The sequence below is a fragment of the Numida meleagris genome, chromosome 4 (assembly GCF_002078875.1).
Source record: "Numida meleagris isolate 19003 breed g44 Domestic line chromosome 4, NumMel1.0, whole genome shotgun sequence".
NCBI lineage: Eukaryota > Metazoa > Chordata > Aves > Galliformes > Numididae > Numida > Numida meleagris.
The window spans coordinates 8,049,301-8,176,399 of record NC_034412.1 but is presented as its reverse complement, the minus strand read 5'-3'; the positions used below and the strand labels follow the sequence as shown (position 1 = coordinate 8,176,399).

The window sequence follows — 127,099 nt, the reverse complement described above, 5'->3', positions numbered from 1 at the left end:
ATCCCCATCCCCATCCCCATCCCCATCCCCATCCCCATCCCCTGCCCTGCCAGCTCTGTGGCGCTCAGCCAGGAGCCCTCTCCCCAGCCAGGAAAGGTGAAGCTCTCTCTATATTTAATGTGTAATGGGAAAAATCTGTGTTCGCTGTGTACTCACTGAAAAAAAAGAAAAAACATAGAAGAAAGAAAACGGACACAGCCAGACCATTTGGCTGAATGCTTTCATTTGGTTAAGAAAAAAAAGGAAAGAGTCACCTTTGCAGGGAGCTCACGTCTGGAAAATTCCAGCCCTAATGACATAAGTTATAAAGAATTGAAAATTGGGATCAGAGAGGAACCGAGCATGGAACCTCAGCGCCTTGCTCAGCACTTGGGTGGAGGTCACAGCAGGAGCTCCTACAGCTTTGGGGTTCTGAATAATGAGTGTGGGGGCAGGAGAGGGCCGGGGCTCCTCCAGGGCATCCCCATGCTTTGGGGGCAGTTGCTGGAAGGAGTCATGGATTGCATGGAGCACCCTTCATCCCAAGCACCTCCTTTTCTGCTGTCCTGGCTCATGCAGGGATGAAGGCATGGCTCAGCCCGGGGCTGCACGCAGAGCCGAGTGCGCGGAGCTCTTTTTGTTTCACTCTGGTTGTGCTCAGCTGGGGCAGCTCTGTGCCAGAAGCCTCCTAAGTGAGCTTACTCCTGGCTTGCAGCGGGCCGCCTGGTGCCAAGAAACGCACAGGTGCAAATTAAATCAATATACCTGGCTCTCGGCGGCGGGGAGGGTCTCGGTGGAAGGGCTTGCATGGCGCTCACTGGGTCAGCTTTCAACTGGTTGGGGCCAAACGGCTTCCGCTCCCCCACCAGCACAGCTGTGGCTGCCCCTAATTAGGGCTGGTGGGACTCAGGGCAGCATGGGGTGCCCAGCTCCTGGACAGGGTTTTGGGTTTGGGGTGCCCCAACCTGACTGAAGGAGATGCCAATTGGGAACCAGAGCACGGGCTGGAAGCAAGGAGCCCAGCCTCACCTCTCCCTGCTTTGTTTTGTCGCTCTTTGTGCTATTTACAGGCACCCAGGCATGGTCCTGTGGCATCAGGATGCCCCAAAAGCATCCCAGTGTCATCCGGGAGCAGACAGAGGAGGGGGCAGCACCAGAACCCCCTGCGAGGATGGAGAGCAGGGCGGGATCAGCGGTGTTATTTTACTTAATTTACGACTAAATGCCCCCAGAAGAGTTGAGCCCTTATTACGGAGCTATAATGGCCTATTAAGGGAGCAGCGCTCCCTGGAAAGCCGCCCGGTGTCAGTGACTCCTCACGGAGATAAGAGCCCAATAGTCACACGCGGAGCGGTCGGGGCGAGGACGCGGGGATGCTGCCCGCCCACCCTGGAGCGCTCCCAGCAATGGAAGCTCTGCGATGGAGGGATCCCCCATGCTCATAAATCCCTGGTTCCTCACTAAACGCTTCGTAACAGCAGCAAATGGGAAGTGCTGTCAGAAAATCCTCATTTTCTTTTGCGGTAAAATCACGCCCTGAATCTAAAGAAAGGAACGACAACAATAATATGGCTCAATCGCTGCTTAAAACTCCCATTTTGGGTACGGTTGCGGGCTCTTGCACTGTGCGGTCCTTGGGGCAGGGCAGCGCCCTCGAGCCCGGCTGCCTCCCACCGCTGCGATCAATTAATTAATTTCTTATGGTGCTTTCAGAAAAGGGATCCCCCTCCCACCCTCGGCGCATCATTCCTGAGAGCGATCGGCCCTTGGCTCCTGGGTTTGTTATTGAACAGGGAACATTTTCTCAGCAAAAAGTAAGGCTGAGCGATAAGGGCCGTGCAGGAACTGATAGAGACTTTGCAGATCGAATATGATGTTGTTTATTTGACTATGATGTATATTTAAAGGTCTCAGTTACAACTGGCCCCAGGCAATCTCTAATGAGCTGCAGCTGCCTGGACTCTCATTAGCTTTAATGACATCTTCTCAGTACATTTTTCTTGGGGTAAGACCTTGTCCTTTCTATGGTTGTGCACACACTAAAACCAAGAGACATCTCACCCTAAAAGGGCAGCCAACTCAAAACAGTGGAGCAATGATAAATGATGCAAGTGCCCAGAAGAGACAAACCTTTCCTGGAAGAGTCATTGTTTATTTAAGGCAAACTAAATGTAATTTACTTTGGCACGCCTTCGAATTAGTCTGGGAGGTATTTGCGTGGAGGCTCAAAAAAAATAGGTAACAAAGTCGCCGTGTGTGTTAGGCAAAGATCAATTTGCAATTTCCCTGATTTTTTGCCATTCGTCTCATTCAATGGGCAATCACCCGTGCCCCGCTGGCTGCCGGGCACAGAGGGCAGAGGGGGATTTCCGTGGGGAGGGCCGGGATCAGGATGGAGCCCGGAGGCAGGAGCGGCAGCGTGCCCTTGGGGCCGTGCCCCGCTGTGCCCAGCGCCTGCCGGGGCCGTGCAGGGCGGATGTCCTCCGGTGACGGCCCCTCCCGGAGCAGGGCCCTTATCCTGCCTCCATCTCTGCTTTGAGCATCGGGGGAGCAGTCATTAATCATCCACCCCGTCCCTCTGCGGGTGCACAATGGCCTTCTTTATCCCGCGCTTCAGCAGCGCTGACATGTACAATAACAATCAGCCTTGACGTATCTGTACTGCACCAAAGAGCCTCACTCAAAAGGTTCCTTTGCAACATCACGGGTCGGAGTTAAAATATATTGGTTGATTGTGAGGCAGAGTGGTGCAGATCATATCGGAGATGCGCGCTGGTTCCTAGGGAGCGGCGTGGCGTCGCGCAAGCATCTCTTGGGCTGCGGGGCAGGAAGGTGACGCTGGCCTTGAGGGGTGGGTTTCCATTGTGACCGCTTTCTCACAGACTCTTTCTAGTGGGGAACTTGGGCTCTTTCTCCCCTTCCAAAAGAAGAGCTGTTGGCAGCGCGCAATGGGTGCTGAGGCACCGTCCGAAGGGCATGATGGAAACTGGGCTGAGCTCTATGTCCCAGATGGTGGCTTCCCCCCCAGTCCCACAGCCACACGTAGCCATGGCTTCACCTCTCCCAGCTGCACACCCCTCCAGCACGAGGGGGGCTTTGTGCAGGAGCAGCCGCAGGTGTGCACCAAATGGGAGAGGGAGAGCCCGGGGCAGCATCCCCTGGTGGGAGCGGGGATGGGGGCACCGCGCAGCGCAAGGGTTTAAAGCTGGGTTAGGAATTTTTAGGCCCTCCTTAAATTCCTGGGCTCCCAAAGGCCGCTGAGCCAGCAGAGGTATTTCTGGACAAGTTGCAGGAGCTACCAAATAACTGGGGAATGCTAAAAAAATAAAGCAAGGCAGGGGGTGGGGGAAATAAAAACAGGAAACAGGTGGGCTTTGCTTTTCCCTTTTTTTTTTTCCCCTCGTTGTTTCGCTGCTTTTTGCAGGGAAAGCTGGCTCCCCAAAGCTCAGATTGAACATTTCGTGGGGAAATAAAACACAGCTCAATGACTGAGCGCTTTGCACCACGCTGCTGTGCCCCTGTGCACCCTCCTGGCACTCTGCAGGTTATGTGTCCCCTAGTGGAGGGAAGAAGGGGGCTGGGGCAGAGCCCACCCGCACCACCCTGGGGCTGCGGGCCCCTTCCCCTTGTCCTGTTCCCACTGGTGGGGCTGAGCGCGTCCACGTGCTCATTCTCCAGGTTGTGGGCCCCAGTCCCTTCCTTGGTTCCAAGGTCGTTCACTTTGCAGCAGGGCAGAAAGCAGAATTTCATTCCCTGGCTCTGTCTACCAGAGCCATGCCGCTTGCTTTTGCATTTGGATCTGTTTTCTGTGCTGTCCTGAGAGAAAGGAGCAAAGCAATTTTCTATTTACTCCAAAATTCCAAGCGAGCAATTTTGAGGATCTGGAGACTGTCAGGGAGAGGTTACTGCACTGTGTTTGCGGGGAGGAGGAGAGCAGAAGTGATGGGTGCAGCACACAGAGCGGGAGCGCCGACGGCTGAGCCGCGCGCTGCCTCCAGAAACCCTCCCCTAAGCACCCAGACTGGTAACTATTACGGGATGTGTGAGTAATTCCTAGATAATTTTTTAAGCATTTGGAAAAAAAACAATGCCTAATGAAAACATTACGCTATTGTCGTGATGCTGACACTGTTGGCCAGATCCTCAGCTGCTGTGAATCACGGTCTCTCCTTTGACTGGAGCAGAATTACGCCTCATTTATCCCAGCTGAGGATGAAACGCAGCGGCCCCGCTTGCACCGCTGTCGCCCTGCGGCTCGGAGCTCTGCTGGGGGATGGCTCCCGTGGGCATGGTGCTGGTGGGCCAAGGGTTGGACAAGATGACCATTGAGGTTGGCCTGTTCCAATCTCAATGATTCCACCATCCCACGACTGTCGGAGCCCGCGGTGCTAGGCAGCACCTGGTTGGTGCAGAGGGGTAAACAACAGCCAGGCGGTTCCTTGCGCCCATTGATGAATTCCTATACACGTGTCTTTAAGAACGTAGAATGATTCGTTGTAATTACTGTTGGTTGAGTCCTGTTTGAAGAAGGCAGTGCCGTTTAAAAGGATTTTTGAAAGGCATTGAAACAGGAGGCAATTATTATTTTTTTTTAAGTATGTTTAAGGATTATAAAAGTAATTACTGCCCTCGAGCCAGGATGTTTAATTATGTTAAACTGTGGCTTAAGACAGCGCAACTTCCAGCCTCGTCCTCGGGTGGTGCACACGTGGCAGGGAGGGGGCAGCCCCACATCCCTTCGATGGGGAAATGATGGGAAAAAGGGAGAGATGGGAAAACCAGGAGGGCAACGGACCCAAGGGACCACTGGGTGCCTACTGGGTGTCCCCATCCCCACAGCCTTGGGCATGAGCATGGCTGCAGGGAGCAGCTGGTTGGGGGAAAGGGCACGCCGACCCCTCGGGGGCCTCTTCCTGCCCCGGTTCACACTGTTTTCCTATGGGAGCCCTTCGCGAGCAGCAAGAGAGAAGTATGCGTTTATTTTTCGAGCTCGCCTTTTGACTCCGACTCCCCTCTGTTCTTCTGCCAACGTGCGAGAAACAAGTTCAGGTTTTAAAAGGCAACCTGAAATGTGCGTGCACGCACAGAGCTGTTTTATTTTTACAGTGCTGTGATTTATGGGCCAGCTCGGGGCGGGGAGGGGGGGGGATTGCTTGTGAGTTGGGATCCTTTGAAGGCTGTCCATCGCGGGACAGAGCCACGTCCTCTGTAACGGGGCGGGAGCTGTGGGTGTGCGGGAATGGGACGAGGAGGAGGAGAGGAGGAGCATCTCCCCGCGCCGCGGGGGTGAGAGGCAGAGCTGCACATTGGAGGTGTGCGAGGAGATGTTTAGACACAACGTGGGGCGGAGATGGATGGCAGCCAGGCAGCTGTGCCATGCTCCCATAAGAGATCAGACTCCATCCTCGGCCCCCTCCCAGCACCAGGGGCTGCAGTGCGGATGTTGGGCAGTGTCACAGGGCCGATGCCGCACCCCGCGTCCCCTTCTCCCCAAGGCAGGTGGGACTGCTCCTGCACATCTCCACCCAACCTCACCCCGATCAACCCAACCTTCCAATGTCAACACGACACTCATCCAAGTGGGAGAGGGCAGAGGCAAGTACAGCAGACTTTTTTTTTCAAGCATTTTCAAGCATTTCAAATTGTTTATCGTTATTATTGCTAGCACAACTCCCATCATTTCTCAGCCCAGCTCCCCGCTGTCTTTGGTTGATTCTCCCATCAGCAGGAGGCCTGGAGGGCTGCTTGGCTTTGTCCCCCAAGGCACACATGGAAACAGTTCTTGGTGGTTTGGGCCTTTTGTACACTGCGGATTACAACAGGTCTCTCCTGTAAGGAGTCTGAAAAAGGAAGAGCACTAATTGTTATTAACTCTGCCAAAGCCAATAATATCCTCGGGTAATTATCGGTTTACCCAATTTTCCTGTGAGCCTACTGTGTAAATACTCCATTGTGAAGAGGCCATTACTCACTCCCCGCTCCGCCTCGCCGTGGTGCTGGCGGTACGCTCCGGCTGCCCAGCACTCATTGCCATTGGGGCAGCTCACAGCCGGGGCAACCCCAGCCCTGCCCAAGCAAGAGCTGCCCCCAGCTCAGCCCTGCCCTGTGCCCCGTGCCCCGTGCCCCATGCCACACACATCGGTCCCATTGTCTCCAGGACCAACAATGAGTGCCGGCAGCGGGGCCGCGTGCCGCGCTGTCAGGGAGCCCGGCCGCGCTCCTTTCATCGCCGCTCGTTTGTTTGGATTAGAGTCGGCTCTCTCCTGGATCCTTTGTTCGCTGTTTGTTATTCCACATGCACCCAGTGCTGCGCGTTCATCTTTATTAGCTCTAATTGCTTCCCCGTTCTAATGGGATCTCGCAATTCGCGCACAATTGAAAGGAAATGTATTCATTAAAATAATTCTCTTCTAACTGTTGTTCAGCGTCGGTGCTGTTGGTGCGGCTGCTCTCAGCCCCCCCCTGCCCACCGCTAGGCCCTCATTAGGACGGGCGGGAGCAGTGCTTCGTTAAGGATTTGGGCTTAATATGAACACCAGGCTGCGGGCTGGGCTGGGTGTGGGTGAGGGCTGTGGCACAGGGGAACCCCTCACCACCATCACTTAGGGCAGGGATGGGAAGTGGGCAGGTTTAGGGCTCGCAGAGCACTTCTGCTGTTGATGGGTGGCACAGGAGCATGTTCTTCCTACGAGCAATGCCGACGTGCAGGAGCTGCCCCTGCAGCCGGGCCACCGCACAGTGCCAGCACCATGGGGTGGCTTCGTGGTGCAGCAGCCACAACCCCGGGCTCTCCCATGCACACCTCACGCATCGCCCAGAGCTGATTCAGGTATGGAAGCTTCGTTTAAAATGCAAATGACTCGGCGTTGCCTAACAGCGATGGCACTAATGGGATGTGAGTTTGTGCCCACTAATAGCATCCTGCCGTACTTCTGAAGAAAGTGTCTGCTTTGTCTCCGCATTTGTCTGTGACAGAAGAACATTACCCAGGCCCGGGCTCCCATTCTATTAATACATTTGCTTAATTACGCTGTACAGAGAGTGCCAGGCTGGCAGACAGACTGCAGAACCTCTGCTATCGCTGGAAGTGCTCCGGTGAAGAAGACAGCGGTGACATCACGGGCGGTGACATCACCCTGTGACACGCTCCCCATGCTCTGCAGCCCCTCTGACCCTGCCCAGCAAAGGGCAGGCGCTCAGTCAGTGTGTCCCTATGGCACGGCCCTGGCATCCCGCTGCCGAGCGCTCCTCCTGCCCCCACCACGGGCTCTCTGTCTATCTGCATTTCAGCAGCGCCTATCAGACTCCTCAGACAGCGCGCTGGATGGACACGAACCATCTGCCTCCAGGTCAAGTGGCCATGACAGCCGTCCGCTGGCCGCCAAGGCTTTGTGACCGTCTTCCCAGAGCCTCCGGCTGATTGCGGGTATCGCTCCCCACTCCGTCACTTTTTATTCATCCTTGGGATGTACTTGAGAGCTGTCAGCTCCCGGAGGCAGAGTGCCTGCATGAAACCTGTGCTCGGGATGGATGTGCAGTAGGGGCCCTGTGCCAGGCTGGGGTGTTTCTCCCCAGCGCGGGCTCCTTGCTCGCACACATGGGACTGGGGAGCCCATGGTACCCAGCAGCAGGGGATGGCTGCAGGCTCTGGGAATGCATTGCGGGACACCTCGTCCACTGCTCCAGTGAAAGGGGACAAGCAGGCAAGGCAAGAGGGGATCATTCCTGCTTTGAAGAGAGTGAAGTGAGATTACTCGTTTTCACCCCGTTCTGCACATAAAGCTAGCACTTCCTTTGAGGCAGCCCTCGAGGACTTCCAACACCCTGACTTCATCAAACTGGAAAACATTTGAAAACTGAAGCCGTTCTGCTAGGGCTGGGCTCCTGAAGCTTGTAATTGCTGGCGAGGTGGGAGCAGGGCAGGGGAGAGGGGGACCGGGCTGATCTGCACCCCACAGCCCCTCCCTGCTCCCGCTGCCCACGGAGCATCACCCTCGCCCCAAGCACACCCCAAATGTGGCAGGGCTGAGCCTCCTTCCTGCAGCACCTGTGGGAATGGTGCTGGATCACAGTCACGGCGTGCATTCTTTATTTTAGCTGCTAACACATCTCCCTTCTAAGCCTCACTCCTGCTGCAAAGCTGCGTAGGTTTCTGCCTGCCTTGCTTTACTACGCTTTACTATTTGCCTTTTCTCTTCCCTCCCTTGTCTAGCACCCCTGTCTGCTCCCAGGCTTCCCCCATTGCCTTGCCTTCATGGATCAACACCATCACCAGCGCTGCCATACCTGCACATGGGGCTGCAAACGGCTCCAGGGCTGTTGTACAGGCTCGACTTTGTGTTTGCTCTCTTGAAATCCATACAGTAACTGAGGGCTGAAGCAGGGAAAGCTTCCAACAGGCCCATTACCCAATTACTAATTCTGTTCTCTCCATTGAGCTTGACAATAACATTTGTGGGAAATTAAGAGAGGGCAATGCTCTTCCCTGCTCAGAGGAAGAATGAAAGCCCTGCTGCCATTGGCTTCCAGATGTCATTTTATATTTTCTATAAAAGTTTATAGAGACCCCGGCTGGCCCTGGAGACACTATCCGAGGAGCAAGCAGGGACTGCCACTTGCACTTGCACGGGCTGGTGTGGGGCCCTGGCCAAAGCGATGCCTCTGCTGTGCACTGGGCTGCATGGGGAGGGCACAGCTTTTTGGGAGCAGCTTTTTGGGGGCAGGTCAGGCTCTGGGGAGCAGCCTGAGGAGGAAGAACTCCCAGAGCCCCCAGTCTGCTCATGAGTTTTATGCCCTTCTCCCCTTGGATCCTGCACTCTCAGCTTGGCACACCGGGTAGGGGCAGAGCAGGGAGCAGGATGGGCCCTTCTCACCCTTTGTTTTGTATCTTCAGAAACACAAGTTGCCATAGGAACCACAGACCGGGCTCCTCATTAGCAGCCCTGGGTCTGGATGTCAGATGAAAGTTGCTGCTCCCTTTCCCACCCCAGTGCCCTGCTGCCCAGCTGGAGGCAGGGAGAGCCGTGCCCGGGGCGGCAGCGTATCCCTGGCTGCCCCAGGGACATGGATGGGTGCCACAGTGGGAACCGAGGTGTAGGAATGCACCCGCCTTCACGTTCCCTGCCTGCAGCAGCGCCTTTGAAAGCACAGAATGCATCTACTGTTGGCAGCACTGCGCAGCGCGGTGCCCGCCCGCCTTCTGACCCTCTCTCCAAGGAGGAGCTATTTAAAGCATTGCATCGAACCACTCTGTCTGCCCGGAGAGGGACTTTGAGCACTTCCATAGGTTCCAGGGCTTGCTGCAGGAAGGGAAGGGCTCCTTGTAGGGCATTGGCGAGGGGAGGACCCGCTCACAGCTGCACACCCAGAATGACATCAGCACATCCACCGCTACCCAGCGATGTAATGGCATCCGCTAATCTCCAGTGTCAAGTAATCTGCAGCCACTGGGACAACACGAAGGAAAGCAGAGCTGGACCGATCCCTGCTCATTTGCCCAGCCTTAATCCCAGAGAAGCAAGCTAATAATGCACAGAGCTCAGTACCTGCTCGCCTTTATTAAATTCCCCGCATCACTCCTACATTACATCCATTCTTGCCAACTAGATCTGCCCCGCTTCAGAGCCAGCAAGAAAGGACACATTTCCAACAAACCCCAGGCTACAACCTATTTGCTCGCACTATCTGATGAATTTTTATGAATCGTGAAAACATTTTGTTTAAAGCAAAAGGAGAACCCAGGGCTGATGCGGCACCACACGCACCGACCAGGCTGGGACCAGCTGGCCCCCAGCCCTGGCCCTGCCTGCACCATCCCGCTCCGTCCCCCAGACCCACGGCTCCTCCAGGAATGGGAGCCCTGTGGTGCAGAGCTCCTGTTCACAACAGAATTCCTCCTTGCTGAGCTGGGGATGCACCGACACAAGAGCACAGCCCCACGCAGACCATAAATAAACAGCGACAAGTGCACGGCGCTCCTTTCTTTTGCATGCCTGAAAGCTAGAAATAACGTCTGACGCTCAGAAGAAAGGAAATATTTAGTTAAGAGAAGGGGAGTGCTGTAAGAAGGCAAGGCAAACACTACATATTTATTTTTTATGGTGTAAATGGAAAGCCCAAGCGTTTGGCTCCGCTGCATTATTTCACAGTGTATCTCTGGCAGAACTCGAGAGCTCCGCTCGCATCCAGCCCCGCAATTACTGCGCCGTGCTGCCAAAATGACACGCTAAGAACAGGCAGAAAGCTTCGCCCCGCGCACGGGAAGGCCGCTCCGAGGGGTCGGCAGGGACTGCAGCTCGGGCCGTGGCACGCTAATAAAGCGGCTGAGTCTCCATATGGTATTTTGGCACCGAAATGTCAGCTGCTTTTCAGACACTGTACTTTAATCATTTCAGACAGACCCCTTTTAAATGGTTTGTTTAGTTTGCTTGGAGAATAATATTTGTTATTTGGTTTTCAGAATGACTAATAAATGAACTGTCTTTGCTCGGGGAGAATAATGCCACTTAAGCAAAACCTAGTGCCGCCGTTCAGAGCTATTTAATAAGAAATACCTGTCAGTGTCAGAATATATTTACCCTGCATTAGCTTTGAAGAATTGCAGAATTAGTTTTCCCCTTGCTAAGTTTACTTTATGTAAAATGTAACACATGAACTGTGAATATGTGGACAGCAAACAGACTGTATGGATGCATTCATCCTCCCCCGGAAAACGCTGACAGCAGCGAGAGGAACACCTCCGAACAGCAGCGCTGACACCATCAAACGCGGAACGTGACAGCTGCCAGGGATCCTCCGCCTGGCTCAGAGGCAAAATCAAGCCCAAGGAAACACGCTGTACTCTATTTATCCTCTTGTTTAATCCAGAGGGGAAAGCATCAGCATAATTAAACGCTTTTAACCTTTCGGTTTGAACTCACGGCGGAAGAGAGCGGCGCTGCGCGGGAGCTGAGCCTCACCCCGTGCCTCCATCGCTCGGCCCTGCTCTCTGCCCCCCTCACAGCCTCACCCCGTGCCTCCATCGCTCGGCCCTGCTCTCTGCCCCCCTCACAGCCTCACCCCGTGCCTCCATCGCTCGGCCCTGCTCTCTGCCCCCCTCACAGCCTCACCCCGTGCCTCCATCGCTCGCCGAGGGGCCGTCCCATTGCCATCATCCACACGGCTCCGTGTGCGTCCCCAGCTGGCGCGGGCTCCGCAGCCATTGGCGAGGCCAACGGTCGGCTGTGCAAAGAAGTTATTTACTTCCCAGCTGTCTCGGTGGCATCTTGACCATCTGGGAAGAATATGGAAATAAGATTTTTAGCGAGTTAAAGCCTCTCTGCTGATAAATTAACCAGGTGGCTCCAGAAGTAGGCGCAGCTGATAAAAGCTGGCATTTCTGAGCACGTAGCGGCGTGTATGCGCAGATGTAGGTGTGAGCGGATGCAGTTCCCCATCTCACCCACGTGTCTGGGTGCCCAGCTCACATTGCTGTGAAGCTGCCCGGGTTTCCAGGCAAACAGAGCCCAGTATCCAGCCACAAAATTGGTGTGCAACAAAACAAGGGCCACACGGGGCTGAGCTACGAAGGAGTGGGGCCAAATCCAGCCCCATGGGGAGAACAGGGCTGGGAGCAGCCCCCACCTCATCCCATCCCAGGCAGGGTGCAAGTGTGCCCCCAGCACGATGAGTTCACCCCAAGGTGATGGCAGCAAGCGGGAGCACGGTGCAGCAGGGAAACAGAGAGTGCAGCCTGGCACAGGCACAGGGACCTCTCAGCTCTCGTGCCAGCCTCTTACCAGTCCAAATATGCTGCTGGGCTGAAGTGGGGCTGGCTTCCTTCAGCATGACTCACTGAGATTGCTGCCTGCCTGCCAGGAGAGTTCCCAGGAACCGGGAGCAGCGGGACAGGAATTGCAGCTGTCTGCTGAGCACTGCAGTTTGAGCCAGGTCTCCCCAAAGCACCCCAAAGCACTTCAGGCCAGATGCAGGTTGCTGAGACCAGAGCATAGAGCCTCAAATTCAGGGTGGATGGGAGGGAGCCAGGAGGCCCTTCAAAAAGAGTACCCCAGGAGATCAATGTACAACGGTGCCAGCGCTCCACCGCTGCCTCCCTGTGACCCAATGGCTGGACTGACACCCAGCAATCCCATTGTAACCCGAACTTAAAGCACCAGCAAGGGATCCAGAAAAACCTACAGCCTACCTTGCCAGTTTTCATTCTGGGAGCAAAGGCACTGCTAAGTTCCAGAATGATTTGAGTCCCACGCAGTCCTGCTTCATCTGATGGGTTCAGTGCCGGCCAGCTCTCCTTCTCCCCAACACAATACAGCACGTTCTTGCCATCACCCACAGCCTTTTAACTGGGAATTACGAGCACTGTGGAGCTGGAGGTTGGATCTGGTGGAGCCGGTCAACGTGGGGCAGGGGGCTCTCATGGTACAGTCCTGCTGTGCCCCAGCAGACATGTGTGGTCATTTAGGGCTCAGCAGAGGTCGAGCATCTCCTTCACACTAATGTCAGTGATTTCTGGGTGCCGAGGGACAGCAGAAGAGCAGCAGCCAGGCACCCATCTCCTGAGACCGTGGTGCAGCTTGGTGAAATTTTAATGCTTTTCTTCCTTTTTTTTTTTTTTTTTTTTGCTCCTACCCATAGGAATGCTTCGAGCTCAGATGTGCCCAGATGGCTCAGGGAAACCCGTGGGACCACAGAGTGGGATTTACTGGCCACAATAGCATGTAAACATTTGTATAACTTCAAACCTGTCAGTGTTTTTTTCTTTTTCTTTTTTTTTAATTGACTGAGAAAAGCAAAGCGTTAAAGCATAAAACCTGGGAAATTGTCAGAGGGTCTCAAGTGCCCGTGGTGCCAGCGGCGCTCGATGCAGATGCAGGCAGGACCCAAAGCTCCCGGCTAGTGCTGATGCTAATGCACACAGCAGCCAAGCAAGACGTGGTGACCATACACACCCGCCACATGCTCAGCCTTGCAGCAGGAAGCCCTTCCATGCTCTGTGCTGTACCCCAGCGCCGACCCGGGGCGGGCTGCCTCTCTGCCCCCCAGCACCTGAGTGCTTCCAGCAGCAGGGAGGGCTGAGGTGAGACCATCTCCTTTCATCGCAGGATCACAGGCAGCAGCGCTCACTCGCTGAGGAACAAGGCCCTTTCTTTAGTTTTAACTCCCAAAGCATTTGGTGACTCTGTAAAGGAGGGAATTAACCTGGGTTTCTAGACAGAGAGTAAAGCAGCTGATGCTTTAAAGCAGCGTCTAGAGGCAGAGACGATCTTCAAAATGTTCTGACTTCCAGTTTTAAGAGAAACATTTCTCCTTTGAAATTAGCTTAATGAAAGGATCACAAAATTAATTAAAACTCAAAATGAAATGCAACGCTTCGCATCAGGTCGAATGAAACGTTTTAGCACGCTTTAAAAGGAAATCAGAGATGGTTTTCATTTCGATTAAAGAAACCCCACTCTCTTTCCCCCAGCTCTGGAAAGCATTTGGATTACACTGATCTGGGAAAAAAGAAACCCGGCCCTTCTCCTCCTCCTCCTCCTCCTCCTCCTCCATTTCTGCCCATCGCTGCTCGCAGAGGGGAACGGCTCTCTCTCCCAGCCCAAAATGTCTCCCTCTTCCACCAAAGAGTGATAAAGGCATTCTGGCAGCACGAGGCGGTGTTTGGTTTGGTTTGTGTTGTGTTGTCGTGCTGACCCTTCGGCTGCTGGGGCCGTCAGGGGCAGGCCTGACAGCAGCACTGTGTGTGCTGGACTGCACCTTTCCGTGGGTCTCAGAGGGTTCAGAGGGCCACGAGCAGGGCCCAGCACCCGGCCTATCCCATGCCCCACAGCCCGGCCTGCCCCGTGCCCCACGGCTCGGCCTGCAGCTGGTTTGCATCACTGTGCTCTTCCCATTGCACCGCACGAGGCAGCGCCTGAAGATCTGCCTTTCTCTTTGGCTGAAATGTGACTCTAATTAGATGATAACAAGGCTCTGACATTCCCTAATTGTAATCCAATCCGTGCAAGGGGACGTTATTAAAATGATTAAAATTATTGATAAAGCGGAGGAAGGACGTTGGGTCAGAAAATGCGGTATTTGGCCCACGGCGCAGAACGACGCGGGTCCAGATCTGTCCCTAAGGATGGGCCAACCCACGGCCAGCATTTCCCACAGCTTGTGGTGACTGCAGGCCATACACCTCACAGGGAGACGTCTGCCCCCCAGGAGGGGGCCACTTCAAAATGGGGGATGAGCTGAGGCAGCACAGGGAATTCACCCCGAGCTGGCGTGGCTGCAGGCTGTGGGCAGGCCCGTGGGGCACATGGGACACGATATCTCTGGAGCTGGAACCTTTATGGCAAAGACCTAAAGGAAAGGCAGTTTGGATGGCAAGAGGTGGATGCAGCCTTTGGGTAGAACAAGTAAAGCACAGCTTCATCAGACCTGAGGCTGCTAAGCTGGTAGATGGGCCAGCTTTTTCCACACCTGTATGTGCTGATGTATGAGTCCCAGTGCAAACATTACCGCTTCACATGATGTGTCTTTTAGACACTCTTTCCGGAAGGTTTTAGTTCCGTGAAAGATGGGAATCAGCACCTGGGGACGGGCAATCAGGCTCTCATCTGCTCAGGTGAAACCAAAGGGAACTCTGTCCCTGTCCGTGAGAGGAGAAGGTATTCTTTAAGCCAGGCACCTCTCTGCAGGCATGAGCCAGAAACAGATGGAGCAAGTCCTGAGGGCCTCAAGTCTCCACAAAGTAATGCTGAAGAGGGCAAGCTTTCATTTTAATGCCTCTAAAACCCCACGAGGCATTGCAGCAGCTATGCTGCATCTCTGGCACAGGAGCAGGCACACATGCCCCACAGCCCTGCCACCAAAGCGGCCATCAGGCAGTGACAAGCAAGGACCTACCTGGCAGCTCCTGAGCACTGAGCCCATCACTGCTCCCAGTATTGCCAATGGCATCGCTCCTGCTGGACCCCGTGGTTCTGTCCATGGGATGCTGCACTCCAGAAACCTCAAGGATCTCCCTTGGTGTTTCCCAGAACAGCCCCACGGCTCCTCTAGTTTCCTACAGCTGCTGCACACCAGCATGGCAGCACCCACAGCATCCCCGACCCACCCTCAGAGACAGCAGGGAAGTCCCTGGCACAGCCCCATGTCACAGCCCGGGGGCTGGGGAAACCCTTCCATCCACAGGGAAAAGGCTCGTGGTGTGATGCTGAAAGATGGCAATACCAATGGAAAGGGGACAGAGAGGCACAGACGGTGAAGCCCTCAGTTTGGTGGCCAGCAGTCAGCACGTGCTGGAAGAAAGGCATTTCGTGCAGCTCTCCCCAGCGCCCATCTGCACACAGGAGCTGAGCACCAGCACACAGAGGAGTGAATACAGCAGCGCTTCTCAAGAAATCCTCCCGAGCTCGCAAACCATTTGCAGAGAACAATTTATTCATCCCATTCACACCTTATTTCTGTTCACAAGCAGATCAGAGCCTCCATGAAATTTCTCCTTGCTAGAAATTATGCAGCAAATATTTCAGCAGACGTATCCCCAGCAAATCACCCGCTGCCAGCGCTGTTCCCCCTTCACAGTCAGAAATCGGAGCTGCTTCGCTAGGACACGCGGCTCCCATAGCACAGCTCACTCTCTGACACAGAGGCACCACCAGGCACTGCTTCTCAGCTTATAAATAAAAGCTCACAACAGAATCAGCCTTACCGTGCAAGTATTCATGATTATGAATTTGAAAGTCGCTTCCTATGAATAAGCCGGCACCGTTTGCATTAAAACATGCTGCTTCAGCATCGCTCCTGCCAGTGTACATGTTTGCTAGAGCAGCCACAGAGAGCAAACCCAAAAAGGTCACGGAGGGAAAGCGAACACGTTTATGGAGAAATTCAAACGCGGGTTTGGTGGTGGCTCGGGACAACGGTGCTGCAGAAACACGGGCAACGTCTCCATCACCCTCAGGGACTGCAGCGTGCAGGGCTCACCGCACAGGGACACAGCGCTCCGCTCACTGTGAAGCCAATTGTTTCCATACCCACCAACTCGCAGATTTTGAAGGTTTTCTCTTATTAAAAAAAAAAAAAGCCAAATATTTCTTTTTTATTTTTCTTTTTTTTTTTCCTCACAGAACTCACATTGGGAACCCATGGAGGAGTTTTTAAGCCTCTACCTTCGTATTTTAATAAAACATAGTTTAGAGAGGGTTTTTTTCTTTTTTTTTTTTTTTTTCTGCTGGAAATATCTTCATTAAATACAGGAGGAACTAAAGGGCACGTTAATATAATTCACAGACGATACTAAATTAGGATATATTGTACGCGGCAGTGCGGACTGCGAAATAATACAAAGGGCCCCAGAGAGATTGGAAACCTGGGTAGAAAATAAATGAGATTCAATTTGGAAAAATGCCGCCGATGCCTCTGGGGAAAATAATTTGAAACACACGGAAACCTGGGAAGCGGGAACAGCTAACAGGGAGTTTGAAACAATAACAGAGAGAAAATTGGTCTGCAAAGCATTACGGACCCCCTCGAACGCCCGCTGCAGCCCGCGGAGGTTCCTGCTGCGGCAGCCAGGCCCGGAGGTGCCTCCTGTCGCGCTGTGGCACAGGGACAGCCCCAGGACGGCTCCGTGACCCACACACCGCTGGGCCGCACCCGCACGGTGGGGCGGAAGGTCGGGGAAGGGCATCGCTCTGAGATCACCATCGGCACGGCTGCACGCAGCGCCGGCAGAAAGCTGCTCTGCAGGCGGGACTGCTGACCCAAGCAAGGAACAGGCAGAACCGAAGGCCAAAGGCAAACGCTCCGCGAGATGGACCCGCAGCGCTCAGGCACGCCGTGGGATGCACCGCGGCCGTGCTCAAGGCCCCTGGTCCCCCTCGCCGCACAAACACGTACCTCCCCCATCTCTCAGGATCACATTTTTGAGGAAACAGCGTGGGGAGGATGAAGCATTAGCTTTGGCAAGGGAACGGCTGCCCAGCCTTCAGTTTACAAAGCAGGAAGGCAAAACCACTGCTGTCAGGGGGACACAGCGCGCTAGGGGACAGAGGGCAGCCCAGGCAGCCCCCCAGCACCACGAGAGGCTGCGGGCAGGGACCCGGCCCCACACAGCCTCCCAGGGCCGCGGCGCACCTCGCGCTCCCCTATTACAAGAAGCCATCGAAGCTTGTAAACACCTCCGGTGATGAACTGTACCCAGCAATTTTCTCCTTTTCATTAGAATTATTTACACCACGAGATCTTAAAACAACAAAAATCAACTGCGGAAGAAGCAAGGAGGAGCGGACCAAGGACTCCTGCTTCCCATCGCTGCTTCCCCGCTTCCAAAATGCACGCTCTTTGTTCAGCAGCTCGAGCATTGCACACGTACTTTAAAAGGCAGCAGTGCAAACACTTGTTACAGTACCCGGCGTTTACTCGTGACCTCAGTTCATCAAGCAGCAGCGTTTCTGACATTTTGAAGTCGTTTTATTTCCACCTTTGGGACGCAAATAAAAATCTTTAAACATTTTGTTGAACGAGCTTTGAGAAGCGTGGCTTCGGAGACACCTAACCAAAGGCAATGTTTTTGTTTAGATAAGGTTGGAATTATATAAGGCTACCCAATGACCCAAAAAGCTCTAATGGAAGAGTTATCGCTTCCTCAAAGCGCTCCAAATTAAACGCGATTGTTCTCTTCCCCCAGACGAGAGCTCTGGCACTGGGGCAGCAGCAAGGGCGGTTGGATGGGGCTCCCCAGGGCCCCACAGGCTCCGGGAGACATTCATCTCAGATCAGAGGGAACTTGTTTACTCTTTTCCAGGACTATTGATTTTTAGACACGTCTCTCCAACAGCTTACATCTAGCTCTCACAAGAGGGGTCCTCAGGAATTAAAGATATGGACATGAGACTCGCTCTTGAAGCCCCTGGGAAACACCAGAGGTTTGAAAAGGCATTTTCCTGCACTCGAGGACTGCCACAACACGCTGACTCGCTAATCAGCATCGAGCTTCAGCCAGCAAGTATTTAAGGCAGAGAAGCAAGGAGACCTCGGGAACCGTGCCATGCACAGCACAACAGCAACCGGCTCGCAGCCTTCTCTCAGGTCATCACCAACTAGAGGGTTTTTTTTTAAAGAAACAGAGGCTAATGAGGTGACTGGAATCAAACATCTGCATGTCTTTTTTTTTTTTTTTAATAACTTGCCTCTAAATATGAATGCAGCAGAACGCACTGAAGCAAGAAGCTAGGTGTAATCTATTACCTACACAAACTGAGATTCGCTGCCTTCACTCAGCCTTCACGGTGTCAGGGATGTGGGATTTTTAATGGGCTGCATAATCAGAAAGCAAGCAAGCATCCTTAACTTTAACATACAGCTCGCAGTCAGTGTCAGCCTCTGGACTGGAACAAAGGATGAATTTATATACTTTAACGCAAGTACTTGCACACTTTGTCACAAAGAAAGCTCATCTCCTTATACCACCATTCTCCATGCACCAAACCAGTAGATGCAGACCCCTGGTCTCCCACGTGAGATTTTCTGGAAACCCTCTTCAGAGCTGCAGAGTCCCCGGACAGCCGATAAAACACGCCCTGTCCAGACCAGGACCTGTCACGTTTGTTACCTTCTCCTCAATCCCTTAGAAATGCAGAACACGCTTTGACAAGCTTCATTTCCGTATTTAGACAGTTTCAAAAGTATTCTCTATATTCTAATTGCATGCCAATCTTCATCCAACTGCCGATCAGCAAAATTCAGGTTAAAAAACATCTCAACGCTACGTTCACTTTTTTGAAAGTAAAAGAGCGGAGGTTTTGAATTCAAAAATGGAGCCATGTAATTGTTTAAATGAGCATTCCTTTACCGTATCATCCTCCCCAGTAAGAAGCAGTGCCATATTTAATGCGAGCAGCTATATTTGGTTACAAATCATATTTTAGCAATTATACTACACAGCAAGAATGAACAACTCTGTAGTTTTTAATAAAATACACATGAGAAACAGGATCTTCAATTTACATTTATTTTTATCTTGCTCATTCATGAGAAGTCATGTTCCAAACCTACTCTGTCTCATCTTTCCATCAGAGCAGAGCAGAGCAATGTCTGAGCATCAGGATCTCAGGCTGAGAAGCAGCCGGGAAAGCTGGGCTGGAAGGTATGGAGCTGGCACCTCCGCCCTGCAGAGCTGCACCCTGCAGAGGCCATGCTGACTTCCCTTGTGATGTGTTCTATGGGCAGACCAAGTATTCCTGGTACTAAAATGGGCCCCTGAAGCCAAAATTCCTCTCCTTGCTTTAAAGCCTACCAAAGGCTCCAATTAATTCCCGCTGGCAACAGATAGGCATCTTAAATCCACTGTGCTTCAGCCCTTAATTGACTGATGTATCATTAAGGCAAGGAGGAGGGAGAGAAAGGAGCAGGGAAGGGCTGAAGAATGCAGAACAACAGGGCTACCCGGGAAACACGCAAACACATGGCCAACCCAGCACCCCTGCGCTGGCCAAGTGTCGGGAAGGGTGCCCATGCCAACAGTGCCTGAGCAGAGCAGGGCTTCCCCTCTCTGCAGCCACCCCACAGCACATTCTTTTGCTTTGTAGTGAAGAATAACTTAGGAGGGCACTGACCTACGTGTTTGGGACCGCGGAGCAGAGCTGGCTATGGACAGCAAAGTCAGAGCATGCCGCATTGTCCCAACGTGCTCACTGAAATCTTCCAAGCCAAAGCCTTCCCCAGACCCAGAACTCCCACAGCTGGGGCAAGGATGCTGCAGACCTCTGTCAACCCGAGAAATCCCATCTGCGAAGGAGATGGGATAAAAAGGATCCAAGGGCAAAGCCGTCGCAGTGCAGTTCACTTTCTGTCCACTGCGTGGATTAGCATAATTAATGAAGTATTTGGAAACTTTTAGACTAGGAAGCAATGCCACCTAGTGAAGAGGAGCAGCACGGCATGTGCCAGGCAGGGGACATCCTGGAGGGTCACTGACAGTGGGGTGAGGGGCACAGCCATGTCCTACTGCTGCCCTGGGCTCTGGTGCCAGCACTAACCCAGGCATCCCATCCCATCCCAACCCAACCTGAGCCATCCAATCCCAACCCACCCACACTCCTACTCTCAGCAGCTGCAGAAATACACATTCAAAGACATTTTTACTGATAAATAATTTAAAGAAAAATGCGTTTTCAGTAGGCCTTGAATTTAAATTTTCCTTCAGCAGGATCTTTTAAAGCTAGAAACTATACGGCTCAGAAATGACAGATGGCTTTAAAATTAGAGATCAGATTATACAGGAATTTATAAAGGTATTATAGAGAAAAAGCAGCCATGAACGTTCCTAAATTTAGGCTAAAGCCCGAGCAGACACCAGCAATTAAATCAGAACTCCAACAGATTCATGGCCCAGGGGCTGTCACAGCGTTCGGCAGCAGCCGACAGCCACAGCGCAGCCTCGCAGAGGGCAACTGCTTCCCATTCCTGCTCTGAACCATTTTCCACTGAAAGATCCAAACTGCGAGCAAGTCAGACTCTCCACACAAGACATTTGATGCAGCAGTTTTCTGGGGATTTTTTCCCCCTTTTTTCCCCCTAAACGAATTCCTGGTTTTGTTTAGTTATTTGCAAAACCATGTCAAGTTGTGAGCATGCGACCACAAATCAGACAGAAGTAGCTACTGATGTGGTTTCTCCCCCCTCTACCACCAGCATTTGCCATGGTAATACAGAGCTATAAAAATAACAGTCATGATCTATAGCAAGGCAGCAGTTTGATCAGACTAAAGACTTCTGGTATGCACGACTTCTCTACCAAAAAACGTTTCGGTCAATTTGTAAAATTGATGGGACTCCGGAGTAATCGTGCCGGAGCCAAACACTTACATGTTTGATACAGAAGGATTTTCAGTGGATTTGATGGAGGGTGGATGGAAGGGCGGCGTTTGGTTTAACACACGCATTCCTTCCGCGAGTGCGGTGCAGATTTAGCTGGGAAACGTGCGAGAACGCAACCAACGTGGCAGGCGACACGCAACCGGCACACGCGGGGCTGGGACGGTGTGTGCGTGACATCTGGCGGCCGCAGAGCAGCCGGGGCAAGCAGCGGGCTCAGCCTGCACCCCGGCACCCTGGGAGCTGCAGGAAAGGGCGCCCGCCCCTCCCCGCCAGGAGCCTCCCCGGGATCCGCGTGCTCCGATGTACAGTGATCTGTTAAAGCAATCAAACGGCGGCCTGGGGAACCGACAGGGCGTGCTCCCAGGTTTCTAAATAGCGGCGATCCTCTCCAAGGACATCGCTCTAAAAATGGAGGCATCCTGCCTAGGGACAGTCTCAGCGTCTAAAAGAAGGCTCGGTGGCCATAAATCTGAGGCATTGCATTTCATTAGCCCAAAGCTTTTAAAAAAAAAACAATAATAATTTAGCTGCATTTAGGCTCTAAAGTGGGAAAAAAAAAACATTCGTCTGAAGTGTGATCCAGCAAAGGACAAAACCCCAAACTCGGCCAAAAACCGAGCCCTGAAGTCTGCTCTCTGCCCTTTCATAGCAGCATTTAAAGATTGCCTTCTTACACTAATTGCGTGAGAAACAGCAGCATTTGAGCATGCAAAACTGAAGGCATATCTACAAAGTCAGGGCTCCTGAACAAGACAGGAATACGCTCGTTGAAGGCACACTTTGAAACTTCTCTGTAGCCCAGACTTCTTTGTTTCACAACAAACAAAACAGAAAAGCCAAGGAAGCCAGCAGCTGAAAGGTGAGCTGGAATCAGCACCGTCTGTACGAGCCTCCAGGCAGTGCTGGCAGCGGAGCAGGAGCACGCCTGTCTGCTTCTCAATAGGCTGGAGCTGTCAGAGATGCTGAGGATAAATTGTCAAGCCGCAACCGTCCTGAACAAACGTGATGCTCAGCTGAATGCTGTGCTGGGAGTTTCCTCTTTAGCTGCCGTCGCTGCCTGCATTATGTTGACCTAAAATGCACAGACTTGAAGCAAGACACTGTCCCTGCGTGCGCAGCACAGCAGTGGGCCCGGCAGAAGACACCTCTTCCCCAGGTTTCTCTCTCACTAATCCCAAAGGCTTCCATAAACAAGGCAGCTCCTTGTCTGTATCAAGCTCATATACCATAAACATGACCCGACCTACATTATCCAGTTAAACACATCTTATTTAAAGCTCAGCTTCCCTCCTGCCCTTCGCTCCGTGACACATTTAACACAACGCAGTGCAGAGCCTCGATCCCCTTTCCTCCCAGCCTCCTCCCAAAGCTGCCTGGAAGGAAGCACTACGTAAGGTCTGGAGCCTCAGGAAAGCGCTGCGTTAGGGAGATGAGTTACCAGCAAAGCCGAACTCAAACACAACAATTAAGAACTCACCGGAATGCCAGGCAGGAGCAGGAGTTGCTTCGCAACCCCCCCCCCCCCCCCCGCTTACTTGTGTTCAGAGAAAACAAGTCCGTTTATATCAGGATATTTCACTCAGTTTGCAACAGATTGAGTTCTACAGTTTGTCATATTGCACGCTCTGAAAACGAAATTCAACCCCCAAATCCTTCTAGTTGGTTACTCATAAAATCCATTAGGTTCAGGCTCAAGCAAACCAGACCCATCTCTTTCCCTCCCGATGCCTATTACATATAAATAGTCATTATTGTTCCTGGCAAGGTTCTAGCATCTCTTATGATTTTGTACTTTAATGATCTGATTTCTTAGCACTTTCCAGTGAAATAATATATTTAACAAGCATCCATGTTTCCTCCTCCATGATAGGATTTTTAAATTATGAATGTAATAAAGACAATGATGATGCCAGTCTCATGATTAATAGCTTAAAGAATCATTCACTAAGCCTTCATTCCTCCCATTACCACAAATTCACAGGCTGTATGGCTTTGTAAAGTTCAGCAGAGACAAGATTTAACTCTCTGGTTACACAGCTACATCAACGAGCACTACCAGTAGGACATTAATTTAGTTTGATCTAGTGAAGCAATTTAAGCCCTACCTGTTCTGTTGACAGATCTGTGTTTTTTTAAATGCCACCTTAGTACAAAGTGTCTAACGCAAGATTTCCACCCTTATTTATGCAATATGTGACATCTCCAATCTTGTATGCTGTCACGGCTTAAAGCACAGTAAGCTCTATCCCAGCAATGCGACGGAACAGAGAGCATCATTAGCGTGCAGTTCAGAGTTATTGAACTAATCAGCTGGGGAGGCTTCTCCTAATGACACGGGCTCCAAAACAAGCTGCTACAATCATTCCCTCTACCATCACATCAGTTGCTTTTAAAATTAAAATGAAACCAAACTGCTGAAAGAAAATAGGGTTGATGATAAAACTTCATTTTATTACTTCACAGGAACATGAGCTCCATTTGATGCAAGAACACACCCACGAAACATGGTCGCTGCTCAGTGGAGTTCAGTCTACGTCACTTCCCAGGGCTTAAATTTTCACATTAACTGGAAGCAACGCTACAGTAGATAATGCCAATCAAAACTCTGAGAAAGTACAGACAGGTTGAACACTGTGCTGGAGGAGCTACGAGCCATCAGCTCCTCACAGGCCTGCCTGGCTCAGCGCAGCGCAAGCGAAACCTCCAGGTACCACCTGCACAACCAGCTCAGAACCGACCGGTGGCACCAGGGAATGGCACAAAGGTCCATCCTCCACTTGGCAACGGGTGTTCCCATGCCCTGCAGAATCAAGGCCACACTTTCCATTTTGTTGGGTTTTTTTTGTTGTTGTTTTCATCAGCCACACAGTCATTCTAAACTATAGATGAAAGCAAACAAAATGGAAACGAATCATTTATTTCCAATTGTGTTGAAGGTTTATTACAACTCGGCTAGCTTGAATTTGTCACGCGTGAGGCAGAGGCTTTACCAGTTCTGGGCCTATTTGTATAATTCAGCACGACGAGACAATCTCTTCAGAACAAGTCATGAAACTTAAGCATCAGCCAGACCTGTTCAGAGTGATTTATGAAATTCTGAATATCACATTAATGGAATTGCTAACAGCCATAACTACAGCCACATAAATGTGCCTCTCATAATAAAAACACTCTCCGTAGACCCGAATGTTTTAAGAAATGGTAAAATGACAACAGATTATGGAGTCCATCTCCTTTAAGGCATCAAAGACATTCCCAAGGAGGAGTTAATTAGTCCAGTTTCACAAGATACAACATTACAGAGTCTGAGATTCTGACGGCCTGTGATTAATTTCCACCCTGCACCAACAGACTTTGCTTACATTAGCTCTGTTTTCAATTTCCCCTTCTTTTTTTCAGAGGCCTCTCACTGCTGTACTCACAGTTGGAGACTCGAGTTCAGCTTCTCTGTACTGCCCCATAACCAACTGGAACACTTGTCAGCAAACCTCTAGATGACAAGGAAGCACATAAGAAGTACTTTCCAACATGCATCTTTCCCCACCCTGTTCTCCAATTCACAAGGCAGCGACTCAGACGTGAGCACCCTCCTCTCCCCTCCCACGATCTGGTGCACAGATGCACTTGCTCCAAAGCACTGATGTTGCTGTTAAACACCAAGTTCACAGAAATACTGTCCTTTTATTGATGCCACTGATAAAGAGATCAGGACTCAAGACTCCTGCCAGCCTCTCATACAGAAAAGACAGATTCCTCCCCATCAGTTATAGACACCAAGGGCTGGAAAAGGAAGCTGTGGTCCAGTTCCTGCACAGAGAAATGCCCACAAACATGGCATCTTCCATGAAAAGTCAGTCTCCCACGCTGGTACACCATTGCAGCACATCTTTCAAGCTTCCTTAGCACCATCTTAAGTTTTGAATATAAAGCCAACTTGCTTCTACTGTTCCCTTTCTGCACTTCATTCCCTTCGCAGGGATTGTTGCCTGAGGACATAGCTTCACTTGCACGCATCCAAAGCTGGCACTGCTTTCGTGAGAACTCCTCTGTGCTGTGGGTTAAGAGTGGCCTTTTGGCTGGAATAGTTCTAACCCAGATCAGCTGAGCTGGTCCCACCACATGGCAGGATCAGCATTCATGCCATTCACACAATAGCAGTGTGCAAAGATGAAAATGGCAGCACTAGCTAAAATGCTCTGGCCTAGCACATGAGAAACTACATCCCAAGCTTCAGTTTTCATGGAAGGCACCCTCCACTGCTCACAGTCACTCACCCCAAGGTGCTGCTGTTTGTGTCAGCAACACTTTGGGGAAAGACAAAGAAACCATGTGCTGTGAGGTCCTCTGCATCATACAGCGAGTAAATCTACGCTTGGCCAGTCTGGGTCTTAAGGTTCTTTTTGATTCACTAAGTTCCCTATTTAAATTATCTAGCCAAGTGCTTCAGGCCTTCCTTATCTTGCTAAATTAAGCCAGCCCTTGCCAGCTGCCAACAAGGCGAAGTGGGAACACACCAGGCTACTGCAGAACCTCCTCCTCTAGCACAGTTCAGCACGCGCACGCTTCCATCTCCTAGCCTGACTGCACTTGGCACTCCCTCTTCTCTTCCAGCTCCCTCTGATAATCCAGGAGGGATTTGCACCTGGCTTGGCTTGAGCCTGAATTAATTTGCAAGACAGCAAAGTCAAAGCGGTTTTCTTCTGTCACAAGCCAGGGCTATGGACAGACACAGAGTCAAAGCGAAGCTGTGCAACAGATGACGTGTAGTATTGAGAACAGTTTTCCTCTGGGCCCACTCCCTCAACCGGCAGAAAAACACAGCAAAGACTTTTGCTGGTGTAGCAGTCCCATACAAGTCTCTTCAAAGAAAACTGGCTTCCTTCATCAAAAAACACATCACAGTTTAGAGATCAAGGCGGAGAAACAGAAGTCTCGAGATCTACCGCTCTCACTTATCCCTGCTCAGTGCAACAATACTGCAAAGTTTAGTGCTGGATTTACAGCCTCCTGCCCCTCCGGAGCAGAATGATGATTTTTTTGTGTTTGTATGGCACCCACCACAAGTGCTATTATTCCCAGCCAGTCCCATCAGTGCTGCTGAACGCAAACAAAACTAGGGATGCTTGGAGACAATCAAATAGCAGATGCAGCAGAAATGAATTAATTTATATTTGAATGAAGGCAAAAGCCAATGGGAGGTTAAAGACAACAAGCTAGAAGGGAATTCATTTAAAGACAGAGCCGAAGGGACAGATGCAGAAATGGTACATTTCATTTCATTTCATATTGTGGAAAAATGACTCAAAGCCATCTGAGATTTAAACAGTTACAGCCAAGGATTTTATCTTAGTATCTGAACTGCGACTCTTCAGGGCCAGGTTTACAATTCTGCTCCTTAATACGCACACCATGGAGACTTCTGCAGAGTGGAGGAACATGCTATCAATCTGACTGACTGCACATCTTCGCTCTTTTTATTACACAGACAAATGGTGAAGCCTCCTTTCTGTGCAAAGGCTGCTTTTTATCTACAGGGACAGGCTGATCAATGACAGCCAGGTAAGCCTTAACAGAACAAACTCGGTTAGCAACTTTAGCTATATAAAAAAGGGGTCTCCACAAATTAACTCTGTAGATGAATTTAGCCACCCTAAGAAGTGGCAATTCTTTACTATTCAGCCACACCAGGGACAACAGAAAAATCAAATAGGTTCTAGCTGTTCTTTTTATGGCATTGAGTTGTGTGTGGTTTTTTTTGATACATTCAAAGCATTATTGCATCAGAAAACATATCATGCATCTTTTTGTTTCCAGACAAATTCACCTGTATTTGTCATTTCTAGCTACATCTCAAAGGTGCACCAAATCTACAGTTTTATGGTTTTAGTTGCATGCTTTGCCTATACGCATGCTGAGATAATAAATATTAAATACAGGAAAGAACAAAAGAGAACCAAACTGACATTAGGAATATTTTACGGCAACTCTTATGTTCTGCCAGTTAAAGAGCTTGTCAGAAAATTGAGGTAACAACAGTGGCCACACCACTCAGCTGAGAATTGCTCAAAATTCACGGGAAGTTTTCAGAAATTCAAGTAAACAAACACCAGCTGCAACTTGTCAGAAATGCCAGAGAAATTAGGTTGGCTGCATTTTATTAGTCTATTAGCTGGCGTTCACACAGCTCCTTGTAAATCCTTTTTCTCACACGGGGCATATCTTCCTGGGAGAACTGAAAAGGCTGGTCTAAGGCGAGGCACTTGCAGTACTGAAGAAAAGGAAAAGGCTCAATTGAAACAAGACATTTACAACACGGACAATATAAGCCACTGATTGTTTGTAAAAAGCTCTTACCTGGAGCACAAAAACCCCACAGTCACTGTCATTTTTCTGTTGTGGAATGCACTAGAAAGAAAACAAACGAGAACAGACACATTAGATCTTCACCTGTTCTTTCACTCTGTAAGTCCTGCTTCAAGTCCAAAGGCAGATTCTGCACAACGATTAGGTGTCTCGTTCCCAGAGACAGCTGTTCTGCAGCAACAGTAACTGCAGTTGTAATTACTTCTTCCGACTCCAACTTTTGCAAGGTGACACTCAACACCTAGCTAGGATAGCACCCTACATTCAGAAAAATATATACTACTGGCCTGAAAACAAATTAGAAATCTTTCCTTCAAGTTTATTTTCTTTTGGTGACCTATGGAGAACGGCTCCTCAATTAGTTTAAATAAATGTTTGTACAGCACTATCAGCTTTACATTGGACCAAACTGTATCAGCAAAGTCACTCAGGTCTAGAGGAAGATTACCCTCAGCAGCCATGTGACAAGCAGTGGCTCTTCTCCCCCAGCCACACCGAAGATTCTGAAGGAACACATAAGGTGGCACGTAGTCAGGCAACAGCACTGAGTGAAGCAGCCTCAGATGGTGACTTTCAGCCTTTGTTACTTCTCCATACATGAACTTTGATACACAGAGCTAAAAAGTCCCACTTGCCGCTGCTGCTATGTCTCTGGCACTTGGAGGGGAAAAAAATATTATTTTCTCAACTCCCAAATCCCCTACCCAACAGAATATAGGAAGACGAACCTTGACTGCATAGGGTGTGCATAAGCATGGAAGGGAATCATTCTACAATTGTAGCATCATCTAAAAATAATCCTGTGCAAGGAGAGAGTTGATGGGAGTGTCTAGTGTGCAATGACCTGTTTTTATTGTTGTTGTTGGTTTTTTTTTTTTGGTTTTTTTTTAATCTTCGGAGCCATTTTGGGATGGCTACGCAAATCTCCTATTCCTTCATTTACACTACAGACAAGTTATTGCCTTTTATCGCTGCCAGACTTAGTTTACTTGTGATCAAATGTAATGTGCTACAAAAAGCCCCAGAGACCCAAGCTGGCTATCCACTGCAAATACAAAATACTGGCAGCAGCAGCACTTGTCTTTTTCCTCCCAGCACAGTTCCAAAGAGTCTTTTTTTTCTGGGAGAAGTTAGAAAGTAGAGTCTCCAGCTCACTCTGTCCATGATGTTGAGGCAACTTGGGCATCAGATACAGCTTGTGCCGCTTGGATATTTAATTGACCAGAGATCAGGTTCAGGTCACCAAGTTACATGCAGAAAGTATTAAAGACCTGAAGGGGGGTGAGTGAATGACAGAGCTTTAATTCCCACGTGTAACCACCTGTAGCTCCTACCGCTTTCCTTGCAGTCAGCATGAAACAGTTCCCTGCTTATAAAAAATATATGGGTTTAGAAGCAATCTCCTGAAATCCGCCAGAAAGTCATCCTGCAGGACTCAGGAGGCTGCCATTTACCTTTGTCACAGCAGTTTGCCAACCCTGAAGGAACTCGGGGCGATTCTTCTCTTTTGCTTCAGTCAGCAAATACTTTCGAATGTTCTTTATAAAGGAAAGGTGAGAAAACAACAACAATGTTATTCACCAGCCAAAGAACGAGAGAGAGACACTGACATCCTTGTTGACATCTTTTTGACAATGAGGACAAGTTCCAGGTAAGCACTAAGTACTAGGAGCTGAGCTCAGACCTAGAGGGGAAGAGACCAACACCTTCTACACCACCCAGGCTCGATTTGGTCCATCAAGGGAGGCCCTAACACCCCTCAGCCCCACTGCACACTGTGGCACTTGTACACAAAGTCAGAGCACTCTCAGCCATACAGACACATCCCACAGGTTCAGCACGCGGGCTCTTGCCCAGCTGACACCAAGGCATTCAGGATGATAGCCTTTTCCTGCCTGAATTCCAATGAAGAACACTTTGAGTACTGCAGCTAATCAACAAAGCTCCAGGGAGCGTTTTAGTGACATACAGGAAAAAATAGTCTAACACAAGAGAAGGAAGCAAGATAAATGAGCCCCTGGTCTTGGGTTAAGTAAATCCTACTTCTCTGTAAACAGGCTGGTGGTTTATAGCACAATTTAAACACACTTCAGCACACTAACATTCAACTTAATGGGTGGACCATGGGAGACTTTTGAGTATTGGCCTCCTACCCCCAAGAAAGGGCAAAAATAGAAGTGCCTGACGTTCATGAGACAATTAAGAGGGATGGGAAGCTGCAGGAGAGACTGTGGGGCTGCAGAGGGACCCCTAGTTTATGCAGCAGGTTCAGGAGCCAGAGAGCATGAGGTCTCTCGCTCCCAGAACAAACACTGGCTTCACCTTCAGCAAATGCCAGAAGGAAGCCACTATCTTCATTCAGAAGTGCTGGCCGGGAACCCTCCTGGGTACAATAATTACTACTCTGCTGTAAGCCAACAGCTACACACAGTTTAAAGTAGAGGACTGCTACATCAAACAAGCAATTAAGTTGACAAAATTAGCTTTGGTAAGAGGTCACTGCAATTTGCTGTGTCCCAGCAAAAACTTCCTGACTGTTCTTCACAAGAAGGACTGATATTTTCACTCCAGTGTTCAGGTAATAATTTCAAAAGGTAGCTGGTTTACAGTCGGAGGTGCTCACTCCGTACTTGTGCAGAGGAAAAAAGCAACACGCTGCTAATAGCACAGAAACCAATAAACCCCACTGCACTACAGCACCTTCACCCCTGCTCTCTCACCTGGGCAACCTCCCTCCAAAGCACTGCAATTTGTCAATTCCTAAAGCCGTGCCCTGCTGCAGTTTAAAGAACTGCTCTCACCTTCTCTCGGACTATCTCCTTACCCACAGCAGTGGCTCTAAGCCCCTGCTCTTGGGGAGTGGCAAGGTAGAGGTGTGCCAAGAAGAGGTGTGCCAAGGCACGCCCAGGCTATTTAGGGAACCTGCAATCTGACCTCAGCTTCCAGGTGTGGGTTCCACTCTGGGACCCTCCAGGTCCCTCTCAGCACAGCAAGCCGATTCTCATTTCATACATGGCAGGACAACAGCAGACATGCTGCTTTTAAAGTTTAAGGATGAACAAGAAGAGGGGGGGTTATTTGTTTAAGGAAACAGTTCCAACTTTGCAAACAGCTGTCACTCTTACCTCTACACAAAACTTAAAATGAATGCCTTGGGAATCATAAAACGAAATGATTCGGTTGGGGATGTTCACAGTAATGAGGGACCAGTGGACTTCCAGGTGAATAGGGATCAACAAGAGAGTCTTCTTGAACAAGTCCACCTGGCAAGAAGAACAACAATCATTAGAAGACTAGAGGAACAATACACAGAAAAGCGCAAGACTAAACACATCCCAGCCTCACCTCCAACAGCCCCTCATTGAAGTGGTCTTCTCCACCCCCCCCACTCTTCAACACATTCCTCATGTGTCTCTCATACACAGCTTACAAGCAGGAACAAAAGCACATCTACAGCACTGACAGCAGCTAAGGAACATCACACAGCACCACAGCTAGTCAGCACTGCCTTTGTGGCAAAAGCCCGCTCACACTGTGCTTCAGCGCCTGCACCCAAGTGGGTCTTCTTCTGAGTAATGATGGGAATACAACTGAGACTCAACACGAGTTAATTATGACTCTTCAGGAATGGCATTCCTGCAGTTTGACCACTGCTAACTTCCACCCGACCCGTGTCACAGACAGGTGATGCACGAGCAGCTGTGTCAAAGCCCCCAGAGCCAGCGGGCGATGGAGCCCGACTCCCCCTGCTGTAAGATGGGAAGGCAGCTGGGGCGTGCAGGGAGCAGGGAAGGAGGAACACAATACAGACGCACGCTTCCCCCCTTGAGCTTCGTGCTGCAGCAGATGCACTGTGGCCACAGGCAGGCAGACGAGGGAGAAAGTCTCAAAGTACAGAACAAGTTGATGAGAGGCAGCAGCCCGGTCTGTGTGGCAGATGAGCCTTACGCTTTTGGAAGCAAGTCAAGTCAGGCCTTTCATGATCTTCGCTCCTCTCCAAAGGGTTGTCTAATTGCTGGGCTTTTGGTGGTACAGTCCAGAAAATAAGAAGAAATAGAGCACTGAACTAAATGAACTCATCCTGTGGGAAGATTTCTATACTGTCTTTTTTTTTTTTTTTCTCTAAAGCACTGTGTAATTTGAACAGTCCATAATTGCTGCACTGCTGGTACAAGGCAGGTCATTTGTTGGAACGAAAAGTGTGTTTTTTGAATAACAGCGGGAAGCTGAAGGCACAGGAAGGTCTGAGCACTCACAGCAGTTATCAGCCGAGCCTCACTCACTACAGCACTCTGACTGTCATGAGCATCTCCGATCCCTCCTCCCTCCTGCAGAAACCCTCTTCCCGAGCGGATTACAGCACGCTCGGCACGCAGTGATCCATCATTCTCACGGAGAAGCAAGGAGATGTCAGCCAGCAGCAAGGCCAGCCCGCAAAGGAGAGCTGGAATAAGATAAATGAACTGCCCCTCCTGCAATGTACAGCAGCAGAGCCTGGCTAACCCAAGGGCCGTCATGTGGGATTGCTGCAGGTGTGCAGACCTGGAGCAGAAGAGTGGGAACAGGCAGCCACAAGCTGGAAGAGTCTGTAATTAAGAGCTGATGTACAGCAAAGATGGTGGGGACCTGGGTTCATGGCAGCGAGACAGCGCAGAGCCGTGGGGCTGACAAGAGCAGGATAGGGCCGAGCAGCAGCCCAGTGAGGGCCAGGAGGGACAGAGAGGAACAGGAGCTACAGAGCCACTGCAGCTACAGGCAGAGGAGCGCACCCTCTGGGCTTCAGGCATGTGTATCCTGGAAGAGCGCATTTAAAACACTGAGCACAGTGCTCTGGTGCATTTAAGAAGTAGAAACGAGCTGCCCTTAATTGCCTATTGCAGAATGAAGCAGTCCACATGAATCCTTCAAATGGAAACTCTCTAGCTCTCATCCTTGCTTTAGAGATTCTTCAGAAATCAAAGTGAAAATCTGTTCCCTCCTCAGATGCAACATGAGTACAGGTTCCACCTTCAGAACCTACCTTCCCTTTCTGAGTTTTTACAAAACTTGGACTGCCAGAGAAAACTTTTTTTTAAATCTTGTAATATTGAGCACTGATATTCTGGGTCTCTTTAAAGAGATTTTAATAAATTATATGAATAGATTTTATATTCGGATAATGAGCTCATCTCTAGCATTTCACAGATGTGTGCTATTTAAGAGCTCCTGCAGAACGATCATACATCCAAGCGTGGCCCTTGATTAGTCTTGCCTCATCTACCACATTAGAAAGGACAAATGTTCACTGAAAGTGGAGCGCTGCTCTTTGTACTTGCTACCCCAGGAAATATCGCAGCCCATGATGCGGTGCGGGTTCTGGAAAGCAAGGTGAATCCTGTCCTTGTCATGAAAACAGCAGCATGGCTTATTAACTGCTGGACTCCTAATTTCTGCTCACTAGCACCGGCACATGTTCCTCAGGAGTAGCAGTTTGATTTCAGCAAACAATCCCAGCTTGAGATAAAAGGAAGCAGCAGCAGCACTGAGTCTGCTCTCCCACAGATCAGTGTACCTGGCACTGCCATGAGCAGTAAGAGACATTTCTTGCAGCTAAATTAAGAGCTTGCACGAGCATACCCAGAGATAACCTACCGCCACTGACGAAGCCACCCAGAGCACAGTTTTGCAACACAACCGAGGTAACCTGAATAGCATCACACTACTGCTCTTGCTAACCACAGCTCACTTCGTACAGCTCCTTTGCAAAGCTGGCCTCTGCAGATAACCCGCTGCACCCAGTTTCAAGTTAGTGACTCGACTCAGCCCCAAAGAACCACCGCACTGACAGCACAGAGTTAAGAAGTACCTTTTTAGTCCACCGCTTTACCCCATTGTATCCTTTGGTTACAAGCTGTCTATGAAAAAAGCTGTTGAAGAAATGAACCTAAAAGAGAGAGAGACAAGTGAGCGCAGAAATCCTCATGCACAGTCATTCCCCTTCCTCCAGGATAATTTATACAGAACAACTTGTAACGAGGCATTATTTAATGCAGGGTTTTATAACAGAACCCCAGAAGGGACAGAGACTTTGCCGAGCCTAAACTATCGCTGTTCTTCAGCAAACAACAAAAAAGCAAGCTCTATTTCCTCATAATATATGACGCAAGTCATTGCTGCGTTCACGTTTACTCTTTGACATCTCCAGGCATATCATGTTTAAATTTTTGGTGGGGATGGGCCTGGGAGAAAAACACCAGGATAAGGTTTTTGCTGTTCTTTAAAGGGATTAAGAGATCATTGGATTAGCAAAGCGGGGGTGGGGCGAGAGGGAGTAACTTTGGCTTCGAGTTGCTGGAAGCTCGGAGACTCAAAAAACAAATCAAAATAAATTTCATCAAAACAGTTACAAGATGCAATCCAGCGACAGAGTCATTTGTATTCAACTACTATGACCGGCTCCGGACTTCAGACAAAAACCATATTCTGTTCTTTAAAAGCATTTCTAAGTTATACCACATCTGTTTTCTGAGTAACTGAAAACCTGCAGTTATGGGGAAAAAAATGCAGACTTATGTTAAAAACAATTATTTAGCTCCAGGTTAACACTATTATCCGCTGTGCTTAGCTTCTTGCAATTATAGGAACGGAATAATACCAGCGCAAACCTGCAACATCTGTTTTTAATAATTCTGCTAGTGTAGAGGTGGTAGATGGCTCGAGTTATTACTTAAAGTTAGAAAATTCAGCATCTGAAAGCGCAGGCTAACAGCCATTAGCTATGCCAGCAGACTTCAAAACCACATTCTGAGGTACCAGCACAAAATCTCCCATGAGGATTTCAATTATGCACTACGAAGAAAAAGCAGACACAAGCAAACAGATACAATCTCCAGTACCACAACCCTAGCACATGCTCAGGAAGTACGGAGAATACTAATGAAGAATCACCACCACCACCAATCAAAGCAACAACGCTCTTTCTTCTGAGCGTGAAGATTTCAAGAGTTGGGTTCTGCAGAGCTCATCTAAAAATGGCTTTGTTTGGTTCTTCCTTTGTGGTCTCACCTGAAATTGTTCAGCTCTACCAGTAAACAGATGGCTTTTTATAATTGCCACTGCTGCAAATTTTTGTCACGGGTCGTTTTCTTGATTTTTTTTTTTTTTTTTTAGTTTTGTAAGTGCCACACTGCAATTGGAAAGCGGTAAATACTCTGCTGAGGATGCACAAAGCAGAGTGCTGCAGTCACTGCTGTGTCCGTTCCCGCTCACCAGGCACACAGCTGAAGCTCTCTGAGCAGCTGCGGGGTGAGCGAGCGCAAGCAGCACATGAGCACGGCTCAGCTGCTGCCATTCATGGTCTGCCATCTCAGCAGGAATCCACCTCCAGTAGAAGCTTCAGCTAAAATACCGGACTGGTGAGCAAGGGCATGGATAAAGCGCTTCAGAAGCAGACAGGATGGGGACAGAAACCACTGGGAGAGAAGGGATTGTGGGATGGGAGAAAATAGGGCACCCAACTTCCACAAGGTAGGTCGGTAAATCAGGCTAGCATGGAAACCACCTGCAGAGCTAATGCAACAGACTCCCAAAACAAATAACAGCGCTGAGAACTGTATTTTAGTGCAGGAAAGGAGGAAACAGCAACAGATAGCAACAAATTGCAATTGAACCGTGCAGAACATCACCGAGCAAAACCTTAACGCTGCATCTGAAACATTCAGTGCTTCACCCTTCCATCTCAATCTCTCATTACGTACACTCACATAAAAACAAAGACTCCCACCTTTTCAGGGACCGCATCCATGATGAGTTCACCGTACATGTTAATTATCTGTAAGAGTTAGCAAATATTTTAGTAAGTACAGAATAATTTTGTAAAGCCCGAATCCACAAGTTCCCAGAAAAGCAAGACCTTTCACACTGAAAGCAGCAACAAGGAGCTGAGCAATTACAGGAACGTTTTGCTGTAGTCTGAAGGACATGCGCTCTGGAACTAATAGTGGCCTGCCCTGAGAGAGGCTGTGTAACTGGCTGCTTGAAGCCTGCTCCAATCTGGAATGCAGTTTAATTCAATTTAAGTGTACCAGTGCATGCCCTCAGCTCTACAGCCTTCTTGGTTTTTGGCTGGGGGCCACAGCCTGCTGCTTCACTCTGCTGTTCTTGTACTCTGCTTTTCTGGCACTGAGCTCGTGAGGAGACACTAAAACATACATGGGTAGCTGCTATTTTCTCAAAATAGTGAAACATCACTTCTTCAAAAGGAAGCAGCTCAGCTGGGATTCCTCTCTTCCACTCTTGTAACCATTCCTAATGCACCTGCCTTTATAAAAGCCACTCACCGTGTTCCCGTACTTCTCAACTACGGGCAGTTTATCTATAATGCAGCAGAAGGTGAGCAGCTGATAGATACCCTAACATAAAGAGAGCTAAAAAGGGGAAGGAACCACACAAACACCAAGCGTCTCTGACCTGGTCATTCAGCCAGTTCTGGCCTTCCAGTGTAGCTAAATCGTCCATATCTAGCATGTGCTTATTATAGAAGACCCGGAAATTGCAAGTGGAGGTTTTTGGATGTTTTTCCCGATACTTCATGATTTCCCTGGTGATAAAAGGTTTTCTAAAACAAGATCGAAGAAGCAGAAAAAAAGTCAATGTCAAGGTCATATCAAAAAAACTCTAATCCTTTAGATGTTAGACATGGAGCACACAGCAGCCACGCGAGCAATGTGTCCTTTATAAAGTCTAGAATGCGATACTGCTACACACCTATGGGAGAAATCTTCATTAAAAACTTCTTTTAATCTTCCCATGACATCTTTTTCACAGAGTGGAACTAAACTGCCATACTTCTTCATAACTTCATCTAGGAATCCTTTAAACATACCAGAGAAATGTAAGTGCAAACATGTAAGAAACCCTCCGAGTTCATGAGCCCAACAAAGCAGTCGTTTCTTCCAAGCATGAGCAGCAGTCATTCTGCACCCAGCAGCCACACAGCACCACTCATGGCATTTATATATTAAAAAAAATCTAATCCTGAATTGGCAACATTAAATAAAAGCAGGGGCAAGGGGAGGAGGACAAAAATAAAGAGGCAGAAACTTGATCATTCAGCTTTACAGGAAAAGATCGGACCCCATTCTCACCATATACGCACATATCTCCATCAAACTAATTGTATCAGTACCATGAGGAAAATCCAGCCCACTGCCTGTTTCGATTAGCATCCTAAGTCATTTTACCACAACATGAAAGGCTATCGTTTACATGCAACACTTTTCACTGAAAAGCCAATATCTTCTCCTCATGGTATGCAGAACATGCTCTGGTCAGCAGTGCCTGCAGTTTGTTCAGCTCCTCCGCTGCCACCACTGCCATTGGAAAGAATGCCAGTCTCTCAGCAAGGTTAACTCATTTACCCTAGATCCCAGGCATGGCATTTAGGGCCATGGACAGCCACATCAGCTTGCCCTTGTCTGAGAAAGCGCTGGACAACCACAGCACCAGAAGCAAAAGACAGTAACTGGAAATTAATGGAGAGGTGAATCGTGGAGGAATTAAAAATAAACTAAAAAAAAAAACAACCAAGAACTAGGGAATAGATTTTTTTTTTCCTCAGACCCAAGACGAGAATAGTGGAGACAAATCCCACCCAAGCATCCAAAACTAATTTGAGATTGAAAGAAAACAGAAAACAAAATTTCAACACTTAGCAAATATGAGAAAGAAAAAAAAAAAAAAAGACCAAGTTCTCCAGCTTTCTACAAATGAATTTTCAACTGCAGCAGCAAACATGTGTTCTATATACAGAAGGAAAGCTGGATCTGAGAATAAACACAGTCCAGGGCAACTGCACTAACCCAAATTGCAGCACTCATCTCAGGCCTGGGCACGATGGGAGAGGGCATCACTGGACTGCAATACACACCTAGTTCTCTGCTTACTGAGGCAGCTAACAGCTAACAACATTTTCTGGAAACTTTCAAAGATCAGCATGGGAAAAAGCAAGACAAGAAACATCTGACAGAATGAAGTGCCTGGAGAAGACCACTAAGAAAACCAGAAGGAAAGGAGGGAGACTTCTATCCCTTGTATCTTAGTAGGCAGTGACAGGAGGGATGCCTCCCCCTGACTAGACATCTATCTAGAAGACACCTGGGACGTGCAAGTACCTCATTCTTTTAATACATCCCATTTTTAAAAGCTTTTTGTTCATATCCACTACAAGGACTGTTCTCCTAGTTACAACTCACAGCAGCAGAGCTTTAGGAGACCCTAATTCTGACCTCATTTGAGCTGGTGTAAATGAGTACCTTGAGAAGGAAGTTCAGATCTGATACAAGATCATACAGCCATAACAAACAGGAGTTAGAGTCCTGCTCACATCAGAATGCTCTGAATATCATTGTCCATTAGCATCCACAGCCAGCTGTTACAGAGACATTCAAAGCTCAAGAGCATCCTAACCAATCTCCTTCACGCATCTATCCTAGAACTCCTGCCAGGTCAGCAGTATCTTTCAGGGGTGCAGGTAATTGTTAACAACGCTCCTAAACGGGTAAAAACTCACATACAGAGTTACACCAAATTCAACATATTCTTTGCAGGTTTTCAGCTGAGAGGACTCAGAAGTGTGCATGTATACATAAGGCAGACCTGGCATCAGGCCTCAAAGAAGAGCCCTCAGCCATGTGAAAAATACAAAGCAGTCCCACCTACTTTTACTGGGAAGCTAGGTAAGAATTCCCTTAAAATTACCAAGTGTGAAAAACTTGAGCCCATTGGCCGGCTTTTCTTTTTCTGCAGCTGTTCAGGCCTCCCACAAACAGGAGAGGAACATGACAGCCTATCAGACTCCAAAACTTTGCTGCCCCAAGCTTGGTCCTTGGCTGTTAGAGAAGGACTACATCCCTTTTTTTCTGCTGGACAAGCTTCAAAACTCCGTTGCAGAAGCTCTCTGCTCATTGTGGTACTGGAGTTTATCTCAGTTTCTTACTCAGTGCCTGGTTCCTGCTGGATCACGTCAAGCCAGTCATAGAGAAACGCATCCCACACTAACTTGCATATATGAAAAGCTAAATCATCTTTTGAGGCCCAACTTGTCCTACACATTTTGCTTTAGGGATTCAATTGCAAGTTTGAGGAAGGCAAGGAGAATCTAGGTGAGGCTGAAAAAGCAGGGCAGAAAAAAAGAGAGCACATCAAACTATTCCTCTAACGCTAGCTGACACCAGCTTGAGCTTTATGGGAATTTACAAGGCCAATTTCTCCAAAGGAAGACTTCATTTACCAGAACTGAGCATTATATTAGTGGCACTAGGTAGCATAACACATTGACTTAGTACTCTTACTATGTGCGTAGTATGCTGGTATATATAAATAAGACACCGATTTCTATTTTTATTATGGTCCACACTAGGTGCTATCAGATACTGCACGCTCAGCATTGACTAAAAAAACCCCTCAATATTTTTGCTAAACCTGCACTCCAGATGAACTAGTTCTGCCTTTTAAAAATAATATTGTGTAAGAGGATTCATTAAACCTCCTTCATGAATAAGCATGGAGAAAATCTCCATGCTATTAAAACCTGTGATAATGAAATTATGTGATTTAGTTTCAGTTCACAACAGAGCAAAAGATGAGTGAATAAGACTGGAAAGAAGTATTAGAATACTAAGTGTTTTCAAAAACCAAGTAAGGAGTAACAATTTAAAACCATTAAAAAATTGGAAATTTTAACCCCATATCATTGCCTTAAACCACGTGATAGAAGTCATTTAAAATGTCTACCAACATTTTTTCACAACCATTCCAATCAAATTACATTGCATTCTCTAAAATCAGAAGAAGCAGAGGCAGCATTCAACCATCCCTCAAAACAGCTTGCCAGCTAAGCATCAGTTTGGCCTTCATTCACACAGTTCTCCTCTCTAAAGCCTCGTTTCATTAAGTGTTATGCTCAGTGCCTCTTACAATTCAAAATAAGAACCCATTTTAACAAAGCAATTAAAGCAACATTAAACTCCACGATGCATCCAGCAGTTTTCAGGAACTCTTGGAAGCAAGCCCTACGATGTGTAAAAGATATACCACAAAGCCACGCTGCCAACTGCTCGTCAGCCACCCGGGAAGCTTTCTGACCATTCCTTTTGCCTCCCTTCTGAGTTCCAGATTTCAGTCCTGTGCTTTCTGGTGAAGGCTCCTCAAGAGGACTCTTACAGTAAGGGTGATCGAGGAGCTTTGCGCTAAAAATGTCCAGGTTCAAGGAGCCCTCTACTTCCATTTGGTTAGAGCTGTCCTCATTTTGTGCCAGCTCCATGGATAAAGGTCCATTTGCAAAATCGTCATTGACATCAGAATCCTGCAAGGAGGATTGTAACAGTATCATTCCATCCACACCCATAACCTCATACGGCTCTGCATCATCTTGACCCGAAACCGCAGTATCTTTTGCTATCACGCAGATCAAAACATCAGAGCCGCAGTCCTCTGCCGGAGCCTCGCCGATCTCCACCTCGTGCCCGGTCTCTGCCTGCAGAGAAGCTCCAGCTCTCAGTTCAGGTGGGACGGTGTCAGCGCTGCCTTCCTGCCCCCCAGCTCCTGGCTCCTCGGAACGCAGCTCAGCACGCAGCGCCGCGTCCTGCACGTGGTTGCTCTCGGATGCACGCACTTCGTTCTCCTCACCTGAAGGTTTGGGTGCGTTATTGTTCATATCTGATAAGCTGTACTGATTCCAAAGACAGTTACTTTTAGATTTCCAGTAGGAAAACCAGTGACACAATCCACCTTCAAAATCCCGCCGGAGCGTCTCTCGATGGTCCCTCGTAACTTTCTGTACCCACCTTGGCTTGATTTTTCTCAATTTACAAGTTTTGCCTCTTGCTCGAAGTTCTGGGGATTTTATAATTCTATACCGAAACCTAACCATAGAAAGTTTCTTATGCATCATAAATAAAGATCTCTTTTTTACATTATTATGGCTAAATTTGGACCTCTTTACAGTTGTCAAGGGGCCACAAGTTCCATTCCACTCCTTTTGCAACAGCATTTCCTTTTATAGTTGTTTAAAACTACCAGGACTGTGTTGCCCGCACCATTACTGCTCTCCTCCCCACCATACACAAAACCAGCTTTCTTTACAGGTAACGCAGCACCACGCTGCCTACCACATGAGACATAACGAATGTTGCCAGAGACGCTATTAAGAGGAGCGCCAGTTTCTAATTCTTTGTCCAAGGGATCTTCACTCTGAAAGGATTCATTGTTGAGTTTTCTTACTGCTTCTCCAGATGGGCTTTCAGCTTTCAGACCAGGACAGGAACTTCTTGCCCTCAGTATTTTTGTAAGGAAAGCTCTATGGTTCAACAGTAGGTTTTTGATAAGTTTCTGCATTTAGCTGCACATCAGGAGCCCACCTGCTCTGGAGCTCAAGTGCCCTCCTTCTGCACTGCAGACTTCTGAACAGTTTGTTGTGATGTAAGCTCTCAATTAGCTGAGCGCTCCGTCTTTTCCTCTTAGCTAAGAAGAATTGCTTTTGGAAGCAGCATTTCCCGAGCTCCCCAAATCCAGCGGTCCATCCTCTAGACAGGGCCAGCAACTGACTTCTTTTCAAAAGCAAATTTCTTCTATGTTTTTTCATATTTCTGCTTCATCGTGATCTTGCAAACCAGCTGAAAGAATAAGGGAAATAATTTCAGAGTTAATTGGACTGTGACATAATAGCAAAACACCCAGGCACACATTCCCCAGGCAATGTATGTAAAACTCCACCCGTTCTCCAAACACAATCCCATGTTCCCCAGGACTTGCACTCTCACACCAAAAGAAAAAAAAAGCAATGGTTGCAACAGCTTGGAGAGCAAACAGGCTCTTCTCATTTACCTCCCCTTGAGGCACAGCCACAAACAGGCAATCCCCACGCAGCCCACACTCCCTCTATGTAATTTCTGACACTGGCCTTAGGTGAAATCTTGTTCAATACCCACGTTGCAGAGCAAGCATGGTTAACTAACTTGCCTCTAAAGGCTTCTTCAGAACAGGACTTTGAAGCCCAAGTTAGTCAACAAGTGAGTGCACGTACCTGATTCCATCACTGTTGTACAAAGCGAACTCTTATTCCTGCGCAATAAACGCTAGCAGTGCTCTGAAGGCGCTTCACACGCTCACACAAACCTTTCCCTTAAGGGACCAGCAATGTACTGCCACAGAAGAAATTCTGATGCTCTGACTCTATAAAGCATGACACAGCTTACTTACTCTGTGAAGTGGTTCCTCTGTATTTACATTAACAGCTCACTCTATGAAACAAAGCCATCAGCTGCTATAATCGGTGTTTATCTTTGCATTAACAAAGCAAAGACAAAGCAGAACGCCAGTTAATCATCTTAAACTACCTTTCCCCTCTGAAACCTGCACCTCAAAGCAAGCACTAAGGATATATCTCAGACTACACAAGAGTGTAACACCTGCATGGCAATATCCATCCATCCTCGCCACATGGCTCAGTTAATTGACTCATTAGCTCAAAGGCAGAAGTATCCAGAGCACAAGGGGAAGGCATCAGCCAGGCATGACATGGGATGGCTCACGCAAATTGTTCTGGCCTAACCAAGTACAACACACACTGTATTTCTGAATGCTGTGTATTTGGCTCAAGTTCAGAAATGGACTCTGTCTCCCCCCCCCCCCCAACCAGCTGATTCTGACTTACAGACTATCATCACAAATATTTTAACAGCCACATCCAACTCAAGACCGACAAACACGCATCATCTAGCTGAAAATAAAGCACTACCAGCTGGACTTTAAAGGTAAATAACAACGCTAGGCACCTGCAAAACCAGGTATTTAAAGTCAGACTTGAGAAGCTCTTCTTTATTTTTGACTCTGCTAATCTCAAGTGTAAACAAGAGGAGGCAGTTTTTGACTTTGTCTTCTGGAGAGGGAACAGAAATGCTGAGAGGATAAAGAACATCACTGAGCACTCGGGTAAGGTATTCCCATCACACAAAACCAGCCAACTCGGAATGGACCTGGGCTACCTCCACCGGCAGAGGCATACAAAACCATACAGCTTTACAGTTTGAACACTCAGTGGGGCCTGGATCTTTTGTAACCCTCTGCTGATCACTGCACAACTTAGTTATCATAATAAATCTGGACACAGCATCTCTTCAAGCCTATTTGCTCATACTTGCTCCTCTAACATTTACGTATTACTCAGCATTAGTGCACCTTAAGCTTGCTTTTACTCTGCAAACTCTACTTTGTCTGTCTGTTGTTGTACACTACCTCCTCAGCATTCCTCGAGTGGCCCCAGTGAGCAGCAGCCAAACCACACTGCTGCTAGGGCAGTGCCTTCCAGCCACACTTCCATCCAGTAAAACAAACAACCCAGCAAACCGCTGCGTTCTCAGCAGAGCCACGTGCACGCAGGGCTTCTGCTGGGCTGCTGGTCTCTAGTACTGCAGGAAGAGCACAGCACATCAGGTGTCAGTGCCACCGCTTCTCAGTAACACAGCATTCACCCAATAACTGGGTAACATACCCACTGGATTTTCAGCATGCTCCTGACCAGTCTGGACTCCTTGCTTCTTTCCTCTCTCATAGCAGAGCCTGACATGATGCACCCCCTGCACGGATGCTGCCTCGGACACAGAGCAGGCAGAGCAGCCGCCGCTGTTCTGAACAGCTGGGGTTGCACAGGGGCTGGAACGCCTGCAGCTGCCACTGTCGTACCCACAGCAAACAGAACTAATGGCCACAGTGGGAAAAATACTGAGCTAGATTCGAGCAAAGCTAAGTCCTGACAACAAAAAGAACCTGAGGCAAACTTGAATTGAGAGGCAAGAGAGGTGCCACAGTTTCAGTGCAATCGATTGCAAAAGCAATCGATGTAGCTCATTTGTACATTAGTGTCACGAAATCCAGCTGCCTAAGCTGCAGCAAGGGGAGACGTTAGGAAAGCTGCTCTGCCCACTTGTTCTTCTGCTTTACATTATAAATTAAATTGTTAAGACATTACCACTTGAATGACTATGTCTGTGGTGTGGTCTATGGTGTACACACCAATTTTTCCACACTGAAAGTTTCTCTGTGTGAAGAAGTTTCTGCTTAAAAAGAAAAGGTCTCACAAAGCCATTTAATCCAAGCAAACCTTTCCTGCCCTCCTCTCTCCCTTTCCAAACACAATTAATTTTGAGTCTGGATCCCTTTCGAGCAAAGGCCTCCAAGAAAGCAGCTAATCCCAGGCCTAGGAGCTGAAACAGTTCCCTTTTCTAATAGCCGCATTACTTAAAAGTGACAAAAGATAATCCATACGCAAATATTTCATTAGAAGATGCTGCTTGAAGAACTTACTTTCCCTCAGTGCTACAGGAGTATTACTGGTTTTACTTGGCAACGTAGATCAGCAAGGCAAAGGGCGGCTTCAACATGTGCTGCTAGAAAAGGAACTGAAATGAGCAATGCAGAAATAAAGCAAGCCAAAGTCTAAGGACCTCAAGAAGAAGTAAATTCTCAGCCTAATAACTGGCACGGGTGGAAAACCGTGGAAGTTAGGACACTTCTGCCACTAGAATTCACTGGGCTTGAGCAAGCTATATACACCTGCTACACGTGAATGCTGCCAGGAGTTATGCCAGCAAGATCTTAAGAAAAGCCCCAGATGCATACCTTCCAAAGATCATACATGAACGAAATTTACCATCATTAGCCCTCACCCTTCCAGCTGCGTTTGACATGCCACCTGCCAATGTTCCAGTATTAAAAGACACAATCACTTTTGCACTGGACAAAGACAGCCCTGAACAGTTCACCTTTGTACCAACAGCAGACTCTGGTCACCAATTTGCTTTGGACTAAAATATTTTCTGGGAGCTGTTCACCACTTCAGTTTCCAGAACAGAGAACTATCTCGAGAGCTCTTGTAACTCACCAACCAGCACGTCAACATGACATAAAACCGGCCTAAAACTGAGCATCTGCACAAATCGGAATGGAGGGCCCCGCTCCTGCAGTCAGTAATAAACACAGTGCAGGTACACGCTGCACTTTCATAAGAGCAATTAACAGCACTCTCTGCTTGCAATTTCTGTAGTTGCAGCTTACCTGAAAGCTTACATGGTTGCAGCTTCAAGTGAAATCTGATACTAGGAAAGATAGAATGTATTCACTTCTTTCACCAGTTTTAAACCTGCTGTGGTTCTACTCCTCCTTCATCTTTGGCAGTCCCATTTATTTTTGGCAGCTTTAGAGAACTAAAACACTCAAACAGGAAAGGCAACGCCGCTAACAGCACACTGCCAAAGGCTTCTGACACCCAAAGGCACCTGAGCACGGGAACCTTCTGTGCCCCTCCCTGAGCACACCCAGCACATCCAGGACCCCACAGCAGCATGGCTGCCTACCATCCCACCACTGCTGTGCTGGGTCTAGCTGGGCAGCCAGCATCTCCAGACAAACGCAGCTGGGGGTAACAGCTACAGCTGCTTGCTAACTCCTAGCGTTGTTCCCAGACTACAGAGGTTTTGGTATTGCTATTTAAAACGTATACGACATTTGTTTTGAAGAGCACCAGTAAGGTAACCAAAGCAAACAGCCTTGGGTGTGTTGCCTTCCATGGGCACCAGTGATGCACATCACCCACTCCCGTGGGAGGCAGCAGCTCTTGCAAGCAGCAATGATCCCAGCCGTTCCCAGCAGGCCCCAGGCCAACAGGCAGGGCACGGAGCTGGGACAGACCCTGCTCACCCCCCACCAGAATCCAAAATCAGAAAGAGGAAGAGGAAATCGGGCTGGTGTCACTCTCAAAACCACTGCACGGCCAGAACTAACCTGATAAGGTCAGGAAGTCTGAATCAACTCAGTTACCATACGCAGAAGTAACGCATGCCCAAGCACTGGGAACTACGTCCTCTCTCCTCTTCCTTTTCTGACCCACTCAGCACATTTCTGCAAACTGTCCACCAAACATTCAGCTCTGTCCCAGTGGCGAAACAAGCTGCGGGGAAACATTCTGACAACACATTAACACCAGGCCGTGCAGAAACTGCCAAAGTCCACGCTGACCTCCGTTATCACAGCACACACAAGGAACCTCGGGCCCTCGGCTGGGCCTCTTCCCTTCTCCCAACCACGGCTTTCAGGAACCAGCCCCAGATCTCACCCAGTTGGCCGCATGTCTGCTCAATTCATTCCTGGCCTTTTTTGTGTGATTTGCCTACAGTAACACCCTCCTTTAGGCAAAACTAGATTAGCGCATCAGCTTAAATAGCATGGAAGAGAAGTACTATCAAAAGTCAAGAGTGCTGGAAGTGACAAAAAAAAAATCTACATTAAAAACCCCGAACTGCTTTTGTACAATGAGGCACGAGGACATAAGAGACTTTTAATTTCCAGTTTTCAGACTGACTTTAACGAAGCGCCCCTCACGCCGTGCCCCTCCTTGCGCACACCCCTGCAAGCAGAAGCAGGGAAGCGGTCCGAGGCCTACCGGACCCGGCACAATCATGGCACAGCGGTAACGCTCCGCAGGTCGGTGCAGGCGGGGCCCACGGCAGTCCGGGCCGCAGAGGCTGCCGCAGCCGCAGGGAGGGCCCAGCGCCGCCTGCACCAGCCCGGCCCGCCGGGACAAGGCCGAGCGGGGAGCGCAGCCCGCGGGCACGGCAGGAGGGCCGAGAGCCGCGGGGCGGAACAAACAAGCGCGCGGCGACCGAGAAACCCCGCCGCCCCCAGCCCGCAGCGGGCGGAACGCGAGGGGCAGCGCACGGACGGACGGACGCTACCCGGGCCGGGACGGACGGACGCTACCCGGGCCGGGACGGCCCCCCCCCCGCCTCACCTCGGCCGCATCCCGGCCTCCGCCACCGCCACCGCCGCCGCCACAAGCCGGGCCCGGACGCGCTGCGCCGGCGCTGCCGCGTCAGTCCTGCGACGGGGCGGGGGGCACGAGCGGAACCGGCAGCGCGCCTGCGCCGGGCCGAGCGGGGCCAGGAGAGGGCTCGGGCCGCGGCCTGCGGGGCCGCCTGCCCCCATATCGTGCCCCCGCATCCTGCGCGCCCTCTGCTGAGGAATGGGGGAGAGCTGTGCCCGTGTGAGCGGGAGATGCCCCCAGCCCGCTGCCGTGTGCTGCCGGGCGGGGGGAATCACGCTTCCCCTCGCTGCGGGGAATTTCTCCAGATAAAAAAAGGCAGAGAAGGTTGGGAAACAGCCGTGATGCATCGTTTTTGCTATAGCTTTGCACGAGGGGAACTGTTCAACGATCACACCGTGCCCGTTGTGTTGCGGGTGTTACAGTGTCCAGGCCGCAGGTTGTGAAATGCCGTAACAAAGAAATAACAAAAGAGATTTAGAAGACAGTGCAGTAATGCGCCACACAAAACAGAGTGGTCAGTGCCAGACAGAGCTGCTGGCTTTTATTTGTTTGTTTGAGAATCGTCCAGGCCAGCTCTCTCATTAAACACATGCTTTCCTAAGCAGCCATGTGCTCTTCCTGCACACTAAATCCAGCCAAGAGGGGCTGAGCGCTTCCAGGGCAACAGGACGAGTCCTCTGGCCGCTGTGGAGCACGCAGTAAATAGGGTGCGTGGTGCAGGGCTCAGGCTGCGATGGCAAAGCCGAAGCACAGTAACTGGAAGGAGGATTCCTCCCTGTTCCATTGCAGCGCTCTCTGCTCTCAGCACGGCCTGGTCCAGGCAGTCATCAGTGCCGTCTGCTCCGGGCACTTGGGATACATAAATGGGAGCCCGAGTTCATGAGATCCTCTTAAAAAATCACGATTTGACTTTTGAAATGTGAGTTTTTATGAGGCTTCTGGCTTTGCCTGTGAGGATCGGCCTCATCGCACGTTTACGCTTCCTCTGTCCATGAGGGCTGGTAGCAGGGCCTTAACAACTGGAAGCTGAGGTTCTCGGATGAATAAGACGCCCGTAAACACAGAGGCTTTATGGAATGCACGAAAGACATGAGACGTGTAAAATTTAATAAATAAGTAAAAGCCAGACTTGGCAATGCGGGCAGAAAGGGCTGAATACCAACTGCATGGCTGTAACATTTTTGTGGCCAAACTTGCAGCCTCAGTGTTTTAATGATGGGAGACTTTACTGCATTTAACAGAAGCCTGGATTTGATTCTCGCAGAATAAAAGGGCTTTTGAACACTGTAAATGCAGCTTCCTGACTTCATTGATCATCGACACAAACACCAGAACTAAATCGCCTCCGTGAGCTAAAGCAACAGCCCTGCTAATTTGGGCAGTGGTGAGCTCGACGGGAAGCTGTTGCTGGAAGAGGACATGCAGCTTGAGCTGAACCAGTTGGCTGCTCCGCGTCTCATGCAGCCAAGCATGAGTACGGCCAAGGTAAATCTTCCTATGACCATGTTTTATTTGGAGGCTGCTAGCAGTCGGTCTGACTTCACCAAAGAATGCAAACAGCCACATCAGGAAACTCAGCAAAAGATTATTAAACCGGTGGGGGTTTAAGAAGGAAAATTGATTTTTTCTTTGTTGTCACTGCCTAGTTTTCCGTGTCCGAATAGGAATAAAATTAAGGACCACTCCAAAGCACTCGCACATTCCATAGCTTCGAGTTGTGATGGAAAGCCTGTACTGGCAGAAACATCCGTACATCTCAGCACATACTTGCCACTAAGGACATTGGAAGGATTGTTTTAAATTGCAATGAAGCAAAAAGGCTTTAAAAAAGATACACTCACAGCAAGTGAACTCTACGCAGAATGCAGCTGTGGACAATGGAGTGCTGGGTACTCCTTGGGTCACGCTCCAGCAAGTCTGAAGTTTCTCCAGACTTCATGAGGTTAATCCTAGAGCAGGGCAATATAAGGGCTGTGAAGGAAGCAACACTGCAACAGAAATACTCCAGAGTGCTCTGTGAGGAAGCAGCCTCTCAGCACAACCCAGTCCCTGTGCCTCCAGCCCTGCCCAGCTGAGGCAGAAAACGTGGAGTGGTCAGAGCAGCTCTGCCCTGCGCTGCCCTCCTGCTCAGCTCCCCTCTGTACCAAGGACGAGTGCACAGCAGCTCCTGATTAAAAAAAAAAAAAAAAAAATCACTCCAGCGTATCTTAGAGGTGAATCTCCTAAAATTGAAACACTGACTTCTATCTTCAGTTAACAAAAGCAGTGTTTACACTTTCAGTTCAACAGACTTGATACAGATTAAGCCTTATATCACTACAGTCATGTATTGCACTGACTTCCTGTATTACTCAGCAGTTCTAAAACAGCAAAAGGGCTTCAGCTGTGATCCCACGGTGCTGTTTGATAGCTGCAAACCTCACTGAAGAGGCTATGAAATTTCCAGCTGCTCGTCTCACTGCATCCTGGTTAGCTCAAGCAAGGGCTGACCACGTAACAAACACATGCAGCAAACTCTCCCTTGGATCTCCTGGTTTAAAAACAAACACTGAAAACAAATCAAACACTTTTCAGAGCAGACTCCTCATAGCTGGCTTAGTTCTCAGGGTGTGCTTTGTGTCCTGCACAATTCATTCTAGGGAACTTCAGGCAGAGGTGTGGGTCTGGGTGGGGATCTCTGATATTTCCATCACTGCAGGGTGAGTTTTCAGTTCCTTCTCTATGATTGTAACCCCATTATACAAATATGGTCAGCTTTTAATGTACAAAACCACTCCTACTTGCACATTTACTCAACTAAATTGTAAATATCTGTAATTTCATAGCTATAACACTAATAAGGATTTCACCTTGTCCTTCCCTCTGCAATCCTTTTCCAGATTGCAGGGCAGAAAAGATCTCTGTTCCCAGTCCACTTGGCATGCAAGTCAGAATAGCCCAGGCCTCTTCTGCCAGTGGCTGAAGTGAAGATGCCCAGCACTGCGCTGAGGGATGAGGAGCCTCAGCCTGGAAGCTCAGCTGTGCCACTGATGACTGCCCTCAAACAGGTGGGAGCAGCCAAGATCCAAACATTTCTTGCTGCTCACAGAGGGAACGAGTTCCCACACCTGGTGCTTCTCAGATCTCGCTCTGCAGGACACAGACAGGGCTGCTTCCCTGCCCTGCAGGTATGTTTTGAAAGCAAGCGGATTGAAATCATCAGGCCCCACACAGAACTGTAAAAGGGACTGCGGTGAAAGGAAGGTGCCCTTCCTTAACAGTCTTTAGCTTTGGATGTGAATACTCCATAATTATATCTGGCTGTATGTCTGCACTGCACAGACCAGAGCTCACTGTGACTATGTACAAACTATATTTAAACTCACTATTCCAGGTACCATGGGCAGTGTTGTCATGGTACCAGGCAGAGCCCGCTTGTGAAACAGAAAATAGGCAGGTGTCTACACTGCTCTGCAGCTCACCAGGGCTGCTGCTCAGCCAGCTAATTACAAGCCAGTTCCAGGTACACTTTTACGTGTTTAGTTAGGCAAGGAAACCAGCTGAGGAAGTTTCTTGCCTCCAGTCACATTTTCGCTCCTCTTTCTCTGTTCCCCTCCGCCTTCCCTCAGGGTATGCCAGTACTACTGACTGTGAAGCTCAGTGACAAATGAATGCATGAATTGATCTACATGGGGGAAAAGAAAAAAAAAAAAGAAAGAAAGAAAGAAAGGCGGGGGGGGGGGAAGGCAGCAATAATACCCAACAGTTTTCCTCTGGAGCTGCACAGGGGCCACTGGGGCAGGGGGAGGGAGAAATGGTCAAGGCTGGAGGGGCAAGGCAGGAATGCAATCACCCTTCAAAATGCAGAAATTATGTCAGCGCAAATTGTTTTACAGAAAGAATAAATGTGGTCTCTTCCAGCCAACTGTCAATATTCTTCATTAAAACATGTTGGTTCTGTTCTCTCTAACAGTGACACACGGGTGGCAGGATCTGGAAGCAGTGCCGATGCACAGCATCCTACTAGTACATTCTGTCTTTTGCTTGGCAGCCAAACACGGGACTTCCTTTTGATGCCGCGTTGCCATTTACTTACATCGGATTGTGAGGGGCTGTTCCATCGGAAACAAAAGAGTGAAATGGAATAAGGAATAAATAAGAGGCAAGACAAAGCTGTCACTGCATTTCTTAGGAGCTGAAAGAAAAAGAGGCAAAAACCTCCTGCAGCACAGACTTGATAATCACCTTCCCAAATGATACTGTTATTGTAATTGCCAAACTCTTTGTAAAGCAGCATATATAGCTACAGTCGTTGCAGCACTGGAATTGTCCACGAAGAAGAACATGTAGCGTAGGAAAGAAATAAGGATGTTACCATCAGTGAAAATCTTAATTATCGGGAGAGGCTGGAGAAGCTGAGATCATCTTCAAAGAGAAAGGAAAGTGCTGTAGGGGCATTTCTACATATTTTCAGGTCAGCGGAAGGGAATTGTGTTTATACATTTTTCTTAGCCTGAAAGAATTTTAAACAACTAGGAGAGAATAAGATGAAATGGGGAGTTCAAATGGAAATCTGCAAGGATATCAGTCTTTCCCAGTGTACCACCAAGACATTGACGCAATGTCATCTGGAGCCAGCCTGTTATAACTGAGGCTTTTGAAACATAATGAACTTTGCCATTTCAAATTAGTACTGACAAACAAAATAGCTGACTTATCTCTACTCAGAAATTACTCCAAGGAAAGAAAATGCAGGCAATTTAGTAGGAGACTTGGCACTTACAGAAAGTATTTGTGATGACAAATTTGTTTTTCAGACATCTCTGTTTTCTGTGTTGGAGTCGCAAATCAAAGGGGAAATAGGGGCCACTCCAGTTTGGGAACTTTCGTGTCACAGAGGCAGGCATGGTTTGATCTGGGAATTTCAAGAAATGCCCCTACTTCAGAGACATCAGTTCATATTGTGTCCTTGAATTTCTTCCAAAGCCAGGCAGACAGCATCCTGGCCACATGGAGGGATGTAGAAGTGTTCAGGAACAATCTCTTATTCCTCCCAGTCCCTGGAGAAGTTACAGAAAAAGCCTCATCTCACTGCAAAGGAACTAAACCTCTTAATGGAAAAGTCTTCTGTATAATGAATATCTTCAAAACAAATGTAAATTCTCACACACTGCTAATGTCAAATGAGAAACTCCTGTGCAGGGCTGAGCCCCAGGTGAGTAACCAACCTTATTAGCTTGAAGCATCAGTTGCTGGCATTTAAAAGGTGTGGCTGGCCCATTATTAATGACTGTAAACACTTGAACTTCAAGCTGATAAAAGTTTAAGTGCATAGATGGTTGCTAATGGCTGAGCATTGAAATGGAAAACTGGGTTCGTTAAAGGACTCCATTGTATCATTGAATATACACAGAAACACAAAAACTTAACCAAAACAAAACCTGTGCAATAGTTCTGGAGTTACACTAGCATCAAGGAACATCAGGGATCCTTACTGTGCTGAAATTTATTGTGGGACTGACCAAAACCGGCAATGTAGGAAGGAGATATCCAGTACAAACTTGCTGCCTAGACCTCTGAAGTGAACAACGAAGTACATGCCTCTCCAGTGGCATGCCATCCTATCTAGTTTAAAGTGAAATCTCTAGCTGGATAAGCCCTTCTTTCTCCATTCACTAGGTGGACCCAGGCAGCTCCAAAAAGTTGAGAGAAATGAATCGTACCTTTAGTGAAGAACAGTTTCTTCCTTGACTAATGTATCATCGAAGGCAATGGAGAGAGACCCTAATGCAACAGCTCCCAGAGAGGGATGTGATGAGAGACTGCAGGCGATAACCTCTGGATCCATAAGGATGATGTTTAATCCTCATGTGCAGCTCAGTTGCTGGCTGAGCCCAGCCAAGCTCAGTAGCCAGACAAGTCCCTTCTAAGAACACAGGTTCATTTCTCTCCTGCACAATAAATATTTCCTTGCCATAAGAAAACACTGTGCCTATTGTTCCAGACAAAATCTTGACTCGTTCTTATTTGACCTAGTTGAGATTTTGAGTCATTTTTGACATTTCTGCATTGCAGCACCGTCAGCCCATACCTGGAATAATGTTATAAAGATCAGGGGCTCAAGAAGGGTAACTGTAAAAACTCCTGGAGTCTTTAACGGCTAGTGATCTAACTTTTGCACTCACTACTCTTCTCTGGACAGGTCAGAAAGATGTTCATTTAAAGCATATTATGTAACTAACTAGTTATCTAAAACTAGTAATTTATTTAAAAGCAACTCACATTTCTTGGACACTTTTTTTTGTGATCCACCATATAATGTAATCTAGAATCTTTTAAGATGTGTTAATTTGGTCAGCTGGTCTTTGAGCAGGGGTTGAACTGTTCTGCAGCATTCATGAAATGAACAAAAAGCATTTGAATGCATTTTTAACAATACAGTGCCAAACTTCCTCCTAGGAAGAGGAAGGAACCTCAGAGCCTGGCACTGGGACATCCTCATTTGGCAACATCCTGTGACTTAGTTCCCATTTTGTAAAATTGGAATAATAATTCCCTACCCAAGGTCGGGATCCTGTAAAAATAAAAATGTTCTGGGCCCTCAACTAGAAAAGACGAAACAATACACAGCTATCAGCAGAGCTTGCAATGTTATCTGGTCCATCTCCTTGTCCCAAAGTGGGATCAATGACACCTGATTCCTGACCACCCAAAAGTGGAAATTCCCCGGTCTCCATAGGCAGACCACTCCAGGAGTTATTCATCCTTTCCATTAGAAAGATTTTACCAACGTGTAAATCTCCCCTGCTTTAACTTTAGCCTAGTACTGTTCAATCAGATGAGAGAACAACTTGTTCCCATCTTTCCTGAAGCTACCTTTTACCTAATGGAACACCTCTACCATGTAGTTTTTGGCCTTTTCTATTCAGACTAAACAACCTTATTTTGGAACTCCTGTTTTCTAAAGCTTTTTCTTGTTTTCCTCTGACTGCTACCAGCAAGCCCCTTTTGAACTACAAAGATCAGTTTGTCATGATGATTTTGACTTCTTACCCTTTCCAAACATAATTTTACATGTTCCCTCCTCTCTCTGTTGCCATCTCTAGATTTAACACAGATATCCTCTTCCCGCAGCTCACCTGCTCAAACAAACCTTGTAGTCACACCTTCTTTGTAGTTGCTTGGGATTCTTAAAGAGTAGGTTCCTCCCCCTTTTATTCTGACTCAGAAGTTCTCAAACAATTTACTCCCATCAATTTGTCAAGGCCAGCATACTCAGAAGAGAGATTTCACGCTATACCTTCTTCCTTTTCCTCCTGCCTATCCTTCCTGGACAGCCGATACATATGAGACTAGCATTAACTGGATGAAGCCTTTAAAGTGTACGTTCAAGTATCTAGTAAAATTTATCCTCTTTACTCTGAAGCTGAGTGAGTTGCAGAGCCTCTGAAAGGATAAGGCCTTGACTGATGGAGTTTTTCAAACTATGCATCACTTTGATTCCTTTCCCAATATGCAAAATAGTCTAAAATTCTCTATCCTGGATTTCATTACTCTAAAAAGACATGAAAGAACAATTATCCCTTACTCATCAACAACTACTCACCAAACCCTAGCTCTTAGCTAGACTATTCTGGCTACTTAAAAAAAATGGTTTTGAAATTTCTATTTCCAGATTGCCCTGGCAGGTATAACTGTGACTTTGCAAACAGCTACAGCTGTGTGTGCTAATTGCTTTCCTCTAAATTATGTATGAGACGCTTTTGACTGATGGGAATTCTCACAACAGCATGCGATAACCATTGGCAGTGGGCTCCTGAACTGGTGGGAACTCCATCACCTGCTGAGGTGCAGAAAAGCCAGCTGCTAGCAGGCATTGAGTCCCTGACAGCATGTGTGCTGAACGGCAGGGTCAAGCTCTACCTGCTTTCATCTCCTTTTCCAGTAACTGCACAATGGGAAATTTATGTGTAAGCATTACATCTGCAGATAACACACCCTTTACTTTTGGGATTAGATCAGAGAATACTGGAGATTGGCTAATTTAGATGAAGCAGAATATAGGGTGTCAGTGACCTGTGGAAGACAATCCATTTCACTAAAAAGGGCTTTTCAAGCTCTGGTCCCAGGTGCAGTAGGGGTCTGTAAAATGCAATTAGGAAAGCTAGAAATCAATAGACTTAAATTCACCACATATGGGGTAGTAGCTTTACAAGATATTTTTCACAGGATACATAAAATAAAAAGGAATAGCAAACACTACTATAAAGAAGAGTACAAAATGTATATCATGAGCCAACACTTACCACTGCTTTTTCCCAGAGGGTTTATCACTGCTGTCCAGCTTAAAACACTTCAAAAAGCTATGGCTGAAGGTAACTGTAAGCCTTGTTGTTTAGATAAAAAGTCTGGCGTTCCAGGGAGCAGCAAATTATATCAGTATTTTTCTTTTCCTCTACACATAAGAATAACTGACAGGGAGATATAGTCTGGAACCAGGTTGGCTAGAAGAAGAACTTCATGTCTTGAGTTGCAGGAGCATGACAAGGAGCAGCCAGAAGGATGAGGCAAAGCAGCCTGTTAGTGCTCACTATTGCTGTTTTTATTGCCTTCCCAGGAGGACATAAAGGTTGCTGTGTGAGCAACCAGTGTGACATCTTCATGAGTTTCACAGCTGTGTTTAAGAACTACATTTAAACAGGATTCCCAGCCAAACTGATGGTGAAACTGTGGTGGACCTTTTCCTAAGCAGTATTTTACTGCGCCCTTCCCACAAACTCAGCAAAGATAGAAAGGGCAGCAAATATAAAACCCAAATTACTGTGGGAGGATGACACATTATAATCCAGCTGCACATAAGGTCAGGAGGAGGGAGGCAGAGCAGAATGGGAAGTTGTTGTAAGAACACCCAGGAGCTCCATTTCTTGTCTCCCTTTCCTCCCGTGCAGTAGAAATGACTCTTTGGCCGTGTCCCACCCAGAGGCTGGCACTTGGGAGCTGGAAAAATGTCCCAGCTTCCAAGCCTGCTCCACAGAAGAGACGGGCCACATGGACTCCTTGTACTTACAATGAAACAGCAGATTGCTAATAAGGAAACGAGTTCTCCGCAGAAGAGGAGGAAGGGGGGGAGGAAGCTGATGTTCCCAGCCACATATCACAGATGCAAAAGGAGACAGGACAGAAGGCATTTGTCTGGATCTGACACAGACTAACAGCATGGCACAGGTAAGGCTGGAAGTCATTCATGCCTCATTTCTCCCACCTGTAAATTATTCCTCCCCCTTCATCCCCACAGGCACATCATTATGATTGCTCAATTAATTAACAGTTTAAAAGAGCTCTGAGACATTCAGATGGAAAAGAAGAATTTTTTTTTTTTTTTTTATTTCTGCTTCTCCAAAACTGCATGCATAAACACTGAGATTTATAGGTCCTTTGCTGCAGAAGAAGAATTGCTTCCACTTCACAGATGGAAGAGTTAAACCATGGAAATCTTAATGCACATATTTTTGTGAAACAGCCTCAAATTCCTTGACCCATTTTCTGTGTACCCAGCTACATACAAACACAGTTTGACTTCCAGAGGGCTGAGCGCTCCCAATCCTGAATCCTGTACCAGCCATCAGTGTAGGCAGGGACACCACCCACCAGGTCAGGCTGCCCAGGGCCCCATCCAACTTGGCCTTGAACACTTCCAGGGATGGGACCCCCAAGCCCTTCTCCGCAGGGCTGCTATCACATGGCTCTCCTAGCACAGCAAGTTGCAAAGAAATGTATCACGTGAGTGAGAGTTTCTCTGACCAAAACAATTAAGACTCCCATATAAAAATAGAACGCTAAAAAGAAATCTGCCCATTCTGCTCTATTATTATTTTTAATAGAAGACCCAAGTTCCTGTCAAAAACAAGAGAATAGACAATTTCCAGCCAGCTTTTATGGCACAATCTTTTGAAATACTCAGCCATCTGTCTCAGCAGGAGTGCCTGGTGTTCAGCCCTTTGGAAAAACTTGGCCCTTCTTTGGGAACACGGTGCTTTTGAAACTCTGCTGTTAGGCCCCTCCATTTCTTTGTGGAACCGTTCCTTCCTTGAAAAGCACTGCTTTTTGTGTCTATTGATACTGTCCTCGGTGCCGCAAAGCCTGTCGGCCAAACAGGTAGAGATGGGTTTGAAGTGCAAAACTGGGAAATTTCTCCGAGTGAGCCCTCAATCCAAGGACAAGTGAGGCAGGTTAAGTCCACAGTTAAGTGCACCTTCATTTAATGTTGCTTACAGAAAGCACTGCAAACGCATCTTAGCAAATTTCCAAATGAGAATTGCTCACAAAAATAAACTCCTTTTCCCTTAGAAACGTTTGTTTCCTCCGCTCCGCTGCCTCTTCCAGTACTTTCTCTTCCCTCTCTCACTGCTGTTGAGACTTTGTCTCCGGTTAAGAAGTAACAAAGCAATGGCACGAACTGCTCCTGACTCACAAACATCATTAATAGTGGGATCCCAGTCTGGGATGAAAAATCAGCTTCCAAATAGGCCTCTCCGTGGGTTAATAAAATCAGCTATACAGACAGAAAAATTCTGCAGCAGGTGAATCGTCTCGCACACAGGGACCATGCAAACAGAGACAGCATGATGCACAGCACTACATTAAAACAGAAATATGGTCCCCCTGTAAACACCTACATCTGGAACCTGCAGTGATTCCTCTTCAGAGAACAAACATTTCACAACAACGTTCTGAACGCAGCCCAGTGAAGCAGAGCACTAGCCTGGACATTTGCCCTCTCTTCTGCTACTGGTGCGTTAGAAGAACACGTTACTGGTCTCCTTTTTACAAATACAGATGAAGCTCCTTGTGTCTCTCTGTAATAGAGACAAAACCTTGTTACGTTCAATGGAGCAAGAATGCTGACAAATCACTGAGAACACTTTTTATTTCTTAAGTGAGCCAAGAGGCATTGAAGCTATATTAATACCTCCAAACGAAGGGCCATACAACCCCTCCTGCTACTACAGAAACCTCCGTGAAAGTTAACAGCAAAATTCCCACCAGTTTCATTGTGAATGAGACTTCAGGCCATAAGTCTCTTCTGTAGAGGGTTTTCTACCAAATGTTAGAAATCTACTTTTTCCAACAGAAAAATAAAAAGTCAATTGTTTCATTGTATTATTTTTTTTTTTAAGCTGTAACCAAACATTTCATTTTCAACTGGGGTCAACCTCAGTTGAAAATTTCCAGTTCCCATACGTCCTTATGAAGCAATTGCCCTGTATCCCTGACATGTTCTGATGCTAAACTCAACTGACACATACTAGCTTGATAATGCTGGGCAATATGTATTGAACTTTCCATACCCACACAAGAAAAAAATCAGCATATCAACATTCTTCTCCACGTGCTCTCCCAAGTTTGGGGCACTGGAATGGCTCCCCAGAGAATTTTCATAGCATGGAGCTTGCCAGAGTTCAAGAAGTGTTTGGATGATGCTTTTAGACATATGGTCTACTTTTTGGGTAGTCCTGTATGGAGCCGGGAGTTGGACTCGATGGTCCTTATGAGTCCCTTCCAACTCAGGATATTCTATGATTCTTTGAAAATATTGGAATTTTTCAAAAAAAAAATTTAACTGTACTGCAATTTGTGTCGACAATGGCTACCACCTGGCTTGGCCCTACCAAAGTTAAGTTACTCTGAAATAATAAAACATAATTCAGAACAGAATTTGGCCTGAAGATCTCCATGTCCCAAAGAGCCCCAAAAGCCTTCTCCTTGGCTCTGCTCGTTCCTTTTGAGGAAGAACCCAGCGGAAGGAAGGCAGCCAGTGTGACTGCCAGTTTTGCAGAATCCATGAAACTCTTGGGAGTCGTGACCCCAGTTCTCTGGCTCTTGGATTTCTAACAGAGGACTCTATTGAAAATGATCCTCCCCAGGGCCCCAGGATGTTCACCGTTAACCTTACTGAGTCATGAAAGAATATCCAGCCCGTAATACAACAACTACAGCAACTTCCATATGCTTCAGCACAGCAATCTCAGAAGTTACTGAAATAATTTAAGGTATCAGCCAAGACCTCGTTCAGCAAAACTTAAACCCCAGAAACTGAACAAAACTTCAGCACTTGCTTAAGTTTAAGCACAAGTTGAAATGCATGTCTGAATGGCCTTAGGAATTATGCAAATGCTTAGATGAATCCAGCACCAAATATGAATTACTTCAGAAGATAGAGAAGCAAGTAGTGCAATTTAATCATTTTTATCTCCTTACCAAGAATGCACAAGTTCTTAGAGCTAATATTACAGCATCTTCTACTGTTGCCAGAAGCCAAATGACCTATTCTTTAACAGTCAAGCTCTCCTCATTTTCAAACTGCAGATTAGTCCATTTACGCTGAACAGTGGCAGAGAATGACAATTTCATAATACACAGATTGAGTGCAATTCCACTCACATGTTACATTACCTTGCCCTTATTTCCACTGTACTTTCACTTGCAATTGACTGTCACGGTAATAAGGTGGTGCTGCTTCTAATCTCAAATTGTATACTTCCTGGGATGCTGGCAATTCATTAGATACAGCCATAAAGTGGCTAGCTGGATCTGACCTTGAATCTCAATGCACAGAAAAATCAACGCATGGTGATATTCATATTAACAGCCTGCATTAAAGTTACAGTGTGAACTGGGCACTTCCATAAAATGCTGAATAAAACGAACCTTCAGCAATATCACCGAAAAGGGCAGCCAGCACCTCCCAGCAGACTGTCAGCACTGTCCACAAGTGATCCCACAGGCATGAAGGCTGATTGTGAAAATGCTCTGCACATGACTAGTCCTTACTTCTGCGAATACTCTCACAGGCTTCAGCACTTTCAGGGTCAGGTCCCACAGCTGTACCGCTGACAGACAGTGCAGCGAGTGCCAAACACGCTGATTCCAGTGCGCCCTCCTTGCAAAAATATCAGTGAGGCTGTAATATAATCTCTGAGAATGTCATTTTAGGAAATGAATGCTTTGCAGCAGGAGATCGTGATCCCTCAAAAACTGAAGGAAGTCCTTAATTCACTGTGATCCAAGGAGAAGCGCACATGAGAAAGTCGAAAGGAATTAATAAATAGTGCCACCAAAGAGGCTTGTTGCTAATTACAGTACAATTGCCACAGCAAGATATACAAAAGAGCTAGCTGGGAGAACATGCCAACTTAGCCTGCCCAACTCCAGGGACTGCTTGCTAACAAAATGCAGGGTATTCTACTTCTAGGTCACTGATTTCAATCTGGCATCAAAGGAGAAAATGACTGAAAGTTAACTCCAGCTGACAGTGGCGTGAAAGCAGCAGGGTGGATCTCGGCCCACTTCCTGGCAGACTGGAGAACACAACCCAACTATTTGTGATTAGTGGAAGTCATAAAGCTAAAGATTCAGGCTGCGATTCAACAATACAGCAAATGCAGCTGTAGGACAAGCTGATGCGATGCACACAATTCTGCTGATTCCAGCTTCTCTAAAACCTTTTGACAACTGAACTGTGTATAAACAGGTGCTACTGCAGATCAGATATTGTCAGGCCTCTCACAGCTGGAAGAAAACTCCAGGTTGCATACACCAACCAATTCAGTATAGCTGTGTGCCCATAGTTCACTCATATCCAAACTGCCTGGTGTCAGGGGTCACCAAACCTCAGCCTCCAGGCTCCATCCTTCAGTGACAGCAGGCGCAGGCTGTGCTGGAACAGGCACATCAGAACTGCACTGTTTTATTGCTGCTGGTCACTCTCTGGACTGAAGACAAATAAAGATGCTGTGTACACCTCCATCTGTCCTGGGAAAGGGTGGAGGGTGCCAGATGTTTAGCAAGTCACTCAGGACACATAAAGCCACACAGGCATTAAATGGCATAAATAGCGAGGCATTAAATGGCACCATCCCTGCTGGCACCACATCCCTGCTCATCAGCACTCCATTCATTTAAATACTTTACAGAGAGCAGGGAAACGAGAGATTAGAGAGATGTGCTGCTGCCTTTGATAAGTCTGAAAATAGGAGCAACGTTTGTGTTAATCCTGTAGCAGTAATAGAGAAATGACGTGATTAACTGCAGTTGCAGGAGCAGCCTCGCACAATCTGTTTTCCCACTGAATTCCTCCATGGAAAGATGGGTCACAGGGCACACCTGCAGAATGCAGCCAGGCGTTTGGATCTGCACTGTACCCACGGCCTGTGCTCCAGCAGATGGTTGGCCAAAGGATTTCGTGTCCTTTTGTTTTATTTTGTTTTGAGTCGTGGTTTTTTGGTTTGTTTTTTGCTGAACACACAGGAGCAGAGCAAGCCCTCTTGCCAACACTGTAGTGAATGCAGAGCATTCAGCAATGAAGGGGTGACCTTGATTACTGTCTAATGAGTAGAAAGCAGTTGCTTTTCAGCACATAATGAGGCAGAAAAGTTCTGCTATGGTCTGCCAGATTTCTTGATGCTGCCCTGAGGAAGGCTGTCAAAGATGCTGTCTGCACAGTCTCTGCTTCAGGCACCAGTTGATCCTTGGTCCTTCCACACACATGGTATTGCTGCTACAGTGCAAGATGACTCTTAGAGAAGCCTATGTGTTTCTCTTTACATAACATGCTGTCCTTTAATTGGCAGCACAAAAGTTAGGGCAGCGCCACCTGATTTGTACTCTGGGATAGAATATGTCGATAGCTTTGCTTCAGATTCTTTCTTTTCTTTCTTACTTGAGTTAAAAATGATGGCTATATTCTGTAAGCAGAATTTGGCCCTCAGTGCTGAAAGCAATGGAGAAGGAATGGGCAGCCCTGTAAATAAGAAAGGAAAAAAATCTGGATCCACTAATATCAATAGAAAATATAACTCAGTGAGTTTTCCCCTTTTAGAATGCGATGCCTTTGGGAAGGAAACCAAAACAGGCTGGATTAGCTGGTATGAAGTCTTGTAAGATCAGCTGTGGCTTGGAAGGACAATATGATCATAGAGGTTCTACTGAGAATGGAGAAAAGTTACCGTGGGCATTGAATGTATCCATCAAGCCTTGGGATAAGGTAACACTGGTGGTACTGGCATCACCTGCTGGTAATTGCAAATGCTGAATTAAATCAGGTTGATGATGGAGAGGAGAATTGGTGCCTCATCACTACATAACAATAACCAGCACTAGCAAGAAGGCTAAAGTCCCTCCAGCATCCTTATCTGTGCCAGTAGCACACAGCTGTGTTCCACTGAATCTGCAGAGCAAACAGCCCCACTCAGGGTACAGCGTGTGTGAACAGGGGGAGCAAAGGAACAGAAATCGTGAACTGAGGGTAGCAGCGCAGAAACAGAATGAAAGAAGGAGATTCCACATTAATAAAAATATCCCGGGCACTTGCAGTGCCAAAATGTTTTTGGAGGTTAGGAGAAATGGAATCTGTCTTTGAAAGGGAGAAAATTCAGAGTGTTAGAAAGAAGAATGGGAGTCACAGATATGGAAGCCAAATGTACAGAGCCCGCCTGCAGTGGAGAGGGGTGTGCAAAAAGGAAGAAAAATTTTGTGCTCTCTGGAGCCCAGAAAGCTGCATCCTGCACTTCCATAAGGCGCTCTGCGTTCACTCTGAGCTCCCTTTCTCCTATTTCAGATTTTACCTGGAGAGGAAAATGTTCAGTTGTTAGCATTAAAAAAAAAACAAAAAAAACCCCTTTTAATTTTAAAAAGAAGAAACTTTTTTTTATAGTTGCATAATCAGTTAGATCTTGCCTGTGGTGTTTTGTCCGTGTACTAGGTTTCTTTAGGGATCCACTCACATCTGCATAATCATCTATTTTAATTATATGATGCCATAGGGTATGCAATACTGTATGGACGAGTGAAAAGGCAGGGAGGTGAAGGTGAGACAGAAAACAAAGCTGCCACATTTCCCTGAGCAGAACTGAGACTGTCACATGCAGTCTCATGTCTCATTCACAGGATGAGAGAGGGACATCTGCACAAATATCCCCCACGTAAGCTCCTTCAATCCCTGTGAGACAGACTCTCTCTCTTCTGTTCCAGATCTCAAACCCAGAATCTTTACCAGTCTCTTCCCAACCCTGTCCCTGCTTCGAAGCTAGACTGCAATCCGGTAGATCCCAGTTGAGTGGAGGTGACGCACAGAACCATGCTTGTTCATTCACATCAATCACAGAGGAATCCAGGATGAAGCTGGGGAGAGATCAGGGGAATTCGGCCTGTTTGCAGTCAGATCTCTGAGCAGCACATGCTGTTTATCATGCTAAGCCAGAGCCATGACTGCATCTCTTCCTGACAGATGCATCCTTTCTCTTCTCTTGCTTTTCACTGTCAGCAACAGTTACTCTCCCAGCACCTCTCCAGAGACCAGCACAGAGAGCAGCATGGGCAGTGGCAGCATACAGACATTAACAATTTTCCAATCATCTTACTTAAATGTTCTGACTCCTGTTAGCTTATGCGCATTTTTAATGATGGCTTTTTAGGTCTCTTTCTGGAGGTGAATCCCAGAAAATGGCAACATGAATGGAGCTGTGGGATCCAGTGGTGAGGTTGTCCCACTTGAGGGAAGAGAAGGATCTACCTAAAAGCAGAGCAAGGCACAGGGAGAAGTTTGCAAAAATGAAAATAACTCTAGCAGAAAGACAGTGACATGACAAAGCTAAAACAGCTGCCAAAAAGCTAATCTTTCCAAGGTTTGATTGTGTCAGCATAGCACACCCTAGTATTATAAGTCAGTTCCATGATATCTGGATTTGTAACGTTAGATGTTATGTTACAACCCGAGACAGGCTTGGCTGAAGAGGAGTTTCCAAGCCTGGAACTGCGCGGGCTCACACTCAGGAACAGGCTGAGACCATCCAGGTTTTGACTCCCCAGCACACGTGAACTTTGTCGTAAATCTAAGACAAAAGAGGCACAGGGCAGAACTAAGTTGCTTGAAAAAATACGTTGTGGGTAGCTTAAATCTTTGCAAAGAATGATTTAATGCTGCCAATGTGAAAAGATGATCCCGCAAAAGGGTAAAATATATTAAATTGTGCAAACAGCGCTAACTTGCTTCATAAATAAAATACTCTCCGCAATTACCAACAGACAGGATATGGATAAGCGGTTTTCAAGAGGAAAGCCCCTCTATCTCATTAAGCAGTTGCTTCACTCCTGCTTTTTTTCCATGTTCAACTCTTCACCTTTAATCTGCAATACCCAGCTATGCAGCACACACCAAGAATGCAAAGCTGACAAGCACAGGAGGGCCTCCCTTATCAGCTTGGGATAAAAGCAAGAGATGGGAAGGATGGATTGTCTGCCATTTTTCACTGCAGACTGGTAGATACCTTATGCCCATCACAAACATATCTGAAGGCCTGAAGGTTCCTTTATGTCTTAAGATTTGGAGGAATATTAGTAGAAAAACAACAGGTGAACTTCCACATAGGAAAGAAAGAAGTGCCACGGTATTCATACCAACATGCTGTTGCTGCCATGTGCAGCTGCTCCTCGCTGCGGGCTGAGCACACACAGTGCGGGGCAGACACAAACTAGCCAGCCCCCCCGCCCCACAGGGATGCCAGGAAAGGGTATCTGTAGGAAGGTGTGAAGTCGGCAGTAATAAACCAGCAGGGGAAGTTTCCTGCTAATCTCAGTGACTGCATTAGACCCTGTAGAAAGAGGATTTTAGTTTTTCCTGAGGACAGCAGGTAATACCCAAACACCGCTAAGCCACTGCGGCAGGTTTTTGCCTGCAAGAGGAGCACAGGCACTCCCAGGCCCACTCTGTTCCCTGCTGTCTGAATAAAGCTCCCAACGATAGCAAAGACAGCATGGTCAGAGCCATCCTTATCCTCTCCTCCCCGCTGTGATCACAGGGAGCTCCCGCTCCACCCCTCTGATGTGTTGGCAGCCTCTGTAATTTGGAGAAGCTGTGATTTATAGCTTGGACAGAGCCTGTACTTAGGGACTACAAAGGTAGGGCTGGCCTGACCAGTAGGGCCGTGTCATTGCTGGCCCTCTGTATTGATCAAATGAGTGATGGAAGTGAAGAATTCAATTGCATTTGCCTCCTGTGAGGATCGGCTAAGGGACAAGGGTGGGAGGAGGCAGGGTTTTAATTACCCCTCACACCCAGCACGCGCAGCCAGAAGCGTGGCGATGACACTCAGAACACTGCTGGGGAGAATCCCTGTCAGCCAGCTCCCTCCGCACCTCCTCTCCGAGTGAAAAAGGAAACAGAAACAAGAAGGAGGAAATATTCGGAATGCTTTGTCTTGCTTTAGTCACATACCGCATCCTTCTCCTCGCCTCGTCTCTAGGGGAGTGTTACAGCCGCGGGAACTGAGGAATGAAGGGAAGTTTACAGCTGCCTAAATCTAAGAGAGAAAAGTGTTTGTGGCACGCAGCATGTTGCAGCTCCCGCTATAAATTCACGGGCAGATTTCCAACAGTAACAGGGAGCTGAATCCAAACATGCTACTCAATGAATGGCTGGAACAACCTTTAGTCAGGCTCCTAATTGGTCTTTCCCTCTGTTTCAGCATTTGTCATATAAGGAAACCTACAGCGGTTCTGAAATGAGCTTTTCAAAGCAACGTTTAGGACATAATCAGGTCTCTTTGAAAAGGGACAGTTTTAAATTCAGTCATGAACATTTGATAGTATTGTCTGCCAAATTTAGCAAATGGTTTTAGTAGGGACCTGCATTTACCAAATTGCCACCTTCAAGACAAATACTTATAGGGAATGCCTAGACCTTATTCTGCTAATGAGGGCATGCCCCTCCTTTCCAAAACACCATTTCTTAAAACAGTGGTCCAATTTTTGCATTACAGCCACGACTGCCTTGTACTGACTGAGCAGCTGTCATTTAGATTCCTCCTATCAGCTCTGAATTCCCTTTCATGTAGGGTCTGTGTTATGTGATGGCAGCTGAGAGCAGTGACCTATGACTATGCTTGACTTCTTATCTCGTTGCATGTGGACTAACTTACAAATGCAGGTAATTAGTTAAAGATGTTTCGTGACAAATTAGACTAATGGAGTTGTAATGGTTAAATTAACGTCTTGAGGTCAGTTTTAAGGTCCCTCGTTAGGGGCGATAGTTCAAAATGCAAGCTGTCAGACTCTGGGAAGTATCCTGTTTATTTTAATAAAGTGCTTCTTTTGTATGTGAAAAGCCAAGGACGTAACTGCTGCGATAGGGCCTGATCCAAGGGAAACTATCTGGCTGGCAGTTTCTGGATAAGGCGGTCTCCCCATTCCTGCCCCCAAATTTTGTCCTGTAGGCGAGAGACATGGCGAAGCAGAGCAGCAAGTAGGAAGAAGGATCAAAGCACACAGCTTTGCACTGCTCCGAACGCTAATCTCTCACCCTCCCCTCGCACCTTTCAACTGAAAATCTCATCTGACATCTTTCTTCGGGGAGGAAGTTAATTTTGCAAAATCAAACAGTCCAACATAAATTAAACAGATAAATCATGTCCTGTTACCCGCATCCTTCCTCCAGGAGGAGCCTGCGAGGCTCTCCCTATAGGCTCTGCTAACAATAGAGCTGCTTGTTAACTCTCGCACAGTGCTAAGGACAAATGGGAAAGGAAGAGACGACAAAATGGAAAACATCACTCTGCAATTTTATCAATCCCTGGTGTCCCCATGTCTTGAGTGCTGCATGCAATGCTGGTCACGCCATCTTGGGGAGGTGAGTAGAGTTAAGAGAGGCAGCAAGAACATCGCAGGTACCAAATGACTTCTGAAACTGAAGAGATGTCATCGGAAAGGACTCAAACATTTATCAAACAGACAGCTAAACTTGGGTGTAACTGAGATATTTAACGAGGAGAATGGAGAAAGGAAACAGAATAATTACTCTTTGATCTCTGTAACAGCCAATGAAATTATCAGAGAGAGTGCCTAAAAATGGAAACATTTTTTACCCGGTGGGTAGTTGAATGTGGAGGCCACTGATGTGCAAGTGGACAAAGTCCAAAGGAACAGATGGGTTCAAAAAATTAGATAAATTCATGGGAATCCACCGACAGCCATTAAATACAGCAGTCCAGATGCAGTCTGGAGCTCAGGAATTGCCTCCATGCAGAGCACCAGAAGGTGGAAATATACACCAGAACAAGAATTCCTGTCTTTGTCTTCTCTTTTATGTTCTTTTCTTATCCTTCCAGCATGGCACTCATCGGCAGGACACCAGGCTGGGCAGGGCTTTGTTCTGACTCAACAGCATCTCTATCATCACCTGATCTTGAATCTCTCCTCATTGCAAACAGAAAACTAATTAGTCACAGATAAGCCTAAGTCCACTTCCCTTCAATGGCAGCCCTGACCTCTGATGGCCATCTAAGGGAACATTCTCCCACCCCAGGTTCCAGTAATAATGGGGGGCATCGGGTTCGTCCATGTACATACATGTGCACACACATGTGACTGGGATACATTGAGGTCCCTAATCACACAGCTTCCATTTTTAACTCAAAGCACACTTTGATCTTTCTTTTTCCAACATAAACACAAGCAGAGTACACAGTGAGACAGACAATCCCTGCTGAAACAAGCTGCTCTACTCCCTGCCTGGGCAGAGAACAAGACAGCAAATGACACAAGACAGCTGTTAGCTGTGCTGCTGAAACCACCGCCTTTGGATGCTGTGGCAAAAAGCACAGTGCAAGGACCTCTGCTGAGCAGAGCAACGCAGGTTTCTGTGTTCAGGTGTCACTCCAGAGTCAGCCCAAGCAGCTCTGGTAGGCACAGCACCTTCCCCTGCTGCTGCCTCTTGAAGCTGGGATCAGTCTTTGGGTACCTCACAGGACAGCAGTGTGTACCTCCCTGCATTTCAGGACTTCTAGAGGCTGAGGGAAGAGTTGATAATGGGGTCCCATGGGCGGTGTGCATTACCAACCCGCAGTACAGATGAAACAAATCTATTCCAGTTTCACTTGAGAGTGTTGGGCTGGATCTCGTGCTATGGCAGGTCCTATAGTCAGCTCTGGAGCTCCCAGCATATCAGCCAAAATGCTGTTGTCACTGCCCCTTTTCTCTGCCAGCCTCGAGGTCTCCTGTCAGTACCCAGCAGGGACTGCTGGGGTTGGAGAGGTTCCTTCCACCTCCTCCCAGGATACACACATGCAGAGTAACAAGGCAGTCCTTGGTGCTTAAAAGGAACGTGGAAATTAACATCTTAACACCAAAGGAAAATATAGTATAATACAGTTATTTTTCTTTTTCAGGATCAAAAACTGTAGTAATGGAAAATTCAGGTATTTACTATGGATATGAGATAGCATTTGTAAGATAACAAGAGGAATAATCTGACACAAACAGAAGTCCACTCGGTGTTTTGACTTTCTGTGTCTTTCATTTCCCTAATTCCTGGCACTTGTCATTCATTTCCTTTTCATATATGGATGAGGACAACATGACAGATGAAAATGCAACTATTTCCCTCCACAGTCAAAACCAGGATTCAAAATCTCATTAATAGAACATTCCAAATTCATTACATTGTGCATTCTTGTAAATATGCATGCACGCTATCTTTTTATATCATTTCATGTACATGAAATAGTAACAAGCAGTAAACATAAAAATATAAAATGAGAACCTGGTGTCATTACCACACTACAGGTTTTGTTCTTTATGGGAGCTTTTAGTGCTAATAGCTGCAGGGGCATTACACACAAAGCACTCGGAGTTTTGAGAAAACTAATTAAGTTCTGCTGGTTTCTGTTACAGAGAGGGGACTATTTGGACCTTGAGCTTAAGACAGAAATAAGGAATAACGATTTATCTTCGACATAGGAAAGAGCAAATACTTCCCATTAGTAGGATAGTAACAGCTGCTAACTCTGTAGAGCATATATGTATTACTTTGGAATTTCGGTAGGTAAGGAAGATATTTCAGCATCAAGTATCCTCATAGGACGCTTACTTAGCTGCATTTTGCAACATGATTGTAAAGTTCATGCTTGACCATTTTTTTGTCTCAGCATTATTATACAGAAGTGATAAAAGTGTGGAGCTGTCAAAATAAGTATTATGTAATACACATAACCGATAGATCTAACATAAAAAGAGGATAATATACCTAACATCCATCCTTAGTATTGCTTTGTGAGAAAACAGAATGCAAGGCTATTTGAGAGTTTGTCTTTTTTAGAATACTTATTTAATACAAGTTCTAAATGATAATAAAGTCCTATTTTGTTTGCTTCCACTGCTCAATTCTACAGATATTTCCTAAAATAACTTTGATGTTTCCATGTAAGGCAAGTCTAACGGAAGCCATGTAATCACAGAACTGTTGCTTGGAGGAGACCTCTAGAGATTCCCAGCCCTCCTCTTCTGAGCAGAACCACTGCCAGCACCAGGTTGGATTCAACCATGGCTCGGCACGGCCGCATCTTTAAAATGTCCAAAGATGGAGATTTCATGGGCTCTCTGAGTGTTCCAGTGCTATACCACTGTCATCATGAAGAAAACAAGAAAAACAGTTTATTAAGAGTTGTACTATCTCCTGAAGACTAATTAAGGTCAACCAAAGTTTAGTCTGATGAAAGAGACCCATCTTAACAGTCATGTCTCATTGTTAGCTCTCACAGATACAGCAAAACCCAATTACAGAACAGTATTTAACTGTCCTACTTCTATTTTGTCTCCAAATACCCAGTAACGTGGAATATTTCACTCTCACCAGTGACTATATCCTCACAATCACCCTCTGATGGTTATATATGGTTATATATGAATGAGAACTGAGGTGAACAGAAACTGCATATTCAGTTACAAAGGACATCCAAAACAAAGCCAGGACCTGCATGCAGATTTCCTATACACTGCTTCACTGTGTTAACCACGGGATCACATTGTTGTTACTTAGTCTTCCATTTGCACAACCTACCACAACCATAAGTTGTGAAAGGCTGGAAGAATCCTCTGCGGGCAGCATCAGTGATGAAACCAAAATTAAAAGGAAGTACAAAGGTAACAGATTTACCAGGATCTGAAATTTAGACTCTCTCTACAACCTGAGAAAGAGACGCGCTTGATAAGCACTGCAAGTATGGAGCTCACCCAGATCTCAGTCTGTTGCTATTTTGCACAGCCTTCACTGAGATGAATCCCATACTTCCTCCCAGAGAATATAAAGCTGGCTCTACTCACACACTGACTTCAGATTTCTGTAACATTTCAAAGATCCCATTGGAGCCTTCAGAAAGGGTTTGATCTTTAAGGCAGCATCTAAAAGTGACAGGCAGGTGATGGGCATGAAAATGCAGCAGTGGGGGTGGGTGGCAAGAAGCAGGATTCAGTGCAAATATTTACACGCCTCAAGTGAAGCAGTTGAAACATCATTCATGTTCTTACCTGAAGAGCAAAAGAACAGTCAGGTCTCCGTGCTCATTCGTTATTGTTTCATTTCCTATCATTGTTTTACTGCAGTGTTAGCTCATGGAGAAGCAGGAGGTGGTTTCCTGGATCCGGGATTTAGTCCTGACTGGGACCACTCAAGCCCCTGCGGTGGTACTATTCTGTACCTACAAACCCTCTTTGTGTTCTTCTTGAGAGAGATAGCAGGCAGATACTGGATCCCATTACTATCTCTAAGCACACAAGTCCCCTGTTAGTCAAGATCACACAGTGCCCCTTTTGCTGCAGCAATGTAAACATTTACCAAGAGAAGACAGAGAAATATGATCTGACACGCGAAGATTAAGCTGTATGGGTTTTTCACAGGAAGCCAAGTTCTTTAGCTGTCAGATAGAAGCCACAGAGTGATGCCTATTGTTTCTTAAAGAGTAATTACTTCTGATTGCTTCCGAGTACACTAATTTGTCTTAATACAGAATGACAGCATAACCCACGGTAGTGGATAACTGCATTACTTTACCTGTGTACAGGTTTTCTGGGGCTGGCAACTGCATCTACGCCGGGAGGAGCAGCACGTCCTCTCGCCAGGACATCGGCCCTCCACGTGGCAGCTCAGCCATGTAGGAGCCCAGGAACTCAGGGCCGGTCGGGCATGGGGCTGGCTGCAAGGGCAGCACCAGCACTTCTGACAGACCTGGAAGAGGAGTCCTCAGGCAGTTCCTAGGAAGGGAACAGATGAAAAGCAATAGGACTGCAACGGCCGATTTTCTAATCTGCTCTTATACTCTTATATTTTTATATGCATTATAAATACACCGCCACTATCTGAATCCCTTTGTGCACGTATGAAAAGCCTTTTGCTAATTTGATTGAAAGACATAAATTGCAGTATTTCAAGGGAGGCAGGGGCAGAGAGGAAAAACGTGCAATTTCACAGAACCGCTGGAAATGTCAGAACACACCCCAGCCTCCAATCTGAGCCCGAGTGATTTGCTGCATCACAACTTCACATGCGCGCTGCAGAGCAAGAGGAACCTCTGCACTAATCGAAGGACCCTGCTTTGTCAATCCTTTGCATTCTGTGTTGCAGTGAAGAAAGGAAGGCATAGAAATCCGGCAAACTGAAAGCTGAAAGAAACATTCAGGTTAGGCCGCTCAGGGTGTTTTGTTGCTTTTTTTTGTTTAACTTTTTGTTCCTATTTTATTTTCTTTCTTTCATTTAAAACTTCTGGTTTCCATTTTCTAAAACCTCACAGTAGAAAGCAGCTTCAATTGAAGTGAAAATATGAAGATTTCTGTTTCAAAAATGTCAAAACATCCTGTCATGTGAGTTCTGAAAAAGCAGCTGTGTGCATTGGCTGAATGAGGAGAGCGGTGGAAAAGAATCCCACTTTATGAACCATTTCAATTTTGACAAATGAGGATTTTTCCTAATGTTTCACCTGTCAGTGTGTCAGAGTCACACGCCACAGTCAGTACAGGTACCAACCAACCAGAATGTCAGCGTGCTGCGCTCCGTAAGCGCCCGAAGCACGGGAAGCAGAGAGAAGAGCACTGTGACCTTTGCAAAGACATTCCTGAGAACACCCCCCCCCACATGGGCGGACGCTCTGAGTGTCATCAAACCGAATTCCAGCTGCAGTCAGTACGAGCGCCTGTCCAGTGTACGGCATCCAGGGTACAACGTGCCAAAAGCAAACAGCATTTCAGAGTGACTTCAGTTATTTACCCTGAAAATACTGCTAGAAAAGCGAAGAATGTTGGCTGGGAGCCACCTGAAATCATAAAAGGACTCTCATGTATAATTTCTAGGAAGAATCCATTGATCTAATTCTATCTAACACAAGAAGCTGAGGTTCAGTTTTCCACGACGCTTTACAGAGTTTGCTGAATTTAAAAACAATGAAAATAAAAACCCAAATGCGTCCATTCCTTAAAATAACCCACTGAAAACAAAATTGTAGAAAAGTATTAAAAATAAATGTGTATTTCTTCGGGAAAGCAGTATTTCCAGATTTGAATTATGCACTGTGAAATAAAGGAACATAATAAATGTCTCTCTTCATTTGTGTGGGCTTCGTGATAAAAGGAACTGATAAACATGCCCAGATAAAGACACAAGCGTATGCCAGGGTTTGGAAGTTTTGTTTTGTGTTACAGAAGTAATAAAGTAATAAATCAGTATTAACATAAACACATGTACTCCTCCAATGGAGTTAATTGCTTTGTGTTATCAATAAAAACGTAACATTACGGATTGCATTTTCTTTTTTTAAATCAACCCTGGAGTCATTCTATCGATTTCAGCTGAGTTCCAGGAGATGGCTTATGCCCGCTGTGTCCATTTAAATACATAACTCTGGAAAGCACCTTTCAATAAGATCTGTGACACTGGTCACCATTATTCAGTGTTTCCAAATACATTCTTACCATAAACGTTATTTACCGGCTTCTTACACTGCAGTTTATCACAACCTTCATTACTCCCTATAGGAGTCGCACTAAATCATGCAGCTGACAGCTCAAGCGATCCAGCTCCCTGCCTGCTGGTGCTTCTGAAATAATCAAGGCCCAAACCGCCTGCTATAAAGCTTCCATTTAATCAGTGCTGACATGCACCTTAGATTGCACTTCGGGAGGTGCCAGGAGCACCTCGGGGCTCGGAGGCTTATCGCCCAGAGGACTGCTGGTGGGTCACAGCGATGAACCCAGCCGCCCGCAGGCTAGCAGGGGGAACAGCTTTCCCTACCAAATCCGCCTGCACTTTTACAGTTTTGATCCCAGCACCCCTGGGGTGAGCAATGGGAGGTAGGGGGATCACCTGCTTTTGCCACAAGTGAGCAACAAGAGCAAAAACCTCTTTGCAGGGCCATCCAGTGACACGCAGGACCAGCTGCCGCATCTGAGCCCACGTCAGTTCCTTGGACTGTCCCCATCAGAGGAGGGAAATTATACTTCTTCCGAGAAGAGCGGCGTCAGCAGAAACTAGTTTTCATCCAGACATAGTTTATGCAGCACAAGAAACTAGTTTGAAGTATATTGGCGAAAGATTACTGTTCTCCTGCCAATATAAGCCGCGTCTCCACCAGGGAGCTCTGACCCACTGCGCAACCAGTCGAGAAGCCCTGTGGACAGACTGACACATATACAGAGAAACTCCCTCGGCTCCAGTGGCGCTAGCGTGGATTTCTCCTGATAAAAGTGTGAAATAGATACTGGCCCTCTGTTCCTTCTTTGGCACTTGAGCAGAATTCTGAAGAACCACAAGAGTCAGTGCTATTGTAAGCCATAAAAAACAGACAGAAAATACAAACACATCCGTCCCTGCGTTCCATAAAAATTAACAACAATAAATTAAGGGAAAAAAAATTCTAGAAGTTTCAGGTAAAAAAAAAAAAAATCCCCTTTTTGAATGGCTGTTGATAAAAAAGTGAAGATTTCCTATCAAAGACAAAACTTAAGCAGAATGATTTTGTCAAGAATCCAATTTTCCACTGAAAAGCATGATAGACCATCCCTGAATAATGACAGTTGCCACGGATAGTATGCTACAGATGCAATGAAGCAAGAAAATAGCGTGTTCTCTACCAGAACAAAAAGAACAGCAGCATTACCCGGGACACCATGCTAATATCAGGTTTTGATCTCGCTACGGCAGCGTTTCCTGCTAGAGAGCTACAGCTGACACGGCGCACTGCGGGCTGCTTTTCAACACCTTCACACTTGCTGCTCTCACTCAGAAAACTGTCGAGAGGGAAACCACCACATGCTGCAGAAGGATGAATTTTAATTCCAGTTTTATGAATTTGCATCAGAAAACAGGGAAGGAGTGATGGAAAGAGGCTTATCTGTTTGAGGAGGTATCGTCAGGAGAAGATAAGACGGAGCAGGAGAAGTCATTTCTTCCAGCTCTTGTGCAGAGGACTGCTGTTTGCAGCAGAAAAAATTATCAAAACCAAACACATAAATCAAGATGCACCAATCTCTGGGAAATAGAAACGGACTTGCAGCAGCACACACAAGATTCAGAGAAGAAGACGGGGAAGAAGAAAGGAATGCTTCTGCAGCGTACGCATTCTGATTTAGCTGAGGTAGAAACCAAAAGGCAGAGCTGAAAGAGATCACGGATTCAAAAGTCATAAGGTGAACCGTGAAGAAAACCTGATCAACTTACAGGACTCTGAATAACACCCATGACAGTAAAGAAATAGAGGTGGAAATCATAGGTATACCGTAGGTGTGGGTTTTTTTTGTTTGTAGCTCCATATTTTTGTCCTACTGAATAAAAAGCAATTGTATTTTAAATCCTGTGCAAAGCCGGCGGATTGTGTGCAATTATGTATTCTCAAATGCATAAACTGAGAAGTTCTGAGTATCGGCGTGTCTGAATCTGAGAAAATTTGTTCTCAAGTGTGAATGGAACCCCATAGCAGAGCTGAGCCCGGGCCCCTTAGGCAGGCACTGAACACCCACCCTGGCTGAGAAGGCACGACCCTGCCACAGCCACACAGGAAAGGGTCAGGGAAGGGAAGCTCTGCCAGTGCTCTGTGGGTGCTGCATTTGAACGCTTTAACCAGGTGAACATTTAAGCAGGCTCGACATATAACAAAGCCCTCCAGGTTACACACCAGAAAGACTGCACAAGGATTCAGCAAGTGTCATACCTGTGAATGAATGCAGCTGGTGCCTGCGTGGTGCCTTCGCTCACCAGCTGGACACAAAAGGCACAGATCTCAAGGTAGCTGGGAAGGTCTCCTCTCTGATTTGAAGACTTGACACAGCTGTGAGACCGTTTTCAGATTTTGCCCATTTTCTGTGACGTAATTGCTTGCTTTGTTGCTTCCTACAAAATTTAGACATACAGTCCTAGAACCTGCTTCATCTATTGACAGCATTGATAAAAAGGCGACCGTCCCTTTTCAGAGTACCTTGGAGACCAGACCAGCTGTACCTGCTGGTAATTCTCCAGTGACACCAGTGAGCGCTGGGACGAGCTGAAAGGGGAGGAAAGGGATAGATCACTCGGTGGACCTGCTTTTAAATCAAGGGGCAAAACCTCAGTTTCACAGATGGAAACCACAGTTTAATTTCGAAGAGTCGGGCAGAGCGGTGTCTAATGTGGGTCTCAGCAGCCAATAGATTCCTAGAGAAAATCTACGTACGATAAAGATCTAAATGCACAGAGGCAGATACTGAGAAGTGGCACGCAGCCGTAATTGCTCCTGAAATCAGTGGAGTTTTACGGACGGAGCAGAGGAAGGACTCCTTCACAAGAGAACATGCTGACAATAAATCAGCAGCGAGTGTTGCAATTACTGCCCCACGCAGTGTGATGCTTTGCTTGATGCTCCCTCCACTGCAAAGAAATTCTATTGATGGTACTTCTCACACTGGCACTGAAAAAAAAAAAACAACAAAACAAATTCAGCTTCACAGCAGTTTTGGCACAAGGAGAGATCCAGAGAACTGCCAGTCTGCACTTCAATACAAGATCCTGACCAGGAGGAAAATGAGTCATGCAAAGTCTGGAGCAAGACATGGTATAATGCTTTCATATGGCCCCAGACAGAATTATAATTCCTCCCATCAGCTCTTCCTGCTGACATCAGCTTTCACATTGGTTTGGCCTAATAATTAGAAAAGTTCTTAGAACTTAACCAGAACATCATTGTTCCCATGGAAAACACCCCACTGCTCTTGTGATGGGAAATAGCTTTCTTCCTCTTTTCTTTTGAAAATTTTACTGCTGATCTGGCTAGGCCGGGCTCCAAGGCTAAGCTAGGTTTCTGCGTGCTTTTACAGCACTGGCTTCACATCGGCATCTCCCACTGCTTCTGAAATCAGCCTGAGAAAATGAGCCTTTGTAGGGAGCAAGGAGAGACATGTCAGAAAAACAAGAGTAGCAGGGAAAGGCCCCTCGCGCTGCCCTCCCTGCCCCAGCTCCATCCCTGGCTCCACCCTGCTGGGGAAGGAGCAGCCCTGGGTGGTGATGGTAGGCCATGGAGACATCCATGAGGATGCAGGGAAGGGCTGGCCCTGTAGCTCTGCCCGGTGGTGTGGGCACAGCTGCACTCAAAGCTGCTGTGCTGGAGCTGTGCTTGCCTCAGGTGGTGACAGGATTCGGCTCTGTGCCTTCACGGGCAGGATTTTCATGTCAGAAGCTGGTGCGAGCTTCCAGCAGTAAGTTCTGTCAGTGGCTGTCAGTTAACTGTCCCATTTACTTTTGCATGATGTTATATGGATTTGGAGACTGCAGCTCCCAGCTTTAAGATGGTAATAACTCTTTTGCAGCTTAAAATAAAAAACAGTAAACCCAGTGAAGGACACAGTTAAGCAGTAAACCAGCTTAAACTCGGTATGTTTAATTTGCTTTTCTCACCATCCATCATGTCATCTCGGGAAAGCTGAAAGCATCTTAAAATAATTTGAAGAGTGAGAATTTTCTGGAAGGCTACTTGCTTTAAAATAGATTTTTAATTCCGGGGCTATAACAGTTTTACCAAATCACTCACTGTGCACACTGACCTCTGCCACATAGCCAAGGAAGCGTTGTTAATTTTCATTTTAAGGGCTCAGCTCTGAATCCTTCCAGCCAGAGAAGCAGTATTCTACTTCTCACTGTTCCTCTGCAAGAGTTACTTAGACCACCTTACAGGCTTACAACACCTAGACAGCAGATTTTATCCCTCTGTATGGACAGAAAATAGTTTGACACGTTGTTCAAGGGAATTGTGTGCTTGTTCCGAGGAGGGCTGAGAAGGAGGATTCCTTGCTGGGCCACTTAACAGAGCAACAATCCCAATAGTGAGTCATCGGCATAAACAACATCCTTCAAAGTGAAGTATAGTTTCCCATTGCGAATACAAATTTCCCTTCTCATTTATTTGAGACATGAGAAAGAAAAAAAAAGCAATTTGTATGAAGCGCAGAAGTAGCACGAGCCGCCTGTAACCCAGCACCAAGGAAATCAAATCGCTCTACAACTAACTCCCACGTGAAGATGGCCGTGAATGCACTCAGGAACAGAGGTATGGGCAGTCCGTGTGAGGGGACTGCAGAGTGCCAGCGGCCAGGAGTGCGAGCCCACAGCGGTGGGTGTCACTGAGGCTGAGGGGTTCCTCTGGGATGCCGGGCAGCTGTGGTCTGCAAACACCGGAGCGCTCGCCGTCTCCTGTTACCTGTCAGGGCCCTGTCACCAGAGCAGCAGGCAGAAAGGACAGACGGCCGCTCTTAAGCTGATCGCTTAAGCAGTCCCAGTCCCTATCAATCAAAACAAGACAGGTTTACTTAAAATGGCTTAAGTAACAGCTCTTCGCTAACCCGGAGGTTTTGGGCAGAAGCGTCTTAAAGGCACTCTTCTGAACATCTCTGCAAACAATCTGAGGATGCGATAACATCTGGCAGGAGACAGTGAGAAAGCACTGGGAGGGGTCAGCGAGGGGAGGAAGGACTGGGAGACAATAACCCTTGGGTTTTTCCAGCACAACTGCATCCAGAATCAGGTGTCCGATCACGGCTTATCACAGCTGAGGGCCTGACTCACTTGGGCAAGCAAAGTCTCACACAGGAAAAGAGCACTTGCTGTCCTTAGGTAAAGTGCACACCTCTTGTGGACCTCACACCAGGTTCGCAATTTTGGAACATTAAGCAGAGAAAGCATAGTTAACTAAGCAGTTTTAGAGGGTGGAAAAATACCTGGAGATGACATCTCTCTGAGTCTCACTTTAAGCTGAATTCAGACAAACCTCTCACATACCAGAACAAGTATGTTCAAACTAATTTTCACCTGTCTTTAAATGCCTGCATCTGTTTAATTCCCACATAGACAAAGCTTTAGTTACCCTGTGGACAGCGTGTGTTTTGTAACAAATGATACCGACTTCCACCACAAAAGCAGCATCGACAAGCACACCCAGACACAGTTCTAGCTTCGGTTCTCACTGTGCCATGGAAGAAGTATTGATCTATAGGTAACAACTTAGAAAGCAAAACAAAATAATAACCCATGTAAATACTTCCGAAATCTTTGCTGTGTCTTCCTAACGCTGGTGCCAGTCAAGAACAGCTCTGAGGAAACCTGAACCTCAGTGCACAGAATGAGATCTTCTATCAGCGCTGAAAAAAGATTGGAAAAACCTGGAATAAGATCTTCAGGCATGGTTTTTAAATAGTGCCGTTGGCATAAGGTGCCTAATTTCTGAGAATACAGTTTTGAAGAGGTCCTTCTCTAGAAAGCACCAAAAACCACTTAGATGAGATCGGGGGGGAACACTCAGGAGCATAACTCCTAAGCATGAAGCAGAGAAGCGCTGTGATCATAAATCTCTCGAGCAGCGCACACAGCATTGAGGTTCACCGTTGGTGGATGCCTTCTGAAAACTCCTGTGTAGGAAAATGAATGATTTGCCACAGTGTAAGAGCAGCCTTTTGCATTATTTGTCATTCCAGAAACACTGAGACCATGCATCACGTGTGCTCATCCAGTGTGAGACAAAGTTCCTCAGACCACACTGAAGTGCTTCGCTGAGACGGTCTCTCCTGTGCCATCAGCTCTCTCATGCCCAAACTTACTTAGCAAAATGCAGGTCTCGCTGTAGGCACACGTCTGCCCGCATCCAAAACCCGGAATCACGTCCCTAAAGTGTCCACATAGATTATTTTGTTTTTTACTGAACTGGGGCTGATTTTAGCACACAAGATTTACTCTGCAATGAAGTCAGTTGATCTCTCGCATTCTGCTCCAGAGAAGCTGATGAGAGACTATTCTACAGGTCTTTATAGGATGAATTTTTATAAATTTATTGGGAACCTTAAACATGAGCTCAGTATATTGTAAAAGCCCATATATTCATTCTTTGAATCAGTTCCACTTCCTTTTGTAGAAAAGCCTGACAGAAAGATGCTCTCCAACATAAAAATAAACAGCAGCTCCACCAGGTTACCAAATATATGAGATTCGCAGTGCAGATCTCTGAAGGTTCAGTTATAGCTACCTGCTGGATTTACACCTCCTGTCTGAGCCAGCACAATATGCTGTATTCCACCCATAAATGGCACTAAAAGCCAAAGCTCGTGTCTTGAACAGCACCTGGCAAGGAGCTGTGAGATAACACAGGCAATGGAGCTTCAGTCCTGTGTGCAACAGACTCAGAAAACCAAGTGCTCATTCTGCTTCTGCTGTCACTTCCACACACTGCATTGCATACTTCCTTGAGATGGCAGTTCGCAATGAGCACAACATCCACATCCAAAAGGCACAGGTTAAATGTGTCTTAGAGCACTGCACGCTGTGGACCTTCGTCAGAGCAGCAGAAATCACCTTGTTCCTTTCCTCATTTCACAGTAATTCTTTTCTGCGTTAATATGAAACTTTTTCTTTCTACTGATTTCCTTCGAGTGTCCTTAAGGTTCCTTTAAACTTCAAAATTACTAGGGAAATCTGGGCTTGCTAACATTACTCTGTACCTTAGGAATCCAAGGGAGTTCATTCTTTGTGCTGGCAAGCCTTCAAACTATCTTGATTTTATCAGCCATAATTCATGCTTTGTTCACAGGACAAGGTTGTTTCTTTTGTATTATTTTGAGTCATCTCTGGAAAAAATCACCTCTCACTAAAAAGTAATAAAATATGAGAAGAGATTATGACTTATTAAATTAAACCAAAGCATACTCTGTATTTTGGTATAGTACCATCCCTGGAGGGAAAGCAAATACATTTTCAAATGAGTTCTGCTTCCAATTAGGCAGCAAAACAAGTACCCAAATTTGCAAAGACGGCCAACGCACAAGGTGTGCACCATGAGCACAGGAAACTGACAAGCTCAGCCATAAGCAGCACCACAGGCACCGCTGGGCACTGACAGCCCCAGCCAAGGCTGTGAGCAGCACAACATGTCGGCTGTAATTTCTTGCTCCAGTCCTCCCCCTACAAACTCTGCTTGCTCTGCATGTATTTTGCTACAAGGGTGAATCTGGAAGAAACGGTAAAGCGTTTTTCGTAGGCATCTTAATTCACACCTATAAACAGCTTAAGAAGAAAATGCCCTGTCTGTTGGACCTGAGCCTTGTATCACTATGGGTCACTTATTTCAATCATATAAGCCTGCAACATTAAATCTCCACCATTGGAACAAACAAGCAGTTCAGTCATTGAATTTAACAGTGGCAGGATCAGACAAGCATTTACATTCAGGCTCACAGGAAAATGAAATAAGATATAGAAAACATATATATCAGTTAAGCATTCAGTGCCCCAGTGTTAATAACCTTTAGAAAATATGTCAAATACACACAGCATGGGAGATGACTCAGCAGCTACTAGATTTTCAGAACAGATGGAGCATCCATGTCCCCATACGAGAGATTTCTGTACACCTGCTTCTTGCTGAAGACACTGGTTCCAGTCATGGAAGCAAAAATTTTCTCTCCAAAGCTGGCTTTACTAATAATAAGTGTGAAATAAGGATATTTCTCAAGGGGATTTTCTAAATTTAAAATGCATTCTGCTTCTTAACACCTCCTATGCTACTGAATGCTTTAGACTACCACAATCTAAGTGCAGTAATTAAGTGTAAGTGTAATTGTTACAACTGTCTAGGGTAGGACAAAAGCAACTGTCAGGGAACTGTCACGTCCCCATGCTGTCCTGCTTCCAGCCCATAAGAAATGGCTGTAGGACTGAATTATTCCTCCTGCTTCCCCACCCACCCCCACCCCCAGTTCCACTCCAGCATATTGAACTTGACTGGTGGTACCATGACAAATGTTAGTTACACTCCAGCTCAATCTCCCTTCAAAAAAGCAGAAATATGCCATAATTCTCATTACACAACCACAAAAAAATCTCACCCAGCCCCACCAGTATTTAACTTCCTCGATGCCTTTAGTTGCCATACTGGTTAAGAGACACACTGTGATGTCTGAATGTGAAGCCAAATGTTTGCTTTCCTTATGGATTTTGCATCCTCTGTTCACTTATGTGCAAAGCAATGACCACTTCTATCCTAAAAATAAAACCATCATCCAGGTTCTTTGACACTGCTCACGCTGATCTGCTTTGGCTCTGTAGCTTTATTTTCCAAATTTTTATATGGAGGCAGTGACTGCGGAATAAAACCAGGAATCATTTCAAGGAGTAAATATTGGGGCTTAGATTTAATCCCAGGGCATTTGAGACGGGCCAGTAAGCCAGCAAACAGCAGCTCTGCAGAGCTGCCCTTCTCCATGCTGCCGATGTCTCCCAGCCCCTTGGCTGCACTGCAGCTGGAGCTTTGCCAGCCCACCCAGGGGCAAGCATCACTCCAAAACTTGCTAGTGCCTGCAGATTGTTGGGTCTAAGGATGGGGAGATGGGGCTTGGAACACCAGCGAGAAGCGCTTGAAGTCTGGCAGCAGCTAGATTCAGGCAGCAGGCTGGGGAGCAAATTCTGGGACTGAAGGGTAGGGATGGCCCAGTGCTAGAGTGGCTGCAAGCAGCACGGAAGACCAGGGCTGTGGGCACAAGGGGAGTGCTTTGGCTGAGGAAGGGGCTCTTCCCACACATCCTCACCCTCAGCTGGGCAAGGTCACTCCTGCCTCTTCCCTCCCTCCTTTCCCAGCCCGTGGCCCCTCCCCAGGGAAGCAGTGGCACACAACACTGGCAGTTGTGCCCTCCACCCTGTATCAGGAGTCCTGACATGATCCTGCCTAATGAATCTCAGCGGTAGATACAATCATCCATCCTTATTTCATTAGTTTTGCTGCTCTGAGAATGGCAGGCTGGTTTTTCCTGTAGCCTTTCTGAATTTCATACATTCTTTTAACTCTCAGTATTTATTTTCCCTCTGGAGTCTGAAGTAATCTGAGAGAGCACCAAGCCGCTGCCCCATTATAAGCCCCAGTTCCTCTATCAGCACAGTCCAAACCTGCTTCTTATTGTGCTCGCTTCTGTAATGGAGATGGGGGTTTGTGCAAGCTGCCTGCCAGAGACTGATGGTACACAAGATAGGTACTTTCTGCCCAGAAAAAAAGAAATATTATTAGCCAGTGCACATCTAAGAGCAGAAATTGCTAGAATTTGACTGAACTTTTCTAGTTTCTCCATTTAAAGTGACCCACAAAGACGAGGGAGACTGTTGCTGCATGACCACCGATACGTAGGCCACTCTTGGGAGAAAAGAGCCAGCACATTAACGTGGATAAGGCAATACTGGTCAAGGGCAATTTGGTGCAAGTCCTTCCCATGTAAGTGCACTGAAATTTCTAATGCTCACACAGATTAAATGGACATTACTTCAAGTCACATTTGGAAACTCCCTGCCTACCAAATTGCCTGTCACTTGGTCATTAGTGGCAAAGTTCAAAAACATTTGCTGTAAGTCCACTGAAATATTGTTTCAGAGCTTTGGTGCTTTACTCAACAAAAACAATTTTCTCATTTTTAAATGCCATGCCAAGTGTTCTAACAACTGTAGCTACAGATCATGTAACCGAAACCCTTCCTAATGTGAGCTTGAGAATTTTTACTAGCTCTAAAAACAGCTGGTCATGAATACACTAGTCAGAAAAGAATGCAAAACAAAACTAGTAAAAAAAGTGTTGATTGGTAGCTCTCTCACGGGTATATTTAACCATTTTTTAAATATGTCTTGCCTGTCTGGAAGTGAGGATATTTACATTATTTATTTCACAGCGATCTGGAAAAAAAAGAACCCAAATTCCTAATGAAACGCATTTGTTTCTGACAGATACCACCAAACTGAAATCTGGTATATGTTCTTAGACAAAAAGTTTATTAATTTTGGCTGCTCTAGGAGGAAACAAAACTCCTTGAAGATGAGTCTTATCCTCAAAAATCTTTTTGAATAGATTTCAGAGATCTGTCTTCTGCAGTTCCATGTGTGCATGTACATACATGTGGGTGCAGAGGTGAGGGTGTGTATGCACAGAGAAAACACAGAGCCTGACTGTGTTCATCCACTGAAGTGGATAAGCATCCTTGCACTGATTTCAATGGTATTTGCTTAGACTGTACAAGCCCAACCTGTTCTCTCATACAATCTACAGAAACCTCTCATTGTTTTCATTGGGATCTGGATTGATTGCTAGCTTTGATTTAGAGCGCTAAAATTTTTAGCCACTCATACCTGGACGTGTGTAATGGCTAGGAACCCACACTGTAAGTGCTCTGTCAGCTTCGAGGGCAGTACAAAAACGTGCTCAGAACAACAGTCAGCAGGCACTGGCAAACTGACTTTTAGCACATCTCTGACAATTACCGTGCACATGAGCAGTGCACCATTTCTCAGTGCAGAACTTTGTTAGCCTGCAGTGATAGACTAACAAAATATGCCTTTTGTTCCTATCACTGCCACAGTAAGTATGAGCAGATTTTGCATGTCTCATGTTTTAATGAACAGTTGAAGGTTATTATAAAACTTATGAAACAAGCTATAAGAGAGAATCTGAAATGAGCTCTCTGCCCAGAGGCTGGGACAGCTGTACTGAAACCACTCCTGGCCAAAACCAAACCTGTGCTTTAGTATCTTCATCTTTTTCTTTTTATACTGTCCTTGAGCATCATTAGCTGGTAGCAATACAATACAGTTCACCTTATCAGTAAGGAGGCAGTGGTTCATACTGGTTAGCAAGTATCAGTGGCTGCTGAAAGAAATCATTATATTGCAAAACCCATCATTTCCCTTGAATCAGTCCTTATTGCAAATTGCAGAGGCTGTATCGAGTACCTGAATGCTTGAAATCCAATAAGGAAACTGATTAGCACTTCTGACATCGAACGAAGAGGTCAAAGGGAAAAATCCCTTTCAACTCCTCATCAGCTCTTAGCAAATGAGTGCCAGATCCCACACTTGCAGCTTAACGGCACCATGGAAACCAGCCCAGGTGAGCTGCTACCCATTGCAAAAATCTGTGTTAATCACATGCATAAGGATGGCAGAAATGCTCCCTGGGCTCCCTAGTGCAGAGAAACAGTGTGGCATAATGACATGTACAGGATCCTATAAGCATAGGAAGGAAAGATTACGATTTCCATCAGAGATAATTAAGATATAGAACAGAAACATCATTAGGGTAAGAAGAGGTTAAAACAAGGAGTAAAAACCTATGCTGCCGTATCTCAGAAGCCTTCCACTCTGGCCTTTCAGATCTTTGCAGTAATTTTTCAGAGTGCTTCCCAGTGCAGGCCAGAGAGAATTTTTTATGAACTCCTGAAAATAGATTTAAAATTCACAAAGTCTCATAACAACCGGTCTGCTTCCTGCCACTCTCCGGTATGGTCGTTTTTCAGCTGAGAGCTCAGCAAAGCTCAGCAGACTGACATATGGCCGTGACTGGGCTGCAAAACACCCTCTGATGTTGAGGAGATGATATTCTACAGCCTTTGGCTTCTATGATTTTTAGCGGATTCAGATCTAAGCCTCTTTTGCCCTTTCAAATCCACCAGAAAAATGTTACTGGAGATGTATTAGTACCATCTACTGTTGCTAAGTCAGTATTGCACCTTAGGGTGTTTTTGTGCTTTTTGTGCTGCTGCTTATTTATTTTTCCAGATTATTTATTTACTTTGTAAGGCAAGATTAATACAAATAGAGGCCACTTAAGCAGAGGCTGTGACATGAGCACGCAGGAATTTGCACGTGAACACACCGTGTGAGCCTGGGCTGAGAGCAGGGGAGGTGGAACAAATGCGTTGGGGTGCTTTGGGAACAACTTTCTCACCTCCCCTGCAAGTACTCACAACAACAAATGCGTTCCCAGTCGATGAAGAGAGGAAAGATCTTTTATCACTAATTTAAGTTCACTGAAAAATCTGACGAGCTCTTTTTACATACAGAAGTGGAGCGGCTAGGTCAGAACATTTCTCTGGTAAAAATCAGCATAGCTCCAGGGACCTCCGCTCGGGTGGATCTGAGCCAATTAACTCAGCCTTGTGTACAGAGGGCTGATAAGTGAGCCCGTGCTGGGGATTAAGTCACCAACGAGAGCGCATAGAAGGCCAACTTTTATCTGCTGCTGTTTGTGAGCAAAGGTGAAAAGACAGTTGGTCAAGCAAACCAAAGTGCTGGGCTGGAAGCCAACTGGTATAACCTCACTGACACCGGCAGCCACTCCAGATTCACGTTTGCAAAATGGAGACTGCAACTCAGCCTTCCTTCTGCAATTCCATCTGACTTAGGTACAAAACTTTACTGACATAGCTATGTGAAACTGCCTTGCCATAGGGTCTGCATAGAGTATACACTCGTATTGCTTTACATCCATTGTTTTTTTCCATCTGTGACGGCAGATCTTGAACAACCTTTGCAGTAGATCTCAAGTTTAAGCTATTTTATCAGCATCCTCCAAGCCTCCTTTTTAAAGGACACGTAGACAAATATGCAATAGCTCTGCAGTCACTGCGCGCTGGCCTTTCACACAGGGGAGATGGAATTATCACCACATTGCTGCTCCCCATCTCTGCTGTTTGATTTTTCTTCTTTTTTAAAGATGGGTCTGATTAGGACTGCCTTTGCTCTGACGATGGCTGCTGCTGGGCCTGCAGGGACTGGCCTGCACCTCCAGCTTCCCGATCACTGCACAATGCAAACACGGGCTGAGGAAGTAGGGGTGAACCACTTCATTTTAGACAGACAGTCTGTTCAACCTGTCCAGCTTTCAGTGACTAATAATGTCTGAAAGGCTTCGTATTTTTTTTTTTAAGCCTTCCTTGTTGTTGCTCATGCTTATTCTTCATTTTGCAAGAAGAAAATGTTTCCGTAGTCTGTCTATGTATAAGGGGCTCTGCTCTGCTCATCTCAGAAGCCTTTCCCTATACCCGCCTCATCCACAGCTCACTCCCAACAGACACTTCTCTGTCTGTTGCTCCTCAAGACATGATCAGACACTGGATTTCTTTTTCAGATGCCTTCTGCTGTGACAGTCCAGTCGCCCTGAATCCAGGCCAAATTCTCACATTTTCCCGTCCAGTCATTTATGCTTCCGATGAGCTTACTGCACCGACTCCCCAGCCACATGGCTCAGCGTTTTTCTTTGTTTTTGTTCTGTTACTCCCATTCTCAAGGTCACCTGGCCCTTTATGTAGAATATCCCGATCCTCCTCTACTATAGTGCCCTCTAAAAGTTACCAGCAACTTGCAGAAATCCCTAGTTGTCTGCTGAGGACATTAATGAATATATTAAAGCAGGATCTGTTTTAAGAATAACCTAGAAAGTATGAGAAACTTCACTATTAGCTTTCCTGCAAGCGGATATTCTTCCTTTCTGTGGTACACAGTTTTGTCTCCCATTCAGCCAGCAGAACTGTCACATGTGAGCAACATTTTTAGTAGTTCCCCATGTAGCAGATATCAGATACATTAATAAAACCTAGGAGATGTGCCACATTCTCCTTGGCTAGGAAAATGGTGTGTCTTAAAAATAAGAGTGTGAAAAGACCCAACATTGATAAAAATTTGTTGCATTCTATTTCACCTCTCTCTCCTTCCCTCCCACTTTCATACTATTCTTCCCTCTAAAGTTTATTCATCAGCCTTACATGCTACTGGCACAAGTTGAGCAGCCCTATAGTCACTACTCTTAAATATAGCTCATTTTTATTTGCTGTTCTCCAATCACAATACGGTGTCCCATTCGCTCATTAGTTAGATATGCCTGGGATAAAGAACTTCACATGTTCAGACTCTGGAAGTTCTGGGTCAAAAAGTACCTCACCCCTAAATCCCAGCTCCCCCCATGAAAGCGCACAGAGCTCTCCAGATTTTGCTGTGATAATTTCTCTTTTCCACCTCTGCCAATTTCTCTTTCCCGCTTCTGCCAATAGCTTTTATATTCTTCAGGGAAGGGGAACGTAGGCTGTTTGCTGTTAATTCCTGTTGCAGTCAGAGCAAGGCTCCAGATTCAGGTATAATGAAAAGATGCATCACTCAAAGCAGGCTGACAAAGACTCAGACTGTCCCTTGCATGGACTGCTAACTCCTTGGGCATGCCTACGAAGACCTAGCTCTTTTCAGGACTCAGTCACCTTGTTAACTCATACTCAGCTGCTCAGCTAATTGAAATGTCCTCAAACCAGCCACCAGGCTCCAGTCTGGACTCAGTGTCCTCATCCTTCTAGTATTTCTTCCTTATCCGCCCCTTTCTGCTTTCTTGCCAGCTTGGAAGTCCTTTTTCACAAGAACCCCACTGTCACCAGGCTCTTCCTTCCTCCAGAGAGGATTCAAGGGCTCTCCCCTCTCATTTTCATTTATTTATAGTATCTCAATGTAATTCTTCCCCAGACCTCTATAATAAGATCAAGGTCATCCTAAAGTGTATGTATGTATTAATGCTCCCTGTCCCCAGTTAACTCCTTCATGGGCAGTGCAGGATTTTTGTACGGTCTTAAAAATGTGCTAAAGAGTGAACTGAAAGTGGTTGACCATGAACTTCTTATTATTGCATCATAATGTGATGAGTATTTACTAGAGAAAGAAAGCGCTTCGATGTTGACTGAAATGTTGTTCATTAACTTTTCCATCTCTCATGTTTTAAACTATGCTGAAACACGGTATTTGTTCCCTTGGAGAACATGTTACATAAACCTCTGTTGAAAAGCAAATATTTTTTAAAGGAACTGGTTACAACCGATCCAGTCTGAAGTGGCTACTGTAAAGGAGTAATGAAGGTGCCTCTTTTCTGACATCACTGTGTTTAGGTAGACAAATATGACAGCCATTATCACATCAGGAGCAGCTTCCAGGCAACCACTAGCTTAAGCCTCCGGAGAAACAGATGGGTCTGTGCATCATCCCATCTTCAGTGACATATTGTTGTATTTTTTTCATAAGCCTTGCTTATGAAATCTTAATATTCAAACAAGTTCAGCCTTGCACCTAAAACTTGAGTCCATATATCACAAAACCTACACAAAGGCCAGGAAAAACCCTACCCTTGGTACCTAGTGGTATTGCATGGTCTTAGACGTCCTTCACGCTAACGCAATACTTTTCACCTACAGATCTCGAGATACACGACTAAACAGTTACTCAGCTTCCCTTATTTCACACACAAATAAACTGAAGTTGAGACAGCTAGTGCTTCCATTCACCATTGCATCGTTGGTGATATTCTTGCTTTAAGTCGGCAGTTTGCCCAGATGATCTCCAGAGATCCGTTCCAAACACATTTTTATGATTCAGTGACTCAATGGTTAGATTATCCAGGTTCCCCACTGGCTGCTGTCATTTCCCTAGTGCCAGCACAGCCACTCATTGGATCTCTGTTAGCCTAACTCATGGTCTGCCAAAGAACTAACCTTACCATAATGAATGATTCATTTGCTGCTGGCATAGCTCCCTGCATCACTTCGCCACTTGGTGAGATGAATGACGGAGGAATGCCAGAGAAGGGTGAGAGGCTGTGGCTGGAACAGGGGATGGGACCTCCCCTTTCAGCGGCAGCGAGCAGCTACATCAGCCGACTGGCAACGTCAACCCGCGCCTTTGGGCGGACATGGGAATTGAGCCTGCTCCATGCTCCATGCCTGCCCCGACCTGTCACAGCGTCACAGGCATGGTTGAACACTTCCAATGGACGTCTGCCAGGCTGCCCTGAGCTTGCTGTGAGTGGGAAGCGTTAGGCATGGTTCTTGGCATTCAGTCCGCAGCCATGGAGCAGGGGCTGCCAAACACTCAGCAGTGGCAGCCACTGAGCCCATTGCTAAATACCTACTACTAGCACCATCTCCTTAATTCTCCTCCAGCACATTCCCCATCTCACTGATGACACAGCCCCCTGAATTCAGAATACACCTCTCTGAGGCATGTAACACGTCTGGGTTTTTCAGCTTACTAAACACTAAAAATTGTAAGCGTAAGAGACCTTGGCTGCAGGTACAGCATGCTTAGCCCCATACACAGTGTCTCCTCTAATTCCTAACTACCCTAAATCATTTTTTGTTTGTAGGCCCAGGTTCTTTTACCCTAATAGCTTCTCTTTGAAATCATGGACACCTTTCTCCTTTCATTTCACGTCAGATTTCTTTGATCTTTGTTTGAGCTGGTTTGCTCTTCCATCTTCCTACCGTAAGCTTCTCATAGTATTCTGCAAGTCTTTTTAATACTGTCTAGATTTCTGTTTTATATTTGCTAATTTTCCATTCTGTAGTCCCTTCAGACTTGGTCAGACTGGTTTCCCAACTCAAGCCCTCTCCTTCATACATCCAACAGCCTCAATACAATCTTTAGGGTTAACAATCCCACGTAGTCCCTGGTGTGAGGGAACAGGATCGGTAAGCCAGACACTAAGTGAGAAAAGTGTTCTTTTTAAATACTTACCAAAGTCCTGGGCTTCTTCAATTTAATTAATATCAGTGGAATTTAATGGGCTTTCCTATTTTCCCCTCTCACAATTCTTTTTGCATACTTAAGTTGATGGGAAGTTTTCATTTGTGGTGTTCGAGATCAAAAATACAAGGATTTCCAGGCCCTGTCTTGCTCTACCACACATACCAAGCACTCTGGCTCCCTGCTCCAATGCTTTTTCTACAAACACTGTTGAATCCCTGCTGGTGTTTTTGGTAAAGACAAACTGGATGGTGACAGAGTGGAAACTGAGTATGGAAATAGCTGCTTAGGAAATAACCTAATGTGTGAGCACTCCTGCCTCAGAATAAGCAGTTTCGTGTTCAGCTCCAGCTGTAGAAAGAGCCCTTGAACTTGAATAGGGGAAGTACTCCTGAATAACATATAGTGCTATTACGTTGAAGCCAAACATATTTTCTTACAGAGAGTTTTCTTAAGAGCACCTCTTAAGGAATTATCACTTTTTCTGGATTTACTTGGGAGCAGCTTTGGGGTGAGTTACAGTTGATTTCAGAACACAGAAAAAGCCGAGGAGCACATATTCCTTGGTGAGAAAACAGTCCCAGCAATGGGACTCAAGTGTGACTGAGATCAGTAGATCCTAATTTAGTTTATTATTTAGTGATGCAAGAAAAAAGATTTCCCTCCCCCCTCATCATTATATTATAAAGAGCCAAAATTGTTCATTGTATATTGAGTGGAATTTTACTTTCAGCAAAACTGAATAGAAATTATTTAATCATTCACCCTCTATTTACCTTTGATATCAAAGCAAAGTTAGCACAGGCAGCTTTCTGATGCATGTAAAACAAATCCCACAAGAGACCATTCCAGGATTTTAGGGGAAATTATTTGTATCATTATTATTCTACTGGGCTGCCTGCAATTTGAGATCAAATCCTATGCATTTTCCCCCCAGTATCTGCAATGACTTCCAAAATTATGCAGATGATTATTTTATTAGCGTGTACCCAGATGGTAGACTGCCAGACCCAGTTACTGTCATTGCATTTAGCTCTCTGTAATGCAAGAATTACTGAGAAAACAGTGCATTTAGCCACTGGTTATATAAATTAAGACCAAATCAACAGTTACAAACTCAACTCAAGCAAAATCAATAAAAGGTATGTGAACTATCAGATTAGTAACATCAGACAAAATGTTAACAATAATCTCTTCATTTAAGATGCCTAGCACAACACTCAAACATGGGAAAAGTCTGACTGCTGTGCCACAACATCATTTCTCTTGACATTACTTAAAGTTAGCTCTGTTAAAAGCAGTTCATCAGCGGTCTTGCAACTTACCCTACAGGCATACCCTAGACCAAACCTGAAATACAAGGATGTCACTGCAAAGCAAATTACAGTAAATAGGGAAAAATGCATATTCACTTTACGAGATGATTTTCGTACTGTAGCAATCAGGTCCATGTATGGCATTTACCATACAAAATGGTAATGCTGTTTATTCAGAGATTATATTTTGTATAAAACGCAACGTTTGTCTCTTCCTGCCTCCAAGGGATGACTACTCAGATACTCTTTGTAAAACCATTTTGGATATGAAAAGCACTGAATATAATACTGGCTGTGAGGATAAAGTACTCAGTGTATTGTAAGATTATTTATCAAATCACAAAGCTACAGAACTGCAAGGCTGCAAAGAACCTCCAGAGATGATGCTGTACAATGAGGCTGGATCAAGAGTCTGGTACGCACGTGGGCTTGTAAGCTCTTTGCAGCAGACAGCTATCAGAGTCCCAGATATTTTACCATCTCTTCTCACCCTGGGATCTTTCTTGTTGCTGATTATTCCCCTATGCCTGCCTTCAGGTGTCCATCTTATTTCTCTGGTCTCTTTCAGCAGCTGTGGACTCCTGTCTTCTGGCATCAGCACCAGCCCTTCTGGGGTAGCCACATGACCAGCAAGCCTCAGACATGTTTGCCCAGACAACACAGTATTTCAGCCTTACTGGGCACAAAGACTAAGTATGGTCTAGGGTTTTCTGCCTGCACTAAATTTTGGACCCCTCTCTCTGCTGGGGCACACAGACAGATTGCTGTGGAGGAAGGTGCTGGCAGAAATCATCTGTCTTGCTCTACTGGACTGTGACTTGTAAGCAGAGGACTGTGACAGTGTTTACTGCTTGGAAAACTGCTCCTCATCTTCTTCAGGGAGAGGCAAAAGGCCAGCTGTGGCCCACAGGCTACCAGCTTAACCAGATGGGATAAGGCATGCTCTGAAAGTGTGAAAGCATAGTCCGCAAGTGCAGAAATCAACACATCAAGAGGCAGCAATCTAAATACATCTAATGCTGTTTCCAAAATCTGTTTTCTATCTTTTCAGACATCAGTAGGAAGATCGTACCACTGAATCTGGATGAGCTAGAAGCCAAGTGTTATATTAAAATCTGTATGCCACAGGAGGCTTGTGAACACAGGTCTTTTGTTGAAATGTACTGTATATACTATATCTACAGATTTGGTTTAGCTTTACACCTAGATTCTTCTGGCACAGCTGTTTGCATTAGGAAAGTCAAGCATGATGACAGATATGATAGCCAGCACTGTCTGATACAAACGTGGGAAGAAGGAAGCAAGAGAAATCAAAGAAGAAAAATGTGTCTCTCCATTACTGCACAACAGCAAACAGTCCAGCCATACTCTTGCTGAAAGGAATTTGATGTCTTGGTCTGCTTTGCCTAATGAGCTACCAACATCAATCTGTCATCATCTATATTATTTGAAATGGCCTCTGCTGACACAAGGTATATTCATATACTGGCCCTCCTGGGCACTTGAGAGTTCAAGTCCTGGCCAGTTTATACCACACCGAATGATAATGAGGGGTAACAGAATAATCATTGGCTTCATTCTCTCAGGGGGAGGCAAGAATGTTGTTGTAGAGATCTCCCCCAGCCAAGAATGGCTTTGGATTATAGAACAGGGAATACAAATTATTTGGTGCTGTGTGTACAAAGAGTCCCTAGCAGTTCTTTGCAGTGGTGCTTTAGCTCTCCAAAGTACATCTAACGCATCTGGTCCATCTGTACTGGCCTTTCCCTGAGCCTGTCCTGAGTACGTGACTCTCAAGAACTTGCAGGGCTATATCACAAGATAAGAGATGAACACTGACAATAGCGGAGAATTTCAAGCAAAGAAAATCCCCTTTTGTTGCTTTTTCTCTACCCATTCCTATGATACACACATAATAAATGTTGCACAATACTCTTTAGCAGCCTTTCCGGTGCACTCAGAAAATGATTTCCTTTGGGAATACCTATCGAGTGGGATTTCAGATTGGAAGATTTCTAACCAGCACCCAGCAGTTCTCTCAAAAACGCAGTTCTTTACTTGGATAATTACTTGACAGCATAAGAGAAACTTTATACAATGAAGCAAATTGTCACAAAACTTGAGACAAATGGTTTCTTCTATATTCTTATTTGTGCAAAGCTAACAAGAAATCTTGTTTCCTTCCAGAAAGCAGCTGCGAATTGCCATATCATAATCCTAGTCAAGTCTTACACTCCAATGATAATGCTCTTAGCCCTGCAGGTGAGTTCCAGGTGAATTTGATAGCAAGGTAAATCTCCATGTTTGTCACCACTATTAACAACTTCTGTGTTAGGAACTCACAGATTTCAAAATGTATAAACTAGACCTTCCTTCCCTTTCTGTAACAAGGAAATGTTATATGTTTGTTGGTGAAATGAATGAGAGGTGAAAGGCCTTCCTCCAGATATGGTAAAGAAAATCTCAATTTCCAAATTTGTGTATAGGCTATAGGATGGTTTCCTCCCTCTTTAAACAAACCAAGATGCAGGCAAGAGATAGGATGGGACTAGCAAAGTGGTTTTAGACCAAACCACTCATAGTAAGCAAAGAAGAAAATGCCATCCCCAGGGTGGCATTGCTATTAATGCTCTTTAAGACAAATGAGATGAATACCTGTCAAAATGGAAGTGAAGCAGACATAGCTTAAGGTAGTTCTCAAATATTTTGACTTGTGAGATCCTAAAACTTTTCAGTGTAAGTGCAGGCCTCTGTATAATAAATAGAGGTTTAAAGGTCATGTAACACATTAGTTTAGTTATTGTGACAAGGGGAAGTTCTTCAGTCCTTGTGAGATCTCAGACAGGTGATAGCCTCAAGGACAAGCTCAGAATCAAGAGTCTTTCTGAAGGGAATGAAAGTGACATATTTGTCTGAGACATGACTGAATGGCTCAAAGAAATAGTGATGGCAGATGGGAGGAGGCAAGATCTTGGTAAATGGTTGAACGAGAAGGTCTTGGTCAAGGCCTTGCAGACAAGATGAGAAAATTGAGCTTGATGGTCTCCTGAACAGGGAACCACAATGACAGACCAACTAGGGAGCAGTATAAGTGTCTGCACGGTTGAGGAGGTCATCATACGGAAATCAGCATGTACGAACATTTTGAATTATAGTGATAGGTAAAACACACTTTTCAGACATATTTGGCAGGAAGATTATGATGTAGGCTCATATTGATTGTGTCACACAAGAGGAGCTGAAAAGGTCCAAGATCAAGAAACAGACCTGGGTGTCAGAGAAAGAGTATTGCCAACAGCAACGTAGAGTGGAAATAATGAATGGAAAAATTAGAAACCAATTGAGAACAAAGACGTCAGTAGAATAACCATGGGGATATACCACAGGCAAAGGCTGAGACGTCCACCAAAAACCCTGTAGCCTCACCCGTGTGGCTGTGTGAGCTGTTTCTATCTGTTTTACTCAAAGGCTAGTGAGTACAAGTGGAGTATTCTGCAGTACCCTGTTACCCGTACACTTTATAGTTGGTAGAATTTAAGACCATTGATAGGTTTAGAATCTCTGGGCTGAATGTAAAGAAGGATACAGCTCTCCTTTGACATTACAAGACTAAGGAAACTCACAAGTGTTATCAAGAAAAAGGTGTCAGTGTTCACCTCTTTATACAAACATGACACAAGATATTGTTTTTAATCAGCCCATGATGCTTACATTCACATCTCCCTTTCTTTCAGACACTAAAGAGAAGGTCACCTGGGCACCCGTGTCTGTTCTGAGTGCCTCAAGCTTATTGCTCTTGACAGCTTGGAGTCCAGGTCTGCTGTGATACTGATGTATAAATTCAGCAGGGAAAGCTGGAAGTTTAACTACTTTGTTGTCACGAAGTTTTCTGCAATTTACGTCTAACATGTAACATTGCAAAACCTTAAGCAAAAAATGTCTATATAATTTATTTCAAACTGTGCTAACTTGGAAAGATCCGCCTCCCTTATTGCAAATGTATTATAACATATTGCCTCCATGCTACTAAATTAAAATGTCCACATCATAGCTACAGTTTTTTAGCTTTGTGGCTGGGAGGCTGCAGATCGAGTGAATAAATTAATGATTTAGGGACATGTAGCAGTGTTAAAAAAAAAAAGGAAAAGAAAGAAAAAAGAAGCCCTCCCGATCATCTGCCTCACTAAAAATAAATAACTTTAATTTTTAAAAAACTCCCTTGCTTGTCAGAATTATGTAAATCTAACTGGGATCTTGATTGTGTTTGTCATGCCCCTGAAGGAATGTTCCAAGGTGAGAAAGCATATTGGTCTGCCATCCTCCCACCTAGCCATTCCTACTCTTGTCTGTCACAGCATGGATTCTCCTGTCATTTATGCCAGCGAGTCTTCATGTGGAGATACAGGCACTGCTTTCAAAACAGTAGCCCACTACGGGGAGACAACAATTCCATGTTCTTAGAGGCAACCTATTTTATTCAACAAATAACAAGCTAAAGATTGCCACAGCATAAGAATGAATGTACAGCTTTTTCGACCAACCTCAGCGCAAAAAGCACTTCCTTACAATGCCAAGAGTCAACTTGGTTTCTCATATCAAAAATATGTCATTGCAGCTGAGCATGTGGGAATCCAAGAGCACAGCAGGTTTCCCTAACACTTGCTACTAAATTTCAGGATTTAACTCAGCAAGAGAAGGTCACATGTGGAGTTATCATGTGGAGTTCTCCATCAAAGAGACTAACGGCATCATAGGACACGACAGGCTCCAGACCAATTGTGAATTTACATCTTCTAATGTTCCTCTAAGTGGAAGGAATTAATGTGGCATGTTTCAATTTGCCTAGTAAGTGGAGTTTAAATTCACTTAGGTCGACATGCTTATCACTGTGACAAGAAAAGGTCATTTTGACCACAGGGTGTCTGTTTAATCAGTGAGAAATACTCTGTTTCTGCTGTATGATCCATACTTGGCTCATGCTGTTCAGCTCTGCAGTCTCCTCCCAGGTATCCTGCTTTATTTGCTCTGGGTTCTGATATAAGGTGGTGATCAAGGTGAGCACCCACAGAAGCTGGAAGCTCAAACTTTAGCGTAAGGACATAAAGCTGAACAAAAGCCTTCAGTAACTGCTGATCTCTGATTTCACAGTTGCCTCCTATCCATCTTCAACAAAGCTTTCCCACACCCATCAAACTGCACAGGCATGGAACTGAGAGAACCATGACATCCCTACCGAAGCCAAAATATGCTGTTGTTAGGAGTTGCGTGGCAACATAAATAGCTTTGACTTTGATAAAAGGGTAAAAAAAATATAAAAATTAAGGGGGGGCTTACATATCAGGACAGCGTGACACAGGGTAAAAGCCATACCAAGGGACTTAAAAGCCTCAGCTCAGAAAACTGCTGTTGTTACTGGCTACAGCATCAAAACACATGGCAGGGAAAATGTGGAAATGAAGAGGAAAATTTAAATCAATCAAAAACTTTACTAAGACAAAACATCTTATATAAGCTTCCCACTGGGGAGAAAAGGAGAATAGATTCTCATGTAACAAACGCTAGTTATGTCACTTGATGTACTTCTGGAAGGCACTCAAGTATTTCAGTGGCACAGACAATAGAAGAGCAAAACAGAACAAGCCAGAACAGAATAGAAATAGGTTTGGTTGGCTTTGTCTGGGATAGTTGGTCAAAAATTAGAATTTCCATTCCAGTAAAAATTTCAGGATTCTTGGCAACTTTTCATACTCTTTCAAAAAAGTTGCTTTGAAATAATCCACAGTAAGTCCAGGAATCTCAAAACTTACTGAGCGCTATCTGGATTGCCTGACTTTTAAATTCCTGTAATGTTTTGAATGGACCCTTCTACTTGACAATATTGAAACATTTTACTAAAGTCGGTAAGTTATTTCAGAACATGGGAGTAATCTGGTAAATAGCTATTATTTCCATTTTACAGTGAAAAGAAAATAGAGATTGAGCAGGGGCCTTTAAGATTACACAAATCAATTATTCTCATTTGTCTTTTTTTTTCCCCATATCTCTGTAGGTTTTCATGTGTTTTGTTTTTAAATCCTGAATACACTGTCATTTGAAAAGGCAATAAGCTGCCTCGACAAGACTGGTGACTTTAACTACATAGCATCTCCCCTGCAGACATTTTCTTGCCTTAGTGTGCAGGTTTCTATGCAGGTGATGGCTACGTAGAAGACAGCCCTGATGTTCCAATATCTTGTGAACTCTATGATCCAAAAGTAATGTACTTAATCAAGTGTAAAGCAAGAGGTGATTAAGTTTTGGAGTACTGTACAATGCCTGACTGCTCAGAACGCATCTTTTGATGTGGTGCAGAGAACTGGACCAGTTCTGTCTGCTTTACCAAAAAACTGACGTTTCAGTAATTTGAAAAAAAGAGCCTCAGAGATCCCCACAAGTGTTTAACTTTGATCTGAAGCTTTAAAACGATGATATTCATCTGTTTGCTTGTTTAATTTGTTTGAATTTAAAGCCTAGAAGGCTGTCAATCTGACATTTTGTGGAAGCAATTCTTTGTTGTTTTTTTTCCAGATGAGATTGAGCAGGGGCAGCAAGCCTCCAGTCATCACTAGTTCTAAGCATCCAACCAAAAAAAAGAAAAAAACAAAACAAAAAAAAAACCCTCACCTTTCCACTGTGGTTTATATGAATTATTAAGAGCTGAGATTCAGTGGAGCCTCAATTCTTGAGTGTGGAATCAATACTGTATTTTATATAACAAGGGCAGTAATCCCAGCTTGTTCTATTTCCATCACAGCAAAGCCCTGTCAAGTCTCTCATGCAACCTAATTTCACTAGGGCCAAAGTCTAACACTACTGACGTGGAAGACTTGCTCACTTCAGCGGGGTCAAGACGTGACCTTCTGTCCAGGAGCCTGTGGAATACAGCTCACTTTCTTGTGCTGTAAGAACTATTCGTAGCCACTACTAAAGGCCAACTTTTTACTATGTTCCAGACATGAAAGAGAGAGAATAGATCTGCACTGAATTCAAAGAGAAGTTATTTCTGCAATTATTGCCTCTTGAGGGAGGGTGCCACAAAAGGGCCAGCTGTGATGGGACACAAGGCTGCAGGAAAGCTGGCGTCAGCCAACTCACTTCCAGAAGGAATATCTAGGCAGATCTGTGTCAGTCTGCATTCAAGCAGCAAAATGCCCCTTTGTTGTATTAACCTGATAGCCAAACTATCCGACTGCACTTTCAAGCTCCATTTACAAACAAGAAATACATACCCACTTCCTCCACCATCATGAATTGACCAAAACATGCCAGATGCAAACACTCCACATTGCACTGAATAGTGATGTGGGCGCATTTCTGATCCTTGGCATGGCAGCAAAGAAAGTTCACAGAGGTACCAAGAGAGGAAGATCGTGGGTAAGGCTGCAGAGAAACTGAGAAGAGGTACAGTGGAGTCCAAAGTTTTCCTTCTTATCCTGCTTGAGTGAAAGGAACGCTGAATGTAAGTGACAAGGGAGAGGGAAGAAACAAGATACTAAATTCCATTTGCTATTTGAGGTTTTAATACTGCCCTTTGAAAGCGGAACCTGAAGTTGACTGAGCTGGTTTACATAATACTTATAGGAATACCTAGAGCTTGATTTCAGAAATGTTACACATCCTGCAGCATTTGCAACTCTGAAATGGAGCAAATGTAACCTAAGAAACTGAGTAATGGCAACAATTAATTTATAAATACTGGTTGCTTGGGCGAAAACCAATTTCAGTCTGCACCAGTTGGAGGTTTACCCCAGTGTTTCATATGAGAAAAGGAAAAAGAGAATTAAAAGATTCACAGGTTAGAAATTGAACTATGGCTTAAAAACACTGAGCAAAATACTATTTCCTAGATAAATTTACTATGATTCAAAAGATACCCACAATGAACATGCAAGGGGTGTTTTGGGGACATCAAACCTTCATCCTTCAAGTGTTTTAGGCGAAAGTCAGGAACACAAATGATCATCCACACCATAGAACAAATGCCAAACAACACGACATTAAGCAAGGGGAAGAAATGAATCATGCTCAGAGTAATTTGTTCTTCAAAAGAAAGAATCTTTCTTTTCCCCAGCAATCTCTTCAATATGCAAATCCTCATATCCAAAGCTCACCTCATCCTACACAGAGCTGAAGGAAATCATTCCATCTTTTTAAGTCTTTTGCAGATCTCCTTCTTCATCGCTTAATTTGTTGAACAGAACCATTTCTATTCATGGTATTTCTCACATTTCCGGATTCTAGCAGAAAAAGGCATGATGCAACTTTGCTCACCTTCCATCTTTTAGTCCCACTCACACTATCGTGCAAGCTGAGAAATATTTATCTAAAGTGAAAACTTCTAAATACATTAAAGTTCTCCTATTCATCGTGAATCCGCAGCTAATTCTTGAACCCCTTGGAAATGACAGCAGAGGTTCACACATTTTAAAGCCAGAGGGGAACTTCACAATTCTCCAGTCTGACCGCTGCCAGAAACCTACGCTGAAATCCCCATAGGAAAAAAAAGAAAAAAACAAAAACAAACTTTCTCCTGATTGAGCTACAGCCTTTCTGGCTAGAGTCTATCTACAGAAAAACACCCCGCTTAAATTAAAGACCTCAAATGCTGAACACATCCTACCAGTTATATTCTGCTCCACAGAACATTGTTGTTATCCCGTCATTGTTTCACAAACATAAACGCTGTCACACTAAATATAAGCTGGGGGGCCTGCCCTCTTTAGATGCTCTCTAACTGAATCAAAATACCTCTGAACAGCAGCCCCACACTTCTCTTTCAGTCCCTCTTTTTATAAATAATTCTTGCATTTTCACTGCCGACTTTCAAAGTCAGGAGAGATGGCTGTTCCAATGTAAAGATAATCTGCATTCTTGAAGTCCAGGCACAACACGGGACGTGGGAGATTTAGATCTCATTTCCTACTTGCTAGGAGACCGTTTTAACTCTTAAACTGTTTTGGAGAGGGTGCATCGGGTGTGCTCGGAGTTCACCCAGCACACCAGAACTCGGCGATTCAGGCACCTCAGCACCCAGTTCATGGAACTCAAATAAGCTGAGATGGAAAACATACTTTGTTTTGTTTAGGTCAGCTAAGCAATGCAAAACCATAATAATAGGTGTCTAAATGGATGGGGATGATTTTGGCCTCCTCTTCTAGGTTTTCTTCTTAAGACAAATTTGTGCCCTTTTGGATCTTATATCAAATCCTCAAATATTTACAACATATTCCAGAAAAATGTCTACAAGACATTGGATGTGGTGCTCGGGGACACGATTTAGTGGTGGGTTGTTCGAGTTAGAGCAGTATGGTTAGGTTGCGGTTGGACTTGATGATCTTGAAGGTCCTTTCCAACCTAAGCAATTCTAAGACACCTGCTTTGCAGAATAAAATCCGAATCACCGAACAGGAATTGCTGGAAGTATCCAGACTGATCAGAGGAACAAAGAGCTGATCAACAGATTTAGAAACTCTGTCTCATTTGCTATTCCAGTGAATTCAGTAATAAAATTTGCTATACAATTAAATTCACTGTTGGATGTGATCCTTGGAACTCGTTCAAATTCCAGTTTCTGATTTATCATGGTTCTGATCTCCCAGTTTGCACTGGTGTCTGGTGAGATTAGGGCCCAGACAGAATGTGTCCTGTTTACATGTGAGCTTTATTAGCACTAGCATCTCTACATGTTTAACAGTAGGGATCATCTTTCTCTAGCCTGTACTGTAACTAGTTGGCAGAGGAGTTTCTAAAAATTACCTTAAATTTTTGCTGATGTTTTCTTCTTTTCAGCAGACTTCGCAATGTCCTATCTGATAAAATTTACTTTGGCCAATATTAATCAGTCAGCTTGATGTCCTAACATTTACTTTTCACTTTTGTTGTTTGCAATGCCTTCTTGGAACTGGGACAAATATCAGACATGCGCTCATGCAAAGTCTGTGGTATGTACTATATAAATGAGACCCTGGTTCCAGCTGCCTACCTACCACCTGAACAGTATTCTTAGATCCTCACTTCAGAAAGGGATAGATTTTCTCTGGGTGCCATGAAGGCACTAGTAGCTTTCATATTGCTTGTTCAGCTCCCAATTCACAGAGCTGCACCCACAGCTCCCCCGCCTCCCTTGGGCTGCGATGACCCAGAATCTGAAGCAGCAGCTGAATTTGCTGTGAATTATATTAATGGCCACAGTCATCACGGATACAAGTTTGCCTTAAACAGAATTGAGCAAGTTCGCGTGCTGCCTCAGGTAAGTGTGGAGCTCGCAGGCAGAGCTCTGTGTTAAGCTGGAGAGGCTTGGCTACGACCAACAGGTCCTGCCAAGGGCTGTATCCTCACCTGGGGTAAATCAGCATGGCTCTATTGATTGAAATGGTGCAATGCCACCACGTAGCAGATGAGAATCCAGGTCACTGGAATGTATCTCTCAAAGAGCAGAACTGAGGGGGAAAGAGAAATGTTATTTTTGTACAGAGCTAGAAAGGGCTTAGTCTACAAATGCAGCATGCCTGCTAGGGGAGATCATTCAAAGTGCTGATTCATGAGCCCAGCAGCTAATCTGGAGAAAAACTGCAAGGATAATTCTCATGATGTGGGTAACTATTTTAGGCTAAATGCATACCTATCATAACTCCATGCTGTTAGTGATTTTGTAGTAGCTACGAATTTTACCTAACATCCCATTGAGCTGATAAGGAAGCTGAATAGAAGTAACTGTGGCTTGTAGTCTCATTTCCACTAAGAGCTATTCACATCATTGTAGTCCTCTAGAAAAGCTGTAGAAATTGACATGAATGCAGCATATGCACACATTCAGAACCTTTGATTTTCTCACAACATTGCAATGAAACTCCAGGGCTGTTTACTACTTGACATGAGTGAGAGGATACCAGTAGCATTTACAAGAGAATAAAGCAGTCATTGATAAGATTAGAAGTGTCTCCACAGTTACACAAAAACACTGGTGACACTGCTTTTCTCTTATTTAATATTTTTACACTAAAATAATTTATTTGGTTTAAAAAGAATCATTCAGGACTCAAACCTCAGAGTCAACTTCAGAGCTAGGGACCTTCGCTTCTGCCCCTCCATTCATGTGTCTTATGCTAGAGTTGAAAAGGCTCAGAAACAACCACAAAAGATCCTGTAGTCCATAAATAACATGAATACTGAGGCTGGAACTTAGCTGGTGCAATTCAGTATAATTCCAATGGAGTAAATGGGGTGGGCCAATGAGCATGAGCGAGCAGAGTTTATTTGGTACCTTGCTACAGAAACGTGGAGTTTTTTCATCAACAAAACCAGCTGCTGATTTTTTAAAGCCACGCAGCAAAATAAAATTAAGTTAACTGAGACCGACCCAGTACATATAAGCTGGATTTTCCAGAAATTAATGACCAGCTCCTTAGCTGGTAAAAAATCAGTGTGATGTCAGTTGACTTACTCCAGCTAAAAAAACTGGCTCTTGTTTCTCATGAAGTTATATGTAAGGATCTCTTTGGTTACTCTAGCATACACCTGGAGCTATCCAATAAAAAAAGAGAGCACAGGGAAGCTCCCAGGACAAAATCTGGTGATGTTTTGTGAAGTACAACTGTTTCTGCTTTTTTTTTTTTTTTCTTTCAGGGGCCGAATAATGAGATTCTGTTTCTTGAACTTGACTTACTAGAGACCACATGTCACATTCTTAATCCTATACCTCTTGCAAACTGCTCAGTAAGGATATTTGAAGAACATGTGAGTATCTGAAACATGACTTGGTTGGTGCAAAAGTGCAAGTTCAGTATGTTGATGCTAGAGGCCAGTTTATGACCAGTTAGAATTCTAAGCTCTGCCTGCAAAGGTTACATCACTGTAACAGCCCATATGCACCAGTCACTTATATCTGCCTTGCCGGTTTAGTTGCCTTCGTGTCAGGAAAGATTTCACATCCTGTTACATGAGGAGGACAGGTCACTCCAAGCGTAACTTCCCACATACATGTCACGAATGCCGTGGACCTTGCTTGGGGCTCCAGGTGCAGGTCTCCATGCTCAGCCCAGATAACACTGCACTGTTGCATATTGACAGGGGAGGCTGTGAACTTGGACAAACACAACCTTTCCTTGGCTGCATGTGGCGTGTTAAGTAGTGAAATTACGTCAAGTCTAGTCACCAGTGACTGCAGGAGAGCTATTCCCTTTGGACAGGGCTCTGCCCTCAAAGTAATGCTCCACTGGAATTTACTGGCCTCAAATACTTTGTTCTTATGCAAGCGTGATCCAACTGCGAAAAGCTTTCCCTAACCAAAGCACTGGAAGTGTTGTCTGAGTACAGGCAGCTTTGCTTCCTAAGCAAAAAGCAGAGCAAGCAATTGACAATTTAAGCCTGCTGTTTCTAGAATGGGGCCCAATTCACAGCGCTCGTGACTAAATCCACCCCTGTATTCATCAGGGCTCAGATCCCATTTTCCATACTGGGGGAGGTGATTCTAACTGTTCCCCCTTCCCACCTTTGCCTCTGACATCTCCTCCCCTGTTGGCTGTTGCCTGCAAACCAGCTCACACAAGGCAGCACTCTGCTGTTACCATGGCCACTGACCAGCTGGGATTATAGGGAGAATGTTATCAAACAGCTCTGCAGAAGGTCTTAATCTACAAGCATTCACATTCTTTGCTCTTTATGAGAGGAACCTGAACTAAATGTCTATAACCTAGACACCATGGCAGTTCCGATACTTTTGAGATCCAGATTTGGATCCGAGTTTTGCCACCTAGGTCAGTCCTTTATAGAACCACAGACACCAGGACAAGCCTACCAGGCCTTTGCAATTGGGCTGATTTTTCAGGAACACTCAATCCAGGATCTGTTCTTCTGAATTTAGTAATAGTTGCTCTTTTCAGAAATTCCTATTTATCTGTGCAGTATAACCCTTTGATTTTTGTCTCTCTCTAGGCAGTTGAGGGTGACTGTGATGTTAAACTGCAGAAACTGAATGGACAGTTTTCTGTCCTTGCCAGTAAATGCCACTCACATGCAGGTAAAGATGTTGTTCTTTGTGTTTGAATCTAAAGGTGGAGCATTATTCTAGCAGTGGTTACAGTTCCCTACCCCTTCTAATTCTAAAACTCTGGAAAGTACCGTGTTTTTTTTTAAACCCAGCTGTCCTTTTGGGATCTCATTTTCCCACAGACCTGGCCCCATCTCTTTGCTTCTCTTCACTCTAACAGTTAAGATGAGGTACGACTGCCTCAGGAGCACCTCCCAGATTTGACCTAGAGATGGCTGGCACTGAGGCTTTCCCTCAAGAATTTGATTCCCTGTTGGTCTGAATTCACTGGGGCTCGCTGGTCTTCAGAACCCCCTTGCAAGATGCAGCTTATTTACCACACCCAGCATTTTCAGTATTGCCATGGGAAAGCAGAGTCTCTGTTCTGCATTCCCTGCATGACATCTCTTTGCTCTGTACGTGATGTTTTCAGTCCTGCTTTTAAAACTGGTGGGTGAATGAAACACTACTGCAAACCCAATTCCAAGGAACCAAAATATCTTAAATTTTCCACCATTTCTTGTGTGCGCTGAGACATCTCTTCATTGCTGTCATGGATATTTTACCAGAAAGAGAACTGATTAAACCCCAAGTAAGAATATTCAAAATCTGCTATTGAAATCCACAGAATTTTTGCTTGCATGAAGACTTCAGGACTCAAACAGCAAAAGCTGCATGAAATACTGCCATCTACAGCTTGCACTGCAAAAAATCCTTGCAGTATAATTCGGGACAGACAGTGAAACACAGTACTTTGCATCACTGAATAGGTCTGTAATGTCTTTCAACTTATGATCAGAGCGAAACAATCTGTTCCTCCTGCAGACTCAGCTGAAGATGTTCGTGAGCGCTGCCCCGACTGTCCGCTCCTGGCGAAACTAAATGACACTGATGTGTTAGCAACTGTTTCCAGTGCCCTCAATGACTACAACAGCAAAACTCCTGATGCCTACCTCAGGCTCCTTGAGATTGGAAGAGCCGTGAAACAGGTAACTGCTAGAACAATGTCTACCCTTCCACGTAAACAGAATATTTCTTCTGTAGAAGCTCGAGCAGTGCTAGCTAGTTATGTTTACAAACAGACTGCGCTTGCTTTAAATTGCCCTACTGAATTGCCCATGATTTCCCTCGTGTTTTGTGTCATCTTAACCACAGGGTTCTCTTTGACTTCTGTGGGATGATGCAGAGATGCGGAGATGTGGAGCTCGAAGCCACAACATTTGCCTTTTATCTTTTCCCAGCAGCTCTGCAATTTCAAACAGTGCAAAGTCAGTTAAACATTTTTCCTGTTTTGTCAGTATCACCCAGTGCGGATGGTCAGTGTTGAGTTTGCTGTGGCTGCCACAAACTGCACATCACAACAGGCGAAAGATAATCTGGGGGCTTGTCAGCTGCTTCCTGAGGATCAGTCTGTAAGTATGCCAGCACATCAGTCCTCATCTTGCCAGCTCAGAGGTAGAACAGAGGCATGCTGTGATGCACTTGCACTTGTTCAGGAATAGAACTTTGTGAGAATGAAAGTGCAAGAGTTGGATACCACTACAATATGCTTTTCAATGCATACTTTCTAAAGCTATATTACCCCTTTATCTTCTCTCTGATGTATCTGGGTTGAATCTCGATGCATTTAAACATATTTCAGAAAGGATTAAGGACACAAGCATCCTCAACACAAAATATTTTTAATAAACAGAATTTATACTATTAATTACTTTTCTTAATATGTGCACCTGAGAAAAAATAAGCTCCTTTGGAATGGGCAGTACACAAACGTAAAACAAAAGACTTTGTCTTATCCTCCTACAATAAAGTGCTGTCAGCATGCTCTAATTTCACGCAAAGGTTCTGGAGAACTATACTGTAAACTTCATCACATTGAAGTTCTTCTTTTCTGATGAAACAAAACCAAGTGTCCTAGGCAGATTTAATGAGTGGGGAACCTTCTACATGGGTCCCTATATATTCCTTCCCTTCCTCATATCCAGACAAACAATCTTACTCCAGAATAATGCAGGAATTCCCTTTACTTGCTGGTTACACATTTAAACAGCTTGGCTTTTGAGTCCAGCAGAACAAAAGCAAGCACTTTATTGCTCAGATAAATCATGAGATGTAGCTATTTCTAAACATACTGAAATTAAAAAAATGCAATGCAGGTCTTCCCTACTTTCTCACTGTTTTCTCTTGACTGTATTCTGCTTTGCCAGAATTTTGGTTTCTGCACAGCAACAGTGGTAACAGAACCCTCGCAGGACTTCACGGTAAAATGCCAGCTGTACGGACATCAGGTACCAGCTCTTGGGGCGCTCCCTTCCTTCCCAGAATAGCCTACTAGCACTGTTTGAAGCAATTGCCCTGGGTTTACCTCTTTCACTGTAGACTGCATTATCTATCTGTGATAACCTAGGTGTTTAACTTTGGATCCTAAAAAAACAACAAGATACAGTTGTACTACGGATTTCTGTGCCCAGAATTGTCACCTCTGTCATCTGTGCTTGACATAGTTTGTTTTCCTAACCATTTGGGAGTTTCATATGTCTAGTAGGGCAAAGGGAACTAAATTTTGCTCAGCTAGGGGAAAGGACATCTAGATGTAAAATATAAAAGAGCCACTGTGGTAGGTCTCATCAACTGGAAGCTTTTGCTACTAGTAGTCCTTAGACCTGACCAAATTCAGGGCTCCTAACCCACACTGCTGTTGGAAGAGAAGGGAAATTTATGTGCACAGGACTTGAGTGCACAGGTAGCGTAGACTCCAATTGGTTTGAGAAGGGCTAGCCAGGCACTGAGTGCTTCCTGCAGAGCAGAGCTCTTGGAGGAGCAGTAGTAATTAGCTGTCCAGAGGGGATATGGAAGTATGCGAATTAGTGGAGCAGCTAGGTTTCAGTGTTTCACTAGCTGAAGGCTGCACTGAAAGTTCACATAGCACAGAATTTAGTACTAACAATTCACTGGATATTAAAAATGTGTTTCTGGGCGCCTGTGTGTGCGTTGAAATCCAAATCCAAACTTTCCTAATGGTCATAGGTACTCTGTACATGGGTTAGGTGAAAATATCTAGTTAGGAGCAGGGTCCACACTAAGACACCGATTACATGTATATTATAAATCCCAAGTAACTGAATACACACACACACAAAAACCATTTTTCTTTTCCAGCCTGGAGTTACCTACCCTCACTCAGGTCAAGATACATCAGCAGGACTGGTACCCAGCGCTGGGCAAGGCTTCACTAACCATAACCTCAAAATTTCCCACAATAACCCTGTTGCATCTGAATCCAGCTCTTCAGAATTTCCTACTCTGCTATCAGCAAAATCTGTAGCAAAGAGAGCAGCTGCAGAGGTTGCTCAGCATGATAAAGTACCTCGTCCAGTTGGCTTTGTGCCTCCTCCTCCTCCATGCCCTGGTAAGATTCGCCATTTCAAGATCTAGGCTGTGTCACAGACCTGGCAAGACAGCTAACTAAGGATCAGCATGCAGTAGCAACATCAACACTCAGAGTACAACATCAAGTGCAAATAGCTGAGAACACTTGACTCTTAGCCCAACTGACTTTCACCCTCCAGAGAACACAGCTGAGGCCAGGATCTTGCAAAGGTCTGCTTCAAAATACAGGAGATAGCAACATATAGCAGTTGTCTTCTCTAAGTACAGGGATGCTCTAGTTAAAACGCAGCAAAAATTGTTTCAATGAAGCTGTTGTAAAAGCTATACAACAGTTGTAGCTTTGTGATAGAAACACCACCTGAAAGACTACTTCACAATAAAATGTTCAACAGAAATGCTTTGGTACCTTGTGTATATTTTTTCATTTAGTTGTCAAGTATCTCCTTCATGGCATTATGAGTCATATTCTGGGCTTGATTTCAAAAACAGTAAGCTTCTGCATTTCTCATTAGCTTCCCTGGGATGTGTGGGTGCTGAACACTGCAGAAAATCAGGTCAGTCCTTTCTTTTGATCACATACCAATAGCACTAAAGAAACGGCAGGAAAAAAAGTTTTTTTCCATTCCACCTGTAGTGTTTCTTAGCATGTAACTACTTACAGTATCCACCAGAAAAACCTCAAACTCTCTGGATATGACATAAGGAATAATAAGAGCATTGGTGCCTGTGAAAAGAACAAAGAATCAGGACACATTCACAACTGCACAGGCAGAAAGCATCAATACTTCCATCCAAGCACATGCGTCTTTCCTGTCTTCCAGCAGATACACAGGTGCAATAGGATCATGGGGTACTGTATGCCACATGTATAGGAGGGAAAAACAGTTCAGGGAATAAAAATATACTACAGATGTGTCTCATGTGAGAGGACCCAGACAGCAATGGCAATTTACCATTGTCCTAGCAGCCAAATCCTCCCTGTATTTCTCACTTATTACAGCCAAAATCTATTCTAGGTGGAGAAGTAATAAGACACAGGGGCCAGAAGGATCTTCACTGTCAGCTAGACTGGAATTCTGCAGGCCCAGGGGAACAGTCTCAAAGTCAGTCATGAATCTTTAACCAGGAACAGCACTTGCTACAAGATAATTACCATGCAGGCAGCAAAACCTGAAGTACATATGTCATTTCTGAACTGTTTCAAATAATCTATTCTATTCTCCTAGTTACAACCTTCCTGTATTCAGTAAGCAAGATAACTAACATTTGTTCTTGGTGACAGTGCAACAGGTTGCTATACAGCTTCTGCTCCACTGTGTCAGGGGGGACAGGTAAAGACTTATGCACTCGTACTGGGAGTGCAGAGGGGGAAAAAAAAAGGAGAAAATCAGCCCAGGCTCTGTAAGCCATAGTATAACATGATGGCAGCATACTACCAACTCTTCCCAACCAACTCAGCTCTTCCCTCTGAAGCAAGCAGCTCCCACCTTTCAGGAATATGCTGGGTTCTTGCAGGAAGGGTGCTGCAAGACTCTCATATGTTCAGCATGCAAGCATTTATTTAAACATTGCTAGGACTGAGCTGCATAAAATTTCTGAGGTGGTAAGGTGGGTTGCCTTCCCATCCTCGCTGCACGAGATACAGAAGAGGATTAATGAAATGGCTACTATTTTGGTGTGCATTACTATAACTCATAACTTCATTACTGTGAACAAGACTCAGTGTCTAATTTGTCCAGAAGAAATAGATTTCATAGCTTTTGGATTTTTAAAACTAGGAATTGTCTTAACCAAACCAAACAAATGGTCTTGTATATTATGGAGTCAGCACTAAGTTATATAAGACAGCGTTTTCCAGACTCAGAAAATTCTTCACTGGCAGAAACAGCAAGCTTATAAAAGGGATCCCTGCCAACAGGGATCTCTGAACTCAAGAAATGCTTCATTTTCTTTTGCATTTTACAACCACACAAAGCAAGGATACGTAGCAGAGCACCCACAGCCTCCATGCTCCATGGTATCTCTCTTACACCTGGCTTAACTACTCATTTCTTTCCTAAAATTAATAAAAAAGAATAGCAGAATTACTCTGCGCTCTCTTGTGATTCCAGCTTGTAACTGCAAACCATTTCTCCCCTTAACACTTGTCCTCCTAAGGACACATTTTCCATAACAGTTTTGAAGCAGTCACTTTGTCTCCCTTCAGTATAGCTCTGTATTCATGCGCTTGGACCTTAGTAACAGATTCAGCATTTACTAATAGATTCTCTGGGCAATGAGCACTATTAAATGGCAATATATAAAATACAAATGCCTCCCTTCCTGAAATGCAGTGTGAATAGTTTTGTCAGGTCTGCTTCACTGACTGACAATGCTTTTCAGTGTTTTCAAACCCTGTTTTGCTAAAGCATATGTACTTCATGTGCTGCTTTGCCTGGACATGCACAGATTTCCCAGCTGTGTCCATGTTTTGAGGTCAGCTACTTGAACAGAGGAATTTTTTCCTTTCCAGTGGGAGGAAGAGTACAAAGAACAGAGTCAGGGATATAACAATTCCTCATTATAAGAGGCACCGACACAGCCAGTACTAACTGGCACCCATCTCCATAGAAATGCCATGTACTGTAAGGATAAAGAAAATGAGTTATTATGCTTTAGCCGCAGGGGAAGCATTCCCAGGCACAAGGAACAATGTGAGTGCGTCCGCATTGCTGCTTCTGCTGTTCCTGTACTATGGCTACAGCAGTGTTTCTCAACACTCATCCCTTGTATCCCTTTCCCCCAGGATACAATCTGTACATTAGCCTGCACTCTGAGTTTGAAAAGCAAGTGGTGACATTTGAGGTGGCTCAGTCTAGCAGCTATGTGCCCCTTTGGTCCTGCTATCTGAGTTTTCCATCTCTGCCACCAACCGAAGTCTTCTTAGAAGGGTTCCAGCCCCAGTGCTCTTGCAGGTCTTCCTGGATGTATGTATAATCCCACTCACCTCCCTGGGGACATTCCCTGTGCTTGATCCTGCTGTCTTGCTGAGGAAAATATTTGGAATGTCGCTGAGCTAATGACCTAAGATTCTCTATACCACCAGTGATCTATAAATTTAAAACAAAATATCTTTACAATGGTGTTAAATAGAGACAACTTTGTGCATCCCTGGCACTCTTACTTCCTCACCCAATATAGATGAAAGGCTAAAGGTACATGGTGTCTTCCAACAGATAGCTGTGATCACAGAGCCTCCCATGACTGACGATGAGGACTAGGGAAATGGTTACCCTGCTTCTGATACTTGTTCAAGGTGAAATACTGCAGGACCACCTCTCACTGGAACACTATTAACTTTTACTGGGGTACTCCCCAGGTAATGGCAGTTGTCACTTCTCCAGTCCTTCAGGACAACAGGTGAGCTGCACACAGCTGCTCACACTCCTCTCAAGCATGGAGCTCCTGGCAGGTTAGCCACAAGGCACACCACTGTCATTTCAAACTAAATTCTCTCCAGGCTGAATTTACCATGACCCTTTTTCATCTGTACTCAGCAAATCACTTGAGAATCAATAGTGACCACAGTGCAGTCTCTTAGCTGGCAAATTAACCTCCAAATTCAGCAGTAAGGGGATAAGTCAAAGGAAATAATAAACCTGCAGAGCTGAGCATGTGCTGTGCGATACAAGGGGGACAGCCACCAAGTCAGTGAATGGGTTCCCCCCGAGTCACAGCCCTCAGTCACATCAGGACTGTATTATTTAATGTTGCTGAAAAGGAATGAAAGCAGAGCACTGAGTAGTGCTAAAATAATTAAAATGGTGACACTGCTGACCAATTTTCTTTGTTCCTCAGGCCTCTAGCCACAGGCTTATGATTCTCCAGTGGCTTCCTTCAGTTTAAACTGGAGCAGGCTGTGGCAGTGGTTAGAGGAGAGAAGCCAGGGAGCTAAATATTAAGTAGGTAGGACTCTTCTCCTTGAGCCAATTTTCACCATACAGTAAAAGGAAGACAGTAACACTGAACAATGCATAAAAGTGAGGTCCTAAATCATCTGGCTAAGGCACAGTTACAGGATGAGCAGCTGAAGTCCACGGAGAATTCTCTGGACTAATTCTGGCAGAGCTGTGCAGCGATGATGTGCACTGGCAACCAACTGGATGTACATTTTCCTTGATTCAAAGTACAAAAGGAATAATTTAAAGACAAAAAGAAAGGGCAAGACATGGCATAAGGAGGAAGGTATTGGTTACATAAAATCAAACGAAGTTCTTCCTCTAGTTTACATTATACACTCCCTCTTAGATTTTCCCCTTTGAAATTAATATAACCAGTCCCAGGTCTGTAACTTTCTTTTTTTTTTTTACAGACCACCTCCCTCTCACCTCTCAGCATATAATTTCAGACAGTTCTCCATCTCTAAACTTGGTTCTTAGGCAATAAAAATGCAGCAGCATGTTAACATTTGGGGGGAGGGAGAGGGGTGGTCCACGTGCAACTGTGCCTGCCTCTAAACCCACAGGGTTACAAAGCTAGCCACTGCCAGGCAGGAGCGGAAACCAGATGCAGCCAAAAGTTAAGGTTAGAGGAGATAAAAAGAAAACAGCACCTGCTACTTGGCGTGAGAAGCAAGAGGGAAGGATAGCAAGTTCAGAAAGTGTTCTGCTCAATGTGGCAGTAAGAACAAAGTCAGATGGTAGGGAAAGATGGGATGAAACAGGAAAGGTTCAGGGAAATCAGAGCTGGGGATCAAATACCAGGAAGGTGTTGATAAACTGAGAGTTCCAGGCAACAAAAGATGAGTGGGCTGGAGTCAAGGCACTGTGAGGGAACGAATTCTGCAATGGAGTGTTCACCCAGTAACGTTTTGGCAACCCTGCTTCATTTACTGTCTGTTTCCTCCAGCCTCTCGCAGCGGCTCATTTTGGAGCACTCCACCAAGAGAAGTGGGGCCTTTGGGGCGAGAACAGATCTCAGCTTACCACATCTCTGCTACTGTATGCAGTCACAGTGATTGTTAAGTCCCAAATGAAGACAACGGAAATTTCTGGTTAAACGCAGACACCATGATGCAACTGTTAAGGCTTTACATTGCCTTGCCATCATGTTGTATGTATGTACAATAGTATGTAATGGCTTGAGCAGGCCACTTGTCCACAGCCCTCTTGCCTGGACATGGATTGCTTTTTGCTTGCTTCGCCATGGCTAAGGGTTAACAATAATTTGCAGGTAACCAAGTGAGTAGAAATACTCAGAGAAGGAATCCAGCCTGACCTTTCTGTCCCAGCAAAGTTCCAAGTTGACAGCATATAACTTGAAGAGCCGGTATATTTGTTTACAACTCAAATTTAACAAACAGAAATGTCAGGTATGAAATCCGTCAGCCCCTTGGCTCTTATCCTGCTTCCAATCAAACCAGTGAGACCTCTGTCATTGTTTTACTTGGGAGAAAACCTGGATCACTGACAGAACAGAGCTGTGCTGCATGCAGGTTTTTTTAAGCACCACTGGTTCCTTAAGAAGGCAGCTTTCTGTGTATATTCTTGTGCCTTGTGATGAGGTCAAAGTTATGCGATCTGCCCAACCAAGTCTGAACTGGAGTTGTAAAGGCAGAAAGAGAAAGTGCTCTCTGGTCTCAGAAGGAGCCACAACGCTTACATAAAACCTTGTAATCATTGACTTAGTGTTTGCAATTGTAGCTGTAGGTTTAAAGGTGATGGGTAGTACGTAATAAAGAGAGGACACAAGTTTATAAAGACACAGTTCCATTACAAAGCCTGCTATTTCACACCTCTCTCAGCTTCTCCGTACCAACCTACCATTCTGATCAGCCGCACTGCTTTTTCTAAGCAGAATGCTCTTACTTATTTCAGTGCTCTTTAGCACGCAGGCACTTTGCTCCTGGGCTGCCTCTGCTCCTGCCAGAGAGCTGCCAGGCACGCTGCTCTCCCCAGCCTGCAATGAGGCTGCAGTGGAGGAGGCTGCAGACCTGGCTCTCCGCCAGATCAATGCTGACCGAGCAGAGGGCTACGTCCTCAGTCTCTATCGCATTGCCAGTGTCCGAGAACATCCTCAGGTAAGTTACCTGCTTGCTCTACATCTGTTTCCCTCACGAAGAGCCCTGTGTCTGTCATTATTCCCTGGCAATAGTTATCTGAACTGCAAAATATTCTGAGACAAATGTAAATCTACGTTCACAGGACTGCGGGGGCCATGTCACCTTTATGCATAGATGAATAGAAACAGTTTCATCACCACTGTGGGCAATTAGAGAGCAAAGCTCAGGCAAGATTCTCTGCTGCCTGCCCCTGGAATAGCTCCAGGCATCAGTTCCGATTTGATATGAAACACCACTACTTGGATTTAATTTCATATTATGCCTTCCCCCCACTGCCTTGAGCAGTTGGAGCACAAGAGCTAATAAGTCACCACACATTTTGCACAAAAGATGTGAGCGCTAACAGGTGGAAACACATCCAGCTCGGGACCAGGGAATTCCTTTACACATCTCTAAATGATGACTCACTCTCCAGATGAAATCCAAACCAGTTCAAGTGCAAAAATTACACAGGGAATACATATGGAATATCACTCTCATATCCTCAAATGTTTTATGTCCCCATGCATGCTTAGTTTATTACTACTTTGTGTTAACGACAGCTGAAGCTACTGGCACCAGCAAGGGATAACTTTAAATAACCAGGCCCAAACACATAAAGCACTGGGTCAGCTCTTCTGAGAGCTGTTTCCACGTAGGACACCTGTGGGCTGGCCCAGAACCCACACTGCCAGTCACGGAGCTGGCACTTCCCTAGTCCTGTGGACAAAGCTGAGTGCAGGCATGCTCTAAACCACTTGGTTCATCTCCTCGCTTCTCCCTTCACCCATGCCAAGTCCAGCTCAGCACAAGGGGATTCTGGGCCTTGCTCGGGATTCGGTTTGCCACTTAATTCCCTAGAATCTTAACTTATTTAATTAGGACACATTTTGTTCTTTGTTTCTTTGGGAGTTTAATTTGCTCCTATTATTTTGTGTAAGCATCTAATAAGCATATCCTACAAATAAGGTGTTTTGAGACACTGTAATAACACACTAGGCAATCTAAGCCCTTTGTCACATTCTTGCTGTTGCTGGAACAGAGTACATAATAAGCAGTTGGCAATGTCAGGGATAATCATTGACAGTAACAATCTTATACTACCTTCAATGCACCTCAAAAATTTCAAGAAATATATGTGTATATTCAACCAGTCCAAGTTCCTTCCTCCCACATTTTTAACCAGTACTTAGGATAAAAGCATTTTCAAAATGACTTCAAATTCTAATCTGCCCTTAAGCAACTTGTGGCTCAGTTTTGCTCTAATTGAAACTAATAAGCCATCTGCTATTAACTTACATGCAAGTAGGACAGAGCCTTCTTTCATACCCGATACTCTAGATTAACTTCAACAACAGCCACTTAACCAAAATTACAAATCATGCCAAAATACTTCATTTCTTCCCCTTGCACCAGAACATCCTGCCACAAAGGCAATCAGTTCTGTGCTGCTGCCAAATCTCTTCTGGCTCTCAAGCTTCCCAGCACACGTGGCATCAGCAGTACTAGCATCAGCAGCACTAGCATCAGCAGCATTGAGGAAGGGATCTTTTTGTCGGTGCAGAAAAGATACAAGCTTTTATTCAATACCAAGCAGATATCAAAAGGCCCTTGCACAGCGCTCTTTTTATGAAAATTAAAAGAAGGATAATGAAACCTTCAGAGATCTGCTGAGCTCTGAATAAACCCCAAATTATCCTATCCCCAGAGGAGAATGATGTATACCGAAGCAGGTAGACAAAAAGATGTGTAGATTTTATAATAACCTCATAACAACCAGAGTAGTAGAGCTGGTATTATACAAGAGAGACACAGGAAACAGGAAATACCATGTCAAAATGGTACAGACACCGGCCCCAGACTTCTACAAGGCTCTTGCTCTATAAAGTGGTTTCTTTTCTCCATAAACCAGTGAAATCAACTCATTTAGTTTTATCTCCCTCTTTAATAAGACATAATCTCAGTCCAAATGTGCGTATGGAAGTTTTTTAGATGCATTTTGTACAAAACTGGGATGTGACCCTTTCTTTTTTTTGTGCTCAGGAGATCACTGGTTCTGTCTTCTATCTCTTCTTGGACGTAGTGGATACCGAATGCCACGTGCTCAGCAAAAAGTTGTGGAAGAACTGCAGGGTCAGACCAGCTCATGCAACTGTAAGGATTTTATTTTCATATTTCATCTCAGGTATGTGGGTTGCTCAGATACTACTGCAGACAACAAAATTCCTATGCATGCACTCTTAATAGACAGCAGAGCCTGAGTTAGAAAAAAATCAAACCCCATTTGTACGGTTCACAGTTTTCCTCTGTACTTTCTGGCCAATTTATAGAGTGGTAAGATTTATTTTATAAAATGAAAATTGAAGAAAAATTTTGACCAGAACTAATAAGCAGATATAGCTAAACAGCTATGCCAGGGCACTATTTAGCCCTGTAAGAGTTTATTTTAATGACAGTCAAGAAGAGAAGAAACTCGCTTTTATATAACATGGGATTTTTAGCTCATTTTAATTCTACTTTTATTCCAACAACTTTGCAAAGATTATGTTGTAAAGGGGAGAAAACAGAAAGCCCAGCAAGATAAGCTACAAAGTGAATTAAGACTGTTACTACAGGTGACCAAAATTATTCCAAAGAAGTGAAAAGTAACCTCAAAGAATGGAGACTGGCTAGCCCTGCATATGAAAGAAAGAATGGCTTCTATGAAGTCTAGAAATGTTTGTCCTAGAGGTCCTGATTATATTTAAGAAGCACTCAGAGAACTTAAATTTGACTTTCAAGCATAAAGGTAAAATGAATATTAATAGGTCAGAATTTATTTTCTGGCAAAAGCCAGTGTTTCGTGGTGGTATTACTGTGCCACAAAACTTATTTAGGGTCGTTCATATCACTCTGCTTCCTTGCTGTGAGGATGGGGGGAGGGGGAAGCTGGAATACAAGGAACTGGACCACAGGGTACAGGCTGGGTAAAGCGCTCTGTGACACTTGGGCAGTTCTCAGCCCACAGAAGAGTGGCCCTGCATAGGCCATTCTGCAGACAAGCACTGCACAAGTGTAACTCAGAATGGACACCAGGGGAAGATCTGAGTTTTTATTTCTAAATGGGATATTCAGAAGAGAAACATGCTTCATTTCCACTTGAGTATTAACACAATATTCTTCTTGGAAATGATTTCATGACTTTGAGAAGAAAACCAACCACTCACTCTATCGCTGCAAAGGCTGTTAAAGGTTAATTGTTTCTACATGTTTACATTGTTTTAGGTTTATGGTCAATGCAAAGCAATTATCTACATTAATCAGTCAAGAAAAATTGCTCATCTGAATACTTATGAGTGCGTTTTGCAGCCAGGTATGTCTTTATTTATTACACTCACTTTTAAAAAGGACTGGAAAAGTAGCTTGCCGTATAGTATTACTTTGCATTTTAGTCGTAATTATGGCAACACAGTGTCTCCATTAGCTTTCACCTGACCTATTTTTCTCAGGTCAGCGATCACAAGGCCAGAGCAGTCCTGCAGCACAAAGCAAGGCAGAGAATAACTGTTTTTATGTCTGGGAAATCCACAGCTTCTATCTGGCCTTTTACATTCTGGCCCAAAGAGTATTTGTATGGGTTTGTGAAGGGCAAGTAAGAACAGCAAGCCCACTGTCCACGGCCTGAGCTTTCTTCTGAGGTATCTCTGAATCCAATAACATTTTCAAAAATGTAGAGTGAATCCATGAACATATCTTTACTCTGCAGTTCAGGCAGGTAGGGTTGGGGACACACATGTGTTTGAAGTGACCTACAAAGCCAACATGTTCCTTTGGTTCTGAAAATTCCTCTCTAATGGCATTGTTTTGTTTGAATTAAAAAAGTTCCACCCAGATATATTTGGGGAGTATGTCCTGACTGCCCAGTTGATGACTGTCCAACTGAGCCCAGATATCTGGAGACTGCCGTTAAAAGCCTTGCCAAGTTCAATGAAGAGAGTGAACAAACTCATTATTTTTCTGTCCTCAATGTCACAAGAGCTTCAATGCAGGTAAGCCAAGGCTCGTATGACTTGCTTTCGCCATCAAGAAACATGGATCCACCTGTTATACTTTCTATGATTTGTTACACGTTACAGATTGTTTAGAAGCTGTATATGTATAGCACAGAGATTACTTCCATGGAGAATTCTCCTGGGAAATAAGGATCTGCGTTGATCCAAGATTTTGACTCCATCAGTTGCAAAAAGAACTCCTTGTAAAACTGAAGATTGACATTACAAAATCTAGGAAAGCTTCACTGTGAGCTCTTCCCTCCATCATCACTGTATATTAATGGCTCCCCACTAGAACATATTTAATAAAGCACAGTCATCCCTTCTTACACAGATCTGTGATACATTAAATGACTTTAAGCCTGGTTTAAAACTAATATTAGAATAACAGAGAATTAGTGATCTCCTGGCTAAATACTGTTTATGAGAGTAATATCCAGTCTCTCTAAAATTCATTATGGATAGATAGCAAAGGGGATTTCGCTCTTTGTAACATAGTACTACAATGCAATATTTAATCAATTTTCCAACCCAGAGGTACCTGCATTTCAAAAAATGGAAAAAGGGATCCTCTTCATTAAAGCAGTCTGAAATGATCAATGAGACAATGAACAGACTCTTTGGCTTTATAGTTCTATGTGAACACTAACCTATCAGGAAAAACAAATTTGTTTGAACTATAGCTAATCCACACGTTAATAGGACTGTGCATATGTAAGAAGTAAAAAATAAGCAATAAAGTAGCACTGGTAAAAATCATTTGGGGAAGCAATATCCCAAATATTACCTGCTCTTTCCACGCTTAAAAAGAGATTTACATCAATTTCAAGGTCTGTAGGACTTTTTCTCCTCCTTGACATGCACACAAGGGCTAATTCTCACCGGTCTGTTATTAACAGTGGGTCATTGGTCCGGCACATTTTGTAGAGTTTGTAATTCAGGAGACATCCTGCTCCAAAAGGAACCCAATGGCTGACATCTCCAAGTGCAAGCCTCTTTCACCTGAATTAGCTGTAAGTACAAACAGATACTATGATTCCTCAGTGAATATTTGGCCTAAGCATTGGTTCTCTGCAGACAAGAACCAAAACCCACAGAGGTCTCCCTATGGGTGGTAGCCCTTGCAGGTATACAAACTACTTTAGAATAGAGGAGAATTTTCAGTAAAAGTTCCAAAGTATTTCCTAGAAGTCTATGAACAAAGAAAACCAAAACAAACAAAAATAAGTCCAGAAAAGATGGGTAGCCATTGCTTTACAAAAGAGAAATATTCTTAAGGATTTTTCCAAATAAACAGATACGGACAATGAATTGCAAACAGAGCACAAAGAGTATATTCACACTACCATTAACTCAGTTGGGGAAAACATTCAGGAAACATTCATAAAGAAAAAAATATGGAAGAAACTGAAAGACTAAGCAGGCACGCTGATGAGACATTCCATTTCAAGTCCCATCTTCACTGAGATCCAAGTCATGTTACCTGCAGCCCAGTACACACAGTTGTTAGAAGGAACATCTTGTCATGGATTCTTTCATTAGTATGATGAGAATTTGGTTTTGCCTGAGAAACAACACTGTGCTCTACTACACACCTTACTTCCATGGGAATACTCTGCTGCAGCAGAACTTACGTGTGCTGTTGTAGCCAGACCTCAAGTAGACAGCTTATTTTTACTATTGTGCTACCTAACCCTCCTTTGTAAACATAAAGCCTTTTTCAAAATGCTGCCTTCCTTTATAAGCTTGCCAATCCCAAAATAAAAGTTTGCCCAAGCTGCTTATCCCTACAAATACATGTAGAAGCTGTAACAACTCAGCCTTTCAAAATCACCTATTTTACAAGATAAGAGCTAAGTATCAGCACTACAATATGAAAATAATACTTGCATTTTCTTCTTCCAGAAAATGGGTTTCTGCAAAGGCTCTGTAATAAACAGTGACATGGAACACAAGGAGAGCGTCACAATATCCTGTGAAATCTACAGCCCACAGGTATTTCTTAATCTAATCTTAATATTGCAAGAGTAACACTCCTTTACAAAACAAGAATTGAACTCCTGAAAGCCCAGCCATTCTAAAATTTTCTAATGCATAAAGATATGGAGTTCAAGAAAGTGATACGGCCAAATCAGGAAGAAATCTCTCTTGTGATAAAGCAGACTGTTGCTAGGTGGATAAAAAGGCAAGAGAGAAAGTAGAGAGTCAATCACACAGACTGTGCTCAACATGATCTACAAAGAAATAGTAATAAATAACAAAAGGAAGGCAAAGTGTAGTTACCCAGGATTCATGCACTGGCTTAAGAGGAAGTTCCATTTGTCTATCCTTCATGCTTCTGTTCTGCAGCTGGTCTTTGCAAACTGGAATTGTAGATGAAGGGTGATCTTCTTCATATCAGAAAAAAATTTGTAACAGCTTCAATAAATGTGATATTTGTTGCCTTTTTTTTAGGATCCTGTCAATGAAGAAGGAAAACTACAAACTGACCAGAGATCTGAAGAATCCAGCCAGAATCATCAACAAGCTTCCCCTTCAGAAACCAATCCTTTCTCCCTACATCTAGGAAAAACAATGGGCTGTGTCAAAATTCTCCCTCCTTCAACCGAGGACATCTCATTTCATAAACTAAGAGATAGCCAAAATGAGCGTGAAGATAGAAAGCCAATTCCACCTAAGGCTATAGAATGTATGCCTAGTCCACCAGCCCCTGATGGAGAAAAGACTCATGTAGACAAACCAGGCTTGACCAAACCAGTCACTGGACCAGTTATTCTCCCTTTCCCTGAAGAACTTTCTCTATCAGACTCATGCCCAGGAGAAGCAAAGCAGACAGATTCCATCCTACATCCTTTGCTTACTAGAAAGCCTGCCCAAGTCTAGTTGGCATCCAGTCATCTCAACTACCTGCAACAAAATAACAGCCACAGTGACAAGGCGGTCCTCCCATCTGTGCAACATCTTTAAACAAATAAATTGCTTATTAAAGTATTCATATTTTGAGTTCTCTGTTTCAAGAAAACACAAGAATAGATTACAAAGAGAAACGTAAATGGGGTACTTTGGCTCTTAATTCCTAAATTCTTCCCATCAGTAAGAACATGGAAGAAAGGTAACTGCAGAGAGCAAAAGCCCTTACAGGGCTGGGACGGCCCTGGCTGCGGCCTCCCTGCAGCGCTGCCTGGGACTCTCACCCCAAAGTCATCGAGGGGAAAGGGGTGCAGCCCCAGCTGCACTGCTGCTGAGCTGGCCCTGAGCCCTGGCAGCCGAGCTGCTGGGAGAGGGGATGCTCTCGAGGCCCTTACAAAGACATGGTCTGTGTCACAGTGCATCAATGGGGAAGAGGATTTCAACACTGTTTAGCATTAAAAGCTAGTGTTTTTTTTGTATTACTTTATGGGTTAACCTCTTATAATTAACCTAAATAATATGACGCCTATATAAATGTTATTTTATATTATATTACACTGTACTTACATAGTATAACCTTATAATTAACTAATAATTAATTGTTATTTCCCTCAAAAATCGAGGACAAAACTCTCTGTAGTGGGAACAGAACCTTACTTTTACTTCTGCAGTTAATTTTGTGGGAACTGTACACTTTATAGTCTTTATTCATAGCGTTTCTATTTCACCCATAAAAAATACATAAGCCTCTGTCAAGAAAATGATCGGTGTCACAAAGAACAGCGCAGAACAAAAAGAAAAATAAAGAACAAACAATCTGCAAACAATAGATGACTAAGGGAATTATGTTATAAATTACCTAATTTGATGCCTTTCTTCAATATGACTGCCCATTTGAAAAATTAAACAGCATTGCAAGTAATGAGTGGGAGTGGGATTTGAAACACAGCATCGATGTGAACATTATTTCTAACTGGTGAGATGTGTTTCAAATGCCTTTGATTATTTACACAGCATTTATTTTACCTTTTTTTCCAGAAGAAACTTGGAATTATTATAACGAAACATTATAAAAACTTAAACAAAAGAAATGCCCTGCTGCATCACAAGAGTGTTTCTTCCAGCCCAGCATTCATGTCCCACTGTGGCAAAACAATTGTGGTTAGGAGAAGCATGTGGGCCTGCCCCCTTTCTGCAATCCACCCCTCGTGCTTTTCTAGTGTCCTGATTTATTGTTCTGGAGATGCTAAAGAGTACGGCTCTGCTTAGTCCTAGTATCTGCTTAAAGACCTGTTGCCCATGAACTTTTCTAAACCACTTCTGACTGGTACTGTTACTGGTACTGTTTGCCTCCACATCTTTCTGTGGCAACACGTTCCAGAAGTATACTACTTTACATACAGGCATACTACTTTTTTCCATTTTAAATCCATTCAAACTAGTGCCCCTCACTTTCGTATTGTAAGACCACACAACTGGCTTATATACTACCAGACTTGAAAAGAAAGCCACTGCTTTGGGTTTAGGCATTTTTGAATGTGATTTCTCAGATGACAGACATGATAAAAGTTGGGTTTTTATTCAATAAAGATTAATTTAATGAAGGCTAACGGTGATTACCCGTCACATTTCTTAATGTTTCTCACACAAATAAATAAGATAAAAATTTTGAAAGTCAAACATGCAAACATTGGCATATCCTGTGAAAGCTATGAACATTAGTATGCACTGCATTATTTTAATAAATACTACAAAACGATCAGGCTTTTTTAAGTCTTGTGAAAGCTACTGTAGCCAAAGAGCACACAAAACTATTTGGATTGAAAGCACAAAGGTAGCTTTATGTCCTTTCACGCCATGACTAGACTACGTTGGTATTAAGCCTACCGATCCTATTCTGTGTACCATTCTGAAAATACGTAAAGCTGATAGAGGCCTGCTCAAAATTTTCCCATCTGCAACAGTGGCAGGTACCTGCACAGAAGCCATGGACCACCAGCTTCCTTGAGCTACATCCCTTTTCCTGATCTGAGTGACATTCTTGCTTCCCTTTCACTAGTGCCCTCATCATTAAGGAGCTGTAAGCGCAGGGATATGGATATAGCCATAATATGACCACAAATATTCCAGTATATTTTTATTTCAACTATTTTTGTAGCAAACAGGAAACCAAGATTGCGTAATACCTGCAAACATAAACTAGAAATTCTTAATGCCAGACTCACCAGCACAGTGCTGGAAGCTAAACATTTTTCATAGTAAAACACTATTGCGCAATGCCTGCTTGAAGAATCACAAACACAGCTCCTTTGATGGTGGTCCAGAGACTATTTAAAGGCCTACTTTCTTCAAAATCTGTTCAATCACTGTGTAATCATTTACTTTCAGTTTGCAAACATTAATCCAGGGCCAAGGTAATGGCCTTGTGACACAACACTTAAATTTATATAAAACCGTGACTTTTTAGCGTTCATTTAAAGCTTCCGTGGGCCGCTCTGACTCAAAAGCAGAATACTGGCTCCATCAGAGCATGAGCAGAAGTGACCTAACACCACAAACAAAATGCTGCGTCTAACTTCGGCTTTTTTTCTAGCACTACTGCACTATTGCAATGCCCAAGCCCAAACCAGCCAAGTCATTGCGCCTACAGACTGCGAGACCATTGAGACAGATGCGGGAATGGCGCTGGATTTGGTCAACAGGCATCGCCAAGATGGCTATGTCTTCGGCTTATTCCGCGTTGCTGACGCATACAAACTACACATGGTAAGTATCAATTTAAAAGCTGATTTATACAAGGCTGTGATTATAAATTAATGAGCCATTTCATTAAAAGTTGATGATTATTGTTTTTAACAGAGCAGTGCTGATATAATTCAATGAATCAGACCTGATTTACGCTACCACAGTATTCACTTGTGCATGATTTACTGTATGTTCCAGGGATGCTGAATGCCCTCTATTTTCTTGGCCGACCGGAGGGTAGCATAAGAGATGCTCTGAACGGCTTTATGAAATACTTGAAATTAATCTGCCTGGGCTGTTGTCAGGTCTCAGATAACATTCATAATTTATACTCAGAGGGTTTCTTTAATCTGCTGAAGTCTCGCATTAATTAGATCAAGGTATACTTCAAGACAGGTATTTTGTTATTACCTTAATTTTGAAAATAGCTGTGTAACTGGAGAGAAAGAAGAAAGGTTAAGGAAGCCAAAGGAGATGAAAATACCAGCCTGCAAAAGAGGGGAAGGACTGATGGAGAACCATTTCATAGGTTCGTAGGAGGATCATTTCCCATTTCATAGGTTTCTCCATATTTCTATCTCTTAGAGACTATATACATGAGCCTTTCTCAGTGAATGCCTGCCTAAATGCCAAGGCAAATTAACAGCTGAAAAAACAGCAGAATACAAGATTCATTAACTTTTAGATGACAGAGACCAAAGACACTCAGCACTACCGATGTAGCTGGCTACCTTTCAGCTGCTTGCTTAGTAAACTAAAATCTGCACATCTGCACTGTTTATGAGCTGTATTACGCGCCTCAGTATGGCAAATAAAAAAAAAAGCAAACTACTTTTTGATGGAGATGCTTAACACTGCCCCTCCCTTAAGACAAGAAAAAACTCAAAAAGAAACCCAAAGTCCAGATTGCTACAGATCTTCAGGTAGGCTTCGAAAAAATCAAGAGAGAACATCTTGTTTTTCAAAGAGAAGGACGTGGAGAGAGATACTATTGGATTCTGATGCAATAGCCAAGTGACTGAAAAGCTCATCTAGGAAGCAAGCAGTCTTCACCATAGAGACCTAAGCCCTCAAGTCTCCTGCCCTTGAAGAAGCTCCTGCCATGCAGCCATGTGTGCCCCTCCTGAGAAATGGAGCCACTGGGCAGTAAGACAAGAAAACGTCATTGGATGAATGAGATAAACTGTCATTGTTTTTACAAAGAAAAAGCTTGATGCTTCTACATTTTAACCAATTATTACACTACATAAACTATAGAACTATAGCTTGGAGTGAGGACCAGAGCACGCTTCCAGACAAATGGTATAACCGCTACGTTACTATGCTCATGTTTTGCTTTGTAAATTTTAATAAATTTACCAGTAATAAATTGCTATAAATAAATTTTGCTGTCTTTGCGCTTCACAGCATCAACATCACACAGAGTCTATAAGAATTGATCTAACCTACTGCTAAAACATTAATCCCATGAGGTTTCTGTGCCTCCTTAGAGCAAAAGCTGCTGGGTGTGGTCTCTTGCGTGCTGAATATGTAAGTTCTCGAGCAAAAAGTGATGGTGGCAACACTGACAAGACAACATAAAATAAAACCTAAACAGAACGTTATTCTGTGGGTAATCTATTCCTCCATGCAATAGCGTGCATCAAAACTATGACATCAACCCCTTTAAGAAACTTCACCAGAGGAATTCTTAGCTGTTGTATCTTTACTAAGCTTACACGGGAACTGTAGGAGCATAAAATACTCCATGTATTCTCACTATAACAGTTCTGGGCTTGTGCAGGAGCTGCTGAACAGAGGAATTTTCTTCTGCATATTTGGATGTAGATACTTAATTACACCCAAGCTCTGCACTGGGCTTTACAGAATCCAAATGCATCCTGCTGAAGAAAATAAATATTTGCCAGGGATAAATTGGCTTCTTTAGCATTTCACAAGTTTTGATGACATAGTGAATGTATTGAATCACTGCACTCCTAGCGAATAGTGCATTTCACAAAAGACCATCTTACCATTCCATTCAGTGCAATTCCGTAAACACAAATGAGAGAAAAATCGTCTTTGTCGCTGCATTTGTTCCCTTCTCTGTCTGCATTTTACTAATATGTTGACTGGCAGCTTGAATTTATAAAAAAAATTATGAAGTAAAATAAAAATGCTAACTACTTCCAAGCAGAGAATAATCATGTGGCTAATAGGCAGACTGGATGTCAGGACAGCTATTCTCTTTTCCTGATTCTGACACAGAATAATATGTTTCTTTGTCCAGATCGCCTAGCCTACTGTTTTAAAATAGAGACAATGCTGAGACATACACACACTGCAAAACTAGTGTGTAACATGACACTGGTGGACACTCACTAATAAAACATTACGCCAGACTGTGGTAATTCTTTCCTGAGGCCTTGTCTGTATGGAAACACTCTGAAAAAGGAATCTGAATGGATGAAGTTTCCTAGAACCTGGGGACGCATTCACAGCGAAGGGCTTTGCATCAATTTATCTAAATGATAAAATGAAATGTTTTCATTCCTAATGTCCATACAGGGGTTGCATGAACTTTAAGTAATCCATTCCAAATGTGAATTGAGATTCATTTCCCTGCAGAAAAATAAAATACTGTTTCTGTGAACCACAGATAACTCTTAACACCACATTCCATTACAATGGCAGTCAAATTCAAATTATGATTCCCCATCCTATTTGCTCCGGAAACAGAACATACTAGAAGAATTTCAGAGCTAAGGCTCCTGTATTTATTTGGATTATTACAGTTTTATTGCATCACTCCCTGAGTAAACAGGGTAGGAAGCAAAGTTCTAAAACAGCATCTGGTCACTAAGGGCATTTGAAATGGACGGATTTGGAAAATCTGTCAGCAGGTTTGCTAATAGACCAAGATGTTCAATGTGAAAATCAGAAGGAGGGAATGACAACTTTTCAGCATTACCATTTTCTTTATGTGATGGATGCTGGGTTAACAACAAACTCTTCTCACAGATTCCTGCAGCCATATGCTGCAGGAAAGGAAATTCTGACTAGGTGTAAGGCCACAGAAATGTTACAACGAAAGTGACTAAGTACTGGAACTGATCAAAGAGGTTGCAGAGTATCTGTCTTGGTTGTATATACAACTCAACTGCACAAGGCTGATCTAATTTTCATCTAACTTCAAACTTAGCTTTGCCTTGAACAACTGGCTGCACAGGATGACACTGAAAGCTCCCTTCCAGCCTAAACCATTCTATGATACTATGCTTGTCAGCTCAGAAAAACCTTACTAGGGAACTGGGGAAGCTACAATACAGATTAAACATATCTACTTCTAAAAAAAAGTTTCTTTCAGACCAAGTTTCTCAGAAACAAATATTTTCTCCTTCTTTTTTTTTTTTCTTAAACCTGTACTTCTCTTCCAGGAAAATTCATCAGTCCTTTACTTAACTTTGGATGTGCTGGAAACAGAATGCTCCGTGTTATCTGGAAGGCACTGGGAGACTTGTGAATATGGCGATCTCTATTCCATGGTAAGTAATAGCATCCAGCAGAATCATATGTCAATAAATGCATTAATTTACTTGCCCAGGAATTCCTATGCTACTCTAAGCAAAGGCTAGGTTTTAATAAGGCTCACTATAAACAAAAAGAAATCTATTGGATTCTAGAGTTGTTAAACACCAGCTAAAGGTTTAGAAAAGGGTTATCAAATAAGCACAACATTGTTAAACGAGCTGTCTCAGAAGAGCTACTCTCCATTCTTCTGCTGCTGTTAACAGAACTGATGTTTTGTGAATAAACTGCTAACAACTAAAGGGCACTAGAAATGATTTCTTTTAACTCATGTTCCTAGTATATCAGTCAGAAAGGCCAGTGTTATATTCTGTCAGTTTTAGAGCGTTGTTGAGTTTGTGGTATGACAATGTAAAACATTGGTAGTGTCAGTACACATATGATATGCTGCAGTATTTGTCCTTACTTGTTGCAGTACAATGATGCAGTCTGGAATGAGAACTACCTGTGCAAAACATTATTTAAATAGGAGAGCAGTGATACTCCACAAAGCAGGAAGGTCATGGGCAGACACAAAGGAAGGCATTTACTTTTTGTTAAGGTGGATAAAATGAATGTGAGAAAAGGTTCATCCACTCTTTGATAAAGACTGACATAACCTTTGAGTATCTCTGGCATCCTAACTTCCCCTGCTAGTTAGCAGTACCTTACTGTAAATAAGTATTAGAATGACTGAGAACACACTCAGTTTTCCACTGTCTCCTCAGTCAGGCAAACTGAAAATTAAAACAAAGGCTTTTGTAGAAGGAGATCCTGTCTTATCTGAACACAAATTTTGAGTGGTACTAGAGCAAACATTCCATTAATGACCACATCTGTTATTCTTAGAAATATCGAACGTTAAAAGGAGGCATAATGTCTACAATCAACTACATCTGATTAAATCCAGTGAAAATAACCTGACAGTCATATATTCTCTATTTCCCCCCAGGACTTTGGGCAGTGTAAGATTATCACACACACAAGCCAGCTGTGGAAGAAACCTAAATTATATGGATTTAATTGTACATTAAGTCCAGGTAAAACAACCACTACTGTAAGCTAACACATACCTCAAAGCAGTCCTAGTACTGAAGTACAAGTCTGTGCACTGCTATTGGATGGTAACCATAACAGATTAACTCATCTGCTTACAATTCCTATTTTAGATAATTCAAATGGTATGTTAAGAATGACTAATAAAATTAAGAGTACCCTACTCTTCTAAAACAGACTTTATTGATATCAGATGATATCACTACTCCAGTCCACCAAAACATGATAATGACTAT

General features: G+C 45.0%; 4 protein-coding genes across 7 annotated transcripts in view; 3 read left to right on the top strand and 1 right to left on the bottom strand.

The window, feature by feature from the left end:
• On the bottom strand, positions 5,605-70,123 carry SENP5 (SUMO1/sentrin specific peptidase 5). Of its 4 annotated transcripts, none has more exons than XM_021394664.1 (10): positions 46,034-46,185; positions 39,283-40,862; positions 35,956-36,061; positions 35,659-35,806; positions 34,973-35,020; positions 33,056-33,133; positions 30,336-30,473; positions 28,665-28,748; positions 27,202-27,252; positions 5,605-5,819 (listed from the first exon to the last, which is right to left on the bottom strand). In XM_021394664.1, the coding sequence occupies exons 2-10, from the start codon at positions 40,238-40,240 to the stop codon at positions 5,793-5,795; spliced, it is 1,638 nt and encodes a 545-aa protein (XP_021250339.1). In that variant the 5' UTR covers positions 40,241-40,862; positions 46,034-46,185; the 3' UTR covers positions 5,605-5,792. The 4 variants fall into 4 exon arrangements, with proteins under 4 accessions (XP_021250339.1, XP_021250338.1, XP_021250337.1 ...); XM_021394662.1 differs by lacking the exons at positions 5,605-5,819; positions 46,034-46,185 and adding exons at positions 27,005-27,115; positions 69,924-70,123; XM_021394661.1 differs by lacking the exon at positions 5,605-5,819 and adding an exon at positions 27,005-27,115.
• Positions 100,087-107,247, top strand: AHSG (alpha 2-HS glycoprotein). Its single transcript, XM_021394676.1, has 7 exons — positions 100,087-100,328; positions 101,705-101,815; positions 103,013-103,097; positions 103,932-104,095; positions 104,405-104,518; positions 105,314-105,394; positions 106,266-107,247. Exons 1-7 carry the CDS (start codon positions 100,125-100,127, stop codon positions 106,539-106,541), a joined length of 1,035 nt encoding a protein of 344 aa, XP_021250351.1. The 5' UTR covers positions 100,087-100,124; the 3' UTR covers positions 106,542-107,247.
• FETUB (fetuin B) lies at positions 112,255-119,597 on the top strand. The gene is made up of 7 exons (XM_021394667.1): positions 112,255-112,554; positions 114,619-114,729; positions 115,840-115,927; positions 116,437-116,603; positions 117,506-117,619; positions 118,512-118,601; positions 119,061-119,597. The coding sequence occupies exons 1-7, from the start codon at positions 112,333-112,335 to the stop codon at positions 119,487-119,489; spliced, it is 1,221 nt and encodes a 406-aa protein (XP_021250342.1). The 5' UTR covers positions 112,255-112,332; the 3' UTR covers positions 119,490-119,597.
• HRG (histidine rich glycoprotein) overlaps positions 122,079-127,099 on the top strand; it is a 10,307-nt gene continuing 5,286 nt past the window's right edge. The window contains exons 1-3 of the mRNA XM_021393623.1: positions 122,079-122,282; positions 125,678-125,785; positions 126,760-126,847. Coding sequence (XP_021249298.1) covers positions 122,079-122,282; positions 125,678-125,785; positions 126,760-126,847 — 400 coding nt within the window. The remainder of the gene's footprint in view (positions 122,283-125,677; positions 125,786-126,759; positions 126,848-127,099) is intronic.

What these genes read in the sequence shown, in the direction of transcription:
- SENP5 (XM_021394662.1), bottom strand. Translation starts at nt 40,240, where the DNA reads ATGCTGTTGCAAAAGGAGTGGAATGGAACTTGTGGCCCCTTGACAACT. An exon ending in AATGAAGATTTCTCCCATAG is followed by an intron (nt 35,807 to 35,955) that starts GTGTGTAGCAGT and finishes ATCTTGTTTTAG; the next exon opens with AAAACCTTTTATCACCAGGG. An exon ending in ATTTTAAGTTTTGTGTAGAG is followed by an intron (nt 28,749 to 30,335) that starts GTAAGAGTGACA and finishes TCCTTTATAAAG; the next exon opens with AACATTCGAAAGTATTTGCT.
- AHSG (XM_021394676.1), top strand. Translation starts at nt 100,125, where the DNA reads ATGAAGGCACTAGTAGCTTTCATATTGCTTGTTCAGCTCCCAATTCAC. An exon ending in TAAATGCCACTCACATGCAG is followed by an intron (nt 103,098 to 103,931) that starts GTAAAGATGTTG and finishes TTCCTCCTGCAG; the next exon opens with ACTCAGCTGAAGATGTTCGT. An exon ending in GCCAGCTGTACGGACATCAG is followed by an intron (nt 105,395 to 106,265) that starts GTACCAGCTCTT and finishes TTTCTTTTCCAG; the next exon opens with CCTGGAGTTACCTACCCTCA.
- FETUB (XM_021394667.1), top strand. Translation starts at nt 112,333, where the DNA reads ATGCTCTTACTTATTTCAGTGCTCTTTAGCACGCAGGCACTTTGCTCC. An exon ending in TCAGACCAGCTCATGCAACT is followed by an intron (nt 114,730 to 115,839) that starts GTAAGGATTTTA and finishes ACATTGTTTTAG; the next exon opens with GTTTATGGTCAATGCAAAGC. An exon ending in TGAGTGCGTTTTGCAGCCAG is followed by an intron (nt 115,928 to 116,436) that starts GTATGTCTTTAT and finishes GAATTAAAAAAG; the next exon opens with TTCCACCCAGATATATTTGG.